Source organism: Nothoprocta perdicaria, unplaced genomic scaffold (assembly GCF_003342845.1).
Source record: "Nothoprocta perdicaria isolate Ctin4 unplaced genomic scaffold, notPer1 scaffold_163, whole genome shotgun sequence".
Taxonomy (NCBI): Eukaryota; Metazoa; Chordata; class Aves; order Tinamiformes; family Tinamidae; genus Nothoprocta; species Nothoprocta perdicaria.
In genome coordinates this window covers 128,548-272,726 of record NW_020454794.1, presented here as the reverse complement: position 1 = coordinate 272,726, position 144,179 = coordinate 128,548, and the positions used below count along the sequence as shown (strand labels likewise).

At 42.4% G+C, this 144,179-nt stretch overlaps 1 protein-coding gene across 1 annotated transcript; it reads right to left on the bottom strand.

Moving 5' to 3' along the window:
• Positions 1 to 27,917: 27,917 nt before the first annotated feature.
• Positions 27,918 to 138,924, bottom strand: ATP10A (ATPase phospholipid transporting 10A (putative)). Its single transcript, XM_026035618.1, has 21 exons — positions 138,482 to 138,924; positions 97,410 to 97,614; positions 78,417 to 78,502; positions 72,292 to 72,398; positions 72,054 to 72,185; positions 69,204 to 69,337; positions 67,499 to 67,751; positions 55,076 to 55,293; positions 53,528 to 53,722; positions 51,560 to 52,121; positions 46,790 to 46,893; positions 46,494 to 46,620; positions 44,119 to 44,303; positions 42,442 to 42,763; positions 40,331 to 40,407; positions 36,523 to 36,648; positions 32,061 to 32,261; positions 30,428 to 30,508; positions 30,226 to 30,330; positions 29,449 to 29,636; positions 27,918 to 28,782 (listed from the first exon to the last, which is right to left on the bottom strand). Exons 1-21 carry the CDS (start codon positions 138,922 to 138,924, stop codon positions 28,077 to 28,079), a joined length of 4,557 nt encoding a protein of 1,518 aa, XP_025891403.1. The 3' UTR covers positions 27,918 to 28,076.
• Between the last annotated feature and the right edge of the window lie 5,255 nt (positions 138,925 to 144,179).

The window sequence follows — 144,179 nt, the reverse complement described above, 5'->3', positions numbered from 1 at the left end:
TTTTGTGCAGGAGCGTAACTAGTGAGGATGAACCTTTCTCCTGGCACTTTATGTATCAGACTGGTGTGTTGGCATCTTTCTTCTCATTTTGTCCTATTAATAGGATCAAGCTGGAATCTGGGCCTTTCCCTGAATGTGGACACAACAGCAGCTTTGATTAATGCTTTTGTCACCTAACGTATTAATTCTTTCAGTTCCTTTTCATACCTTTTCTCAGGCTTGACCTACTTCAGGAATTGGTCTTCTCAATGGCATAACTGTTACCACTGTCCCATGAACAAAATAATGTATCCAGACACAATCTTTTTCAGAGTGCAAACATTTTATTTTATTTTATTTTATTTTATTTTATTTTATTTTATTTTATTTTATTTTATTTTATTTTATTTTATTTTATTTTAGCCTGGCCTGCAGTAGGATAGGTTCTTGCATAGCTCTTTATGTCTTATTTTCTCCCAGAGCTCTGCTGGCCCATATTACTGGTCTTCCAGAAAGCAACTTCCAGTGATCTATTGGATGTTTAAGCACAGTGAACACCTACTGGTAGCTGGTTCTCTGTAGACATGTCTTAGCTCCAGAAATGCTATTTATTACTGTAAAACAAACAAACAAAAGATCTAAAATACTCTAGAATGCTTAATATAGCCACATTACCCTTTTAATATACGGTACAACAGGAATCCACGKTATTGATACGATGCCATATAGTTGAGGCAGGTTGTCAGGGAAGCCACAAGCAGCTGAAGAACATAAGCTCACAAGTGAAGGGGGAATTGCCAAGTGCCTCCACAACTGCAGTGGCTAAGTCCCCTCCTGCCTTGGGCCAATAGGCACCTAACTGTAGTAAGAACATTAATAAAAGCAGGTGCAACCACTAATCATAACATAAAGGAAAACTTTGATATATATTTGCATGTTAATTAATGCCCTTTTTTTTTTTTTTTTTTTTTTTTTTTTTTTTTTTTTTTTTTTTTTTTTTTTCCTTCCAGGGAAGTGAAAAAAATGCATCAACATCTAACAGCCTCAGGCAGAGCCAACTCCATTCTCTGGTGCCCAGGAGAGAAGATGTTTCCCTTCCTGCTCTCCGCTGTCTCGTGCAGCCCATGGTTTGAGCAGACTGCAAGGGAACATCAGCCCCACATTCATCCAAACAAGCTCTCTTGCTGTATAAAAAACATGCAGTGTATGTCCTAAAATACACCAAGTCCTAATGCACTCATAATAAAGCAAAGCTGAGAGTCAACAGTATGTACAGTATATCCATACAATGCACACATACCACCTTTACCAGTATACATTTGCTATTCTGTAAAATCARCATCTGTGTTGGTTCAGGCACAAAAGAAAAAGTTCTTACAGTAGCCCCAACATCCCAATTTGATTAATGGTATTATATGCTTTTAGTGTAAGTTATAGCCCTAAAATAAAAGGATAATTTTTCACCACTGGATGGCAGAATCTTCCTCTTGTCTAACAATATAATAGCATAACATTTTTCTAAACTAAGTTAAATTGGAACTGTCATAATCAATCACATTTCTGATGGAAGTAGGATCTACTGGAAATACAGCCGCACAGAGGAAAAATTTATATTTTTTACAAACTTCTTTTTGGCTATAACATCTGACCTCTTAATAGCTGTCCTGATTGCATGAATTAGAGTTTTTGATCTTCTACAAATTTGTAAGTGTCCTTGATTGATGTGATGTTGATGTGATGCTCATCCTTACAGTTAATACTTCTTTTTTCTTCTTGAATTCGTTATTCTGTCAAGATTAAGTATTTGAATTACAGACATCATCTCACATTTGGGACATGTTCAGAAAGAAGCTGTAGAATTGGCAATATCATAATCTAAAAAAAAAAATGTACAAAAGGCAAAATAATTATAGATACTAAGATTCAAGTGATATGTAGTTTGGGACAATAATGGTAATATTTTTAAAGAGGAATATGTATTAAATTTCTACTGGGAGTATGTATTTGAAAACACTATTGAAACTTCTTAGGAGTTACTGAAAACTTGTATATTTTCAGCAGATTTATCTACAGTATACACTAAACAACTTCATCAAACTATGCCTGAGCAACAGGAGAATTAAGAAAATGGGTTAAGAATTCACTGCTGCCAAGAGGAAGGAAAACTTTAYTCTTAACTACTGAGGGTTTTTATTAGTTTTTAATCAAGCAACTAAATTTCTGTCAGGAAATTAGTGATGCTGTGTGAGACTATCAGAAGACATCACTGAATAATTCTGATTATTGTGAGGATCTAAAGCTGTGATTATTTTCTGAGATCTACTTCCATGGGCTTGTGCACTGTACACAGATGAAATCCCACTGACAGGTTTCACACAGGTCCAAGTATCATTTGGAAAAAACATGTTTTTTAACGCTCGGCAATTACTGTTTTTAGAGCATTTTTTAGTTATTACACTATATACTACATATAGTATATATAATTATATATATACACTATATATATACACTATACTATATAGTATATATAGTATATACACAGTATATAGTATATATATATACACACTATAGTATATAGTGATATACTATACTGTACTATATACTATATAGTATATACTATATAGTATATAGTAAAGTATATACTATATGCTATACTATAGTATATAGTAATGTACTATATTATACTATAGTTATATACATACTATATACTATATATGTTGCTATATATATATACAGTTATCTCATTATATAAATTGTACCTTGTAGAGAGTACATTTTTASAAGGTTTTGTTTGTGCTGCTTTTACCTTCTCTTTTATTTTCCAGGTCATGCATGAATAATCTAAGCAACACACTACTATCAGTATAATTTCAGCTTCAATTTTAGCATTTTAAACTGCTACAAATTGAAACATGCTYCGAATCACTATCTCAGCATCCAAATGCGTAGGCTTTTGCAGAAACTGCAACAGGTAAAGCAAAGAGGGCAGTAGAAATGGAAGGAAACAAAAGCCCTGTCAGTACTCCTGGTGGGGTGGGGGACAGGACACCTGCATCTCCATGGTCTGCCCAAGGGCAACGGGGCCTTGGGAACACCTCAATTACACTTACACAGGAACTTACTGTTACTAGACCTGAGTGGTTTGAGCAACRAATTTGCTGTTGGTAAAGGCAGATGAGTTTATCCAGATAATCCCCTGTGTTTTCTTCAGTCCTGAATAAAATGTACCTCTGTAATTTATATGTGGTGAGCACTGAGAATGCTACTTTTTCACTTGAGGGCACATTGCAGGTCCAACAAAATAAAAGACTTTATCTGCACCATGGCATTACCTGGTAGAGTCTCCTTTTGCTTTAATCCCAGACTAAGCTGAGGGTTGTAAGATTCTAGCTGCCGAATAAGAAATGTAAAAGTGGATTCAGGGAAAATAAACYGTCAGTCATGGCATTTTAAAATAATCTATTAAATGCACAGTGAAAGTGCACAAAGATTTTGCAGTCTAACCTGTCTCTTATTTTTCTAAAGATTACTAAAGTCAGTGGGAGCACACCAGGATGGATTACCAAGCATATTTATGCCATTGATGTTTATACTCTGCTAATAGAACAAGATATGCATGTTACATCTGAATTAAGCATGTCTGGGACTGCTCTCTAGCCTCGGGTCAGCAGAACTTCCCATACTATTTAGACTCCCTTCCCTTCAGGAGCAGGACAGGGACATTCAGAGAGTGCACACAGAGACCCTGCTGAAAGCAGGTTCCCCTGACCATGACAGGAGACCATGTATGGGTCTTTGCAGCTCTCTCCCCACTAAATCCTACAAAGGGCCAATGTCGACTCCTGTTTCCTATTTTCTCCCAGGAATAGTGGTCTGCTCAGTTCTTGGGTCTTTATTTTTCTTTTTTTTAGGTGTTCACCTCTCCCAAGGGTGGTCTAAGGCACCTTTTAAAGGCATGGGGATGTCCTGAGGCCTCCTCTTGCAACTCTCATCTGAGGTAGGATTAATGGGGCTTTAGGTGACTCATTTTGAAGTCATGTCCTGTGGTTACTACAGGCAGCTCTCAGCTGCCCTGCCCTCAACCACCACTTCACGGATTAACTTCAGAATGAGACGATGCACTAATTTGGGATATAAAACTTAATCCTGCAAAATCCCCGGGTATATCAACATTTCAAAACACAGTCATAAATGTCTGCAACTTCAGTGATAGAATGAGTTACAGGCAAATTGAGGTTTAACTTGTCACTCAAAATCTTCTGATATAAACAGCAGCCTCTGAAAAAAAATAGTGCTTTACGATATATGATTTTGTTTGGCCTTCATAGGCAGCAATGACCACATTGAAAAGTCACTGCTAAGTGTTTAACACAAAAAATAGTGCTTATACAACCTGATGCTTATAAACTAATCCTTAACTCTTACTTGTGCTTTGAACATTCTTGCATTTCTTCCATTTTTTAATCTTTTCTTCTGCAAGGTTATTCCTCCTGTATTAATGTCCCTATGACATGCTGCTGTCTTTCAGAGTTAGTGTCAAAGACACTGCACTTTATCTCCCTGGGTTTGTATCCCCATCTGTAAAACAGCCTGGCTAAACTTGGGAGAGCACAGGAAAAGTCTTTGGTCCTCACCTCTTTAATGTTACCTARGCCATTAATGGCCTAAAGGTGTTCACTTACGGCCTAACCCTGCTCAGTAAGTTCAGATGAAATATATGAGTTTCCTCTACTGTGCTCTTGAGGACTAATTCCCTTGTCTGGTGAGAGGGGATTCAAGTTTGATGTCTCAAATGTGTCTAAGAACTCACAATGCTTCACAGAATCACAGAATCACGGAAAGGTTAATGTTTGAAGGCACCTCTAGAGATCATCTAGTCCAACCTTCCYGCTCCAACAGGGACACCCAGAGCACAGGGCACAGGGCGGCATCCAGGTGGGTTTGGAGACCTCCAGAGAAGGAGACTCCACAGCCTCCCTGGGCAGCCTGTTCCAGGGCTCTGGCAYCTTTCTGCCAGGAATGAAGTTCCTCCTCATATGGAGATGGAACTGCCTGTGTTTCAACTTGTACCCATTACCCCTTCTCCTGTCACAGGCCCCATCATCTTTACATTCTCTCSTCGAGTATTTGTACATGTTGATAAGATTSCCTCTCAATCTTCTCTTCTCCAGGCTAAACATGCCTAGCTTGTTTAGTCTTTCCTCATACRATGCATACTTGAGTCCCTTAATCATCGTCATGGCTCTCTGCTGGATCCTCTCTAGAAGCTCCACATCCCTCTTATACTGGGGAGCCCAGAACTGCACACAATACTCCAGGTGYGGCCTCACCAGAKCTSAGGARAGGGGCAGGATCCCCTCCCTTGACCTGCTGGCAACACTCCTCCTGATGCAGCCAGGATSCCATTGGCCTTCTTGGCCACGAGGGCACACTGCTCACTCATGGTTAACTTGGTGTCAACCTGGACTCCCAGGTCCCTCTCCGTGGAGCTGCTTTCCATCAGGTCGACCCCTAATCTGTCCTGGTGCCTGGGGTTATTCCTCCCCAGGTGCAGGACCCTGCACTTGTCCTTATTGAACCTCAKGAGGTTCCTCTCTGCCCAACTCTCCAGCCTGTCCAGGTCCCTCTGGATGGCAGCACAGCCCTCCGGAGTGTCGGCCACCCCACCCAGTTTGGTGTCATCCACAAACTTGCTCAGGGTGCTCTCTGTGCCCTTGTCCAAGTCATTGATGAACAAGTTAGGTACYGCAGCACTGGGCCCACTGCTGATCCCTGAGGGACACCAAAGCCACAGGCCTCCTGGAGCCACAGACTCAGCCCCATTTATCACGATCCTCTGAGCTCTGCCATCCAGSCAGTCCTCAGTTTACCTCACTTTCAACTCATCTAACCCACATTTTCTGAGCTGCTCCATGCAGATGTTAGGGGAGACGGTCAAAAGCCCCGCTGAAGCACTTTTACTTCCAGCAGCAAAGGCATTTGTTGCTAAAAATCCTGGACACCCCCATGTAGCCCCTCTGTCAAGGGGGCCTGCTGCTTGTTTTACAGTAACTGTAAAACAAACTTGYTGTGCAGTCATTCCAACTCCATTTTTTTCCAGCACTAACTAGCTAAATATTCGTTTCTTTTGAACAAAAAGCTTAACCTACCCAGATGTCTRTGCAGAAGAGGAGATTTCAGCCAAGAATTTGTGTCCTTCTCAAGTCATTTCTGAAAACTTCAATGTCCCTTTTGTGCTCGTGCTGGTCCTCTGTGCAGGGACATCCTATTGCCTCAGGAAATAAAATTGCCTGGTGTACCAAAGTGAAAATCTCCTGCTTCAAAAAGTTGAGTCTGATTTACAAAGGAACATGGAAAGATATGGCAGGTATCATCCTTGTGACTCCCTATCTCAAGCAAAACGAGAAGTGGGTAAAGACAGAAGAGGGCAGAATCTATCACCTTTTTTTTACAGCTGCTTTCAAGCAGGAGGGCCTGGAGTGAGTGTGTTTGATGACAAGTCTCTGGTCTTTGCCTCAGTGCTTAACATACTACAGGTAGTGGTCATAAAGAGGGCTGGGGAGGGAGGGCAACAGCTCAAGGAGGCAGGACTGTGGGGCACAGTGACGTCTGCCTTTGGAGAAGGAGCACGTGCGAGGTCCACACTTTCCTTTCTTGATTCCTGATGGAGTTTCCTGCAGTATTTCCAGCACACCTCCCTGAACTCTTCTTAGTGAAGGTTTGGGTGAGTGGTGGCAAATGGAAATGAGACAGGACAGATCTGTCATAATGGGACGTGACTGCAGATGAACAACTATGACTGCATGTGTGGTTCTYGGAGATGATGGATGAATGACACTCAGAAACATGTGTGTGATGCGTGCATGAAACCTGCTCGTCATGTTTGCCCAGAATAAATGTGGAGATATTTCCAAGTGTTTATAGTCTGGGATGGTTTTGTGTTATAGGGCCACCTGCAATTCTTGTGGAAGAAAACTCTAGGTTGGTCAGGATCTCTGCAAATCTAGTTCTTCTATTATTCATAAGCACATAGAAAAGTTTCATGGTGGGGAGGTGAAATCCCCCTTACCTTCTCCCCAGAAATACTGGCTTATAAGAACCTCTGGAGGTTCTTATTCCCTTGATGGTCTTTGGAGGGTAATGAGGTGGTCTGTGGAGGACTCCKTCAGTTATTAGTCTTTCTGGAACACAGGACTATTGCAGAAAATTAAAGCTCCCAGAAGGCAGTGGCTGTTCCCACGGCCTCAATACATTTTATTTTTGTAAGTGGAAGAGAGTTTCCAACAGAATTATTCATCCTTCCCCCACGCATCCCCTCCCCGTAATTTCCTTCGTGACTGCTCTGTGAATTAAAGTCGACAAGGGGTTTTCTCCCAAGCAGGCTCTCAGGGCAAGTGCAAAAGTCGTTAAACAAAAATAAATGTTCAGCTCTTCCTCATTATTTCCCTCCCTCGTTGCCCTATTAAAAGAATATATATATAGTAGAAAAAGGTAGAAGTTTCCTGTTAAAAAGAAAGTCCTGTTAAAATTGAGCTCTGATGCAAGCAGCGGGATTCTCCTTCCTTTGGCTGGATCTCACTGAGAAGGGAGAAGCAGTGACTAGACTAGGCAGAGGTGTAATGAGCTGCAGAAATATGTAAGGCCTTTGGCGAAGGTGAAGTGACTTAATGATGAGAGGAAGAGCTCTCTACATGTGCTCTGCCACTGTGAAAATGCAATAACATTGAACAAAATACTGTGAAAAAAATCAGTTACTTCAAAACTGATTTTCTATCAAAACTACTTTTTAATCAAAGTTTTACTCAAAGTCTATGGGTGCCTGAAACAGCCATATTTTAGACTGTAACTTGCCAGAAGTTTTCCGAACATCTTTGGTAGCAACGCCAACATGTGGGTGGCAGTTTTCCCTTGCTCTGGTGTGAACTAACATCTTCATAACTCTCTGTCAGTGAGTGGTATTAGCTGCAGTTCAGAGTAATCAGTCTCTCTTGGGAAGTTACCGCTTGACTTTCGCGCTTGCCCTTGCTAAGCAATCCTATAAATCTTCGGGTTGTCTGGCTGCCTTTGATTGAGCTGCAGGTCTGTTGAACACTCGGTGACTAGAGTGGAGGAAAGAGAAAAAGAGAAAGAAACGTCCCCCCCTTTTTTTTTTTTTCTGTACTAAAAAAGTCATTCAGAAGGAAGAAAAGAGAGACCAGTATGGCTTGTTTTTCTGGTTAAACGACCTTTAAGCTTGCCTCATTACAATTTATGTTATCCCTCCTCAAAACTGCAAAGGAATGATTATTTTCCTCAGTATGTACTGCTTGGGGAAGTGAAAAGATATATTCTAGGAATCTTAAAGTAACTGTGTAGAACAGGTTGCTATCTATTGTGCTATATAGTATGAAGGAGGAGAGAGGCCCAGCTCCTTTTTYAGACTTCCTATGGTCTGTAGGTAGCATTTGCAACCTGGAATTTATACATATATCAYCTCATGGGTAGAGGGTCAAGCATTACCAAGAGGTATTGGACTTGTAATAGCAAGATATGCTGTGGTGGATGCTTTTTTGGGAAAGAGCTTGTCCTCATGTGGCCACACTGGGCTTATTACACCACCAAAAGGGATGGGAAACTTTACATGGACCACTTTGCTCTGCGGTCTGTTCAGAAGAACAAGAGTGCTAGTCACGCCAAACTGTTCATAAGAAAAGAGAGAGCTGGACTCAATATTGGTAAAGCTACCAGTCACATCCATCAGCAATCGTGTGTATTAACATGATTAATATGCTTAATGTACTCTTCAGTACTCAGCTTCCTTATTTTGAATGCCCATGACAACTGTGGACCAGCTGCAAGGCTTCTGATTTTTTTTTAATGAATATTATTAGACAAAATTATTGTCAAAGATGAGAAATCTTAGAAAAATGCCTTCCTCTGGGAACGAATTTTGGCGTCCTTTTTGAATTTTTGTGCTCTGTGAATGCCTGCAACAGAAATGGGAGAAAAAAAATATGTCCTTGAGCACATGTTCTGCGCTCGGATTCAGCTGCGGCACAAGATTGGAATGAGACAGCGAAGCAGGACAGTAACCTTTTAGTCCTGAATGCTCTTGAGGTCAAAGGGAGAAAATGCACCAYTCAGCTACAGAGATTTCCAGTTTCTGAGGCAATCGCTTATTTTTGCTGTTATCAGCTACTTGTAGTACTATACACTATAAAAAATGATCCCCCCCCACCTTTCTGTATCCTTGTGTTGTGTTTGTTTCTGCAGTTCTGCTGTGACACTTATGAAACAACTAAGGGAAGATTCTCAGCTGTCTATAATTTTATACATAGCTTGCATATGTGAATAATGACGGAATTTCTGTATAGTCAGGCATGCCATATATAATTTTATGTATTTGTAACTGTGTCCTAAGTAAAAGAGTGTATTAYTATCAAATTGGCATCCTTAGATATATACGGAGGGATACATACATTATATGTACATTTATGTTTTCACAGACGTAGAAATAAATGCACAGAAATAAACATGCCTGTGAAGCGACCAAAATGTGGTATTTAATGCTGTATCTGAAATTAAATCATGCTTTGAGGACTCAGATTCACCTTTGTAATTCATTGGTAAATTCCTTACTTGGGACTCTCTTGCATGGATGGACTTATGCAAAACGCTCAGAGGGAAAATGCGTGTCCAGTCTATGCTGGTTCTCACAGACATGTCTGTAAAGGTGTGTTATGCAATGTATCTTTCTGAAATTTTGGTAGTACCTGTACCTAAAATATATCTTATATGTATGTCCATAGAATAAATAAAGGATGTGTGCCTTAAAAAAAAAATTAAATTAAAAAATTAAATTAAAAAATTAAAAAAAAAAAAGCTGTCAGGAGGTGCCAGATTTACAGATCTTTGGGCAAAGAAAGCACTTTTCTCTCCTTCATGCAAGACAGAAGGAGGTGTGAGCCACGAAGTGCAATGCCCAACTTCCTCAGACCGTGTGGGACTCCCCTCTGGGCAGAGCCAAGTGGGCAACACGGGGCCCGTTCTGCACTCCGCATGGGCTGCTCGTCTGGATGCAGCACAGGATATTTGGAAGGAGAAGCATTTTGGTGGCATTATGGGTCTGTCCCCACTTCCCACATTCACACTGTGATACTCCTCCAGAGTAAAGTGGGCAAAGGGATGGAGCTCAGCTAGCATCACAGCTCATTAACTAGCACAGGTAGATGAAGATAAAATGCCAGGACAAGGTTGTGTGAGAAATACTAATTCCCTCTAATGGTAGAGTGCAGCAGCACAAGCATCAGTTTGACTTGATGCATTTGCTTTAGCAGCAAAGTAGGTCATCTTGGAGCTGCTCCAGATGGCTTATTCCCGGCTTGTAATGGAGCGAGTGAATACCGCGCCTTGCTTGTAAGGCCAGGTGTGGATTGGTGGCTTTCCCCTGGAGAATCTCTGTCAACCTCTCTTCATCAGCAGCATGTTCCTGTGATCAGCCTGAATGCATTACACAGTGATAACCCTCCTCGGTACTTTGAAAATCTGTGTGAGAGCCAGCAAATAGGGGGTTGCATGACATTATGGATGGATGCACAGAGCAGGTCCAGTCACTGCAGCAACAATGGCAATGTATCACCTCTTGGCAAAGGCAGCAGTAAGTATGGAACAAGAAAGAATCCAAGGAAATCTGAAAAACCTGTCCCTGGAGGTGGTTGTCTCCACTCGCATTCCTACGTTAGTAGCAAGCAGTCGTGTAAYGGAGCTACAGGAGTGATCAGCCCCATCAGACAGCTGCCCTTCACCCGCTCATGTGGCTCTGTCACTCGCTTACACCTTCCCTGGGACTGCCTCTTCTGCCTGGGAGCCTCCGTGTGCTCCTCCTGCTTGAAGGACCACGGGGCTTTATCTACACCTATGTATTTTCCTACTTTGTCTTCACATGGTAGAAGCAGGAGAGCTCCTCCAGTGGTGACGTAGAGAGGCTGCAATGAAAGMAGTTTTCATTTGGTGAAAAAAGCCCTATGCTGTAGTTGCATGAAGGGATGTATTGCAACAAGGCTGCTCTGCATCTAGTGCAGGCTTTTAAACCAGCYTGGTAACATCAGGGACAGAAAAAATACATCTCAACTCTCATGCAATTGTTAGTCATGCTGGTGAAATCTGTCATTGCCAGGCTCCAAAATAAGGGACGGTAAGGCCTCTAAAGACAAAGCTACCTCTTTTTTCATCCAACCCAACACCTGAGTCCTTCTTGGAGGGCAGATTTTCCCGTGGGCTGAAACATGTTGCCCTCAGGCCCCAGCAGATGCAGCCCTGGCTCCCATGCCATGGGGCAGAGAGCAGTTTCCAGCTTGCACAGCCCCATCCGTCTTGCCTGCGCCAGCCTTTAGACCCAACTACAAGTGCCAAGTCTGCAAGGTGGCAGCTCGCCTCTTGCTCTGTGATCCCGTGTCTGTCCACGTGGGCGATCGGCTTGGTCTCRTGGTTCTGGCTTATTCACGAGCAGATAAATACTGCGCAAGATCTAAAACCAGCAGGAGGAGGTCAGAATTTCTTCCTCTCTAATGGGAAAAGATGCTTTTGCCTCTTGCATTCCCTGGGCTGGAACCAAGCAGGAGCTGCCGCGATGCGAGCCTGCCTTTCGGAGCCTGCCACTGCCCCCACATCCACGGCGGCTGCAGCCATCTTCCTTACACTCTAATTAGAAACTCTGGTGCACATTTTCCTCAGAGAGTAGTTGAGAAGCTGATTACATTTCAAAATTAGCCCGGTGAAGAAGCAGGGGGGGGGGAGGGGGGGGTCACTTTCGTGCTGCCTCTATCAGAAAAAGGGAAGATGGGAAGATAGGAACAGTAAGCAAAATGATTGAACCTGAAATCTCTCCTTTGCTCTGCAAAATGAGAAGAAATAATTCTATGGCACAGATGCAAAAAATGCCACCAAAAGCCCCAGGGCAGCAGATAAAACTCCTTACCTTGAGAGAAGGCAGAATTATTGAACTTGCACTGTAACTGGGAAGCCAGCACTGCGGCATGTTTACCTAAGGAGTAATACTCCAGTTGTTCGCTTTTATGAGGTAATAAGGCACTTCCCAAGAGGGTAAACTGTGGGGGTCAAAGACCAAGTTGTGCATTGTAGCTGGAGAGCTGAATTGTTGCTGTAGTAACTGTAACAAAAATGTACCAGGGTAAAGTATGAGAGCCATTACACGACTACATGTGCAGCTACCTTGGGAAAAAAAATAGGCATAATTTCTTGCTGTTATTTCTTCCAGGCCTGGTGCAGGTGTGTGATGCACGCAAATGTTYGGACGCTGCAGGATGGACAAGCTGACCTATGCAGTTCCAGAGCACATCCTGCTCTTGGCAATGGGGCGGAAAGCCATCAACTTCCCAAATGAGGGAAAAACCCTCACGAACCCCGGTGTTTTCTGGAAAGCCTCACTTTATCCTTCTGAAAGACAAATGGAAATTTCCTCTAGCATTGATGGAGAAGTGTGTGCCTCTTTCCAGTATCCATACTGCTTGGATAATAGCAAAAGGCAGCCTGACTTTGAACGGGCGATGGGTATATATGGTGAATCCCATATCCAAGAGCAGGTGGGAGCCAAGGCATGGTGACTGCGGTCTCCTGAGGGTGCAGCATTTTTCCTTTTCCCTCTGAAGACTCCTAGGAGATGKCTTCCAGCCGCAGAGCAAAGGTTACTTGTGACCTTCCCATTTCTCTAATGTGCAAATCTCTGATAAAAACAAATGTGATCTCAAGGTGGTAGACTTTCTTGTAAATGATGAATAGCTTACTAYGAGGCTGGAGTGGTTTTACTTGGACTAGGGAAGCCTAATCCTGACCTGCAGGTGCCTTGGGACTCTTTTCAGATGCCTGACCAGTAGGTCCAGCCAGCAAGGTGCATTTTGCTGTGGTGGCAAGACCTGAGGTGGCTTCTCCTAGCAGAACCATGTGAGGGAGGGCTGGCAACCCCAGAGGGTCTCAGGAGCTGCCATAGGGAGTCCTTTGGAGAGGGAGGAGATACTGAGCTGCCCCATTTACCYAAGGGACTTTGGGCTCGGGGATCCTGCCAGGGCTGAGGATCACCAGCCCGGCTCTCTGAAGCTGTTCTTCAACAGCGGGCTGCTTTCCTACACCTCTTTTGTCACCCTGAAAGATTATGGCACAATGAGAGCTGCAGTAAATTAAAATCTATCTAGTGGAGCTTGGCCTACGGAATTGTCAGCTGGAGAAGTCTGCCTTGTCCCTAGAGCGTCACAYGATACTCAGCTCCAATTTTAATTATTTTCAATCTGTAAGAGCAAATGTCTCTAGCTTAACCATGTAAAAAGCTTCTGAATTACTTGTACGAACCAAATAGGTAGCAAAAGAATTCCTGCTGGGCTTTTAAATGAAAGCTTGCTTCTACTTATTGCTGAAGGCAATCATCTCTCCTGCTTTGCAGGGCTTGTAACCTCAAAGCCCCAAAAATCGGAGTTGTCTTTTTGTCCCTGAGTCTGTTTCTGGAATCCATTCTATTTTTTTACCCTTTACCAAAAAAAAAAAAAAGGTCTGTGATTTCACACCACAGCTAGCAACCTCTTTCTAATCGTTTCTTTTCGAGATGGTTTCTCCAGTTTACCAGCTTCGTCAAATAAATAGGTGGCTGTTACGATTACGCCCCATGTCGAGGTAAATGTTACTAACAATGTTAAAGGATTGCTATAGAACAGAGTGTCCCCTGGGTGAAAATACAGTAGTTAAACGTGGAAAATGCGGGTCTCTCTCCAAGCAGTCAAAACACAATTTAAACACTGCTTTCAAAGGTGCTTTCATTGGGCAGACATAATGCACACTCTTGCTATCAAAATATTTCTCGATCAATATTGCTCTTTCAAATCACAYGGGGGCCCTGCTGGAAGAGGGCTGTGATGAAAATTCCTCAGTCTAGGATATCACGTTGGGCTTTGTTTGCTCGCTGGCTGCAAGAGCGAGTGAGAGAAGTGCTGGTGCTGAGGGTGCTGAGGTTGCTTCCTTGGGAAGTTCTTTGGCCTTTCTCTRATGTGTGCTGGCACAGTCACATAAGGTGAAAAAGCCTTAAAATGGAAGTAGGGAATTACATTTGCTTGTAGTCCTGGTACTGCTCAGGACACCAGATCATAAAGCCATGATGATATTGGGTGCCACAAAAGCAGGATATTTTAGAAAGTARCATTTATTATTTTTGATTTTCTTCTTCCCTTGGCATGCTTGCGTTTGTATGTGTAGWCTCATGATATCAGTTCTCTAGGAAGAAGTAAATGGAAAGAAATGCTAAACAGTGCTTTAAAATATTCAAGATTTTTTTCTATTTTTTTTTTTTTCTGGAAAGAGTTTTTCTGATAAATGTGCAGGGCTTGCAAATCTAATTTCCAAATCCAGTATCCAAATCTAACAGGAATATGTGGACTTGGGGAAGAAAACAACCATTTCCAACCATTAATATCCCATCTGCCTCCTGAAGATTCCAGGCCTTTTGGAGTTGCTTATCCTGATCTCTGCCTGATGTAACTTTATATTATTGCCCCTGCAGGTATGAAACAAGTCCTGTTGCTGAATACTTGTGTATATTGCAAAAGTGCCGTTTCTGGGCCAGCTTCCCCATCTACACCTCGGGCCAAGGGCCGGGTACTGGGAGCGGGGACTGATCGCTGAAGGACTTGGGTTAATTTGCTCTTATCTGGGCATAATGTCCTGCTAAGGATTTCCTTGTCATTGTAAGGCAAGTGTGCACGTTATTAGCTAATTTGAAAAATGGATAATTGCTCCTTAAATACATTTTTAAGGAATGTCCACCAACAAGCTGTAGAGGAGGTGCATGGAAATTAGCATCTTCCCTCCTCCTCTGAGCCTTGGGATTGCTGGTCAGAGTGGTTTGTTTTAATTTCAGTGCAGAGGATTGCTTTAAAGGCTGATACTCTCTATGGTATTATGAAATGTATRCCCTGAAAGGCATGTTATTTAATCTGTACTCATGTTTGTGTACAATTTAATGAAAAGGGAAAATAAAAGAAAAACAGAGGTTTCCACTGYTCTCTCTTTAACAAACCTTTGTGAACAGCTGAAAGGAGAAAGCAGGAGCCGAGGCATTGGCACTGCTGTGCAGACACCAGCAGGGACACGGTGGCAGATGCAGCTGAGGGTGACAGCTCTCTTGGAGAGGTGCTAACACATTGCTCCATTGGAGAAGTGAATCAAAACAAAAGCAGACCAAGAAAAGAATTAAAGTAGTACATGCATTAGTCTCATAGATAGTGATGGTTTTAAACTCTGAAGTCCGCTACCCCTACAGCTTTCAAACTGTGGTTGATACTGCTTGTAGCAGAGTAAATTTGTGGACTGGTTTGTACAAATACCTGAGGGGAGAATGCAGGGAGGAAGGGGACAACGTCTTTTCATTGGTGGCCAGTGACAGGACAAGGGTCAATGGGTGTAAGCTGAAACACAGGCAGTTCCATCTCCAGGTGAGAAAGAACTTCTTGCCTGTGAGGGTGACAGAGCCCTGGCACAGGCTGCCCAGGGAGGCTGTGGAGTCTCCTTCTCTGGAGGTCTCCAAACCCGCCTGGATGCTGCCCTGTGCCCCGTGCTCTGGGTGTCCCTGCTGGAGCAGGAGGTTGGACTAGATGATCTCTAGAGGTCCCTTCCAACTCCAACCATCCTGTGTTTCTGTGTGAAAACCATATCTGCACAGCTTTCTCTGGCTCCTGGAAAGGTCAGGGGCATCTTCCCACTTTTTCCAGGTAAAAAGAACAATTCCTGGGCTAGCTTAGCTCCTCGCTGCAAAGTGCGGAATTTCTCGCAGTCCATTCACTGAAAGGACTCATCCTGTCACTGTCCCTAGCTTCACTTAATCCTTTCAGGAATCTTTATAGGTAGATGAAAATTAAATATGGTGTCCACCATATATGTAGGGAGAAAATTACTTAGTGTCTTAATTAATGATTGCTCTTCTTTACGAGCAAGCGCTCATTCATTTTGCAGTCAGGACAARCAAACCTTTCTGCAAAGGTGGTTTACATTGGAGGGAAATTGTGTGATACAGAAATCTGACAGCTGTTTGTGCAGACTCCTGGTAGGAACACAGTGTTCTCTGGAAAGAAAATATGTTAAACCGCTGTCATTGAAGGTATTTTCCCAGAGTGAGATGGGGGGAAGGCGAATAGGAAAAAGACCTTACGCAATTTATAAGGAAAAGTTCCCAGTGCTATCAGCAGTCTCCTCAGCAGATCCCTTCACCAAGGTACAACTAAAGGCTCTGGGACTGTGATAACTTGGATGAGGTCCAGGGAGGCAGCATGTTCCCTGCCTCTGGATTTTTCTTAGTCCCAAACAAGTAACATTTTCTATACTGAAAAAGTGGAGGAAGAATGAGACCCCAAACATCCTAACTCCCAAGTCTTGTGGCAAGCTTCCCTGTGGTGTCAGTGGGCACAAGCCCAGGCTCTCAGACACAACTTGTTGCTCTGGATGGACTTTGTTTCTTGTGTAGACCAGGAACCGCCCAATGTTTTCCTCACACGGACTACGCTTCTATACAGGGACTCGCTCATGAAACACCTCTCCCAAAAGCCTTTTGGGGCTCAAGCAATTGCTTTTGTGGAAAAAAAGCAGCACATATAACAACAGGAAGAGCTGGGATGGGGCGGGTTGGGACAAGACAGGGTGGCACAACTGCTCCCAGTGCCTGTGGTAGCTCGCTCATGCCAGCTGGGGAGACGGCAGCTGCATCTCCCTGCTCCAGAGGCCCTGCATTTCGCTGCCTCTCCTGGGTTGTCCTGGGGCTTGATCTGTGGGAAAAACAGGACAGGGGAAAAYCCAAAAGGGGCAGCTCATAGTTGGTATTTTCTCCTCTGTTTCACTGAAAAAGTAATCTCTGAGGCACGTGCCTGTGGGGATTTGGGTGAAAATGCACATGCACAGGCGCAGGCCTCTCCCCACAGGGAGGCTGGAAACACAAGGAGCTCTCCTGAGGACCCAGACATTTCCCTGGAGAGGAGCTGCTTGCACGCAGCCAAGGATGCTCCTGTCACTGCCCGAGGGCATTTCCCGTGGACCTGGGGACAGGAGGCTGCCAAAAATCCTGCCTGACCTGTCAGCAGCGCCTGAACCTTAAACTAGAGGGTCCTGCTGCATGAGAGAAGCCCTCTCCTGCCAGGGCCGGGGGGTCCTGCTCTCCATGGTAGTGCCCTTCATGGGAGCTCGAACACAGGGTGAAATTTCTTGTCTTGCTTCTGACCCCTCGTCAAAGCTACTCCTGCTACCAGGGTGTCCCAGGTGCTATTTGGGCAGGCTCAGTGAGGGATGTGAAAACCCCCATGGGTCTCCTGGTAACCTGATGTATTTGCAATCAAAATACCTGTGGCAGAGTTATCAGAGGTGCCTCTAATTGAAGGGGCTAATTAAAGGATTCTTTTCTTCTTGGCACAAAGACCCTGTTTTAAAGTGGTTGGAGGAAAGAGGACAACCCCGAACATTAGGAACTGCAGCGCTCCAGCACCACGTCCCAGAATCCAGGTTTATTAGGGTCAACCTGATGCAAGTGGCCTTGCCCTGAACAAGGCACCAAAGCTGCCAATAGCCCAACTCCTTAGTTGCCATTGATAGCAACTCTTCCCTGCGGTGAGGGCACCTCTAAATAGTAGTGATGTCAAGGTGGATGAGAGGGATGTAATGACGAAATGGCAGCTCCAGTGAGGGAATACAGGGGATCCCAAAGGTAATGCAATAGTTTCCCCTAGACATGCAGCATTCCTACGAAGGTGGGAGTTTCACAGCAGAACAAGTCTCTGGGCTCCAGGTGCTGTAGCAAAAACAAAACCAAAAGAAGTCTTTACAGGGAAAAAACAGATTAAATGGGACCTTAATTTTTTGAGAACATGATGAGGGAGTTACTTATCATAGTAGTATATAAAATCAGAGATTTTCCTTGGATAAGTGATTCTGGAAAAAAAAGAAGAAAAGAAAAAGTAACCAAGAACAATTAAAAATAAAACGAGGGAAAGAGAAGTAAAGCAGTCAGACCTAAAAGCAATGCATAGGGTAGGCTCACTTACTTACACCATCACTCAACTTCTTTCTGGATTCCTGACTCTTCATTCACATTCTAGATGTTTTATGGTTGCTAACTCTAGAAAGACCTCGACTAGAAAAAATAAAGAGAACCATGGAAATCAACTAGCACCTTCCTAAATCAGCACAGCTGATGGAAAGCACATTATGTAAAAAATAATGTATTTGATTTTGCCTTAATTGCGTGCTTGATATTTTTAAGGAAACAAATGTCTTAAAAGCATGATGGCCTGCTACTGAATGTCTGAATAAATAACAAGAAAATTGGTTTGTTCCTAGCCAGAGAGGCTGTGTTTCCCAATTAATCAGTGCTTTCTAGGACAAGCAAATTGGTAGCTTAATAAAAAGAGTCGTATGATTTTTATGATTTGTGGGAGAAAAATGTGGAGTGTCCTGTGTGAACAGAGCACTATGGGCTACAGGAGAGTTTAAATGGGAAGCCGAAGATAGAGCTTTTCTTAACTAATTTTATCTGCTTAGTAGGGAGCTGAGTTGCTTAAACAATGTTCCTTCTAGAGCCAGTGGAAAAATGCGGGTAAGGAGAGGGGGGAAACAGCAGTGTGAAAGGAGGGGAGCGAAATCTTTGGTGAGGGTCAATGCAGGCCTGTCTCTTGGGCGCTGGGGCTCAGCTCTGCACATCCCTTCCTGCTGGGCCGGGAGCAGCAGCAAGCAGGGATCCTCCATCCTGGAGGTGTCCGAGACGATACATTCACCCTGTAATCCTTACTAGGATCTTCAGGCAATTTGTTTTGGCCTGCTAATACCAGAGAGAGAGAGGTTTGGTACCAGGATGCCATGTCAAGTTACTCTGTCCTTCTGAATGAGATGAAATACACTGTGTGGATGTCACCAGGCCCGTCTCCAAAGCCTGCTCCCAAAGGTTTTCCCGGCAGCCCATAAACCCCCGTGCTCAGAGCGGGTTTCTGATACGGACGCTCTGCGCATGGGTGATACCCGAGCCCTGGGAAGGCCACCGGAGCACCCATCTCCTCAGCTAGGTGTTAGCCAAGCGGGACATCAACAGGCACGGGGATGAGCTGCCCTTCTGCAGGACATCGAGGCCCCGAGCTCACCTCTATTCCAGCACACACGAGGAAAGCCTCTTCTCCCAGAGCTTTTGTGCCCTGGTTTCAATGCCAATGCCTAGTTTCAATGTCTCTCTTACAGACATTGAGCCCTTCCAGGGATCGGCTGCCCCAAGCAGGGTCACCCTGTCGCAGGGTGAAACTCCCGGCAGTGCCAAGTTTCCCCATGAGCCCCACTAGACCCCTTGGGGTGACCAAAAAGGCGGGTGAGGGGGTTGGAGGCTGCTGTGCTCCATCACTCGCCCAAAACAAAGACCAGAACAAAGTCAGTCCTAAAGGATCACGCCTTTGGAACAAAAATTACTTTCTCAGAAACCCAGCCCATTAAAAGCTAACTAACTAAGAGTTAGATACGGTTAGGCACAAGTGCGCTTCTTCGGGAGGGCAACACAAAAAGTAATTTTAAAACTGTACAAGCGTTTTATCCATTCCTGGTATTTTTAAAACATTATGGACATTTCACATGTCTTCATAAACCTGTTCTCTTTCACCTTCATATTGTTTCTCTATATGAAGCGAATCATGGGGCAATAGATTGGTAAAGGCCTTAAAACACCAGGGCTTCCTTAAGCTGAGGTAGTCAAAGGAGCACAACACAGTTTGAACTTCAAGGAGCTGATTTAAAATAATAGTGAAAAAAAAAAAGAAATGTTGATACTAAGTGGCAACACAGCCACTTACGTTTTCTCTTTGCTTTTTTTTCCCTGCTTCCAGCAAGCTAGGAACAAGAGAAGATGCAAATTACTCCTCTTTACAAGCAATGCCGCTTGAAAATTACCTTTAAAAAGCATTCAAGAGTCTATTGTTTAAGCCTGAAGATATCTGCATGTCTCGCTTTTTTCTTTTCTGGTTGGTTTGTTGGTTTAAAAAAATCTTCCGTGAAAATAGCTGACTGGACCCAGACAGAGCTGGCAGAGAGGCAGAAGAACTGGGAAAGGYTTTTKTTTTTTTTTTTTTTTTTTCCCTCTATTTTTCCTTTCTTTCTTTTTTTCTTTTTTTTTCCCCTATTTTTCTTTCTTTTTGACACTGTGTTTCCTGGGATGTCACTGCTGACCCTGGGGCATCAGGAGGGACGGCAGGGACCCGCTTGCAGCTGCTCTGAGAGGCRGGCAGCTGAAAATGCAGGTGTGAGCCTGAAATACCATTTATGTGATGGAGCAGCCCCGGCATGTGCAGCCTTAGGAGGGGCTTGTGACCTAGAACTGCYCCTTTCCTCCATTGTGTCTCAATCTGATATTTTATTTTTCACAGTGGGACACAGTAAGAGCTGTGGACGCAGTACAGGGGGGTGAGGTTATTACAGTCCTGCACAGATGGGTAAAACTGGGGGGGGTGAGATCCTAGGCAATGGTTATATTATACTGGGAGGAAAAAGGGAGCTGAAAAGGCAGGATGGACGAGAAACCCGAAGTTTAGGCATGTTGTAATGAAAGGGGTCTCTCCCTGCTCCTTCTTGTCCCAGGCTGGAGCTGGAGAGGAAGAGGAGGAGGGTGAAGGCTGGCAGTGAAGGGCAGGGCAGAGTCAGAGGGTCAAGTCAGTGCCAGAGGGGCATAGAGTGGGACAGGGCAGCCCCCAAATCGTCCACTATTCTGTGCACCCCTATGACCGGTTCAACCTGGGGGCTCAGCAAAACAAACTAGATGATGCAAATTGAGTCGTGCCTGCAAAATGACAGGAATCACACAAACTGCACCAGCAGCCCCCTCGCACATCACTGGTTCATGATGTTAGTTCATCAACTGCTAATGATTGAAAATATTTTTAATGAATTTGGATTGGAGGTAAATAGAACGGAGAGCAATAGAACAAACAGGTTAATGCAATCTATTGCAGTAAGATACTTGCAGCTTTAAAAAGTTTCTGCTTTTATTTGAAATAAAACACCCAAACTTTCATTAGTTTGACGAAAAATGCTTTGCATTTTCAGATTTTTTACAGTGAGACACTGAATACCCACTTTTTTTCGCCCAAGTCTCTGAGCATTTTCATGAAAGCCATTTGCATGCAAGGAGCAGCTTCAGTTTGTGCTGAGTCCCCGTCAGTGGGCAGGTGTGGGGGATATGCAGGGTGCCAAAAGCCAGGCAGGACTCCACCTGGGCCRCTTTTCTTTGCCCAGTGCTGCTTCTGCATTGACACATTTCTCAGTTCTCCTTTTCAGAAGGATTTATGTAGTGCTGCACTTTATATACCAAGGGAGACATCACTGATCAGAGCAAACAACCACACTTAGAGCCACGAGGAAGATGCTGTGTTTAGAGGCAATGCTTCATATGGCTTCATAGAAAAAACCTTCCTTAGAAGCCAGTCTTTTCTTTCAGCTGTTCCTGCTCACTGTAAGCAAAGCACCGTCCTTGCGGCACAGACACTGTTTTGGTTTCTGCTCCTGGACTGTGGGGTTTTGGGGTGGTCAGAATTCCCTTTTCAGGCGCACGAAGCACCACAGATTCATGTGAGATCCAGGATGCACCACAGGGCTTCATGGCACGCAGCAGCTGGAAAACACTTGTCAAAATCCATGTGTCCAGGATTAGAGATGTGTATAAATTTTTCCCTATGATGTCCCTCTTAAGTCAGGGCAAAAGCATTTCACTATTATTATTTTTTTTTTCCTAAATGGAATATGCACGGGCTGTGGCCACGAGGCGGCTCGTTCTTCAGCACTAAGGCATCTTAATGAATCACACATGCAACAGCAGCTCTTGCTAACGGTGAAGGCATCCAGCACCCCCAGCACTGCCCCTGGGAGCAGGCGCTTTCAAGGGGCCGCTCTGCCGCAGCGCAACATTTTCCATCTTTGACAGCAGGAAGCGCAGTTTTCCGACAGCCAGGATCATTACTGGAAGTATGGGAGAACACCCAAATAATTCATCTTATCTCCCTCTTAGTAGATGGAGGGCATTGCAGGGAGGCTTTCCCTGCTGCTGCTCATCCCAGATCCAGGGATCCTGCCTGGCCGGCGATTGCAAATCCCGCGCCTCGGACCCCCACTGCAGTGGCCGTGGCTGCGGTGCTGGGTGTGAGCAGGGGGTCCGACGCCCTGTCGCTGCTCGGGTGCAGACGAGGAGCCAAATTCACTCCCGGTACAACACAGTGAGGGTCAGCGCCGGCATGCACAAGCCTGCCCGCAGGTGCGGGAGGTGACCTGCAGCACCACGTCACCACATCAGCACGGTTGGAAAACTACAATTCCGCTCATCGCCCGCTGTCTTGGGAGCGCTGAATAGTTTTTCCCATGTTGAAATGTTTTTCCTTCCCAGTTATCCCACACCTGCACAGCCTGGTCTCCAGTAGCTCCTGCACTGTCTTTGCCATTGGGGGCTGCTGCTCGGTTGCACCAGCGGCCTCTTCACCAAGACCTCACGAATGTTAAAGGCATTTAATGCTGCACTGGGCAGTGCCTGGGGCGCTGAGCAGTTGGAATGGACCTGCTGCTGCAAAAAGACTAGATTTTTTTTTTTTGGTAGGGGCTTTGGGGCACTTTTTGGAGTGTCACTCCCACGGGATTCAACCATCCAATAAAACTACATGTAATTCTGACATCCTTTTCTTTAACCTTAACTTATCCGTACACTGCAATCACTATTATAATGCGCAGAACACTTCTACATAGCACCTTAAGCTTCCTCAAATACTCCAAACCTGCTCTATATGGATAAAGCCATCACCCTTCAACGTTTGGGTGGTGTAAGCCCTAAAGAAGCCCTAAAGAAGCCCAAAGTGGTCATGCTACAACATAATGAAACATGTGGTGGGTTAATCCTGCAAGAGTGTGACTGGGAGCAAGCACCAACTTCAGCCCTATGGAGAGGTGGTGATCAATAACTTCAGCTCGTGTTTCAAGGTAAAGCAGATGGGAAAGCTCTCTCAGGTAAGAAAGAGTGGTCTCTTGTCAAATAAACTGAAAGGATCACAAAATCACAGAATCACAGAATATTCAAGGTTGGAAGGGACCTCCAGAGATCATCTAGTCCAACGTTCCTGCTGCAGCAGGGACACCCAGAGCACGGGGCACAGGGCGGCATCCAGGCAGGTTTGGAGACCTCCAGAGGAGACTCCACAGCCTCCCTGGGCAGCCTGTGCCAGGGCTCTGTCACCCTCACAGGAAAGAAGTTCCTCCTCACCTGGAGATGGAACTTCCTGTGTTTCAGCTTATGGCCATTTCTCCTTGTCCTATCGCAGGCCACCAATGAAAAGACCTTGTCCCCTTCCTCCCTGCATTCTCCCTTCTTGAACTTATACACATTAATCAGATCCCCTCTCAGCCGTCTCTTCTCCAGAGAAAACAGGCCCAGCTCACTCAGCCTCTCTTCATACGAGAGATGTTCCATTCCCTTAATCATCCTGGTTGCTCTTCTCTGGACCCTCTCCAGAAGCTCCACGTCCCTCCTATACTGGGGAGCCCAGAACTGCACACAATACTCCAGGTGCGGCCTCACCAGAGCTGAGTAGAGGGGCAGAATCACCTCCCTTGACCTGCTGGCAACACTCCTCCTGATGCAGCCAGGATCCCATTGGCCTTCTTGGCCACGAGGGCAGACTGCTCACTCATGGTTAACTTAGTGTCAACCAGGACTCCCAGGTCCCTCTCCGTGGAGCTGCTTTCCAGCAGGTCGACCCCTAATCTGTACTGGATCCGAGCAACTTTTATCAGTTTGTAGGCAAAGAATCAGCTTCCCTCAGTGCAAAATGTCATTGGCTTGGCCAGAGTGATAAGTCAACATTATTGTCAGCTTTGCAATTTATGGAATGCACAAAGATCATTTAATGGCACAATAGGGCTCAGTTTCCAGCTCTGATGCAAGAGTGTGACAGGCAGTAGCACAACTGGCTGCGTGCATACAGCAATATACGCAGCAATAGATAAAGCTTCAAAAAGCCATTAGCATTTGTATATTTAAAATGTTTCAATATTAATAGCAGCTTCAAATTGTTGACAAGTCTCACAGCCCAGCAAGCAACATGCTTTGATGTATTTGTCTTCTGGCAGCTGAATAGAGATCTTCTGATTTGAAATGAAAAGAATTAGTTTGCTTAATATTTTCTTTCCAAATGTGAAATCAGTTGGCTTTTCTTTCCTTCTCAACTCTGTGGTTTAAGTTACGTTCATTAATATTATTTTAAAAATTTATCTTTCAAAAGAAAATGGAGACATCTTGCTTACTTTTTACTGACCTGGTTCTGTCCTCCTGGGTATCTTGCTGTGTAATCATGGCACACAGAGAACTTAATGTTACATATCTCCCTATCTGCAAGCACAAAAGCAGCCCTGCCGAGGTCACTGCACCATTAAGGTCAGTGGGATTACTTGGCTTATTTGAGACCAAACTCGTACCTTTTGGCAGGATTGCAGTCGTAGTAAGATTTTGTATCTTTTACCAAAAAGCATTTAGAGTTTATGCATTTCAAAATACTTCTATATTTTTTTTTGGTAGCAAGATGCAGCAGTTACCAAGGCCTGATCTCAGCTGCAGTTAGGCTGTCTTGCAGAAAACGATGGAGCTCTGATGGCTGTAACAGCTAAGGATCTTGATCCACGTTCACGTTGCCACTCCATAAACGCAAGACACAGGTCAACTGCTTTCAGAGTCACAGCAGTGGCTATCTGGCAGCACATGAGTGTATTTTAGTATCACAGAAACACAAGAACTGTAAGAAAGAGCATTGTTAGTCAGGAACTTAGGGGCTCTTTGATGAGAACACCCTGGTCTGAGCTGAAGGCCACCGCATGAACTGGGCCAGCACCAGGCCTGTCCCAAGGAGACATCAGGGGAGAGTTCCAGCTGTAAATGGGTAAGACAGCTCATGTGCTCTCCTGGCGTGGCTACATTTATGCAATTGGTAAAGTGTTTCTCATATGCCTGAAGCTCTGCGATGTTTGGAGAGAGCTTTCAGGCAGAGGCACAGGGCCAGGAGCAATATTCAAGACCTGAAAACTCTCCTTGTAGGAAAGGAACTTGCAACTTGTAGCCTGAAAACTCTGTAAGGCAGAGTTTTCATCCAGTTTAATTGCAAGATGTCTCACAGGGATCCAGTTTCAGTTGGTACTTACAAGCTGGTATCTTCCTTATTCTCTTCTAGAGACAGCTCAACCTTTGGAAGAAAGATACCTAGCACAGAGGTGCCATAACAATTATCATTCACAACAAAATGAAAATGAGCCTAAACTTTGATTGCACTAGAAGAAAGTGTGCAGGTGCTTATATTTTATACTTTTGTATTTATATTACAGCAATTCAAGAATCACAATGGTCAGCAGGAATGAGCTGAGAAATGCTACCCTGTATAAGCATACAGGGACACTAGGACACCAGTGTCCACCAGGACACGTGGACGTTATTCCTGATGTGCTGTGGAAATATGTAGAGGAATTAACAGGCTTGAGAGATCCTCACCTGCCTGCTTGGGTTGGTGCAGTCATTGAGTAAATGACATGCAAGGCAAGTTCCTGCTAGGACCCCAAGATCTAGGACCCCTTAGACTGAAGAGTGAATTTAAGATCTTGCAAAGCTACCAAATCTACCTACTTGATATGAGACACTGTCCTTGTGAGATCCTCTTTTACCAGCAAGGGAATGTCATTAGATTTCCCCACTGACACTATACTGCAGTTCCAAAGAGGAGAGTTGTTTAGAAAGGCAATCACTGTACATTTTGTATGAAATGCAGCCAGTTTGCCTTGAAAAATAATTACCTGTAGTGCAGTCCCAGCAGAGCTGCTCTCAAGACCTAGGAGGCTGGTAGAGCAAATGAAGATGTCTAAAGCAGGAACCAGTTGTGACCTTGGGGTGCAGATTCTGTGGCATCACACAGGCTCCCTTTCCAATGGTATCATGATTCAAGGCATGAGGTCTGTGCCCTGGTTTACATGTCTGCATCAGGAGGCCTGTCCCAGTAGTTCCTGTTTCTAGAATTGTAAGAGAGGCTTAGAGTAAAATATTCATAGGTTGACACCTTCAATGCAGATGCCTAAGGTCAGTGCCTCATTTCCTTAGTAAGGATAAAGTAAAAAGATTTGTGTCATTAACAAATGAGTTGTTAAGTGTTCTTTCCTCTGCAAAGCTCTACACACATAGACCAGTATTAATGTTTAGCTAGGGGCTGAAAAGAGGAAGTTGTGTCTCAGGTACAATTTTTTCTCTGAGTCAACGGCCTGCCTAAAGCTCTTCAGGGAAGAGACTAAAAAYCCTGTAAATCCTTCAGCATATTTTTCCCTAATTAGTTCTAATCCCAGAACACAGTTTAGCTACATGTTGATGAGCCATTTTTAAATCGGAGTAACATAAATACCAGCAGAAAGCTTTTATTTAGATTGCTTTCATCTCTTCCTTTCATTGCCTTTTACAGTTTAATATTAACAGTTCTATTTTGGGGAAGAGGTCAAGAGTATAAATCCTTACATTTCCCAATGAACTAGAAAGTGGCGTATGGTAGACATCGTGGTTGAGGCAACGCATGTGGGACCCAGGTTACTTTGTGCTGCACTGCTGAGAAACAACACGATGTAAGAAGGCTCCGACCTTACCCAGCTAACAGTAAAGAAAGCAAAGACGGTCTGAAAACCTGTGACAAGGAAACTAAGCAGCAGAAGAGCTGGTTTAAACACAGTTATGGTGACTGCACATGCGAGCCCCGAGTAGCCACCCAAGGATGAAAGGCCCTGGGAGGCTGTGGAGTCTCCTTCTCTGGAGGTCTCCAAACCCGCCTGGATGCCACCCTGTGCCCTGTGCTCTGGGTGTCCCTGCTGGAGCAGGGGGTTGGACTAGATGATCTCCAGAGGTCCCTTCCAACCTCAGCCATCCTGTGATTCTGTGGGATCCATCAGGCTGTGTGGAGCTCCAGGGCTGGTCTAGGCGCAAGCTCAGAGCACAGCGCAGTCACCTGCTACCGGGACCACCTGAGCCTGGTTCACACCAAGCTCAGACCTCYGCACCGTCCCACAGGCCATGCCCCTTTCCCATCACCAAGGGCCTATTTAGCCTGGCTGAGACACCAGCAGAAGATGCACAACAAGCCCTTCCCCTCTGCCTGCCCTCCACGCGCCCACCAGCAAACAGGGCTGAGATCCTCAGCTGAAACAGCCTGTTTCTGTAGTGCTCCAGCACAGGAGATCACAGACTCCTCCAAGCCCTGCTCTAAGTCCTCCTCCAAGCTCCTGGCACCCCAGAACTCCACAAAAAACAAGAGCTTTTCTTCAGAAGCTGAGGAGCCTGATACAAGGTTGTGACCTTCCAAACACTTGCTACTTGCAGCGAAAGGCTGAGCTGCTATTAATGCCAGACCAGGCAGTCACTTTGTAATACGGACGGTCATTTATTTATTGTTTTATCGTGACACATAAAATGCTATGGCTGCAATATCAAAATATGATGTCACTTATAAAATACCGGTATTATTAATGTGGTGGTAAGATACTGTTAACATTTACAGAGAAGTGTACAATATTTTCAAAGTCTCGCCTAATGGTTTGCTCCTGTGACAAAACTCCCTGGCAAGTAAATGATGGAAGGAATACGGTGTCTAGTTATTACCATAGCAATTACTTATTACTATGATTTTTTTCTTCCTTGATTACTGAGTGGCCTCTATGGGTATCGATAATTGCTCCTGAATCTAATCCTTTTGGATACGTTGCTTGCTTTTACGTTGTGGATAGGTTGCTTGCTTTTACGGTATGTGTCAGAATAAAAGAGAAGGATCTGAAAAATAAACAGATGGCATTTTCTTACAAAATGAGATGAAAAAATAAAACAATATAAATGGAACTTTCAAGTGTTTCCTTTTTATATTTAAAGCTCTCATTTCAATATACTGTATTTACACATTCTTAAATAATCATTCTGTACCTTTGATTTTCAGTTTCATCTTTGGAAACAAATAGAGTAATCTCACTATAAATGTGTGCAAATAGAAAATATATAAATATCTTTGAGGCCCACGTCATAAAAAGGTGGTCTCGGAATTGTCACTTTTACAGTTGTCAGCTGGGGTCCCTTTCGTTTTGTCCTGGGCGCTGTTGGCACTCTGCTCTTTCAAGCCTCTGAAGTCTACTTGCAAAGAAGAGCCAAGCACAGACACACTGTCCTGTGACTCGTTCTGTAAACTGCTCGGTGGCGCTGGTGGGACTGCTCCGAAGCGGCTGAAGAGTGGAGTGGATGTGACCCACCGGAGCAGGCTGCCGTCCGCCTGCTCGGGTGCCGAGTTCCATGGGAATGCGGCTCCCGCAGGCAGCGCCTCCGCCTCGGACGTGCTGAGGGCCACTCCGTGAAAGCCCACGGACCTGCCCGGGCCGCTTGCTGCTGAGGGGTCCCTGTTTCCCCCATAGAGCAGAGCACCTTGGGGAGAAGCAGCCGCAGTCCGGCCCCTTGTACGTTCTGCCCTTGCTGGCTCTGGGAAAGGAGACTCACTCTGCTGAGGTGCCGGCAAAGGGCTGCTTTGGTGATAAGCTGTGTAACAACCACTGGCATTTGAGCCAGGGTTTAGTGAGAAGCTGTCTGCAAAGGGCTGGGTCTGAAGAGTTGTTTCCCTTTTGACATTCAGCTTGGTCAGAAGCTGGGTGCGGATCTCTGGGGGCAGTTTACTCAACTGGCGGCCGAGCTGAAGCTGAGTTGGGAACAGTGTCCCCTGAAGGGTTCTGTAGAGAAATCTGCAAGAAAAGAATGTGCATGTGAAAAGAACCAAAAGAGAGAAGTACCCAAGATATCATTAGGAGAAGATATCCAATAAAAGAGAGTTTTGTGTGCTTTTCTTATGCTTGACACAAGAAAGATTGTAGCTAGAAAAGCTCTAAATGCTCCAGCAATAGTTTGATGACTAGCAAACATTATAATAAATCCGTCCACTTATGATTACATTCATCTTTCCTGAAATACACTGGAAGTCAGTGGGGATCAGTTTGTAGAGTGAGGCTCCTACATCTTTAAGTCTACCACACAGTATCAGAACATCTGTACTATGCACTGTTGTGGAAGGAAGGCTTGGATCTGAAAGCATCGTGGAAAACAGGGCAGCAGAATGAACCTGCCATTTGGCCACCTTCTTCTAAACCCCTGCATGGCCAGGGGATGAGCAAGTTGATGAACAATGTACCACTATCCCACTCCTGTGGTCTGTGGCCATGATCTAGGATCTATTCCTGTGGTCAGAAGCACAGAATAGGTTAGACAACCTGGCTTTATATGAACAACGACTGAAAGAAACTTCTCAGCTGGTCAAGCAAAAAGAGAAAAGAACAAGAAACATTTCCTGCCTTCCCAATTGTATGGATGAACTGCTGTCATATGTAAGAAAGACACGAAAGACAATACAATACCTGGGCAGCAATGCAACGATTGGCGATATAATGCAAGTGAAATAGAACATAGGGTCTCCCATCAGCCTTTCCATAGTCCAGTAGGGATTGGAAGGAGGGTGGCATATCGGGCAGGAAGCATTGTAAACCAGAGCCACGAAGAAAAATAGAAGAATACTGAGGATGCAAGATGACCAGTGGAGAAATGTCTAGAACAAACAAAATCCAAAGATTAATGATTCTTTATGTTCAGTGAGATTTGCTGTAGTTACAAATTAATAGTTATTAACTTCTGGAAACAAATCCATTAACATGAAAGTGTTTGGAGCCTTGTATCTTCAGAAATACATGTCAAGGGGTAATGGGTACAAACTGAAAAACTGGAAGTTCCATCTCTATATGAGGAAGAACTTCTTTCCTGTGAGGGTGCCAGAGCCCTGGCACAGGCTGCCCAGGGAGGCTGTGGAGTCTCCTTCTCTGGAGATCTTCCAAACCCGCCTGGATGCCACCCTGTGCCCCGTGCTCTGGGTGTCCCTGCTGGAGCAGGGCGTTGGACTGGATGATCTCTAGAGGTCCCTTCCAACCTCAACCATTCTGTGACTCCTGTGATAGGTACAGAACTACAAAGCTGTTTGCAGGTCTCAGTTTAAAATCCTTTTCATGTTTGCTTATGATGCTTGATAAAAAATGGAATATGCTGAATGAATGAAACAAGCAGATTGTGTTTTTAAAGAATGGCACTCAGAAAAGAGCTAGGATATGCCAGCAAGTTTTTGCATAGTCTTACAAGACCCTTACCCAAGTTTTTGTTTCAATAGCCAAATGTAATATGATGGTGAAAAGAGCTATTGTGGTGATGGGAGTTCCCCAGGAAAAAATATCCACTTCTGAATCATAGTAAGTCTGTAAAGAAAAAGTCAGAATTTAGTTAGTGCAAGTTGTGGTACCAGTTCTGCTCCAAATGCTTGAAATAAAAGACTGTCTTAGGTCAAACACTTACGAAATAAGGAATGAAGAAGCAAACCAGGCTTTGATACATAGCATCAATCATGTTCATCCAGAACATGTGTGGTTGGTACTCCTGTGGCACAGGAAGAAAAGAAAAGATGTTTTTCAGGGCTCATGCAAACAACTTCACCACTTTGCCAAGCGGTTAGTTACTCTCTGGGTTGAAGTGTGAAGCAAGTTCCTCTCTTCAGGGTGCAAAATCTTCTGCTGATTTGCTCCCCTCACCCTGTCAGAAGGTACAATCTGATGCTGATCCTCAGATCAGTAAGAATTTACAAAGGCTCAACCTTACGCACTGCAGTTAGACCACTGATTTCTGGAGGAGCTATTTCAGGTGTAAACACATGAGCAAGTGCTTTCTACATCATCTACATAGAAATACAGAGTATTTATTTACAAGAGAGAAAACAGAAAACACAGAAGATCCCAAATGATTTTTAGTGATAATTTACACCTCAGTGGGTGATACATAGACTAGATTTCCAATCACTGGGCTCTACACATTCTACAAGCATTGAATCTAAAGCAGGATTTGGGGGAATTAAAAATGTCTTTTTAGGTAAGGACTCTGAAAAAAACTCCCTAGATTTCAAACAAACTTCAATGATCCCTAGGCTTGCCTCTGAGTAGTAATTCTGCTGTGAACCTGAGAGACTCTCCTTCAGCTTGCCAGCTGGAGGAAGGCGCACAAAACCTTCCAACAAGCCTAAGCCGTGACAAGATTTCTGTCACCTTAAGAAAGAAAGATATCAATATTATGGGATAAACAGATATAAAAAAAAAAAAAAGGGAAAAAAACCCAACAGCTGGGTAAAAAGAGAGAATTTGGACTACGCACTAAGAATAAGCCATACTAAAACCCTTTGTCTTTCCACGATGGTGCCCAGCAATGCCATTAGATGTGCAGCCTACCAAAAGCAAGTGTACATTTGGAGGCAAACGACAGTCAGTGTCTCCTCTCAGAGGACACAATGGCAGACACTTTTAAGAAAGACATTTACTTGGAAGTAATTATTAGATATGAATTGTTTTGTTAAGCAGTGATGGGTAGTTGCAATCATCAGAAATGGTCTGGCTTGAATCCCTTTTGCAATTCCTTCAGTCTTTGTGCAATCTAAGCAGAAGGGGACCAAGTGTTTCCAACAACTGTTTTTTGAAGCAGCGATTTCCTGGTAGCTGATTCCCTCAGAGCTTAAGTATGTCAACCTCTGTGCTTACTTCTAAACCTATCTTTCTTGTTTGCCTGTTTGCAAAGGGTTAGGACCAGATGTTTTGGGTCAGCAAGTACTGTAAAGTTATTCTGTGAGTATGTGAAGTAGTCTACAAGGTATAATTTCATTTACTTCTGTGGCTGGTTGTGAGCCTTAGACCATGAGATAGCTTTTCAGCTTCGAGTGAAAGTATTCAGATTCCCTCCTTTATATATTTTAAAATATAGCTTTTCTTTTTTTGTTTAAGTGTGCTTTTGACATGTAGATACTTAAAATCAGATGAGAAATTTCATGAAATAACAATAGTCACTTCTCAGACTTCATTTTTTTTATCAGTCATCCATACTTTGGACGCAAGTCAAGTTTTCAGTTGAAAATGATGTTATTTAGGAAAAAAAAACTGTAAGTTTTTACCTCCATATTCTGGCCACTTTTGTAGAGCTGAGGTACAGCAATTAACATGTCAGCTGGTACGTCCTTATCCAGCACACCAGTAATCAGTTGTGGAAGAGAGGAGAAAAGTAAATTAAAGAAGATGAGATACCACTGATCAACCATTGATGAGCCGGAGAATCCGCAGTAGAACTGGTACCAGAAGAGAAGGGCCACAAACATCTGAAACAAAAGCAGCAATGCTGTAAGTATGACTCGCTTGGAATTTAAGACAAAGGCTTTGTGTTCTGATAACTTTCTGATTCCAGCTTCTGCAAGGACTTATCTATGAACTCTAAACACATGAACAACCCTTCTGAAGGTGCCTAGTCTTTAACACACTGCTGTGGATGAAAAGCTCACTTAACTGAACTATAGATGGCACACCTGGAAGTCTTTGCACCACTAGCAGCTCAGATATCATGAGTTTGGGCTGGCATCACAAGAGATTAGCTTTCAACTCAAGTGGAACTCTAAGACAGACTTTAGCTCACCGCAAAAAGCTTTCTAAACTATTGCTGACCGCTAGGTATGTAAATATTGACCTCACAGCACTTCTTATATTGCTGTCATAAGAATAACCATTTCCATAATAATATCTTCTGCTGTCTTGAGATGTTTCAGGTGGCCCAGCTGATCTGCAAACGGTAAATGCAGAGCTTTCTCAAGACTGTCATTAGCAATAGCAAGGGAGGTGAAACTATAATGTCTAAACAAATTATGCTTAACTGTTCTGATATCTGTGCTTCAAATTTCAGCACATTAGCAGTGCTCCAAAGATTCCTCAGCTTTCCTGTCTTTTTACATGAATAAAGAAACCAATTACATACATATCTGCAGAACGAAAATTCATGTAGTTCGGCTAGAATCACCCAACTAGGAATGAAATCTCTACCTCATTTCTTACATCAGGACTACAGCCTGTAAAACCTGGAGTTTGGGAGGATTCAAAAGAGGTGCTGAACTCATCTGTAACAGGGGATTTGCCATAGAAAAAGATGGGCACCTTCCTAAGGAAGGAATGACCCAGATGTGGGCCTCCTGAAACTGTAATTCATATTATTCTTTGATGAAACTGATTGATAACTTGATAAACACTAAATGGAAGTCTACTAGAAAAACCTGGGCAATGCTCAGGAGTATTATCCATTTAACCATGAAGAAGGGAAATTACATGGCCTTGCATTTCCTCTGTTTTATATTCTGTTCACCAAAGCTCTTAACCAATCACCTTCAGATAGACAGAGCAAAATATAGATATGTTCTACTGGTATCCTAAAACGCCTGTGAAATTTACCCATGAGAGATATATACATGTGTGAGATATATATTATATATATATGTGGAGTCAGTGTTTGTGTATTATTTTTGAAGTAGCTTCTACACCAGTAGAAATGTATGTCCCACTGTTGCTGAATAAGTTAACCTGTTAAAAGTTAAATGGCAGTACTTTCTAAAGGATCACCTCTGAAAGCACTCCTGTGGAGAAACATATTTTAAGAGAAATACCTTCCTTGTCCTAGGTAGGATTCTTTGGCCAAAACAAGACTGAGTTATCAGAGTTTACCACCTAAACAGCAGTTGGCTGAGCGATGGCAATTACATTTTGTTATTGAAAAGATTTTGAAATTTATTTCCTTTCCACACCCAAAATACAACAAAACTTCCTGACTATTTTCTCAAAATGGAATTGGAATAATATATGGATTTAGACACTTTCTCTCATCAGAAATAAGAGAAAACCAGCTAATCTTGGGCCTCAAAAAAAAATCCTGTTTAGAGAATTGCTAAAATTAATGTCTTGCTGAAGCATTTTGGCTTTAACAAAAATGTGTATATTGATGAAAATACTGTTAGTTGAAAACTTTCCATCAAACTTTTCTACCACCCCTGCAATGGGCCTTAAGAGTGCTGTCAGAGAAAGTTGTGCAAGTAAATGACGTTTTAGTAACCAAGCTTAAATCAGTTTATTGTTTTTCCATTGAAATTTTATTTTGGGTTAAATGAAGTGTTGGATTTGAATCCAAATATAATGTTTCTTCTTCTTTTCTGCATTATTCCTCTGGAAAACAATCAAATCAAATCAGATTTAATGAAACATGCTTGTTTTGTTATAAACTTTCTGTTTTTTTAAAAAAAGCTTTCCTTTTATTTTCTCTAGATGAGACTATTTTCTGAATTTGGCCCCAAACAGAATTTCTCAGTAACTAAGGTGTTAGTCAATAAATGCCCAGGGATCCTTTACACAGGTAATGTATAAAGGGAAAGCACCAGTACATACTTGTGTAAGTAAAAGCCTGTGTATTTTAGTCCCCTTTTTACCCAGCTCAGTTATTTCCAGTCATGCTGTGTTTTAAGTTATATTTTTATTTTCCCATCCAAGCCAAACATCTTCTTGAACAAGTCAGCTGAGTTCCCAAATGACTTTTGCAGCTTCTGGAGCTCAAGTCTGAGTTACACAGGTTGTGCTGGAGAATGGAAAATGTCATCCTATGAGCAAACAGGAAAAAAAATCCCCAAATCCTGACGAAGTAGAAAATTTGCAGAACACATGCAGTGTAGCTATCTCAGCTCTATGGACAACCATCCAGAATAGCCTCCTTGCAAAAAGATCAGATGCTCAATCTTGCATTTTTGAATATCCTTTTTGGAAGGCAGCCACTGTGTCAGACACATTCATGGCTGCACACTGCACACTCCACTGCAGTTTTAGAGTCAGTAGCAACAAGTGTTGCTCATAAAGCTCTGAAGTCTGCAAAAACAGAGCCAAAGACAGATTCTTCAGTTATATGCTAGCCCTAAGGCAGCAGTTTCTGAAAATGTCTTACTAAAAGTGGCTTAAGAAATAATATATGCAATCAAGAGAGGTTATATCAAAGGAAATGGAAGATTTTACAACAGTGTAAATGTATAAAAAAAATCTCTGAATGTCCACTGCTGGCATGCCTTATGCCTAACTTAATCTTTTTTTTTTTCAAGTAAGATGTCTCAGCATATATTTATTGGAAGTTGAAGAGATTTAGTATTGTCAAACCAAAGGCTACATTGGAAGCATAATGAATTTCAGTTCAAGATAATTTAGGATCAAGCCTTAAAACTCACATCTTCAAACACCAGCAGGTACTTCACTACTGTGTTTCTATAGGTGGTCCTCCACTCATAGCAGCATTACTGACACCTGCTTGCTATTCTATACTGCTTACTATTCAGGAATGAATTCAGACTTTGCAAACCCCTACCTACTTGTGTGCCTGGGAGGGTGCTTGCATACAGTTTTCTGATCAGACCACAGTAGGTGTCTTATCATGCTTGTGTCAACACAAAGCATGTGTTTGTTTACTCTCTAGCTCCTTAAGTATTCCTATCCTGTTGATAATTCTCTGAACAAACCACAGTCTTCTTTTTTTCTGTAAAAAATAACTATCTTCAGATTCAGATCATGCCGAGATTACTCAGACAAAGGGAATTTACATGAAAAAAAGCTACCATGGACTAAGACATTGAGGTTTAGATGGAATCTGGAAAGCAACTTTTACCAAAATAAGAGCTACGTGTTCTCTTGCAAGATCTGTTACAGAGGATGAAATCCATCCTCCCATTCGATGGTTCACACATTACACTCGTTACCCTCTAGAGCAGACAGAGGTTTGAGATTTCTAGCTCGGATCTTTTCTCTGCATCTCACCCTTGCTCCCAAGGTGATCTGTAGGTGTTGAGAGTATGTAGGTCTCTGTACTTGCCAGTGACTCCTACACAGTTGACGGAATTCTTGGTTGTTGTGCTAGCTTTCAATCATCTCCATATGATATGACTAATTCAGAGGTATTTTACTGGACCAATGAGTTGAACTTCTACTGGCCCAGTGCCTAGTCCTGGAACAATTCCTGTTTCACATACCAGGGAGGAAACGCAGACCCTTAGACTATTCTTTACCACAGTGTACTTCCCTTTTAATGCATTAATTTGGTTAGTTGGGAGTAGGATAAATCAGGAAAATTTTCCAAATCTCTGCATCTGAGACACACAGAGGATTCAAAGTATCTCAGGCCACTGGGGAAAATGTGCACTGATTCATAACCAACTGCAAGACAGGGCCAGGAAGAGCAAACACACCCAACTGCTACTTTGGACCACTGCTGGACAGCCTTGGCATTAAAGACTCCTGTGTCTCGCCAGCTAAATTTCTGCAATGCTGCTCTATAAAGAAACTTTTCTTAAGCAGTGCTTGTTATTTCTGTTACCTAATTTGCACATTCAGCAGCACACTGTAGCTGTTATGGAGTGGGGTCTGTATTTCTGCAAATGGCAGCCAGCTGTCTTTCAACTCTGCAAATTTCTTTGCAGCTTATTTATAAACCGTTTGAAGGCTGACCTAATGCTCACTTAGCACAAAATAAACCCTGGAAACATGTGGCGCCACAAAGCTGCCAAGGCAAACACTTACTGCATTTTTGTAGAAGAAATACAGCACCATGTTGGCAAGTCGGGAATAACACCAGTGTCCGTGAACAAGCAAGAGCTTCTCCAAGTGCCGGAACCTTGGGATTGCAAAGTCACTTGCCATCACCGCCTTCAATGGAAAAGAATTGGGATCATTATTGCAAGGCGCCCCGTTCAATGCCAGCAATGAATCTAGTCATGCTCTCAACTCAGTGTAAATATTAAGTCAATGGAAGCTGTGGTGAAGATTAGTCACATCCATCAGGGAGCACCTCCAATGCATCTACAGCTTTGCAATACCCATAGGCTGCTCTACATAACAGGTAAGAAAACCAGTCCTTGCCTGAAGGAGAGGTCAGTCTATAGCCTGGATGGTGACTTAGGACAGGAACATGAGAGGTSGGAGAATGGCAGTGGTTCAGCTGCATGAGCAGGAAGGCTCAGGGTTTATGTGTGAACATTTGGTGTCTGTAAAATTATTCTCTGTAAAACTAAAGGGTTACTGCTGGGACTAACTGAATTTCCAAAGGGAAAATGGAATGAGGACAATTAAGTGGTTGCATTTTAACTCCTTGACTTTGAAAAGGCAGAACAATACAAATACTAGTTTTCATTAACATCTGAAATCCTGGCTTACAACGTTTACTTGGTCTTCCTATCAGTCCTTTATATTGAGGGTTTTTTTAAATCATCTAAAATTGTCTACAAAATATCATGCCAGGTGAGACTCCCCTGGGACTATGCAGCCTGCCAAATCACAAACAGTTTATAACATTTCTCTCTGACTAATATTCAAAGCACTGTACAACTAGATGAAACTAGATGGGCCTGCGTATCACTAGGATCATATTAAGATTTCATGTTACATGTTTTTATATTTCTTGGTATTTTCTTCTCACAGGTCAATGGGATATCATAAAAGGTGAATTATCTCCAAAGGACCAATGTCTTCTTCCTACTCTACAGAGTTTATTTTGTTGTATTTTAGAACAAAATGATATCTTTCCTTTTAATTCTTTCCACATCCTTTTCTCAGTAAATCACTGAAATGTTTCAATTCTCCCAAATACATGCTTTCAGAAATTACTAAGATAAAATGTAAATAGTATGCAAGATAAATAAATCCTCTATAACTAAAGAAAAATATGTATGTAGACACAACAGGACACTTTTCAATAGGTTGACCCACCCTGGGATTTCTCGGTATAGGACAGTCTGTTTTGTCTTGTAGACATATATTTGAGGAAAGACGTGCTACATCTGCTTCCTCTCCTTCACTAATCTCTCCTTCACTAAATCTCATTCTGCTCCACTATTAAGATAAACCTGTAACTGCCCTTTCATTTCTGTGTTTCTGTCACATTAGTTCATAACACACTGTGAAAAGTGCCTGCTTTTTCTTAAAATCCATTTTGATTAGAGTGAGAAAAATGGAAAGATAGTGTTATCCAATTACACCTGCATGTTTATTTCATCTCAGAATATCCTCTTGATTTTCACATTTTTATTTTTCCTTCATCATCTTTTTTTCACAAAGCAATGTGATCAATCCTCTCCATGCTTCTCCCTTCATAGAATGTGGAAGGGAAGTAAGTCAGACTGTATTGCTGTCGCAGACACCTAAATGCTCAATGTCTTTTGAGTATGTGCACATGTAAGATACTGCCAGCTGTTTATACTAAAAAAGGCCTGCAAAGGAAAGGATTTACAAACATTTTCCACTCTCTTAAACTTGATTTATATTAAAAAAAATCAGGTGGTTTTACGCGGTAATGGGCAAGTAGTTTTCAGATTGGAATATACTGTATAGCCAAGGGCATTCCAGTCTCCTACTGGAACTGTATGAGCTGAAGTGAAAGTGGAATAATGGTGAGAGCATTTAAAAAACTGCTATATGCATTACATCAGGAAGAAAAGTGAAATGATAATACTGAATAAAGCTCAAACCAAGGGTTTAGAGACGTTTTTATATATAAATAAATATATATATATATACACACACACACAGAGAGAGAGAGAGAGAGAGTTGATTGATAGGCTTGAAGAAGACCCATCACATATAATTCTCTCTGGGTTCTCTGCTGCCTGGACTGCTTTCAGAGTGACATTGCAGAAGTTATGTAAAGCTCTCAGAACCTTGTGAAGACTATGTAATAATAAATGTTGTATCAGCTTAATCCAAGACTTTTTTCCTGCTCTCTCCATCCATCAAAGTCAGACTTACAGGGACTATGGCTGGGATGCCATATGCACAATGAACATTGAAATATTTTTGCAGTAGTTCTTTTCCAATCTGATTTACATCTGCTACCTAGTTTGAGAAAGAATTTTTAACAGGTTGCTAACCTGAAATCTGCCTGCCTAAATAACACCAACGGGCAAACAATTGCACTGGAGATTGCTTTGATGCCCCCCACTGGTTGAGTAGAGAATGATGAGGGAATACAGAGCCTACTGGCTCAGGCTTAAGCCCATCTTCCCCAGGATCCAGCCTCCAACAATGGCCAGGAGAGGATGCTCTGGGAAGAGCATATGGATACAAAAACCACCTACTTTTCTCCAGAGTGCTGTCCTGGCTTCTGGGGATCTGTCTCCCAGGAAGTTCACACAGGCAGCATCCAAGTTCATGGCTTGGTCAGATTTTTATGTATTTATATGATTTTTATGTATTTGTATTCTTAATCCAGTTAAATTGTATCATTCACAAAGCTCCATGGAGTAAAGTTCTACAGCCAACACATGCACTCAGTGAGGCAGGTCTCTTTTTGCTTTCAAACAAAATATCCTTCCAGAATTGCAGTGTGGGTTACCCATTGGTAACTAAGCTAAAGAACATGCTCATCAGCTCAGGTCCTCAGAATGGAAACAACTCTCATCATATCTGAAGAGCTTTTCACTACACTCATACTAAGCTACTACGTTCTCACACAGCCCATCTGCACCCACCCCTACTGCAAGGTCAAGTTGTGGAAGTCAGTTATCACCACCCTCATCCTCTGCAGCTTTTTGCCACTTCCACTGCTGGCCCTGCAACTAAACTGAACTAGCAGTAGGGGAAGCAGAGGTGGCATTCAGAGCACTGGGCAGCTTTGTTATACACCCTGTGCACACACATCCTCCCTGTCTGTGATCAGAGGAGTTCCTCTAACATAGTGGCAAATGCAGTAATGGCAGGTTTAATACAGCCAAAAGACTACTGGGCAAGTCCCTCTATCTTGCTGTTCCCTGGGGCAGGAGACTGGGAGAGAAACAAAACTTGGAGGAGCGCTGTAAGGAGCAGTGTTCTGCAGAGACCTGCATATTTCCTTTTTTCACTAATCTGCTGTCAGCACAGGCTATCTGAATGAGATGTGTGCGTGTCTGGGCTAAGGGACACCATCACACCATGGAGAACAGCTGCTTCAGTTGGATGGGCTTGTATAGCTATTCCACAGGAGAAGTATAACAGAGTACTGCAGGAGACAGGAAGGAATAAAATCACAATAAGGTGGGTCTTCACTTTTTATATAAATAAAACATAGTGGGCCCTTTTTTTTCTCCTCAGATACAGAATTTAATAAATGATTTCTTAAATCATATTGTTTAGAGGGGATCAGGTAAGCTGAATTTTCTGAGGCAACAATACCCAAGCTCATCACAGATCTAAAATGCAAGCTCAAGCTCAAGGTGTTCCTATGAAGTGTAACTGRCTCTCTCCAGCATAACTTCCGCTGGCTATCCAAATGTAGCTTGGTCAAGCTGACTTCTGAGAAGTGCTTATCCCATCCTTTGCAAGAGAATATGTATCAATAAAATAATTAAAAAAAAATTACCTGCATGCCCTCTTGACCGGAGATGCCCACGCCAACATCTGCCACTTGGATCATACTGACATCATTAGCACCATCACCTAGAGAAAACAAGATACAGTTTTGTTTGACACTAGCATACCAGGAACAGCTAGTGGCAGCAAAGCAAAGGAAAACCAGTGTTGGGTGCATATAGCAAGGGAGAGGTGGGGTTGGAAAAGATCCATATTTGGAACATTAARAGCTTGGCAAAGCTGCCAGGACATTCTGATCTTTGTAGATTTTTATATCATGGCAAGCAAAACCAAGCCAAACATCTCTCTTTTAAGTAAGTCCTAAAATACAAGTGTCAGACCTGAAGTGCACTAATACAAAAGATTCTGTGTGCAAAAATGAGCAGAAAAAACCTTCTGCTTCCTTACTTGCAATCAGGTATGATTAAGTGAAATGTGTGAGGAGACCTAAGGCCGCCAGTGGAGATGTCTACATAGCAAAAAAAAAAAAAAAAAAAAGAAAAAGTAAATTAATTCTTGACTTTGTCTAAGCAATCTGAGCTTCCTGATACACCACCACAGCTAGATTTAATAGCAGTGGTTGCATAGTCAGTACCTCTTGCTTTACCTCATATCATGATATCACAAGTGATAGGTAAATTGGAAAGAGTACCAGAATGGCACACATACTAGCTTTACAMCTAGTGTACCAGTGGAAGCTGAAACTGTCATATCTGATGACAACACACTGGGCTTTAAACTGCAGTGGCTGAGAAATGCATACACATCTCATGGCACTTGCATGYGTAACTGTTGGCATATGTAAGTGGTATCTGCTTACGTGACAAAGCTGACCCACGTGTGACTTAAACAGAGCCTCCAGTTAGCTCCTGTTGGTTAGAAGTGAAGATGGGACAACTTGGTTTTAGGTAAGAGCAGGAGCTTGCATTCAACCCACAGGCTCAAGCTRCTCAGAATGAAAACATCAGCTTCCCAATCTCTACTGGTGTTTTTAAGCATGCTGGGAACTCAAGTTAGCCAGGCGGACTACTCTGCAACAAAAGGCAAATGATTACTCATGGTCTATCAAAGGTATATTTTCAGCAAGAGTAGGGCAGATCTGAGTGAGATTTAATGTAGTGAGCATAGGGATTATAATAATGAACATACACTTGGTGATGTGGATGCCAACTGCTGTTTGGCACTCACAGACTCTGCTGGGCAGATCCAACCCACGTGTAACTGTGTCTTCACCCAGGCTGCCCAGGGAGGTTGTGGAGTCTCCTTCTCTGGAGGTCTCCAAACCCACCTGGATGCCGCCCTGTGCCCCGTGCTCTGGGTGTCCCTGCTTGAGCGGGAAGGTTGGACTAGATGATCTCTGGAGGTCCCTTCCAACCTTGAATATTCTGTGATTCTGTGATTTATTGCTGTCATTAACCAAGACAGGTAGATGAAAGCTAGGGTTTGTGACAGTATATGCTATTGCCATATCTTCTAAAATGAAACAAGCATAAACCCAAGAAGAAGAACTGTTTGACTTTTCTTATGTAAAAACCTTGGAGACATGGAAGATGCCGCTAGACTTAAACTAGGATGACTGACAAAATCTCTCCTCTGCCAACAGCATAAGATCAGGTATGAGCTAGGAAGAAGTGTGTTAGTTGGTATGCCAACACTCACAAACCATTCTCCATACAGACAAGGCCAAGTCACGTCCTGTGCTGTATGGCTTACTTGTCATGAAAAATGCAGCACCTTGAGTTTAATCAGGACTGGCTGAAATGACACTGAAAACAGTTTTGTCCTCAGTAACACACTGATTGCAAGATAGTGTTCTGCATAGTATCACCTTACTGTGTTCTTCACCGCAGTGTCTGGACATGCCAAAATCACATTGCACAGCTTGGCCCCCAGTACCTAAGTTCTCTAAGAAGGAAATCCAAATACTGCTTTGGAGTTCCATAGCTTTTGAATAAAACATCTAGACTCATGAGAAGAGTTTATCAGAAACATTTTCAAGCAAAATCAGAAACTATTTCCATTGTGAGGGGGCTGGAAGGGTCCCTTTGCCAGGCAAAAGAAAATGAAATTCTCAAGACAAAATATACATCAAGGAAGGCGACTTTAAACTGAGATACCTACCTATTGCCAAGGTCATCGCTTTGAGTTTGTCTCTCACTAGTTTCACTACCATGCTCTTCTGAAGTGGGGTAGAACGACAGCACAGCACTGAGCGGCACCGCTTGGCTAGAGCAAGAAACTTGTCTTCTAGAGCAGGTTCCAGCGCATAAGCTAAAGTCCTTCCATCAATCACTAGGCCCAGGCTGGAAAGTACATGGGGAGGAGGTGGATAGAGAGGGGTGAACCCAACAGTCATGTTTCCAGTAGCTTCGTCTACTGTGTTGTTTGAAAACTTAGACTCTATGCATTGCAGACACTGCTCCAGCAAGATAGCACACGTTTCCTGAAAAAGAAATCCAAAATAAATATGGTTGAGTGGAAGGAACATATATTTGAACTTTTGTTTGYTGTACATTTAGGTATAAGCAATACTGGGAATGTAGTATATGTGCTTCGCTATATCAGTTTTTATTTCTAATACACTTTTTTTTCTATTCCCTTTAAAGAAACTTAATTCTTGTTGCAGAAGATACACCAGCAACAGATACATGAAAGTTTTAAAATCTAATTCCTCTTTAGCATGCATTATTGTATACTAATTTCTTTCAGCTCCTTCACAGAATAATAGTGCAAGGATATGATATAATCAGTATCAATCCAAGCTAAATATGCTGATGAGCACCCTGCAAATGCCTACAACTCAAATCAAACACTTATGCATTGTTAAAGGCCAATTAAAGGTTATTTAAGCTGAATTTAATGTATTTTTCCTAGACATACTCAACTAAAAGATGCTATTGCTCATGTCTGAACATTCAAATTAAACAATATATTGGTCTTACAGAAAAATACGACAAAAGAGAAAAGAATTTACCATTTCAGTTGATATATTCAAGAAGGAAAAATGCTCATATCTTTTCTTCCTTTTACAAAGGAATAGGAGCTGGATGCTGTTGGCCTACCTCTCCTCTGCTGATCTGAAGTCCAATTTTATCACCCCATTAAAGGACTACAGCACTATCAGTCTGGTTCCTTGTATGTTTGACCATATCAGTAAAGTCTTTGTGCTTGTCTGCTTGCAACAAGTTGAGCACAGGAAAGATCAGTAATTCAGAAGAGTTAGAAGAGGTCTGTTAGGAAGCAAGGCCTTACTGCAGATGTGGTTTTCAGACTCTCAGTGCTAGCACTGAGGCTTAAGTATTGCTTCTATCTCCAGAGAAAAAGTCATCTGAGAAAACACGAATGACTGAGTTATCTGAATACTACAATTCAGTGGTTTAAAATAAAGCACAAATTCTCAATAGGTAGTCAATTGTTTTCTTCCTCCACACATGTTTAATAACAGGTTGCTTTTGGAGACTAAATGGTGGCCGTAAGTGGAACTAGGGAAGCTTTTTGAGAATGCATACCAAAGAAAGGCATTTATGCTATTATGGCATATTTTCATTCACAGTGCAGCCCACTACCCAAACATGTCTTCAACGGCTTTACGATGCATGACACTATGAGCTAAGAGCATTAATTCATTGAAAAGTATTTAAAGATGTGTCCTACCTGAAAATTACGGGTGAAGCAGGAAAAAAAGAAAAAAAAAAAAGAGGGAAAGGAAAAAAGCCATCAAACTTTCGATTGTACAAGTAGAAAATAAAGAAAAGCTAGTTCACAAGCAGGCTTAATTATATCATTGGACTTGCTTACTGGTGACTCAGCATTCAAAGTGATGATTTCCTCATCATGTTCTAGTAGCTTGCAGGCATAAGCAATATTAACAGCTGTTTCTTGCTTGTCTCCAGTAAGAACCCAAATCTGCAACCCAGCTCTGCGTAAGTTTGCAATGGTTTCTGGAACGCCATCCTGCAAACGGTCTTCAATGCCAGTTGCACCTAAAGTCAGAAAAAGCAAATTAATCTATATTAAATACACACTTGGGCTTTGCCTTAAACTTGAGAGAGAACTTCAAGAGGTAAGTTGGTCAGCTTTTTCAGTCAAGAGCAAACACCTTTACTGGTAAATATCTAAACTAATAAGGGATGTGAGGTATGGGCAGGTTTCTGGAGTACCCAGACAGAGCAGTAGAAAGAAGCTGGGCCAAGCATTTGCATCAACAGCCAACACATCCAGAACTCAAAGCACTCATCTCATGCCATTTCTAGTCTCAGAGGCTCACAGGGTTGGTGTACCTTTGCTAACTCTGCTCTATTTTCACCACTTCTTTTTGATTGTTGCTAAGAAGGATATTGCTTCCAGGAACTAGTTTCACTTCTAAAGGTCTTGACCTCCTTTCCTCAGCTAGGAGAAGTTGGGTCACTGGAGATTTTGCCTTTTAAGGGGGAATGACAGCAGAATGGCAGTTGGGCAACAGTACATTAGGCTCCAGGCAGAAACCTTCTTCCTGCTTTGCTGCTGCTTTTGGTTCTTGCAAAAGGGTTGCCAAATGAGATGGGGATGGGAAATAAATCCTAAATACGCTGGCCATGATGTGAAAGTGAAGTGTGGCTTTTCGGGTTTTCAATGTATGTTGCTACTAGCATGTTTGTAACAAACTGAGTATCTTTCCTATGCTCTCATACAACAAACAAAGGAAACAAAATTTTCAAATACTGCAGCAAAGGCAGTTCAGGACCAAGTTCATTGCCACCACAGACATGTTAGCACTCCCCTGAGTTTCAGAGAAGCTTAACGTGAGTAATTGTAAGTCCTCATTACTAGGTAACGTGGAGATGAAAGGCCTGCAAGTTACCTGGGAAACAACAGGAAAAGCAAAGTAAACTTCTTTCATGAATTTATTATTCCTATGGTTGTTCTTTGAAGAAAAACATTTTAGCAATAGTCTGAGCACCAGTCATGTAGTTGGAAAAATATCCTTACTGCAAATACCATGGAAACTCTCGTCCAAACAATGTGCAAAGTAGAAGATACTCCTTTCCAGACACAAGTTTTTTATTCTCACAACTAATCAAAAGTGATCACTGCAAGATACAAACCACAGAGCGAGGCTTTGGGGGAATGATTCCCAACAGAATAGGAAGTTTACTTCTGGCTGGAGCTCATTTTCATTTGCCCAGCAGYGGTTAGCTCCACCTCAGGTTTTATTTTCAGAGTGCAGCCAGAGTCAACCTGCACATCCATAGTGGCATCTCCCTGATTAATGTGGTCAGGTGAACAACTAGTCACCTCATGCTTCCCTTTAAGACACAGGAGAGAAACTGGCGCTACTAGTGTGTGATTCATGTAATCCTAAAGTAGGTATCTAAGGCAGATCAAACGAAGTTTTTTTTTTTCTCTCTCTTTCCACTGGTTATAGAGGGAACCTTGGACATCTGCACTRGATACATCAGAAGCTGGCTGGTCTCCTTTCACAAAGACTGATAAATTAGAAATTATTGAAGGTTGTATCTTTACCAATAAGTTTTATTACTGTTCCAGTTACCTCTCCTATATATAGTGGATATATACACATTTTAGAACATCAGTGCTTTTAACATTTCAATGAAGCAAAGAAACAGTATTACGTAGTTCTTGGAACACATTTTACACACACAGATTCAAACTGCATCAGGGTAAAGTACTGCAGCCCCTTTCCACAGAAGCCACGGACCCTGAGTGCATGTGCTGAAGCCGACGTGTATACGAGGGCTGATGCCTCTCACAAGTGTGGTTTATGAGCTTTGCTTTACAGCATCTCTGGTGCCCCTGGAGYCACAGAACTCTCTGACATGTTAAAGTGGCACTAAAGCAAATGAAATTCTGTAGACAGGCTCGGCCAAGTCCTTCTTTTCCTACTTGGATCAGCGGTTCCCATTTTTGCTATTGTGTCAAATTCATCTCTGGTATTATTCCACTGATTTGCCAGTGATAAAAAGACTGCCTGAGCAAGGCAAACAGGGTCTGTCTGTTAAGTTAATTAAAATCCCATTCCTTTGTCATGCTGCACAAGACAGCCATGACAAAATCCAGAAGAAGTCAATTTCTGTACTGTCAGGAACCATTTAAAGCRAAGAATGGAATTTACAGCCAAGCTTTCAAAATTTTTCAACACATTTTAATTTCATGTCCAGCTCTCATTTCATTACCTAACAGATGTAGATTCTTCTCTATGCGCAGTGCTGACTGAAACAGAAGTTCTTCACGATTTTCAATAGAAGATTCTGCTTCTAAATGACTTTTTAACCAACAGGCATACTCTTCCTTGCTGAGAACCTATTTAAAAGAGGATATGAGGGCACAGTCAAAATGATGCAGGGGTATTCAGACGTTATTGAATAAAATGAAAAGAGTTATAAATCAAAAACAATATACTAATAAATGCCTTCAGTAATCTTTATCCAGGCTCTCCATAAAAGCAAACTAAGAGCATGCATTTACTTACTCTTTTTGCAATACACAGGGTCCGCAGCCCATCCACAGCATACAGATTAAGGTAATTCTGGGTTTTGCTTTGGATTTTTTTTTGATGTTTGCCCTGAGGGTCATCTAGATAAGAATAAGAGAAGAAATTAGTGATTGAAAAATAACAGCAGCTGAATGGCCTCAGAGAAGAAAACTGTGTCTATGGTAGTCTCTGTACTAGTGCTTTAGGACTGCTACTTTTAAAGAGCTGCTGATGTCTCCTGGGAAACTTTCAAGTAAAACATTCTATTTAGAGGAAAAAAAAAATAAAAAAACCCTTTTTCTGCTGTCTTTACTTTCTTCTTTATTCAAAAGTCACCATGCGCATGTGTTAAAAAGACCTTTTATTCTTAAGTATGTTTGCTCTGAGTACTTGGGGAAATCTTGATTAATCTCCACAGCAAACAATCATGTGAGAAAGAGAAGTCTGTTTTCAAATGGATTATTAGCAAATGCTTTTGCACATAGGATTATGTGCAGAAAAATGACACTTATTTTAAAATAGCACTTAGTTTTCCACCAAGGTTAAGACCTTTCTAAAAAGAAAACTGCTCAGTTTTGTATATCTAAGTATAGGGAGGCCCTACTGTTACTAGAATCCTTATTTCCTTTTAATCATCCCTCTCTTTAGCTGGGACTGATTCAATGTGCTCACCCTGTGATTGAAAAAGATTAATGCATATGATGGTAACACATTTTGTTCCCTCTCATTACCTAAGGTCTTTGAAACTTTTGAAAAAGTGCTATGCTGCTTCTTTTATCATCCAGGATCAAGACAGATCCATGCACGATGTATGTCATAGCAATCTTCAGCAACATGAATTGCAATGTGAGCATTAAAGGAAACTTAGGGGTTTTAAATTGAAACCATTGAGTGAGAATGTCTGATACCTTCAGGCAATTTTCCTAATCCCCTCGATGACATTCAAAATGTTTTTTTCTTTAAAGTTTGCATGTTTTGGGGAGGTCTGTAGAATTACRTTAGGATTATACTTCTGTAATTAAAGCTGTTTCTTAACACAGTACTAGGGTTACAGGTACCTGCGCAGAAACCAGGTGAAGAGGTAGGTGGAAGCCACTGCAAACTTTTAGAAATACTGATCCTGTTGGAAGGTAGGAATTGGGAGTCTGGAATCCCAAAAGTCTAGTTTTTGGTCCTGTTACCTCAACCATCTACCAGCACTTTTTACTCATTATGCAGCTGTTCTCTYATGATAAAGACAGCCCCATCCTCTCTAGGTCGGTAAATCCAGGAGCATACGCACTCAGCTGTCCCTAAAGCACTACGTGAAGGTTGCTGCAGGTGTTTCACGTGCTCCTGTGTTTCAGTTCCATCTCTAACAAAGGTCCTGTGTTGAACACTGTAGGAAAATTCTTGTGGGCTTGTCTATCTATTAATCCCATCTGTGCTGTCAGATATAGATCTTTTCCACAAGGACAATATAGATATGCTATTACAGAAGAACATCCTTGTGAACATGAATTTTTTTGCAATTGGAGAGCCATTTCTTACATTGTTGCTTCTTCTCCTATACACTCATTCCATCAGATTCCTTCAGAAATTATGATAACAGTTGACAATCAGGTTCAGCTGCAACACGAGGTGAAAGTATGCATATTTCAAACTAGCAACCTCACACAATTCCATACAGTTTATTTCCTATTAGTGCATAATAGTCTTTTTTTGGGGATATGTGACTTGGCTGTGTAATATATGAATTGTTTTTCTGGGAGTCCTGCTGCAGCAAACCTATTCTTAAAGACTTCTTGTGTTAGGAAGTCATTTTTTTTTAAACTTGAAAAGAATAAAGCAGACAAGCACTGTTCCAAATTTATCGAGATAAGTTCCTTACATATCCCACACAAAATTCTTTTATGGGAGTAGCCATTCCAGGTGTTCCATTAGTACCAACTTGAACAGCTACTTCAAAACACCAAACTATATTTTAAGGTTAAGTGATACTATTACTTAGATCTATCTGAATACCCTGGGCACTAATGCAGTGCTCATACTGTTGAATGTTTACACAAGCCTTTAATGAACAAAGGCAAGAGCTCTCTCCAAGCAGAGGCAGACACAACCTTTCCATATRAATCCTCAGTTCCAGCGTGAAGGACTGCATCTCCCTTCTCCATCAGCACACCAGTRAGAGCTAAAACTCATTTTAGCTTTTCATCTACCTCCTCAGTCTTACTGTGAAATTCACCTCACGCTCATATATTATAAGGGGGATGGAGAGAAATCTCTTGCAGCCAAAACCCAGYTGCTGAGATTCTTTTTAGTTGGGATGAAGTTTTCTTTGCCTAGCAGTGTGACCACATGCACGGTAGGAGTGAAAACAAGCAAACAAATCCACAGAGGAATGACAGAGAGCTAGCAGGATTCTGCTTCCTCCATTTCCTTCCATACTAATAACTTCTAGGAAGTCATCCCAGTCACTATGTATTTTTTTTTTTCAATGACTTGAGTTCACAGTTCCCGTGTGAGTTGTGGAATCATTTCAAATCTTTTGAAAATACTTGTACGCTGTCAGAAAATGTCAGGTTTCAGATTACAGATAGGCACTGGTCTTTCAGAACTCAAGCCTCAAAATGCACAGCTAGAATTGTGTAAATTCTACACAACTTACTGTCACTCAGGCACTAATACAGCCAAAAAAGAGCACTAGGATTAGCTGCCATGTTGATTCACTTATTGGTCAATTCCTTGAAATGATAAACGCATTTTTTCAGTATTTACCTTTCCTCTCACATTCACAATTCATGACCAACAGAGAACAGAATGAAACCATGGCCAGATCTAACAATATATACCATTTTCCTAGTCTAGATCTACTGAGACTCTCTCTCCCTGTTTATACCCCATGCTGTGAAAAAGGTGCAATTGCCTCTAGACATGGCAAAATACTCAAGAATTGGCAAAAAATCACTAAGGAAAGTGGAAAGGCCATGAATTTCTCGCCACTAGCAAAGCTGTTCAAAAGAAATACTAAATATTCCTTAGATGAATCATTTGAAACATACAGAACTACTAAAGCCAGCAGTGGATTAGAGGGCTTGAAAGAAAGGAAATTACTTGTGAAGTTTCAATGCCTGCACTTTGCCTTGTTTGGAAAAGCAAAATATTCTAAAACTCATAGTTCAATTTGGGCTAAAAACACATTAAAATGCACTGTTATTCTAAAGTCATATTTAATTCACTGGCCTATAAAGATGGTGGAGGATATTTGCCAAGCACTGGAATATACTCCCCGCTAACAGTGACCTCTAGAATCACTGCTCTTGTTCCCTGACATATCCCATCTTATGCTGTAGTTTTGGGGGCTTAGCTCACCTTGTTAATTTTACTCAGGTGAGTCCTAGATTCAAGCTGGATTTGGCCGGAAAATTCTTTGATCCATTGTATCTACTGTGGATGAACAGCTTTAAACACAGGCTGTTTTTTTTTTTGATTGTCTGTTTGAAGGTGGTGACAATGTATGTGAGGCTCATGATAAAATCACCTCTTCATTTTTCTTCTTGTAATGCTCAGTAGAGTGTTTTATRTAACTCTAAGAACTCATTTCCAAACATCATTTTCCAAGTATGTTATTACTAAGTCTTCCCAGTATTCTGTTAGTACTTTAAAGGCAAACAAGTTACCACAGATGCTCTATGTACCTCTGTGATATCAGATCTTTACCAGAATATTATTAATGAATACTTTGTTGTTAGTTAAGGACAAGTTGTTCTTAATTTTTTGGCTCTGCTTTGACTCATGTGGCTGTAAACATAAAACTGATGCCAAGATTTTTCTGTAGTTCATTAAACTAAAATTACACAGTATAAGCCTTTCACCATTGTTTACTCCAACTAATGTAAAAGTAACCACAAAGTCAATGCATTAGGGACACAAGGGAAGTACCTCTAGCACATTAGGTTTCTGTGTCCATTCACTCTGGGGTAACCTTTAAACACTGCTGAGCTTCACTGCTCAACATTCAGGAAATCAGATGCAAACTGATTCACRTTAACTGAAGCCTCTGTGTCTCCTGTAAATGCTGAGGGCTTACACAGTTTTTCTTCAACTGATTACAATTAGAAGCTATGTAAAGCTGTCTCACTTCCATGCAGCATTTGAGTGCCAAGCATTTTGGAGAAGTTCTCCGTGTTCGCAGATTCATGTCTATCCCCTGCTCGTCAGCTTCATATTTCAGGCAAAGATTCCTAGTCTAGATGATATCTCTCCTTCGTATTTTGCCACAACCTTTCTGTTCTGATGGCTGACTGACTCACAGTGTCCTTAGCATCACAGTCAAATCAGAACATGTGTTGATTTATGCAAACATATTGCAACAAAAAGAGGTTAAGATTCACAAATGAAACTGATAGAGGAGTTACAGTAAGAAGTACTTGGGTTTCATGTAAAATATTGAAATAGCCAAGTACCACCAGGCGAGTTTTCCTGAAGAAATGTGAAGTGCTTTGGCAAAGTCTCAAAACATTCCTTCAAATTAAATTTGACTGTAGGAGATCTTGTACAGAAATTAATTTAACTCATTCTTGTAAGGTAAAGARTCAGTAATTTGTTATAGGAAATTTGCTATAATAGCAAAATATTATTAAAAAACAGCAGTGGTTGCCATTCCACCATCCCCTATGCTCAACCAAGCAGGCAGGTCTACCTGCTACAGGAGTGCCCCAAACATGATGAGTCCTTCAACAGTCAACTTGAACCCCCCACCTCTTCCAAGCTAATTAAGTGGTATACCTGAAGAACAGGGTAGAAGAAGATCCATAATAACTGAATCTGCTCCTTTAGTGTAAACATTTATCTCATCTGTGAGGGGATGTCTGACCACTACCGACATCCTCTTCCTGATGGAATCAAAGCTCAAGGTATGCAACACTTCAAAGTTCAGTGTTCCCAGGTGAGGTAGCTCCACTGATACCTGGTCAGACAGCCTTCCAACCAGGGAACAGTTGTAGGCCCTTGCTGCATAGACGAGAGCAGCTTCGTCTGGACTCTCTGCTTCATAACGGAGTTCTCCTTCCTGAGGTCTGCTCCCTACCGGGGTCCTGCCTTGCTGCGAGCTGTACCCGTTGTTGTTCATCTGTGCAGAGTAGGACAGCTTCTCTTCCAGTTTTAACAACGTGCTCTCGGTAGAGGTGGAGGAAAGAACACTTAAACCAAATCTGTGCACTGATTTACTGGTAGCTAGACTAGAGGAACTGCTGCTGTTGGATCCGGAGGTCAAGCGGCTCGGAGTGAATCTTCGGATGAAGTCTTCTATGGTTTTGACTGGAGATTTTAGTTCAAATCGATCTCTAACCTGGAGAAGTAAAAAACAAGCCAATGAACAAGCCCTTAAGAAAAGCTGTAAAAGAATTCAGACATTTATACTCAGCCTAAATGACTCAATCCAGAAGAGAAGTTTTCTTTTAGAGCAAAATGTTGTATCATTTGTATTTTGAGACAGAAGAGAAAATGGACAGAACTGACTCAAAAAGAAAAAAAAATTGAAAACTATACCGTCGTTGGCCTTTTCATCTGTGTGAAAGCATGTACAATTTTGTTAAWATATTTTTTCTTCTGTGATCTCATCAGAAATGATCAATTGACAGAGTATCAATGTTGCACCACCACCAGTAATGGATACTAAAAGCTATTGTTAGTAGGAAACTCTGGCATTCAGCAAAGGTAGTAAAAAAATGCTGACAAAACAGTTTTCTATTGAAAAGTGTGGTACTAGGAATGTTTTATAAGACTGTGCCAATTATATTTTCAATAGAAACATGATGAAATAAACAATTTCTACTCTTCTTTTTAGTGTCACAGCATTCTGTTTTATCACTTATCTCAATTTACTTAGATCTTTTATACAGATATTATGTCAATAATTGTAATAACATAGTCATAGTAATATACATTAAATTATTTTCTAACAGTTTAGCATTCCTGAAACAGCAAATTTCAGCGTTCACTAAATGTTTCCCTGGCATAAAACAGGTCATTTCTGCTAGTTCAGATTTTATTATAATTTGGCATAAAATCAAGAATCAGAATTTCCTCAGAATGGAAATTCCAGCTGCTGGCTAGCTTTAAAACTACATTCTATTACAGTTTTCTCTTACAGATCATCTTTGGGGGATTGCTTTGCTGAAATTCTCATTCATCAGTGACACTGTTTTAGGCTGGTCAGTATTAATCATGATCAGCTTAAGATGCATTTTTTACATAATTTGAAAGACTTAAGCAATGTGTTTCAAGCATTTTCTCTCTTTCATTTTTTAAAGTCTTTTTCTTTTAAATTTCATCCATATACTCAAAATACTTACAGACAGCTTATACTCTTGTCTTTCCTGGAAAACCTTGTACATCTACAAATTCATTTACACACAAACATACACATGTACATAYAAATGCATGCAGATATAAATTTAGTATGTGAATAAATTATAGCACAAGAATTCAGGAAAGCTTCMACAGTATCATTAAATGTAGATAAAACCACACCTTAAATATAAATAAGTGAAATAATTCATTTAGCTTATTTAAATTCACTCATTGACATAGTGTTTTTTTCCATGTTTACCTTCATTTCTCACTGGAATAGGCAGTTTTCACTTCTTCAATTTATGAGATAAATTACTATCAATCAAAACAAGGGAGACTTAAACTCTGTTTTGCTGCTTTTTTTTTTTTTTTTTTGCTCTGTTTTGCTATTTTTTTACCCACCTTCTGTCGGGGTTGATTCGGTGCAGTAACCACAACTGTATTACATATAGTTAAAGCTATGAAGAAGTCGAAAATGTCACACAGTTCAGGACTCAGGTGGGATAACAGCTGCTCGTGGCTCCTCATGATCTCCAGATGCTTCGCACATTCATTCACCTTTTCTAACAGGTTAGGGTCAGGTGTGATGTCTTTTTCCTAGTAATGAAAAGCAGTGATTAGTAACTGTGATTGTGCAGATTTCCACAGCAGTATTCAGATTCAGTATCAAAGAGTGGCCTAATGCAGCAGTACAGACTTTTCAGCCCTCTCTTCCTTGCCTTTCTTCCTTCTGCCCCCTCAGCGGGGACAGCAGGGCCCAGAAGGAGTCATTTAACCAGTGTGTTTCATGACTGCAGTGTAGTCTCTGAGACATCGGTGTGGGTCCTTATCCAAGTCCTGCAGACGAGGCAGTGAACACCGATGACATTCAAAGCTTGGTCTTGTATCAGCWCAAGAAATGAAACCATCATGAACTGCTTGCTAGAAAACAAAAACTACCCAGGCAATTGAACCTATTTGTTCATTTTTTTTTCTATATTGAATCATAGAACTTTCTAATCTATTTCATCAATATGTTCCAATATTTTGTCTATTTTTTTTGTCAGAGAAAACAGGTATTTCTCACTATACAGGGATGCTAGAACAAAGAAAGTGTTTTAAAAGCCAAACGGACCTAAGGCTCTTCCTTCACAAGAATTTTGTTTTGATTTTATCTGCTCATGATCATCAGCTAACAAACCTGCCCAAACACAAAACCTCATGTGTAAAGAACACAGATTCAAATTTTACCAAAAGAGCTTACTCTTCATCAAAAAGCAAGTTCCACCAGTACAAACAGCATTTTTCTCTGTATTTATCAATTACTTTGAGGGTGAACTTGTATCAACAGTACATCAGTGCAAATTCTCTGCGCAGACAAGATCTAGCCTCTCTGCTTCATTATTATCATTTGGATAGTGTAAAACAGAATTACAAAAGGGAGGKGGTAAGAATATCATCTCCAAAAGTTTTGAAATGTAAGGGTTCTTTTTAAAAATGCAACATGGGAACTCTATGGGTATTCTAGAGTCACACTGAAAGTGACCTTATGAGGCATGTCTGATATCTGAGATCACCACAGTGCATAATACAGCTCTGGCAAAGCCTCTTACGAAAATGAAAAGAAACACAAACAGGCAACTAAAAGCCTGCATTTCAAACCTTAAGTTTGAAATCATCTGTAAATAAAGGGAATGGAAGGGATGTCTTCTCAGAATGAAGTTCTACTTAAAACAAAAATCTCAAGTTACCTTTAGCTTTAGCTTCTTCTTAAAGAGAAGGTATTCAGATAAGATCTATGCCCACAGTTGCTTGTCTTTGTACAAACAACTGTGACTACAGAGGAAAAAATGCCAAGATGAAATCTATGATAAGTACATCACGTGCTACAAGTGTCTTTATCTTTCCCTTTTTGGGACACGGTTCTATTAGAAGAGACAGGATGTGGTGCATTTACTTCTCCTGACTTACCATGGGGCTACTGAACGCAGTATGCTTCGAGAGGATGCTTGCTCTTTTAGCCTCAGCCCTGCTGCCCGTGCGCCGGTGGGTTTTGGTGCTCTGGCTTCTGTGGACTACTTTAATGCTCTGGTGGCTGCAGATACTGTCACGCTGGGATAAAGTTCCTCCTTTGGGGGCTACTTCCTCTTCCTCAGAGTCAGGTTCTTGGTACATTGCCAAGCGTCTGGCTGTCAGTGAAAACAGAGGGAGAAGTGTTGTACATGTTAGATGTGGTGGAGAAAGGGAATGGTGACTTCTTTGAAGTGACTTGTTTTTTCATAATATATTGCACTTCTATTATAAGAATGAATTATTCCACTAGCAGGGATAAAAAAGTCTCATCTTAATTGAAGGGTAATATCTAAAGGCTGATAGAGATACCATTAGAAACATAATGCTGTGCACTGCCTCCCTCATCATCACACTCACTGCGAAAGGCAGGAACTCTCCGCAGTAACTCCCTGTGTCCCTGAAGTCTACTTAACAGCCCAGCATAATGAAACCAACCAAGTAATTTGGTCTTCACTTGCAGTTTGAGAAGGAAATAAGCAATTCAAAAAAATTTCTTGTCCTTTGGACAAGAATATGGTCATTTCTTAAGAAGTATTTTCAGCATACAAATTGTCATACATTTATCTTCAGGATGCACCTATAGACAATTGCTGCCCTTATATTACATACAGAGATGAGGTACAAACAGAGTAAAAGCCTTACTCAAAGTCAAGGTCATCGAATGCAGAACAGAAACTTAAATCCAGGCTCTTGACTCCTATCCTCCTGCTAAGATAACCCTGGAATCTATACTCTCCAGGATCATAGGCTGAGCAATGCACCCTGTGATATTCAGAATTACTGTATCTTCAACCACTAAAACACTTGCTTCTATTATTATTTGTGGCTCTGAGCAACATCAAGTACGCACAGAGTGAAACAGCTTTATGCAGTTTTCCAAATGAAAAATTTTAAACAAACACAGTACTATTCCAATAACTATCTACAATTAGAATTGATGTTAGAAACCAACCCTGGCAGTTTGATATGCAGAAGACATAAGTGAAACAGAAAGAAAAGGTGTAGAACAGTCACAGAATCCAGCCTACCTAATGACAAGTTTCATTTAGTTCTAACTGATCTATGACATACTTTTTCATTCCTCAAAGATCATGGACATTTAACAATTTGGCTTATTCATTAGACAGACACTCATCACTTTAACAGGTATCTATTAATTCCTTCATTAGGTATTCACTGAAAATTTCATTATACTCTCAAAATAATATGTATCACACAGATATTCAGTGCAAGTTACATACTCTKGGCTCTGCTTTGTTTCGGTTCTCTGCCGTAACAAATTGCATTTTCCTAATGTCAAATGATAAATCACCAGCATGTAAGTTAATTATTCGGGCATTTAACAACAACAAAAAGACAGTACATGAAGATTTTTCTCTCAAAATATTCCCCGAGAAAAAAATCGGGGGTAACATACAATGAACACAGCATGGGATCACTTTTTATATGGCTCTTTTTAGGATCAAACAGAAACCCGTCCTCCTCATCCATTGTAATTTCCAGCCATGCTGTAGCTGCCATAAAACAGCCAGGTCCCACACAACGTACGGTGATGGGCTACCACTACAGCATTGTCTGTCCGAATGTTTTTCAGTTCCACTTGGAATATGTGTAGGTTGTGTCTGGTATGTGGAGGCTGGGAGAGCTTCCTGTTACTGGCTGTGGATATATGTGCACCCAGGCACTGCTCCAACCACATGCCAACTGTGGGATATGCAATATCCTCCACTGCTCTCTGGCTTGCACTGGAAAAAAAACTGAGGCCAAGCAGGCAGAAAGGGCTGTGGTGCATYTGTAAACATGGAGAACACAGACTGCCCCATAGTCCAGATACAGCTGTGAAGTCCAGATCTTCAGGTGGATACAGGCTAACTGCGGATGACTCCGGAGTTTCCTTCCTCAGCACTGTTGGGTGTGATTCATGTGCCTCTACTCCATGATGGAATAGAAGTTGAGCAGTGGCATATCCCACACTGCAAGGGGCAGCTGCACAGCGAGCCCCACAGCTGCACATGGAAGAGCACAGCACTGGCTGCTTCTCCTCCTTCCAACGCCCATCTTGTCCTTCGATGCAGGTGACCAAATCTACAAGATGTCTCAGCAAGTTAGGGAGGTCACTTTGGTCGCACATTAACGAGGTGCAAGGAAGTCATTTATATCRTTTAGATATAAATGATAAAATGACATTTTACTCACACAGGCTGCTTCCTGCAACTTGTTGCACACACCCTGAGGCATCACAAGTCCAACCTGTCCAAACATTCCTGCTCACTCATTCTCACCTTCTTCTGGTTTGTAAGTCTCTATGCCAATTCCCGAAGGAAGTTGAGATCCCTCTACTGTGAGCTTAATGCAAGTGATCACAGGTTTGCCTCTGTCAGCAGAAGCCTACATAGAGGGACAGAAATGATCTGTGTTGTGCCCATAGACCCTGTCTAGGCCCTTGATCCTGTCGCTGATGCCTGAGTCCCTCCTGGGAGAAGGCTGGACTACTCACCATTGCCCTCCGCATCAGAAATCCTGGCATCCAGTGGAAATCTGGGTATGTAAGGAAGCAAGGAGCCCCGTGGAAATCTGGGCAAGCCCTCCTAAGGGAACGACTGAAGAACCAGAACCAAGTAGCACGCTGAAGGACCTACGTSCTTCTCTGCAGTACGGAGGTAAGATGAAGTGCACATACGCCAACCCAGTCTGCAGAGGACAGACCTCAGCCTGATCCTGCAAGCTCAGCTGTATTTTTTTGCAGCTATGTGCAAAAAAATAGCTGGCTTGCTCGCTGCAGATGGGCTCCTAGCAAAACCCAGGGTGAAAATCATTGCTCAGGATGACACACCAGTGGAGCTTTTTGCACACTACCGCTTTACTTGATCATAAGAAGCACGTTTCAACACCCGATCTTGATTGATGTTTAGCGGTAACTCCACTCTCAAGGAGAGCTGGTGGGACCTGTGGACACTCAGCTTCTCAGAAAAGGGATGAGATTGGGGCTGCCACAGGAATAATCTTCCTTACTCCGAATGCTGTGCATTTGAAAGGCAAACTGTGCTCCTTGCTATAACGAGCAGATTCTTTGTCAGAGAAAGGACTAGGTGCAATTACTCTTCCCAGCTTTTGCAAAATGCACTACCCAGTTTGCCAAACCCCTTTCCAAGCAGGGTTGTTAATAACAGGCCACGTGTTCTTGGGTGACTGCCTACATTGCTAAGTCTTTCCAAATTAATATGATATTTCACAATCAGACTTAATTTAAGCTTCTGCTCTGAAAATATATATTGAAATGTATGACTCTGGAGATTCTGAGATTATTATTATTTTATTCCACATATAAAACCTCTAAGGCTAAAAATACAATGCACTTCATGCAAAAAAAATACCAATTATACTTGCATACCTTATCTGTGTTCTTCATTCTTTCTTTTTGCATCACATCTAAAAATACTTGATTTATTCAACATAGCAAAAGCTGCTTCCTAAAACAGCACTCAGCTTATTTAAATGTTATACCAACAGAGTAGTCCTCCCTAATATTAGCTCTCTCTTGCTGTTTATATAGATTTCTTTTGTAGCTCATTGATTTAACCGTTGTGCCACTGGGAAAAATGAGAAAAAGCAGATACAAGACAAAAAACGGAAATCTTTACACTAGCATCTTATTTTACAAAGACCTCTGTACTTCTTTTGTTACGAATGGTACAACCACAGTTTTGTATCAAGATAAGCTTAACATAAATAAGAGGCCTTAACCCTTTTTAACATTTACTGCGCAGCAAGAATGAAGAAGTTTGAAGAAAAAACTGAAACAATTCCATCTCTCTGCTATGGCCAAGGTTCATGATGCTTCAGCTGTGTGAAGCTTCTCCGGGAACATGAAGTTCTCTCCACCCACTCAGCCCTCTCAGATTCAGAACTCTTTGCCTATGCACATTATAACCTGAAAGACATTGTTGCAGGATGCTTTTCAGTTTCAGCACTGAAAACCGATGGCCTTGATCTTTTGTCTGATGGTTTTTTATTAAGCGAAAAGACACAAACAACTTGTAGAACCACAGTGATGCAACTCATGAAAGTCAAATTTCACAGCCCCACAGTTCATGCTAAATCCATAGCACAAAGGAAAACACAAAGGAGAAATGATAACTTATACCTCATGAACTCTCTTCTACCCTTCAGAAGACAACAGTAAAGAATCAATAAAACACAAGCAGTAGCTGCTGAAACATTTTTGGACATACTTTTTCTATTTTTCATTTTAAAAGCTCTTATTTTATTTATTTATTTATTGCTTATTACCTGTTTCCCTCATTATAAGAACATACCTTCCAGGCTACCTACGTCCTATTCTGGGGCATCTATTTTATAGGCTGACACCATGACCACCCAGCTGTGTTTTCCACTAACTAGAAAGGTAGATTCAGAAAATTCTAAAAGAATTTTCCCCAAGAAGAATACAGCTCCAGACTCCTTAAACAAGATTAAATCAGCTCTCYGTGTGTGGGCTTGGGATTATTCTATTTGGTAGCAAACCATTTCTATAAGGCTATTATCATGAAATTACTGTGAAGTGGTCTTGTGCGTGTTGCTACTCACAACACCTTATTTYCTCATTACTTTATGAGGAAAATATTCTTCCACTATGAAGTTCACCCTAATGTCTATGCAAGGAGTCAGTCAAGTGGACAGTGTGTTATAAGCTTACAAGAGTGAGCCAACRCAACCAAACATACTTTGCAAGAATATCTTTACAAGGAGAAGTCTGGAGATTAGGAAATAGCATTTTCCTTCCTCACCTCTTCTGTCAGCCCCCARGGCTTAAGCAGAGTAATCCCACTTCTCACATTAAGAACTCTTTATTCCCCTTAGAATTGCAAAATTTTTGCCATTCTTCAAGAAAATTTTCAGAGCTATTGTGTTGTAGGTAAAATCAAAGTATTAATTGTCCCAAAATACATCCATGATGAGTTCTTCCATATTCCAAAGGAGTTTAAAATCAATAATTGCAGTGAGCCTAGTTCTACATCTTCTGGCACTGATTCTCTCCTCAGTGACCAATTAAAAATTTTCAAAAAGGAAAAACAAATTAAAAGAGAGACTACAAATAASCTACTCAGAGTGCCTGAAGTACCCAAACTTATTGAAGTTTTGATCTTTCAAAGTTTGATCTTTCTGGGTAAGGACTAAATGGACTCTCCTGATACCTGAAGGTTGTCAACTTATAAAGATAAAGCAGATAAGGAGTCCCCTTGGAAGTATATTTAGAGAAAAGATTTATTTGACTTCTATGTGTTTCTTTTTTTTTTTTTTTAATAATGCCAATTCCCCAATATGGCTGGAATGTGCAATCTATGTCTCCTGACTGCATATAAAAGAAGTAGGAAAGTTCCATCACAAAATTGCCCCCTCAAAAAAGAAATAAATCCCAGAATCCCAGAATGGCTGAGGTTGGAAGRGACCTCCAGAGATCATCTAGTCCAACCCCCCTGCTCCAGCAGGGACACCCAGAGCACGGGGCACASGGCGGCATCCAGGCRGGTTTGGAGACCTCCAGAGAAGGAGACTCCACAGCCTCCCTGGGCAGCCTGTGCCAGGGCTCTGGCACCCTCACAGGAAAGAAGTTCTTCCTCATATAGAGATGGAACTGCCTGTGTTTCAGCTTGTACCSATTTCCCCTTGTCCTGTTACTGGCCACCACTGAGAAGAGTTTGGTCCCTTCCTCCCTACATTCTCCCCTYAGGTACTTACACATATTGATTAGATCTCCTCTCAGTCATCTCTTCCCCAGGCTAAACAGGACCAGCTTGCTTAGTGTTTCTACATAAGACAGATACTCGAGCTCAGGGTGCACTCAGTGCCCTCGTCCAGGTCATTGATGAACAGGTTGAACAGCACCGGGCCCAGTACTGACCCCTGGCAGGCACCACTGGCCACAGGCCTCCAACTGGACTCAGCCCCTTTTATCACCACCCTCTGAGCTCTGCCATCCTGCCAGTTCTGAATCCACCCCACTGTCCATTCATCTAACCCACACTTTCTGAGCTTCCCTATGAAGATGTTATTGGAGACGGTGTCAAAAGCCTTGCTGAAGTCAAGGTAGACAATATCCACAGCTCTCCCACCATCTATCTAACCAGTCATACCATCATAGAAGGCACCGGAACATTTTGCTACGCATCTTCCAAAAGAAAGAAAAAAATCTTGTCTACAGCAGATGTTAGAAAAATCTTTCATTTTTAAAGATTGCTTTATTATACAAAGTGTCTCTAAACAGAATCCCTTTGTGGAAAGCAGCTGAGCAACAATCCCCGCTAGTTCCTTCAGCACTCTTGGGTGCATCCCATTGGGGCCCATAGATTTGGGGGTGTCCAGTTTGTCTAAATGATCCCTAACCCACTCCTCCTTGATAAATGGAAGGTCTTCCTCTCGCCCATTTATCTCTCTTTTACCCAGGCTGTAGTTTTACCTGTAGTTCATGGGGACCAGCCTTAGCAGTAAAGATAGAAGCAAAGACGACATTTAATAACTCTGTCTTCTCTGCATCTGCTGTCACCAAGGCACCCTCCCCAGCCAGCAGCAGACTAACATTTTCCCTAGTCTTCCTCTTGCTGCTGATGTATTTACAGAAACCCTTCCTGTTGTCTCACACATCCCTCRCTAACTCTAATTCCAGACGGGCCTTGGCCTTCCTCGTTGCATTCCTGCATTCTCTGACAATGTGCCTATATTCTTCCCATGTGGCCTGGCCCTTCTTCCACATTATATATATGCTCTTCTTCTCATTAAGTTTACTCAACAGCTCTTTGACCATCCACGCAGGTCTCCTACCCCCCTTGCTCAACTTCTTTCTTGTGGGAATGCACAAGAAAGCTTCAGCTTGGAGAAAGTGGTGCTTGAATATTAGCCAGCTCTCCTGGATCCTCTTTCCTTCTAGGACCCTGACCCAGGGGATTCCTCCAAGGAGTTCTCTGAAGAGGTCAAAGCTGTGTCTCGTGAAGTCCAGGGCTGCAATCCTACTTCTTGCCCAGCTTTCTCCACACAGGATAAATGTTTTCATATATTGCACTGTCCAATGTAAAGYTGCGAGCCAATCTCTACCTAGAAGAAGAGGACAGCAAGAGAGCTCTTGCTTACCAAATGCAGCAAGTAGGAAACTTTGCTAGATTTCTGGGGTTTTCATCACCTTCTGCCCATCCCAACCTCTCTTATTTTTGTGTGTCATCCAGAGAGGTTTTTTTCACAGACACTGGAAGGAAGGAGGAGGAATGCAAAGAATGAAGAATTTAGCTTTTCTTCAGCCATGTGTGTGGCTGCATTCATGGAATGACAACTAATTTTCAGTCAAAACTTCCATACAATAGAAGGCAAAAGCTAGAAAAACAGAGACCCCACCCACAGGCAAGAGTGCTTTAATTTAGCATTTGGAAGACATTGAGGACAAATGTCAGGCCAAGAGCATCTGGTTGTTGCTAAATCCTATAATGACTTTCACAAGCATAGTCAGCGTTTGGGCATCTACTACCTCTGGGATCAGCAGATAAACTTGGGTATGGGCAATTTCAAGTACTTTTAGAAGTTGTCTACTGGCCTAAAGAGAAGATATATGGTATAGAAACACAAATTTAAATATAGGGTAGTAGTTCCATTTCTTTGGGCCTACTGTTCTTTTGGTTTAGGAAGATAGACTGATTAGAATAATATTTTTGTGTTGTGTTGCACACTTTTGCAGTATCATCTTACTGTGGAAACACATAGCAAGATGACAGTTTCAAACAATAATGTATGGATACAAYTCTAACTATTTCTGTGTTTTAACCTTAGTATCCTGCCAAAGGATATTCCAAAAACGCCCGCACCATTTGTGAATGGGGCATGTTGGAATGTTCCATTAGATTTATGAATACTGAATTAACACACTCCAAATCAGGGAGAGCCTTGGAAGGAAACAACCGAACTGAAGTTTCCACACTCAAGAAAAAATGTACCACAAATACAAAGCAGGAGTTCTCCCCACTTGCCCTCGGATTTCTAAAATATAGAGAAGAAGACATGTATTAGATAAGAAATGTAGTTGTCTAAAAGCAGGTCTGACAAACTGCATCCTGTAAATGCATAATTTTCTCCATTAGCTAGATGGTAGTCACTCGGTGACTATATTAAATAYAGATATCTAAAATCAGGTAACAAGAATCCTATTCCAATCAAGATGCTATTCACAGGGCCAACACTGACAGGGCAAACTACTGCTGTCTGATCCTAAGCAACCATAGTTGACCTCAACAATTAGGAATATTTGATATTGCTTGAATTATGGGACAAACTGGATGAGAAAAGTGCTGAGTACAGTTACACCTTCCTTGCAGCCTTCAGAAGTATTTCTGGATTCTTTCTAGGTGCTAAGCTCTCACATAGCAGTATCCATGAGTAATACTTTGTACTACCTCCAACTGCCTAGGAGATTCTGTCCTAGGCTGGTGGAACTTATTGGCCTCCATTATTCATGTCTTTGTCACCACTTGTCTAGACTAAAACAATGCAATATTCCTGGGCATAGCGCCATCAGCCCCTTAAGAAACTTAAGAGCTAAAACAGAATTCTGCAGCAAAAGGCTTTCTCCATCAAATTCACAAAATCTTTCCTTGCTCCCTCCACTGCTTACCCATAAAGTGCTGAGTTTCATTTGGGGTTTCAGTTTTTATATAGAAACATTTATGAGGTTCAACCCTTCACAAGGACCATGCAAGTCCCTACGATTAAAACTATGATTAACATGTCTACTTTTAATACAAAACATAACTCTCCCTCATGATAATAGAACTCACCTGCAGAGCTTTCTTAGGGAACTTACATGACTTTGTGGATCAAATTTCCAAGGAAAATAAGGACTGCCAGASGCCCCCAAGACTCAAAAACAAATATGTTCATATGTCTCCTCAAATATGTCAACCCTGGAAGAACACGGTATAGCATTTGCCTTTTAAATATCCCCCCAAACCCAAACAAACTGCACACACAGAATTCCCACATGAGGAGAGGAAGAAGGCGAAAGAACAGACCATKCATCATGTTATGCATGTTGCTTAGTGCTCTGGTGGAAGGCCCTCAGATATGATGATGGCAATGGTAGTTTAATAATCCCTGTAGAACAGAAGAGAATGGGACAGCGCCAGTGAGCCAATTTTATAAGAACTTAAAATGCAGCACAGAAAAGAACTTTCAAGTCTGTTGATTAATTAACAGACATATATGGCAGTCCTAGATTATGCAGAAAAAAAATATGAAGTTCCAAAGTGAGGAGATGCCAGACCCCACACTGCCAGTGTAGGCATAAGCCTCCCGCCTTGTGTGCATGGATGGCTGAGCTCCAGGCTATAGGGCCTCTAGACCATTTCCAACTACATTTTGCCAGAGCTTCTCAGTGTGGGAAGAATCAGTGTGTTTCATCTTCGCTTTGTTCTTGGACATGCTTGAATGGAACAGTTCTGACTGAAATTTATCCCCCAGAATTAGTGCCTCAGGCAAACATCTGCCATGGAAAACTTTAACCAAATAGTTAAAGTTTTGTAAAACTCTCCATAACTGAAAACAGGATCTTATCATGGGAAGGGACAAGCAACTGTAATAACAGGCACTGCTAGCCAGCCACAGTAGAATAACAAACTTAGGCCAAAGAGCTCAGAACAAGTATATTTCTATCCTGAATAATCTRCTTCTACAAGATACCACATTAGAAAATGACTCGCTATCTTCAGCATTCGGATCCTGACCTGCATACAGACATTTTAAATTTGTTTCTTCATCTGAAAGGCTACTCATAGTTTGGTTCCCAGCAGCAAACCACTATGTCTGAATAATTACTGACAGAAAAGAAGAAAGACACAGATCACCCTTGAAGAGGATGAGAAGAAGCAGGTGCATTTTACTTGGTCTTCACAGTCCTTGGCAGCACTGGAGCTCTTGTCAAGTGGAAAAATCTAGAATTTTCTAATTCACAAAATCCTGAGAAAAATCCCAGCAGGACAGCTGAATGGCATAGTTTATAACATAATTCCTAAAAACGTTAGGGAGGAACTTTAGTACTTCGGTAAGAAATGTAGAAGAGATGCTGACAAATCCTTTGCAATTAAGCAATTAAGAGAGGCTGMGGGGTCTCCTTCTCTGGAGATCTTCCAAAYTCGCCTGGATGCCACCCTGTGCCCYGTGCTCTGGGTGTCCCTGCTGGAGCAGGGGGTTGGACTGGATGATCTCTAGAGGTCCCTKCCAACCTCAACCCTTCTGTGATTCTGTGTGATGCAGACAGAAGCAGTGAAATGTTATTGATGTTCTCCCTAACAACCCAAAGGGCTGTGGAAGACATAACCAGATGAGATGACTGGGAACTCAGTCCGCAAAACAGACGCTAACAAAAGGTGTGAATGAGGAATAATTTTTATTACCTCATTAATCCTGAGAATAGGAAACAAAGTCAATAGCTATGATTACTGTTCATGCATAGAAAGGCAGAGAACGATCTATTTTCTGCAGAGCAGAAAATAAATGATTAAAATACACGCATAAAGAACTGTCGATTTTTAAGCATTTGCATCTGAAATTTTATATTGACTGTAGTTATAAGAAAGCTCAAACATAGGTGTAAGTGAAAGAAAAATAACTTCTAGTTCATTTTAGGTATTTAATCGATCCTTTTGCATACAGTGAATTTCACTTGATTGTACTTAATATTTATATTGTCAACTTGAAATTACAAGAAGAAAGTATGCACAAACAAGTATGTTAAATAGGCTATATTTCAAGAATAAAGATCTCAAACTCAGGACTCTAACTGAGAAGAAGTCTGAATTTAGCCTCCACATCAGTGGATCATGCTATGCTCAGGAAAGCACCCTTTCCACACTRTTTTAGTTGGCAGCAATGTGCTCATTCCGGCAAGGAGCACAGTACACTCTGAAATTCATCTAAACAAGCAAACAATCAGTGGCAAGAAAAAAAAAAGGAATAAATAAAGAGAACAAGCAGAACTGGGAGTCCAGAAATATAATCTTAATTCTAACTCTTCTCTCTCTTATGTAGAGCACAGAGGTAGGAAGTCACTGCTTCTCCCYGTTTAAGTTCTTCTTTCTGTAATACTGGGATAATAATACTACCCAAACAACTAGTTTTTTTGAAGAAAAGTGCCTTAAATGTATTACTTTCTTTTAAATGTAAGTAATATGCTAAAGTTGGACCAAAAAAAGAACAATCATTTAATAATCTCAAACTCCGGATTATTTTTTACCGATTAAGATCCTCATGTACTTTTTAAGGTATGTTTTAGACTTTCCAGTCTGTTTCAACTATTTGTTTTTAATTYCATATCACATTTGTAACCTGAACTTATGTAATGACTCTTCAAGAAAACTTTCTAATCCATGGCTTTAGCACTTTCTGTAGATTAAGAAACTTATTTTTTGCTATTACAAATGCAATACWGTAGCTATTAATATTTTCCAGCACACAGAGTATGATTTAAAGATCTAAGATCCTTTACATCACAAAAGATAACAAAGAAATGTTAGGAAAAAATAGCTTAGAACAAATTACAACAAAAGAAATCATAAAATAGGAAATCATCAATAATGCTCAGAGGATGACRAGATGACACAGGCACCCTCGTATTCTGTGTGACAAAGAATGCCCCTCGCCAAAACTTGATACTTGTGAATGCTCCCTCAGCTGTGATGCTCAGAGGGTAATGARGAAAATTTAAATCAGACACCTGTCACTCAGAGCACTGAAAAGAATCTATCAATGCTAACATAAAATAGGCTATTTTATCAGATTATGTTTCTTATTAATATGAAAACCAGCAGTTCTGTTTACATTTTGTTCTCAGCTCAAAAGGATAATGTCATTCCAGATAATCAATCAGAAACTAATCTTGTCTTCTACACTTAAAATGATGATCTAGTCTATCTCTGCTCAAAACTGATTATTTAACACAGCACAATTTAAATACAGTTTTGATACCAATGGCATTATTCAATTTGCTTAAATGAACCATGTGCTCAAGTGCTTTCCCAGATTAGAAACTAAAAGCTAGAGACTGCAAGTGTCTTGACAACATACTGTAGAATATTTTGATACATGCAGAATATTTTGATAAGAATGTCATTGTCAGCTGAACACATCAAAATGTAATAATGTAGAAACAGCTACTGGGAAGTTTGTAGGGTGAATACATGCAATCTGTTTTTTTCTTTCCTTTCCATTTAAGATTACAAGAACTTTTATGTATACTGTAGTTTGAACCAAAGTACAACCATTAGACAGAAAGCAAGATCCCAGGCTTACCATTGGCATCATGGGAATATTCTATTCCAGAAACAGTGCATCGTCGGAAAACCATCTTATTTTCAGTAAGTGTCCCAGTCTTGTCTGAAAAGATAAACTGCACCTGACCCAAGTCTTCTGTTATATTTAGAGCTCGGCACTGGAGCTGAGAGTCAGTTTCTTCATCATATAAATCTTTATCTTGATGAATAAAGTACACTTGGCAAATTTTAACTATTTCAATAGACACATACAAGGAAATTGGAATCATAACCTAGAATACACAAAAAGATAGAGAATTAGGAGAAGAGAGAAGCAAGGATACGCTCAACTGATAAAATTTAATTAACTTGTAGTAGACTAGGGCAGAAGGAGTCTATGTACTTCGAGAGTTTAAATAGGCCTACAAGCCTATGGTAAAGTTACTAGAATCTTTGAGAAGAATTTACTATGTTAGGTTAGGAAAGTTAGGTCAACTACAGAGGTGAAATCCATTATTACTGGAAGGGTGATTATCTGAATAGGGRCAGAAGCAAACCTCTCTGGGGCTAATAAGGTGAGTTTGTAACTAGCTAGGAAAGGAAAAGACAGGACAAACAAGTAAACAATCAGAGAATACAGTCAGAATCCTCCAAATGTGAAAGAATACTTTCMATTTTAAAATAAATTCATATTTATTCTGACTAAATAATGGATTTTTTTTTACAAATTCATTCTGCAGGAAAGGAGAAACAAAATGAAAAGCGTAAGGTTCTCTACAGAAACCACCTTCAGCCTTTGCTTTTGCACTGTTGATTATTTGAATGAAAAAAACATTTTATAAATGCTGAAGAGATGTGCTAAGAAGCTTCTCCACAAACAATTTTCAACAGTTTCTTGAGGATCATCAAAACCCCATGAAAGACCTCATTTGTGCCTCATTTTTTTTTCCCACAGATTCTTTTCCGCACAGAAATTCCTGATGGCATGCTGTATTTAGCTTGCTCCATTAGACATGAGGGATAAATTATGGCATGCATATAACCGGCAAATGTGGTGGTTTAAAGAAAAACTACAGTAGAAGGGTGGGTGCTTAAAATAATTCTGTGGTGAACTTTATTTAACCAATATCATAACAAATGCTTCAGAACAAAAAGTAACTTAACTCATCCTTTATCGTGCCTTATTTTTTCATTCCTGAATTGGGAACCATATATTATATTTGTATTTTTATGTTTCTTTGGGAAGAGTTTAARAAGGCTATGCACTGCCTCATGATTTTAACTGGGCAGTGTACCCAAAGTGGCATCCCTACTCTTTGGAGTGTTTGGGCAGACAGGAGACATAAAAGCCTATTTTCTTACAAGAGAACCCAGTGCATCCTATCTTCTGTCTGTTTACAATAAAAAATAATTTGGATTTCTGGAGGAAGGTTTTCAGTTGGTTTTCCTTTCCAAAGACAATGGATCTCTGACAGTTTTCTGTGTGGATCACTCTATCTATTCTTGAGAGAAATTTTCAGCTTTTTATCACTTGGTATACCTTATTTTTCTTTAATGATGCTATTTTGTTTTTCTAGTCATATATGACATTCCGTCAAAATTAAATTTTACAGTGGATATATGTGCTTCAAGTTCTTGATTAAAATCTTGGGTGTTTTAGTGGGTGAAGGGATATTGCACATACTACACATTTGTAACTGTCATCAAAATGTGAACACAGAAGATGACATGTACAACTTGGTTACCTGAAAAACTATTATCACTGTCAAAAATAAATATACTGAAGCTAGAACAGGGGACAAATATTTGCCATCAGGTCCTGGAACATCAAAAATTGGTTTCTTTTTCTCACCATACTGCCATACCCATAGGCCATGACCTGCAAAGGACAGAAAAATGCCTATTAACTGCAAGAAAAAAATACATTATGAATTTGTACAAATTATGAATTTGTACTTTAAGATGAATCATCACTACAGTTTTCAAAAAGGGTTATAAGTTGCAACACAGGCAGTTCCATCTCCATGTGAGGAGGAACTTCTTTCCTGTGATGGTGCCAGAGCCCTGGAACAGGCTGCCCAGGGAGGCTGTGGAGTCTCCTTCTCTGGAGGTCTCCAAACCCGCCTGGATGCCGCCCTGTGCCCCGAGCTCTGGGTGTCCCTGCTGGAGCAGGGGGTTGGACTAGATGATCTCTAGACGTCCCTTCCAGCCTCAACCATGATTCTGTGAATCACACAAGAAARTCATCTTTGTTTTCATCTACTTTGTATGACTTCTGAAATAGGCCTCAAAATCTTTTTTTTTTTTTTTTTTTCCTGCACTGGCAAAGAGGTTTGTCTGTTATTAAGGACACCACGTAAGATGTATTTCATATAATTTCATCTAATTAAAGTGACCTCACTAGTCAAAACTGCTACTTTAAGCTCTTTCTGCAGAGAGAGAGAGAGAAAAAAAAAAGGCATTTTCAGATAGTGATTTATTTCAATGGATATTTCCGTTAAAATGAAAGACTCCACTGACCAGTCACTAAACGGGCATCACTAGATTAGTTTCAGCTTGATGAGGCCTGCAGAGACTTTACTCCTTCCGTGTGGATCTTACCCACCATGTCTGCAGAACTAATGAACAGCGTCAGCAGAGTCACCAGCGTGGAAGCTGAGGAACTAAAACCAAAGGCCTCAAATCCTTTACTTACTAACTGCACTAACAACAAAACAAAGTCACAGTTGTTACTATTTGGGAAAAAAAGTTCTTCTTAAAGAGACAAGAAGCTGCTTTTTTTAAGAAGTACATCGCTAGAATTTGCAGTCAGCATCTTCCAAGACAGACGGCTGTTTCCTGAGCTCATCAAGGAGAGTYCTAGAATGGTATGCCTGATGTTTTAAGGGTTAAAAACAAGCAATAATTCCTTCCACCACAATATCAACCAACCAAAAAAACATTCAAATGATCTTCTTTACAAGACATCAGAATCAGYGGACAAAAGGCAAATTCCTACTTTAAATATAATCTGTTAGGCACATCTGACAATATTTTAAATGGTCCCTTGCATCATGGATTCTTGACAATTTACCTTCAAATTATTTTATTGGAAACSTTACACCAAACAAGGGAAAATATTTCTTTCCTGTATTACCAGCCTGTCTTTATACTAAGGTCTCTCTATGCTTTGTCTAGTTGAGAGCAAAGATTGAAGTCCCACACTTGAACTATGTCAAGACTTGTTTTATAAATATCTGGTTGATATTTTCAATATATTTAGTGAGAGAAAGTGAACAGAATTATTATTTAGTGACAGAAAGTCACTATTCATATTTAGTGACACAAAGTGAAAAAATTGCCTGATTGCTACAGAGCACAACTTTGCACTTCTTGAAGCACCAGGCCCCTCTGGTTTCTAAATGCTCTAGCAGATCTGTCTCCAGCTGTTGGGGGTGTTACCACTCCTCGCAGCTGCATGGTCCCCTTGGTCCCCTTGCTGGTKGTTACTACGCTGGCAGTGACGGAAGGGAAGGTGCATCCGCCTGTCASCTACACGCACGCACTTCCACAGCCCTGGTAAGGCTGAAGGGAAGCTCCTGTGGCACCTGCCCTGCGCCAGAGCGCTGGGACAGGCACCTCTGGTGGGGTGACAGAGTGGGCAGGCGCGGGCAGGGACCTCCTGCAGCTGRACCTACCTCAGCACTTCAGCAGAGCCCCCAGCATCAGAGCTGCCTCACACAGGGTCACAAGCTCAGTGGAAACAAATAGGTTAATTCATAGCTCTAAAACCTTGTTTTTATTAACACTTAACAATACTTGGGAAAAGGCACACAAGGATGTATTAAAATGACATAAGGCTGTTATTAAATTGCATCATGGTTGTTAGGAAACATTCCTGTATTACTCACACAAGCATTACAGAACACACAAACATCAAGAATACAGAATTCATAGGCAGCATGTAAACAATCACTCCGAGTGCCAGCTGTAAAATTCAATTCTCTCCCATAGATGAATAGAAAAACAGCCTGAAGAGTTTTAACCCGAACCTCAGCATTTTCTTAAACATTTCATGAAGTCTAGAGAGTCTCCTAATTGGATTTATGCAGATTTTGACTTTTATGTATTTCTTCTGTGTTAAAGCTGCAGCCTTAGGGACAGTCAGTGTATGCTGTACACTGTGCCCTTGATTTAATAAACAGTCGTGGGGAATGGCAGTGCGCTAATGATGTTTACCCTCTGCTCATATGTTACTTTGTGGTCTGATTAATAGCACGTTATATTCTACTGCCTGTAATTTTAAGGGGACTGCATTAAAGTGACTTCTGGACTTGACATTTTTTGATGATATCAAAGGCAGTAGGATCTAAGCATTTGTTATCCCTGGTACTAATAGCATATATTGGTCTGATACTAAGAAGAAATTTAGATTGACTTATGTATCGAGACATCTTGATTTCAAAGAGGAAAGAAAGTAAAACAAAAAATTAGATACTATGGAGCCAGCTAAATGCATTGGATGTTTTGGCAGATATATGTATTTTTGACAAAACAAAACCCATCAATCCCAGGAGAGTTTGGTCCTTAAGCTTTTATTTTTAAAGAACACTTACCAATGGCAGAAAACARACACATGATTAGAAGTATGAGGACACACCAAAGGACATCAGCATTCATCTGTCTTTCAAGCTTACTGCGTTTGTAACGGGGTCCATTATTATTTAACAAAGCTTTGGTCTCATGCCCTGCAGAAGCAATTGCATCAAACAATGTAATACAGACTTCTGTTAGTATTTTAAGGAAACTGTAAGAAAGGCAGTTTGACCAGACAGACAGAAGAGCAAATTTTACCTGCATAGATTACTATTCCTGCCACTTCTTCTGTATTCCTAATAGTACATCCACGTAACAAAAGATTTTCTTTGAACAGTCCTTCTTTTTTTCCACTTTTATGTATCCTGCAGAAGATTTTAAAACAGAACAAAGCACAGCATGTCAAAACATTAAGATTTTTAAAATCTTCCTAGTCTTTAGTACAGGTCCACGAAACATCTTCAAAGTTTAAGAAGTCATGTCAGCCTGATGGTGAGACACTTCCCTTGATGTGTTCTCTTACTCATTGGAAGATTCTCTGGCAAACTTCGAAAATGGAGAATACCTATCCAGGAATCCCAAATGTCCGGAGCCCAGCTGGAACAATATCCATAGCCCTGGTTAGGCTTCTGGATGTGCAGATGTACTGGATGAACAGTCGCCACAGACATGCGGGTCAAATCCATGACTTGGGAAACGCCTGGGACCGTCTGTGCATGCCCAGGCTGACGGCGCGGTCACAGTTAACCCAGTCCATCCGAGAGCAGCTACGCAGCGCGTATGATTAGCACACTACCCACACTGGTCTCTGTGAATGTGGGAAGGAGCAGTGCTTCAGAAGCAGTGACACCAAGGAGGATGTGTCAGGGATAGTGTATGTTGGTTCAGCGAAAGGGAGCTAAATTCCACGGGTTCATCAGTGAGAGCACGAGAGTCATTTCAGAGAGTCGCACTGAGGGGCCAGGAAAGAACTGGCACCCACAGCAGYGGTGACTCTTGTCCGCTAGTGCCAGCACACATGAGAAAAAATGGAACAAAATAACTTTTTTCCACAAGAGAACTTTTTCCACAGGAGAASTTTTTTCCACTTTTCTCTGGAGATCTTCCAAATCCGCCTGGATGYCACCCTGTGCCCCATGCCCCGAGTGTCCCTGTTGGAGCAGGGGGTTGGACTGGATGGTCTCCAGAGGTCCCTTCTAACCTCAACCCTTCTGTGATCCTATCATTCTGAGAACTTCTATTTGTCTGCTGTGTAGGGTCTGACTCACATTTCAATAGACAGAGAACAGAGAGTAGCCTTATGAGAATTAGCTGTCACAAGGGAAATGGTAAATAATAACAACAATTTAAAAATAGCAYCAGAATGTTATATTAGGTAAAAAGACAAATCAAGTTGTCATTCCAGAACTTCTCTGAATGAATAAAATTTCATTTAATAGACCACAGTATCCTAATGTCTCACAGCAGATTAAAGGAGAGTCTCAAATACTTAAATGTTTGGCCCTAACTGACACAGCACCAGAACTATCACTTCCAAAAACCCACTGAAATAAAAGAATGAATTCAGTTTGGGAGTCTTAGAGTCTTATGAGAAATCCTGGGGAAACACAATGTGCGATAACAAAATTAACAAAATTAAACYGCTATTGTTGTCACCTCCAATTTTATGGCTACCTGGCTTTGAGCATTTTGAGCAACCTGTGTCCCACAAAACCTGGATACTGGTTTAACATTGTAACTCTTTTAGCATCGCAGCAGCTGTGAACACTCATTCCCAGTTTGAGAATTATCTGAATTTGAGTGGGCTTGCACTATGGGAAATCATTTCTTAATGAATACAGAGTGCAGAAATTAGTTACCAGCATTCTGCCATTCCTCTACTTTTTAATACTGCATTCTTCATTAACTTATCTGATAAATCATTAGGACGTTAACTTGAATTTCTAATAAAGTCTCCAAACCATAGATAGAGTTTCTGTTAATAAAGGGAGTTTTTGAAGATAAACCTACTTAAGAAGTAATTGTTCTGGCTTATGATTTTATAGCCTTCACCCATTCATWACACTTAGCAGTATCAGTGAACTGTGATAAGTACATTGTACATGATAACCTTCATAGACCAATTGTATATATGTTCCATACAATTATGTATTTGCTCTTATTTTCCTGCTTTATGCCACATCTGAACCTCCTCCATAGTAATGGTGCAACATCTGAAGTGAACCTATTGGTGCCMATAGACCCTGATCTACTGCCTTCAACCACAGATCCTCTCACTGCACATCATCTTACACKGATATGCATCTGGTACTGCTTTTTATCTTCTTATTGTCCAATGAAGCTGCCTAAATCACCCACTGCTCACCAGACCTTTAAAAAACAGTATGGATAAAATCAAAATTTGTTAGACATATGCTGGACGAGCTCAAACTCATCGTTTCCTTCCTGTCTGCACCTCTTTTCTAGTAACTCACTATCCAAACACACATACAACCCAATCAGGCACTGATGATAAAAGGATGAAAAAAAATACAGACCTACAGGTCTGTATTTTGGATAAAAAATAACGAAAACCAGAGTTGGACGAACTTCTTGCTTTGATAACAAATCTGCCAAGGCTACAACCTTCTGTTGAGGTRGCTTAGATCCTGGTTCTAGCCCTGCAGAGCTGGAAACCTGAAGCCTGATACAGRGCTTGAAGGGTCTGATCTCCCTCTTCTGGATTCAGGCCAGTAAAACTTTGGAAGCAAAGAAGGGAACTTTTCTCAGTATTTAAAGCAGTTGTTTGCTGAGGTTGCTGAGAAGCTTGGAATGTGAAGTCTGTTCCACGAGGAAATGCGTTGGTGAGCACAGGTGCACCAACCTTTATCCCTGCAATTTCTCACATGGATGTGTCACTGCAAATAGGCAGTACATAAACATCTCAAATACACATACACATCACCTGTGTATGAGAAATGGGCTCCCCAGATGCAGTTAGCTACTACTTCACTGCAGCAATGAGAAAGTGTTTGTATGAAAATAAGCTTCACAGTTTAATACAGTAACTCAAAAAAAAAAAAAAAAAGAAAGGTCTTATGATAGCTCATTTCAGTGGCAGTTTGCTACTTTGTTTACTGGTCCGTTTACTGGYGTTAGATAACATATCAACATATCAAAATTGCATTCAGAAAGGAGCATTTTCTCTCACTCTCTGGTTCCTTGAACATCTTACAAAGCAAACACCAGGGCAGTTTTTAATTCCTGCTCCTTGACAATCCCAAGGAAAATATTTGACAATTTTAAAACTCACTAATCATCAGTCTGAATCTTCCTGACTCTGAAGTTGTCATTGCAGCAAGTCAGAGACATCAAAGCATAGATTTATACCTTTTTTTTAAAATAAAAGAACAAATTTGATTCATAGGGTGACTTTATATTAGTTTTGTTTTGTAAACTGAAGTTAAGTTTTGAAGAAGAAATGCCCACATGCATTCATATACTATTATCATTCCTCGCTGTACTCCTTTTGGTATTTCCCAGGCAAATCTTCTGATAGCATATGATAAAGATTTCTATTCTTGTCTGAAGTAATAAAGAAAGATCTACTTTTCAGAGAAAAGCTGGAAACCCAGAATGCAAGCTATCTCTTGCACACACACACRCGCACAAAGAATCAGAAGAGATGTTAAAGCCGAATTTGTTATTTTTGGAATCTGGCACAGGATTCYTGACTGTTTGCCATGCATACTGTACATAATCTGGCTAGACCCACCCAGGCAAGGGGCAGGCTAGGTTTCATTTGCTTCCTTTTACACTGAGGACTTCTTCTAGGAGAAATAAAAGTGAGGAAACATGCCTGGGATACCCGACGGTGCAGGAATTGCAAAATATTATTAAGGCAAGTGCTTGTGTGGATCAGGCTGCCTGTCTGCACAAAGAGAAGGCTCAGTGCAGATTGTGCTGTATGACTCAAGGAATCATATGCAGTAATGTGTATGTTACACATTAACAGACATGGGAAAGTGTATGGCCAGGCCCTTTGCAGAATGTTTTCTAATATTTTCTTGTTTTGTATTATCATGTCTCCTTTCACCCTGGCCTGCCTGTGTTACATTTGTTATCTACAGGGATCACGTTTCACATTAACTGYGGGGAGCAGAATTTCCTCTCCACCAAACACAGGGCGCACACACACACATTTCTGTCTCCCTAAAAAACTGCCAGCAGCCATTGGAACCACAGCTGCTTTTCATACTTCAAACAGAAAGTAAAAAAAAAATAGTCATTTTCCAAAATGGAAATCTAACGTGGTCAAAATTTCAAAGCTAACTTTGACAGTAATGTGTCAGCACAGCTTTTAAATGCAGATCTCTTCAAAGGCCACTACTTCATAGCAACCCTGTTTAAATATCTCAGTAATATTTCTTTTTACTTGTGATGCTACTTGATCAGCTGAGAGCTATCTGAAACTGTCTTTCAAGCACTGACTATCAGTAAGATTCTGATGATGATTAAAATCTAATTTTGACGTGGCAATGACATGTTTCAATTCAGATGAATGAGTAATTACTACTCATCTTGATAGTACATGATTTGAAATAGACCTACACTTTCAAGATACCAATAAAGGAAATCTAAAAAGAATAAGGAAAAAATCCTCTGTCACTTGACAAATTGAGAGGCTGAATGTCAGCACCCTCCAAAACAAAGTTTACTTTTGAGAGTCAGTCCCTGCTTTTGGGTTCGAATAGCACATGGTCCCTGAGCTGTAAATCTCTGGCAGCAATGCCAATGAGACCCGATGTTTTCTGCCATTTTCATAAYTCCTGCTATGTCAAAAAACATCCACCTCATTTGCAAGGTGTCAAAATGTAGAGAAGATAAAATACAATCCATCTTGAGCAAAGGGCTTCCGAGTTATCTGCTATATAATTTGAAGAGTTCTGTAACTTAAATCCTAGATGCATTTTCCACGTTGAGTACAGAGGTTAACACATAAAGAAAGACAAATTTATGCAGATATCTTGCGGTGTTCTACCTTTGTTCAACATTTTGGGGACTGAGATAACACTTATGAARTAAGTATACTGAATCTCAGTAATAGCTGAGATGATTAACACTTATGCAGTGCGCTAGGTAGGAAAAAAGGAAAGCTAYCAAACTTTCTTTTCCGTATCAGGAAATGTCATTTCTGCAGTAGAGCAGGCTCTCTATCACAGCAGGCAGTTACACACTCTCATGCAGTGTGTAACTCTCATGAAATTTTATCTTTAAATGAACTGTAGGGCTTTGGCTTTGTGTTGTTAAAGAAAGCAGCACATTTTCCCACAGTACAACTTGATGTAGCTTCAAAAAAGCTTCAAAAAAGCTTTCCTGATTTACACCAGTTGACACTGCTTCCTACACAACCAAGAGTAGTAACTGAGCTGATAAATAGCACCACCATAAAAAGCTCCTCAAACCTCAGCAATTTCAGGTTGTGTGTCATTTACGCCAGTCAGTACTGCCCAGCATTCCCACTGCATCAGGATAATAAACCATTGTGTTCTAAACAGAATTAGTGTGCACTTAACTCTCTTCATAAAAATTTCGGCAAAGAATTAATATCCTGTTCTGTCACCTTGYATTTGGTCACAGACTGTAGAAAGAAGAGTCATGCAAGAGTGCACCTCCTTAGTCACCACTGCTATTGGCATGCCCATGTAATACAGCCCTTGCAGTATTAGAAGCAAAGTGCTCTGTACATATTAAACATTTGCTTCTGAGCACAACTAATGGGCCAGAGATGAGCACACTGGTAAGGCAGTTCTGTTTGTTTAGCGTTAAGTCAAGTGGCCGTATGTGATCCTGCACGGTGCTGTACCAGCACACCCATGGTGGGAATCAGTCGCTTTATTCTGTCTGAAYGAGAGGAAGGGAAGAGCAGCACAGCTCAAATAGCACCTTCTGATTTTCTTCACCTCCTGATTTTCTTCAGTGGGACTTATTTTAAAAGAAACATCAAACAGACATGTCTTCATAAAACTAACGTGCAGCAGACTGTGTTTGTTTGTTGGCTCTTTTGGCCTGGTTTTCTATTTCCTCCCATTCCCAGATGGTCTTTTTAGATCTGTGGAGGGAGGGAAAGGGAAAAGAGTATCTGTAACTTCACTGCTTCATGTGTTTGTTTCTAGAACGTAAGCTGCTCAAGGCAGGTCTTATCCTAAGGGATGGAAATGTCCAGCTCCTGTGTCCCTCTGAAGAGAGGGTCCTCTGAAAGAGCTTTGCAAATCCTTCTCTAGACATTCAGAAATCGTGAGGATGTGATTTGCAGAACACAGGCCCAACCAAACCAGCAGGTATTTTATCCCATATCAGAGAAGAGGGAGTATATACCAAAGGATATTATATGAAATACTCACATGTAACCTCGAAACCTACTTAAGTCATTGTTTGGCTTCTCGCATTCGATGACACTGGTGAACTTCAAGGGGTCAAATTCTGAGTCCTGGAATAATAAAAGTATTAATTACTTCATGCAAAGACTTGCAATTTATAGCCAGAATTGCTTTCTTTGCTAGCTTTTATAATATATCAAAGCCAATGCTTTTCAAAAACATAGGAATAACACTGAAAATCAAAGGGATCTAGGCAACAAAATTCCCCACATGCCTTCAAAATGTCCCATACAAAAATGATTTTTCTTCCACAAATGAACGAATATGACTCTCAAAAAATATTAGAAGAAATAAACTAGCTAAACCCAGATGCCAAATGAATGTGGTGTGGAGGGGAAAACAAATTTGTCAAGGAAGGCTCAAAATATTCCAGAGTTTCACTATATTTGATGTTCAAGAGAAGCTATTGCAAATCTAGGACAACATCAGCCAATAAATTGCCAGTTATGAGTTTTTGAAATATTAGCAAGGCTTCTTAATTGCTTTATGCCAACACTGACAAATTAATCTAGTACAGAAAATTAGATACATACAGAAGAATATCTTTTTCGTAATTAACACTTAAAAATCCTCCTGCTTCTCTAGCTAATTAGTCTGAAGGTGGTATTTTTGCTAACGCTGCATATAAGATTTTTACTCAGAGTTACAAAGTTCTTGGGCCTGCGGAAAAATGTCCTATCACAGCACAATTATGTAATTTTGTTARAGAAAAATCAAGGTTCTTCTGTCTTCCAAACTAAGATAGATGGGCCAGGCTAACAAACTACACAGCGAAATCAGAGGTGAGCAGTTTTGGTGCTGCTGAGGCAGCTGTTTGTCCCCATCAATGAGGAAAGCCTTTTGAAAACTGCTTCACGCCCCTTCGGCATGAAAAATCTAACTGTGGATCGACACATTATTAAGTTTTCAACAGTGGTAACAGTGCAAATGTTATGTGTTTGTAATGTTCCTCTGAGCAGCCGGTGGCTCCTGAGCACAGCCATTCAGACCACATTATGGGAACAGCCCAGGATCAGCAGTCAAAGGACAGTAACATAGTCTCATTGGCAGCTTCTTTGAAAAACACAGGTATGTTAAAAAATATATTTATATATTTAAAAGCAGCTCCACTCAGAAGAACAAAAAGAAAACAGATATTAAATAACAGGCAAAATAACTAGAGGATATATTGGCATCACCATCAACTCCCTCCTTTATTTTTCTACTAATCATGACTRGAAGACAGACAGACTTACAGCCTTGAATTGGAGACATTTCAAACCACCCACACCTGACACCTCGGGAAACCTTTGAAGTATTTTCAAGAAACAGCAGATGATAACAGAACCACGAAGATTGGCTGTCACCCAGAGATAGCTACAACCCACTRGAGGAAAGAATCACATTTAGATGGAGAATTCGGCTTGTAAACAGGAAAAAAAATGACAGTAAAACCACGAGGCAGCTCTGAACAAGGAAGGGGAATGCTATTCTGAGATTCAGACTTCCTAAATTATGTCAAAGTAGGCAGGCAGGTACCCGAGTCTTGGCAAGAAATGCAGAGCACCACATGCTGTTGCCAGTTAAGCTCMTTAGAATTTATTCCTGGTCAGCCTTAATTTTTTCCCGATGCCTGAAGTTTGGTGCTGGGAGCACTCMGGAGCAACCCGTTCTAGGGAAGCCCCTAAAACATCACTAGGCTCCAGGGTGAAGCAGACTTGGCAAATTGCATGACCTGGATGAAGGGMTGGAGTGCTCCCTCAGCAAGTTTGCTRATGATACCAARCTGGGAGGARTAGCTGATAGCCCTGAGGGCTGTGCTGCCATCCAGAGGGAMCTGGACAGACTGGAGGACTGGGCRGYGAGAAACCTCATGAGGTTCAACAGGGGCAAGTGCAGGGTCCTGCACTTGGGGAGGAATAACCCYGGACACCAGKACAGATTAGGGGTGGACCTGCTGGAGAGCAGYCCCGCAGAGAGGGACCTGGGTGTCATGGTGGACGACAAGTTGACCATGAGRCAGCAGTGTGCCCTGGTGGCCAAGAAGGCCAACGGGATCCTGGGGTGCATTAAGAAGAGCRTCTCCAGCAGGTCGAGGGAAGTGATCATCCCCCTCTACWCARCCCTGGTGAGGCCAYATCTGGAGTACTGYGTCCARTTCTGGGCTCCCCAGTACAAGAGGGATGTGGAGCTGCTGGAGAGAGTCCAGCGCAGGGCTACGAGGATGATCAGAGGCCTGGAACATCTGCCCTACGAGGAAAGGCTGAGAGAGCTGGGTCTGTTCAGCCTGGAGAAGAGAAGGCTGAGGGGGGACCTGATCAGTGTCTATAAATACCTCAAGAGAGGCAGTGAGGGGGCCAGCCTCTTTTCAGTGGTGGACAGCGATAGGACTAGAGGAAACGGCCACAAGCTGAGGCACCAAAAGTTCCACAGGAACTTAAGGAAAAAAAAATTAACAGTGAGGGTGACAGAGCCCTGGAAGAGGCTGCCCAGGGAGGCTGTGGAGTCTCCTTCTCTGGAGGTCTCCAAACCCGCCTGGATGCCGCCCTGTGCCCCGTGCTCTGGGTGTCCCTGCTGGAGCAGGGGGTTGGACTGGATGATCTCTAGAGGTCCCTTCCAGCCTTAAGCATTCTGTGATTCTATGATCCTCTATGAGTCCATCCCTCAGCCACAGCCTGAGCACAGACGTTCGCAGTCACAGAAAGGGAGTTGCTTGCTGATGAGAGCCGTGGTGGAGCCTTCAGGCCTTGGGATYGGGAATCTGTAACACGGCACTTAAACTGTGCGCCGTGCCTGCATCTTTGCCTCCGGCATTGAAGGTCCCCATTGCAGAGTGACTGCACTAGCAGCTAGCTTTGCCTGAACTTTTTGCACAAGGAGATTTCTTCCAAGTGGTGCCAAAGCTTATTGGGATGGGAAAAGCTGCTGTCGTCTACGTAGCACCTGCTCTGTTGYCCCAGAGCACAATCTTCATTCCGTCCCCTGCCTTGGCGCGCTTCATCACAGGAGAAAAAGTGCAGGAAAAACAACACGCAAACTTCACTCATGGCATTTCAAAYATACTGCCTGTCCACATAAATGCTGTGTTAAAGGAGATTCGCCACTGCAGTTTGAATTGCATTCACAAATTGGAGGGAAGAAACTGAAAAGGAAAGGGAACTACTTTTGTCTTTTATTATCACACGCAGCAATGCCAGAAGCACTAGTTTGTCTTATACAAATTTGCACTGTTTTTTTAAAAAAGAGAAAATTCTTAATACTTTTGATGAATGCCTTAGAGGGAATCCGAGACACTTGGAATAGCAAAGGCCAGCCTAATCAAATGAAGGTTTTCTGTGGCTGCTGAGCTCAGCAGAGAGAGCCCCGTTTCAGCGCTGTGTGGACACATTAACTCCCACAGCAATTGAAGTTTACAGGCTGCATTTCCTTTCTCCCAGGAATAGCTGACAACAAAACCACTAACTTCATAAATAAAAAACCTAAAAAACCCTACACCTTTAAACTGTAGAGCTAAAGTCTTCACAAAACAAAGCACTTGTTGAGACCAGGCAGGACCAAACCTCCCCTACTTCCACACAACTACCATACAACATAYTCTTTCTGCTGTTTGTTGGATACTTTTCATTTATGACTCAGTACTGGAACTAAAAGTTCCTTATCATGACATCTAGCTGTCTGTGTATTTGTGTTCTGTTACAATTAACTTGAAATATGTGATTATGGTCTTTACCCAGATAATATCTGCGAGGGAGAAATCCAATTAGAATAGTAGTTTACGTAAGGGAACAAAGCTGCTAAMCTCTGATTTATTGCAAGAGCTGTTTGTTTAGTTAATAAATCAAATAGTTCCATTGCTTCCTTCTAAAATGGAAGTRCAGATATACACTGTATTACATTACAGCTGATGACACCATTTTGATGTAAAAGTGTGTTTTGGTAAATGGGAAAAAATGTAAACGCTACCCTCGTGTGCCTGCTTTCAGCGGTTATAAAGAAGCACGAAGTCAACATAAGATTTCACAAAGATCAAAWTTTTGTTTCTGTTTATGCTGTTAGCCAAACTCCAGAAGCACGTGAAGCAAACCACGATACTGCTCTCATGTATTAACAGCTAAGGAAGCTGTGACTACGAGGAAGGTAAAGAAATAGTGTTGGGTTTATTGTGCCCAAAGCATCACTTGTGCTGTTTCCTGGGTACAAATCCATGGGAAAATAAATACTCTGCCCCTAGTTTATTTTTTTCTTACAGGGAATTCTTCTGTCACTGTTAAGACACAGAACCCCCCGCAATAAAATACGGTCAAGCTCAGCATTTCCCCAGAACTTTGTACCGCAATTGCCTGATGTGCCTAATTTTGTGTTTCACTTTTCCCTTAGAGAATTGCTGGGTACTAGAGCTGTCCCAGTCTCAAGAGGGATGAAAAGCTCCATGCTTTTCCTCACTGGATCTGTATGGAGGTTTTCCAGTGTTTATTTTCCCTGAAAACTCATTTGTTGTTCTTGGGCTCTCCCAGTGCACATCAACAAGATCAGGCCATCCATAAAAAACATCTGGAGGCACTTGTTTCTGTGTCTGAAGGTACGTGATGGTGTCTCATCTATGATATGGTACCTTTGCAGATCTCCCAAACTTGTGACTTGTGCACTGTTGATGTGAACAACAACCGACTTCCCAGCTGATAGAAACCTGGGAGAGATTTGCTGACTGCAAGTAAACTACCTCCAGTATTTGACAGAACTGCAGCAGGGCAAATGCCCAGCTAAATTATGGTCATGTCAGTCACATCTTGTTATTAACCTGTTTTCCCTTTGCTACAATGTAAATTTTAATCCTGAGCACTAATTCCGAGGATGAGTCTCTGCAAAACATGACTAAGACAAAATACCTTGCTTGCACTTAGTGCAGTGTACTACTAGGTACAAGGCCTACTGCTAGGTAGGCCTTGATTACAGGCACAAACACATCAGTATTAAGAGAATGTAGAAGGGTGTTTGAAAGGATACATGAAGGCTACTTAGGGAAACAAGAAATTTAAAAGAAGGGCCAGCAAGTTTGTATATTCTTTTCAGTGAGTGCTGACTTTGAAAAGGCTGACCATGTACGCCAAAGTCTAAACAAAAAGTCAAGCATATCCAATTTCTTTAAAAGAAAGTAAGAAACAGCAACCAGAACTCAAAGRTTTCTCCTCCTTCATTGATACCCTAAGGCTGCACAATCATATTTCCACTTGTGCTCTCTCCACCCATGCCAATGAGCCTCAAATGCTCTTTGAGACTGTGAAAGAGCTACAGTATGAAAAAACGGGGGGTATTTATGAGTCATGAAATGTGAATTTTGGCTTTGTGAAGCTGAAAGGGGAAGTGAACTCGTTTCCATTTCTTTGGAGGTTAACAGAACTAGTATAAACTTCCCTGTCCATGTTGTTCACAACATCTCAGCACTTGCAGGCTCTTCCAAATGACTACCTTCATTGCAGCTGCTGTAGGGCTGCTTTTTTGGCACAGCAGGCACAGATGCAAGTACCATTCATGTGGGCTCCAACTCTGTACTCCATCATGTCTTGCAGCCTGATGTCCTTCCTTCASTTGGGTTTCAATTTTACACCATGACAAAGGCATCAAAGCCATGCAACAGTACGAGAGGGCTACCAAAACATACTGTACATACACTGACTACAGTATGCAAGTTTATTCAAAGTGTAAACGCACAAAAAAATGTGTCTGGTTGCCTTTCCTCTGGAGCAATGGCTGGCTGGTCAGGAAATGTTGCCAGAATAACTGAATGAACACAGGCCTGCAGAGGCGGAATGAGAAGATCGATTTGGTGGCGTGCCCTGACCTGTGATGTGTGGCCAAGCAAAACACTGGATGCGTGGGCCAAGCAACTGGGAACCTGTTGCTGTTCCTATCAGGATACAACACAGTTCTGGTAAGACAGAACACAGTCCTGAAAAATACGAAGCAAATGGTTCAGTCACTTCTTCCCATATGGTTTGGAGGCTTTCAGTCCCTCGTTATTATTAAATCAATTCACTCCAGCACTAAGATTTCCTTTTTAGTGATCCCACTCTAAAAACAGACCCTTCAGGTTTCTGCATTATGAAATAATGAACTTAACGAAGAAAAAGATACCCCACATGAGTGAAGAAAACTTTCTGACTCTTAGGCTGTATTGTGGCATAACAACAACAAAAAAGTAAATTAAAAAAGAGGGGTAAGGARGAGATCTGATTCAATAGTCAGAACCTCTCTTTCCTCAAATATCTGACTTTCTTTTTGATTTCACCAAAGTGTCCTAKGCCAGTTCACTGCCTTCCTCTGGAAAAGTGCTGACCTTTTAGGAAATTGTAAGTATTTCTGAAAGGCTGCATCTTGTCAAAAGGACAGACAGTACTTGCTTTTGGTAGGAATTTAATGTACTCAAGGATTCCAYAGACTATACTTTCTTTCTTTAGGATTTTTCTTCCTAGGAAAAACATTGATAAATTGCCCATAAATCTTACTTCAGTTTCTTAAAATGTTAGGATTTTTTTCCTATTCTAAATGCAGTAATGGGAAAACTTACTTTCCTTATATAAGCTGACTTTGGCAGATTGCAGAAATTTGCCAATATTGATTCCTTCAAAGTTGAACTGCAAATTAAAGTTAAACTGCAGATGTAAAGGATTTTGTGACTTGGCTTTAATGCTCTACTGAAGCTAATTAAAGCAGATAAAGAGTTTCATTTAAAACAATAACTCGAGGCCCAAGGTAATTGGGCTGTGTCTCCAGAGGGAAGCAGAAACGTACACAGGAGAGGAAAACATAATGTTACGGTAAAGAGAAGGTGTTTTCTTCAAGATTTCCCTTAACAAACCCCTGTGCCCCATACCACTCAGGTGACTGTGGATGAGTYGGGAAGAGAGAATGCAGGGAGGAAGGGGACAGGCTGTTTTCATTGGTGGCCAGCGAYAGGACGAGGGGTAATGGCCATAAGCTGGAGCACAGGAAGTTCCGTCTCCAGGTGAGGAGSAACTTCTTCCCTRTGAGGGWGACAGAGCAGTGGAACAGGCTGCCCAGGGAGGTTGTGGAGTCTCCTTCTCTGGAGGTCTTCAAAACCCGCCTGGATGCCRCCCTGTGCCRCATGCTSTAGGTGTGCCTGCTGGAGCAGGAAGGTGGGACTAGATGATCTCTGGAGGTCCCTTCCAACCTTGAATATTCTGTGATTCTGTGTGATTCTGTGACAGTGCGAGAGATCAAGTAACCCCAGAAGCTGTCACAACGAAAGGGAGCCTCAGCTTCGCTCTCCCAAGAGTGGCTGTGGAGCCTCAGCGGGTGTAAGGTCTCCCTGAAGGGCTGCAGCTGAACGGCGGCCTGCCCCGCTCCGCTGGCGCCTTCCTGGAACTGCCACAGCTCCAGAGGCCGAGCACGCGGCCCTGCCGGATCAGCAAGTCTGACAACTACACCGTGTTCAGACAACAGATTCCCCTCCATTAAATGTGCRTTGCAGAGGTGTTTTAATGGCCTGCTCGTGTTATTAATAATGCATACAATTAAAATGCTTTCCTTTTTTTTTTTTTTCATCTGCCCTACTTTACAGTTGTGGAARCCTCAGTGTGGTTTTCAGGCCTTCTTTCCGTGCTAGGAGGGCATAAATTCACCAAAGTGCCCTGCATCAGCAGCACAGAGTTACCTGCTTATCATATTCTGTTCCCTGGATATGCTGGGGCTCCTACACAGACTTCTCAGCGAAGTAAAACTGATGGATGAGTGGTCTGGAATTTGCTTTGGTTTGTACATCTGGGCAGAGATGAAAGAAATGGAGTCACGGGGACAACGCAAGGAAAATATTAAATAGACAAAAATCCGCCTCACCCAGAAACACAGCTTTCCAGTTTAAAAGCCTTTAAGTTCAAAAAGAATTTATTCCCCTAATGCAATAGTACATCTAGTATTGCTTTATMTAGCAGTGCCCTGCATTTACCATATAAAATGAATCTGACTTTTTATTAATGTGCAACCAGAACTACATATTGATTTTATGTATCCAAAGCATGGAGATGGTTTATATACAAAAATAGTGAAACGTTTTAATGTCTAAACTGCATTAGTTTCCCTGGCAGACTCTATCTACGCCACTAATTCACATGAAAAAGAAGAAACGGTTTGATCTATGTTATTTAGGAATTAAAGAGATCTAGCTGTACATTAGAACTTAATAGCTTTGTTTTCCACACTGACAACTACTACTATAATTGGATTTTTTTCAGTTGTGTTTGTTCAAAGTGAACAGAGATGTTCAGTATTTAGAAACGCTGGAACAGCTGAGCAAGCCCAATACATGTTAGGGGGCAGATTTGCCTCTCACTGACGTGAGTAGAAGTAGAAAATATTTCGAAGGAATAGCACAATATTCAGCCTTGTAGACAAAAAAATGTGCTGTTTGTAGGCCTACGGAAACCTCAATGATTCTATGACAGCCGTCTGAAGAAACTGCTTTCAGTCAGTCGCAGATAATACACCAAAAGAAAATGCTAACTGTTGAAAATGTACATTGTATGCTCTGATGTCCCTTAGGATGATGGCAGCCCTGAGCAACCCGTTGAAATGACAGTGATGTGAATGAATGGGGTCGTTGAGCGCACTGCCCTGCAGGCCACGGTCAGCAACCAGAGCCTGTCCCGGCGGAATATGAACCCAGATGGGAACTATTAGGAAAGTGGTATCTCCCTGTCCCAAATGCCAGGCACGGAAATAAACCAATGGTTGACTCCTAATCCATACGAATCAAGCTCAACTTGAGCTCAGCTCTTAAACTAAGCCACAGTACAAGCCTGTTGAGCGCACAGCACGGCCTGTTCCTCCCATGGCCTCTCCTGACCTTGCCTGCACAGTCTGCAGAGATGCTGCCCTCCACGCTCTGCAGAGTCCATCCCTTTCAGGAGATGTTTCCCGCAGCCTTTCTGCTGTGCTTCAAAACTGCTAAGGGGGGAAAAAAAGCAGGAAAAAAACCCCCAAACATCATTTGCTTAGTGCCCTAAAACTGCACAGTATTTTGGTTTGGTAGCACCAAAGCTCATGTGAGCTTCCAAATGTTCCTTGGCCTTCTCATGCTCTCAGTGTGGGCAGCAGGCAAACCAGAGCACTTGTGGGACGAAGGTCTGCCTGAACAYGCAGTAGCAAAAGCTAAGACCCTTTCTTCTTGAAGACTCTCCAAGAAGAAGAGAGAAATGCCAAGGACCTCTCCTACACTGCTTACAAATGAAAAGCAGAACTCGACAATCATGATGACATACACAGTGGCTGGTTGGTAATGGAGGCTTTTCCTTATGAATGGTAAAACCTTTCAGTAGATGCTGCYGTGCTGGGATGTAGCCATGTGCACCAAAGTCTTGATGTGCCCATCTCACCTCAAAGGCATAAAATCTGGATAAAACAATGTTTACACTTCAAGTCATTACGTGCAAGAATTGTTCCAAAGAYTGGAGCTAAATCTGACTGTGAGATGAAAACTGTAACACCCAGCAAGCTCCCAGATTACTGAGAGATGCCAGACCTCACCATTTGAAGGGAAGTGCAGGGAAAGAAGCAGTCCTTGAGAAAACAGACCTTTCACTCCAGTATTAGAGAGCAGCATTCAGATCAGCATTGTCACAGTGTTGTCAGTCTTTCCATTAGAGTTTTTAATGCAAGAAGGTTATATAACTATGAAAGCTCTCCAAGTTGGATGCTGGCATGCAGTCTTTCCTGGGAATTGTATCATGTAACAACATTCATCATCACACACTTGCTCTACTAATGCTCCTAATGCAAACACAGCACTAAGAATGCACCTTCCCCACTTAATCCCAGCTGTTTCTGTACTTCCCTCCCAGCAGGAGGGGAGAATGTGAAGATTAGCAGTGAGTCTGAGAACAGCAAGGCTGTGGTTGGCATGCAGAGCACGGGAGGGAAGTTGGGAGAGCTGCAAAACACTTTGGGGTAAGAGTTTGGCTGTGCGGTCTCTCTGTTCTCACCCACTATCTGCTTTATTGAACAAATACCTTTTCGATCAACATGCTAAAGATGCCTTTTAAGGCATCTTTTAATATGCCTTTTTAATATGGATATTAAGTCCATATGAAGTGTAGAATTAGAGGAAGAGCAGAGTCTGCTACTCCTGAGCAGGCCTCCTTCACTAGCTGTCTTCTCCTCTGGGTCCTTATGCAAATATTTTTTATAAGAATTCAATAAATGTGAGAGGTGGAACTGCAAATGGAAAAAACAAACGTCAGGAGTAAACCCAACAGAGAGAACAGCAATGAAAAAATGGCTCAATTGTGTAATTTTTCTTTCGTATTATTTCCAGACACTTCCTCCAGAACCTAAATTAAAGATCTCTGAAGAAGTTCTTGTGGAGCAGCAGCATTTACTATTTGTTCCTTAACAGCTGACATGACCCATCCCCATGTAGTTACCTGCAGGATAAAAGCCTGTTTATCCCTTCCTGCCATTCTTCAACCCCCCCATAAGTCAGATCCCTTGATCTTAGCCATACTGGGCACATGGCAATGCAGGCACATCGGCACACCTTTGCCATTAGGGATGATTTTCAAGCTGCTATTTAWTCAAGTCAGACCCAAAATTTAATAGGCAAACACATCTGGAAAATGAAGAAGATGGTAACGCTYGTGGCAACTTACACCTGTGTTGCAGGTCAAACATCAAATCCTTTTAGAAGGGAACAGTGTGTCAGTAAGAAATATTAGCACTGCTGTCTAATCATCTGCATGCGCAACTGATGTTTTTAAGTTTGTTGTTTGAGGTTTTAAGTTCAAAACCACATGGAAGTGCAAGCACTATAGTGACACAGGCTGAGGGCAGCATCTTCTCACAGCATCTCGTCCACAGGGCACCCTCAGCTTTCTCTGGCTCTCACACACACATGCAGAGTGTCAAGCCACCATTAGTCATAGCAGACCTCGAAAGTGCGAACCTGAGCACAACCTAAGCATGGAAATTTTCATGAATTTATAAAAATAACAGTTTTGAGACAGATTGTCAGCCACTTCCCATGTAAGGAGCACTTCAATGCAAACTTTTACTGCTCTTCGTGGCCTTATTGGCGTTAAGTAAAGGACTTGGAAGGTAGCAGGTTGAGAAAAGAGAAGTGGGATTCGGTTCACAATCTTGATGCTGAGATAAATACAGGAGTTCCTCATACTGTTGCTTGAGCCGCTTCAGCAGAAAAAGGCTCTTTCACCACCTTGTTGCTTCCTAAGGAAAGTGAGATCCTGCCATGATTGCTGGGGTTACACAGTTTGATATTGTAAACTATACCAATAAACCAATAAGCAAAGAAGATCTGATTGGAAAAACCTCTCCTTAACTTGATTTAAATGTACATATTTACATTTACTTCTCTATAGCACGAAAGCAGCATCACACTTCTTTTTTTTTTCTTTCCACAGACTTGAAATGGTTTCTTGTTTTCTAACACCTTCACAGCAACAGAGGCTTGGAGCGACGCGAGACGCGTCACGTGGAGACTGAAACCTGCCACCTCTGCAGAGATGAGACGCAGCCCGGCCACAGGCAGGACACGTTTCCTCACAGGGCTGCGCCACGTCCCACCGGCACAGGAAGCACTGCCCTACAGATCACCCCAGGTGTTCCAGTWTACATTTGTCACACAGAAAAACAAGTAGCCACTGGCAGAAATCAAGAACTTAGCACCTGTGCAAACTGGACTATATTTTCCCCCCTCTGTGCTTCAATTAAGGTATCCAGAAGTTTCTGATACTCTTATTCAAATCATTCGCCCCTCTAATAAGTCTCTCTTGGGCGTCAAAATTGCGGTCTGGACACCTGCTCAGTGGAAACCACAAAGAGGAGACGACCTTGCGTGAGCCCCACGGAACAGGAAGCCAACCAGAGCTCTCTAGTTCTTCAAAATGTGCATCCTCCCCCTCGCCCCCCTCACTGCTGCTAGACTGACTTCCTAGGCTGCTCACAAATCCCAGGGCGAAACAGCACAGTGAAAACCTGCTCTTAACGTTCCCCAAGGATTTTTGGCTAACGTGGGAGTGCCCTGCACTGCAACAGGCCATTCTGCATGCAGCTGCTAGAGCCTTGTCCCACTGCTAGACGGCAGATGCTTCGTCTTTAACTAGAGATGTCCATGTTGTTTTCCACAGAAGTTGCTTCTGAACGYGGTGCTATCAAGAAAAATGATTTAAAAAGCAGTATTCAGGTGGAGCTTTTCACAATGAGTCCACTTTCGTCAGAAAAAAAMCACAGAAAAAGGCCTGAATTAAACATAGGTTTTCATGTTTTTATGTTTGACATACTAGCATTTTGCACTAAGAAACACAAAAAGCCTACATAACCACATGCCCTGTGCCTGGGAACTTTTAGAAGACCTGTTTCACTAAAAGTTTCAGCTAAAACGTAAAAAAATAGTTTCAATTTAATATGCTGGTAGTTCATAGGGAAAAACATTTATTTTCTTTTGTTTGGACTTTTTTTTTTTTTTTAACTTGCTTTTCCCTTGGGGAAATCTAATTTTGGCAACGTGTGTGGGATGGAGCACTAATCTGCTGTTTTAACATGTGCATGTCTGGAATTCTCAAGTCACTTTTGTGAACCTTGTGAACCTTTTCAAAATACTGCAGCAAGAGAGGCACAAGGCACGACCACAAGGGAAAAAAAGGAAAAGAGAGATGCTAGAAATGTCTCCAGTGCTCATGTGGCCTCGTTCCATCCTTTTAAAGCACTCCCAGCCTAAACAAGACTGAGTATACTGATTAATCCACATTTATTTGGTTTATAATGCAGCAGCGTTCCTGGTAATTTGGGGTGGATGCACACAGAGAGCTGGCTCTTTACAGATGAATGTGTGAGTGTATGAGCGGGATGGGGAGCAACGGGGCCCTGTCTGAGCTTGTGTTGCTTTGTAATACCCTGCAAAGAGCTCATACAAGACCCTGGAAAGAGCTCATAGCAGCAGGTGAAATGAAAGTTACTCTTGCCTGAGAGTTGTGCTGGTCTAACCTCAGCTACTCTCTTAAACCGGGCTACTTTACCCTCACAGATACCATAAGAAGTTGTAGTKCAGTTCTGTGTTAATCCGAACTTGAAAACTGCTCTATTTTTGAGGGAGCAAAGCTGAAAGAAATAGAGTTTGAGTGCAAAGTGAACATCCACACTGGGATGCTGCGCCTGCCCCGTGAGCTGTGTTCACCCAGCTAGCAYGAGTTGCCCCCCTCGAGACTTGAACTCACATGCAGTGCAGCACCAGCACAGYAGGGCTTAGTGTGAAGTCTTTCCAGGAGGATCTCTTTTGTTCACTTTCTGCTTAGGGCTTACACGGAAAGAGCCAGGATAGACGGTGAAATGCCTGGAGGAGGGAACTGCGGGACCATTTCCCTAAGGCTGGTTGCACTTAGTGTGTCTCTAATGCTGTGCAAGAACAGGCAGGGCTGGAATGGAAGCTAGACCTCTTCATTTGTCCCAGCTTCCAGGCTGGGGCAGAAGTGCAAAACCATCTGCAATAAGCACATGCTCCAAGCTTACACGTTCCCCAAGTGTGGACATAGTGACCTGCAAGGAAGTCGCACCGAGGAGTTATTTTGCTGCTAGCCTGCAGGCAAGTGAACCCTCCCAAGCTGACACTGAACTCAAAAGTGCCTTTTTTTTTTTTAGACAAAATAAATAAGCAGCCATAAAGTCACTTGCAAAGCTTATCTAAACCTGTTTCATCATGGTAGTACAAATTCGTTTTCAAAAAGACATATTCTTGCAAGGAAAAAAAAGCGGGCTATACCCTGTCAGCTCTCAGAGGGACATATGTGTCTTCTCAAAAGGGGTGGCAGCTGCTGGACTGAGCTTGGCTTTTAGCTGAACTGAGGCTTTCCACATAAACATCCCCGACGTGGCCAGTGGTTAATAAACCATAAGCTGCTCCAGAATCCACACTGAGTCTTTGTGGATTTTGTTAAAGGACATACTGAGCAAAAACAGTGGAGTATTTTGTTTGTTTTGTACTACAAGGCAGCAAGAAAATGTAAATGTTTTTTCACGCGTCTAGATTCATGCTATCAAAATATCCTAAATCAAGTTTCTGAAACCTGAAAGGGCGGATTGAGCCCTTGCAGCGGGGGCTGTGGCTGCCTGTCCGCTCGGTGCAGCGGGGCTGCCCGGCGGCTCCGCGCGCACGTCCCACATTCCAKGGGCAGCTCCGCAGGGTGTGGAGGCCCTGCAGCCTGCCGAGCGGCACAGAAAGCACATTGATTCCCCTCTCATAACGCGCCTCCTGTGAGGCTCGGGACACCAGAAACGGCTGCTGTGACTAGACAGCAGCGAGGGTGGGTTGGAAATGAGAAGGAAACTAGTGTCATACCAAGAAACACTTTTTTCCTCTCTTTTTTTTTCTTTTTTTTTTCCGGAGATGCCAACGAGTCAATGCCAGCAGCGTTTTATCACTCACTGGAGGTTCAGGGCAGTATTTGCTCCTTACCCACCTCTCTGGCGTTTCACGGTGCACACACAGATCTGAGCTGTGCTTCAGCGCAAAGACAATTTACCCCTCTGTTGACTTTAAAGAGAGAACACTTCTATTTTAAACTTTTTAACACATAACGTCACTGTAATATCTGCGGATTGCGACCAGATTTAGAGTCTCTGGGGAAAAGCTCTAAAGGCCTTTGAAAATCTCCTTTTCCTTTTTTAACTAGTGATTTCTTTATTTGCTCGCTGATTTTTGTGAATGTAGAGAGAYGATGTAGACATTCAGAGTAGAGTCCTCAGACACACAAGATGTTCAGCCACCAAGGCACACAYCAGTGACTACCTGGACAGCTTGTTCTTGGGTAGGGTGCAGAAGTGTGTACAGAAAGCACAGGTTTGTGTCGGATSGCATTCACCAGCAAACACACAAGCCTCACAAGCAAGATGCTGTCATTCTACTGCACATTACTCAGATATATCAAAGCAGTGCTAAAAAAAAAAACAAACAAAAGAAAAAAACCAACTGTATTTCTGGTCACTTGTGCTATAAAGGAAAGCAGTTTCTTGGAATTCACAAGTGGAGAGGTCTAATCCAAGCCTACAAATAATGATCTTGGATTTTCTGAACTTACGTTTAGAGTATAATAATGCCTGCAAAACACTAAAGACAAGGATACAGAACTGCTCCTATAATTGCTATTGCTGCTTCCAGCGTCAGGCTAAAAAGAGATCCCGACCTTTCCCAGTGACAGGACAGTATTTTCCAAGCAAAGGTTTGGAAGAGGTGAACTCTAGGCCATTTTACACTCTCCGTGACTWCTGATCATATCTATTGCTGGTACTGCAGTGAGACACACGACGATACTTCAGCCTGYGTTGGCAGAAGAGCTGCTATTGCCGAGGGCAGCTCTGCCCACATAACAGCTCTGGGCTTGCTCTCCCCTTGGAAGGGCGCTTGGGGAGGGTGCTGTGGTTGCGAGAGGGCTGCCCGGAGCACGTCACACACRAGCTATTCCAAACTCATAACCAGGCTGTCTCTGGAAGGCAGCTTGCAGGAGTGCTGTGGGACTGTAAATTGCATGGGTGGGCACAAGGCAGGGACAGAATGAGGAAAGTGTAAAAGTGGCCTAAAACAACTAACTCTTACTGCCCTCCTCCCTTTCCCATGCCCAGTAGAGCTATGGGTATAGAAATAGCTACCCTTTTTTGACCTGCTTCCCAGGCATGTGCTCAAAAGCAATCAGTTGGTTCATACACGAAACACAGAAATGCCAGGCTTTGCCACGCAGCTTTTTTGAATGCCTGGTGTACTGMCACAGAGACATTATTCAAAGCCCGCTATGGGCAGCTGGTATTTTAAGAAGAGGCTTCCAGAAATTCTTTGTTTCTTGTCCTATGATAAGCCACATGATCGAGCATGTCAGTCCGCAAGGCTGGTGGGGAAGAGTTTGGCAGTGTGGGAAAGAGAGGGCTGGGGCGACAGAATCTGTATTTGTCTTCCTGCTTGGACACCAGTACTGTAGAATGAGACAGTACCAAAGAGTTACCAAGAGTTACCTAGTACAATGATAACACAAAGATATAAAGGAATTCTTGTCCAGTGTGTGAATGGGTCAGGATGGAGGTCCCATAAGGACTCTWGGAACAAACTCATCTGAGGTTTGCTAAAAAAGGATGCTCAGCATTTGGTAGGAAAAAAAATGGTCTTCCAAAGTGTTTTACGAGCTCTGCCAATAAGTCCTCTCCAGAAGGACATCCAGGCAAGGACTGAACTTCAATCCAAAARCCTGGCATCACTGTTATATTCCATAGCATTTGACTTTGAGCCCGATTCATTCAACATTTCCCAAGAAGCTCCCTCTATTCCACCAGTGAGTGTCCCTCATCAGGGCAACACCTTGAAGGACCACTAAGCCCCTACCCCTGCTAGTGGGGATGGAGAGAAGGTGCTGCATGAGTTAACAGGGGGACTCGGGTAGGTGTTGGCAAAGACCTCCACGAGGATGGCAAGTTTTCTGCTGGGGCACTGAGTCGATGCTTTTGCAGAGCAGCTCCGGGATGCTGCAGCTGCCGAGGATCTGGAACTTGCAGGTGTGCACTYTGCCTACAACACAGTTGACACAGGAACCAGGGTTTGGATATTTCCTGCTTTCTCAGCTATTTTAGGAGAGGGGAGGTGGTCATGTGTGGTTTTCTTTCAAGCTTTCTTTCAGTACTGGACTTCTTGAGGCCTAGTCCTGTTTTCATTTGAAATGAATGAGCTTTTTGTCATTGAACCCAGTTTAACCTCTGCTAATTTATTATGGACCCTACTGCTATTGCACCTGGGTATCTTGTGATCTAATGATCTATTTATCCTCGTGTTTGGGATCATGCTTCCGAGAAAGCTAAATGTCATATTCTTATATGACAGAATAAGGAGGAGCAGGGAGCAGAGGTACAGAAGGTGGATTGTCTGAAAATTCAAAGAACGTGACATGTCTATAATGCTGGCTAAAAGATATCTCTAAGTTGAACTGATTTCCTCAGAACTTCTGCTCAGATGGCACTCAGCAAAGCAGGACAAGCCACATAAGGCAAGCCATATACGCCCCGGTGTGCTAAGCAGCCTGGGACATGAGCCTAGCCTTAATTCCCTAGACAGAGGAGGAAATGACACTGCTGCTCACTTACACACAACTGTCTTCATGGTTATGTAAAAGACCCAGATTTAAACTCCAGCTGCCTTGCTTGGATCAGCGATTTAAACCTCAACAAATGTGTCAATCACTAGAATCACTAAAATGGGGCAGTTCTTCCCAGTATTCCTGCTAGAACCGAGTCATCGCATGTATATATTCACTAGGCTAGAGACAGAAGAATGATTCCACAGCTGATGGTTGGGGCACACATCGTTGGCTCCCAGCTCCCAAGAAGAGGAAGTTACTTCCCAGTTCTCCTCACTATCTAGGCTCCAGGAATCACAGTCCTAGCACTGAACTGTGACTCTGCTGCTAGAGAGGCCTGGGTACCTAAYGCAGGACAACGGATTCCTCTGGGCAACAGGGCTCTTAAAAGTCAGTCTTGAGTTGTTCTGTACTTGGACACTTAAATCCTGTTTATTGTGTTCACCATCAGCTACTGTGGGTGCCARAAGGTCTTGAATCATAAAGATCTGACCGTCCACTGTGGAAGAGTGGGGGAGCTGGTGTCTCCTTGGGTCTCGCTTTGGGACCCCTGGCATATGCACTTAGCCTRTAACTGTACCCGAGGCCATGGAAGCATTCCCCTATTCAGCACACTGAACACAACCTCTAGTTTTTGTCCTTCAAAACATGCATGAGGTCTGTGCTGGCAAAGAATTGGGCCACATCATCCAAGCACTTCCCTGGAGCTCTACCCACTGGGACAAAATTCCCCTCAGTGRGAGCAGGATGGGACTTCTGAAAAGCAGTCCAACGAGCTGCTTGGGAACAAGCAAAGTTTCTGAAACATTTTGCCTGTGGTTGATTAAGCCCCTTGTTGTGGTGGCAAGTGACTTGTGATGTCTAAAATCTATGTGGGAATCACTGATGATTAAACAAGTCTTTATCTCACATGTTTCACAAGCTTTGCACAGAAAGACTTTGCCCAACAGAAAGAAGTTAGGAAGGCACACTGTTTTTCATCCCATTGGTTGCATTACAGCTTCATTAATTTTGATAATACCTCAGTACAACTACAGGCTGCTGTACTCACTTCTGATGACAGTTTTAAGGACAGAAACTCCCACAGTAACTTATCAAATGAGAAGAGCTACTAGCTGAGTTTTAGAAAAGATGCTTTTTTTCACATCCCAGCCAAAGCACAGGAAACTGGGGTTAGCTGGCAAGAGGGATGAGAGAAGAGGGCATAAAATAAATACTAATGAAATTATGTTATTAAATCAAGTAAAGCTTCAGGTAATTTCCTCTAATTCTGCTGACACTATCTGATCTTCTGGATTTTGCTTTGTTTTAAAACAACACTGTTGGAGAGAGATAAGTATAATGAGAGAGCAGCAAAACAAATTTTCAGCACACAGTATGCATGCATGATACCCCTTTAAATCTTACAAGCTTTAATGCTCCAAATGCTGTGGGAATAATCTGCAGCATGAAGTTTTAGGCAGAGTTCCTAATTGAAACTGATCTGGTCTGCAGGCAGGAAAAGTAGTTGTTCATATTAAAATATCTTCTTCTCACAGGGCAGTTAAAATGCGCTTTCAAAAATCAAGCTACAATAGAAGCCATTAAAAATGCCCAAAATTTTCCAACCGCWCACAATTGCCCCAAATAATTTCTATTCAAATTCAGGGAAAAATTATGGTAAAACGTTTGCTACTATTATGAGGTCAGCTGTTGGCAAATGCTAGGATTTTAATGACAAACATAACAGTAATTCATTAGCACTACTCGAACAAGCAGATTTATCTGGCATGGAGTGCACTGGTGAGCGGTTTCCTCACCCCAAACAAGTTTGTATCGTAAGCAAAGGTTAGGAATGGCAACTTACCAGCTCTAGGAATCTCCTCACCACCTGCCTCTGTTTTAAGTTGGTTTCACCATCCAGGTTAGCTGTTTCTATATGGCACAGCCCATCAGGATCACTTGAAGAGAGGAGCAGTATGTCAGCAGGTATAATTTCATTGCAGCGAAGCTGAACGAAGTCTCCAACCTTCACTTCCTTCCAGTATCTGCTTATATATTTCTTTTCAGTCCTTAAAAAAAAAAAAAAGACATTGAAGGGACATATATTAAAAAAATGCATAGCTCATCATCCTTCACATAAGATGTGATTTGATTTGCAGCAGGACACAGTGGCTTTGGAAGTTCCTCAAGTACTTTCAAGTTCCTCCATGGAAAGGTTGTGGAGATGTCCTGGATGTCAATGATCACCAATTAAGAACTACCCCTCAACTGGCTCCCATTATGTCTCGGTTTTCAATAGGGACAATGTTTGTATASAGCTACATGTGAAATTTGGAAGAAGGAGCCAAAAAAATGTGTCTGAAAAAGATTTCCAGCATTAGTCACTAAATCTAAATTGCAGGAACATCTCCTGTGGAAAAATGCAAGTCCTAGTGCTCTACAGGGGGAGGACACTATCACTGCTTTTAAATATTTCTGCAGTATCCCCATATTAGCCATAGTGCCATCTGCTACATCGCTCATTTCTGCTTCGTTACTGTGAACATTTTATTTTGGAGTGCAATTTCTTTGTCACTTCAAAGACTTATCTAACTGAAACATTAACGTGTATGTTGTTCATAGCCACTAAACCCCTCTATTTTTAAAAGTCATGCTAATAAGCTACTTTTTTTTAGTATTATATTTTATTCAGAGCAAGGGGGAAAATAAAAAAAAAGGAGCAGATGCTTGCTTAATTAAGCCTAGTTAAACTCCAGGTTTGTAGCTTTAAAAATACTAATGCGCTTTCTTGGCACTTGTGTCGATCGTTTTCCTTCGCTGTGTTTTTGAAATAAATTCTGTTCAGAGCAGCCACGACATTAACCGGGTAAAGCACCTCCTGCCAAGCGGCAGTGGCTGCTCTGACACGCTCAGAACATCCTGCAGCCGGGGAGGATGTCCTCCAGTGGYGGCCAGTGACAGGACAAGGGGCAATGGGTACAAGCTGAAGCACAGGCAGTTCCATCTCCATGTGAAGAGGAACTTCTTCCCTGTGAGGAACAGGCTGCCCAGGGAGGCTGTGGAGTCTCCTTCTCTGGAGATCTTCCAAACCCGCCTGGATGCCGCCCTGTGCCCCGTGCTCTGGGTGTCCCTGCTGGAGCCGGGGGTTGGACTAGATGATCTCTGGAGGTCCCTTCCAACCTCAGCCATTCTGGGATTCCATGAGGCCACTGCCGGCCCCTTGTCCCTGCTGCGGAGCCCGCATGACGGGCCAGGACGGCGCTCTGGAACAGGCTGCCTCCGTGTGTGCACACATGTGGGTGCCATCTCATGCTCTTCCAAAGTATTTTCTTTTAAAACACACTAGTTTCAGTAGTAACATGGAGAGGCTCGTTAGTGCGGGGAACGCAGGGGTCGTGCYGGTGGCGTTTGCGGTTACTCATAGTGGCGTTATGCCTAATTCATCCCTGTCATGCCTTCAAGGAATTAGTACCTCAGGTTGCTTTTATTCATTAATTTAGCCCAAGCCCTGAGCAACAACATCTCGAGCACCACAGAAAAGATGAATCAGCCCAAGTTTTACGGCCCAGAATTTCTTCACTGCCCTTTCCTAACACCTCGTTTATAAAAAGACTGGAGGAAATCATGGCTGTGCTTTCTGTTTCGATAAAGCCTACAAATGACGAATAAGAGCTGAGTGGGAAACATGAGAGTCTAAAAAGGGCAAGTGATTCACAYGCTGGCTGCAGCTATCACCCATTCCCCTCGCGCTTGGGCTGGAGCCAGCATTTAATTTCCCCTGCTAATGAGTATGGATGGTTGCGAAGCCCAGCGTGCCCTAAAGCAGCGCAAGTCACTGCACCRGAGAGCCCGAGGCTTCCTTAGCGGTGCCACCTGCGAGGCCAGAGCCCTTCACGTGTGCCCGTTACTCCTGATGCTCTCCCATTTAGCTGTGAAACCGGGCGATGCTCAAGGGCTGGTACAATGAGGGCCACCATGTAAGTGCTACCGGGCCAGAAACAGCACGCAGGCCCGCGCTGTGCTGTAAGGACTAATATTTTTATGGGACTTCCATTGTCTGAAAAGCACTGCTATTTTAGCATTTCCTCGTCTCCCACGTGTCTGGCAAGGGCTGTCCTGTGCAGCCTGCCCGTGGCAGGAAGGGTGRGTGTCTGCACCGCAGCGAGTCTCACTGCCAGGAGGGAATGAGYGCAGGGAGCCGGGCACGCTCGCCCCGGCCCCGGGGGAAGCCCCTTCGGCGGATGCGCAGGAATCCTTGGGCCTTGGCTTCCACTTCTTCTACCTCTCTTTGCTAACAAGGGGTTTTCACTCTGAATTTGCTCCTGGCACCAGACGAACTGTCCCTACAAATATTAGTCCCCAAACCCAGCGACATCACAGAACATCTTCAGCGACATCTTCAGCGTGCCGGTGCCGGTATCAGATGCAGCACCGAGGTGTCCACCCCTTAGGGACATTCCTTTAACSGGCTCATCCTGCTCCGCTGAGCATCAATTTAGTTCATTTAGGGACACCTTTTGTCCCTCTGCCTAATAGAAATGCCACAACCCTACTGATACAGGAAGAACTTTTTCATTGATTCCTGATGCACCAGAAGTTCCACAGGAACTTAAGGGAAAAAAAATTAACAGTGAGGGTGCCAGAGCCCTGGCACAGGCTGCCCAGGGAGGCTGTGGAGTCTCCATCTCTGGAGATCTTCCCAACCCACCTGGATGCCGCCCTGTGCTCTGGGTGTCCCTGCTGGAACAGGGGGTTGGACTAGGTGACCTCTAGAGGTCCCTTCCAACCTTAGGGATTCTGTGATTCAAAGATTTCTGCAGAGGCAGGACTTTAGCACCCAGCCTTTTTAGTGTCTACTAAATGTTTATTCTTCCTGTTACATTGTGCCAGTAATTTCCATAAACTTTATGATATAAAGAGTTAGGAATGCCATGCTTCCTATGAGTGACATGCCGTCTTTAAACTTTAAACTCTCCTTTGTGTTTGTTTAAGGCAGGGCATATAAAAAYGTTTGACTTAAATGTTATTTGAGGATCAGTGCTTTGAGTACTTGTGCCTCAGTGTAACCTCACAGGTTTTATTTTTCTAGATGCTTTTCAGAGCTCTCGCTATGTCCGTAAGTACTTACATTGAGCAGGTCTGCTGCAATAGGCAACCTAAATTAAATAAAGGTGGCCATATGTACAACATTATTACATATCTGATCTGTACATATTTTCAAATGGTTTATTTTTCATCTTTCCAACAAACATGGCACTTAAGCAGATGCTTTAGCTAACATCCTGACAGTAATGACCAAGCTTGGAGGATATCAACAATTTAAGCATTAAATGAAGATATTGAACTTGCAAGGAACATCACCTGGTTTCCTGGAATACTTTGTTGAGGTGCTTCAAGACTCCTGGCAGGAACACAGGATCAGATGGTAACACGTGGATTAGTGACTCTCCCAGAGTCAGGGGAAATGCTGCCACCCAACAACTAACTTACTGAACAGCTAACACCCCACAACTTGAMTTATCTTACTTATCACAAGCCTCAAGATAGTTTTGAGCACCTTTAACAAATTTGATACTGCAAGAAACCACAGCTGCACGAACCCTGGCAGAGGAAGAGGTCAGAGATACTAATTCTTATCTTTCAAAGCTGGAGATTTAGATAAAAGTCTTGTAAGCCCACACGCTGTCACACACTCCTGCCACTTTACAAGAAGCTACAGATAACCTTACTCTCGTTTAATCACTGTGACGAACACTTGGGCTCAGACAGCTCCGCCCAGCTACTCTGTGGTTTGTGCTGGGCTCACGTATGGAAAATGTCCAGCCCTCTGCCCACAACGCCATCTCCATCATCCCACCTACAGGCTCAGAGCTCGGCTGCAAACCCTTACTGACGGCATCTCCCTTTTCTGGGTCGCTACCTGAAACAGAACTTCCACCCATTCGGCTCTTCCGTGCGTGTCTTTAMAGGCAGACACTGATTGAAATCTGAAGGTGGATGCCTGAGGAGCTGACCGTCTCGGCTCCAAAAGCCCTGGCTCCAACACMAGCAGCCAACAGCAGTTGTGACACTGCCGGATTTCAGCTCCTCTGGGGGTTAAGGTACCTCTGCAGCAGTGAAACACAATTAACCCAGCACCTCCGCTCTGAACACACAAGGGAAAGTTTGCCACATGCTTTCAAATGTGTGTACATAGAGAAAATTACTCTAACTGCTATCTAAAAACTTGTATTATTCTGCCTACTGCATAAGCCTATGATCTACTTGGAACCAGAATGGCTTGCAGGCTTGTACCAAGTTTAGGAATGGCTTTGGTTAACAGAAAAAAAAAATCCCCAAATCTCCCAAGATATTGATGAACTTCTTGATTTTAAATTTTAAACCAAAATGGAAAAAGTAAAGAAAATCCGATATTACCTTTTATTTATTTATTTATTTCCCAGAATCCCAGAAGCGTTGAGGTTCTGCCTTCTCTTCAAGCACAGACGGGTCTTACACCAGCAGGCATCAAAAGAAACACGGCAACACACAAACTCTGAGGAGAAGCCCTCTATCAGAGGCAGGCCAAAGTCAGAGGGCAAATACACAGCCCACTTTGGAGCAGCTCTAGATGTCAACCTAGTCCTTTCTACTGCAAGAGGCAGAAAGCGGGTGGGTTAGGGCTAGTCAATTTGTTCAAAGCTGTTCTTGTGAACAGGTTACTGGTGCTGGGACAAGTCTCTCTGTTGGGAACCAGCTATCCAGAACACCCTTGAGGATAAGCACAACACAACAACCAAAACAGGGGGACTGGCCCAAATAACAAAGCAAGGAGACATCCCACTTCAGGCCCCGCTGCCTGACATTCCTGCAGTGGGGACAGTTGATGAGAACTGAAGCCAAAAGGCGCTCTTAGCACTGACGGCAGGTACAGGTTTTTGGGCAACTCTACAAAACCAGAGCCAGTGACAGCACTGAAATATATCACCAAATCACAGAACGGCTGAGGATGGAAGAGACCTGTGGAGATCATCTAGTCCAACYTTCCTGCTCATGCAGGGTCATCTAGAACATGTAGCCTGGGATCACAGGCTTTAAAATATRGCTTTTAAATATCCCCATGGATGGGGACTCTGAACCCTCTCCAGGCCACCTGTTTCAGTGCTGTTGTTGCACTCACAATAAAGCAGTCCTCAGAATMACAGAAGGGCTGAGGYTGGAAGGGACCTCCAGAGATCATCTAGTCCAATCCTCCTTCTCCAGCAGGGACACYCAGAGCACGGGGCACAGGGCRGCATCCAGGCGGGTTTGGAGACCTCCAGAGAAGGAGACTCCACAGCCTCCCTGGGCAGCCTGTGCCAGGGCTCTGTCACCCTCACAGGGAAGTTCTTCCTCACATGGAGATGGAAMTGCCTGTGTTTCAATTTGTATCCATTGCCCCTTGTCCTGTCACTGGCCACCACCAAGAAGATTTTGGCCCCATCCTCTTTACATTCTCCTCTATAGTATTTGTACAAAGCCATCCACAAAATTACTCTGCTACAAAAAGTATTAACCACAATTTGAAAGCTATAGGAGTAGCAGATTTCAGAGTTTAAAACCAGCACTATCTATGAGACTAATGCATGCATTACTTTAAGTCCGAACATGCTAAATATCTATGGAAACATACTGGGAATCATTTGGGTACAATTACAGTGTTGTGGCAGAATTAAGGAAAAAGACGTAGCATAAGTTAATGCCAAAGCAGGTTACATAATGCCCAGAATATGTCTTCGTTCCACCATAAATGATAACATCTGTTTCTATTAAAATAAATCATGGAGAGACTCTGAATCTGATATTAATCAGACAGAAACAGATTAAGAGCGTATGTTCTTGAGAAATGTTTAAGAGAACAAAACCTCTCTGTGACTGATGTTTTTAAATAGGCCCCTTAATCTGCACATTATTTTAAGAGAACTTAGAAATTTCCTTGTTTTCATGCATTTTGATTTTTTTTTTTTTGTTATTGTTGTTGGCTTAGCAAGTGCAAGTGTACGCTACGGATGTTACTCTTAACAAAAGGACTAGGAACACTCATGTAGGTCTGGATATAATGAAGTATAAACGTGACTTTTAATAAATCCAAGGTTTCTGAAAAGTGCTAATTTTTCTGTTGAAAGTCAAACTTGTTCTGAAATAAAATGCAGTCAAGGAAGCTCGGGGCCTCAGGTTCAGAATGGGGAAGTAATCACTGAACTTCTTTGGCAGTGTTATCTCATTACACCTTCTGTTGATAAAGACCTTACTATTGTTCACTATAATGAAACATTTGGTACCCGGAATAAATGATTTTTCAGCCAAGAAACTTGTTGTTGCGATAACAACATGAAATAAAAAAGCAGAACATTGACTTTACATAAACCTAAGAATGAAAAGCCACCTTCTGGAATTACGTTTTCCAACTCTAAGACTGTTCTGGAGCTCCATCTAATATCCACATTTACAAGCAGTATGATCCTAGGCACTCCTTTGTTTACTACCAAAAATGCTAATAAATTTGTGTCATTCTTCCATTAAATAGATATATTGGGAGTGAAGATTATCTATTGCCTAGTCCTCGCGGGATGGATAAGTAGGGGTTAGCACAAAGGCTCCCTAAGTGGGTACCACAGCCAGTGGTGAATAACTCCAGGGGAAGTACAAACTCTTTTGAGGGAGATCTCAGGTGATCTATTTTGGTAAGAAATAATCTCTGTGCAAAAGTTTTCCAAAGCTCTAGCTCTCTACACTGAAAATTAATAGCCTGAAGGCACACAGGGCAAGTCTTACAGTACCTGAATTGTAGGTGCAAATTAGATGCCTGAAGAGAGTGGGTAAAATCTCACACTTTGGTTGCTCTCCCACTGCATTTAAGACAGTGTAATCAGTGGATTACTGAAAATAAGCTTGTCATATCTCACCTCAAAGATGTCCAAAAACGTCAATCTAGCAGGGCTCTGCAGAGCTAATGATAGAAATCCCATTCCTTAGCAAGATTCAGACTCTTCAATGGAACTTTTTTTCCTTCTCATTCCATCTGATTTTACACTCCTGCCTATGTCATCTCAGAACTACATCACACAGTCATAAATGCATTCATTACATATAATTTATCCAGACACAGAAAGCTGTTTGTGAGCTTTCTTACAGCTAAGAAATAGCTTAGCTGTTAAATGAAAGGCATTTCCTAAATGCAGCAGTTTTAATTAAAAAAAAAAAAAAACCTAATTCTTGTTCTTTTAGCTAAACATGTAACAGTTGAAAGAATTTTATCAGGAAAGATATTTCCTGGTAATTACGTGCAGAGACCTGCTGGAGTTGTTGACTGATATCCAGTTTAGGAGACTTTTTTTAAAAATATCCTCTTGCACATAACTGTGGCATACAAATACATCTCTTTTTAAGTCAGCTTTGAAGCTGACATGTTATCTAATCACCACACAAAAGGACTCCCGAAGTTAATGTAGTTCAGTTGTTACTTATTATTATTATTTAGTTGTTACTTTATATTAAGAAGACCATTGTTGAAAAGAATGTTAATAATTCACCAACTTAGTATTTCACCAACTTAGTATTTAACAGGCAAAATCAGTCTCTCGGATTGAAATATAAATCTTTGATCTTGTTCTCAAATTCCTCCTGAAATTACCAAGTTTTACCTTTTTTTTCCATTTCTGTTCTTGTCTGGAAGAGGTCAAACAGCGGCCTCTTCCATTCCTGAAACTAACTAAAAGAAAGAAAAAAGGCTTTTATACCTTAACATTTACACATGCAGGATATAATCTAAATTTCATGTTGAAGATAGTAAAAAAAAAGATAGATATTTACCTATCYAAACACCACGGGCTATCACAGTGGGTCTCAGTGTGCAGTGCTCCAACTGAGACCAACTGAGWTGATGCTCTACAGCCCGTTGCCTCTGAAATGCTTCTCACGGCGCTGCCACAGTGCTGCTTAGGCCCTCACACAAGACCTTGCTGCTCCCACACACTTCTGGAGGAAGGGAACTGCTTCAAGAGCTATGGCATGTTTCATTGTACTAATACCTTACTTCTTAGGAAGYTGAACTGAGGCATTCCTAAGGAATTTGATTCCTCTCTGTCAGAGAGGACATATCAGACGGAAATGGCCAAAAAGTGAGATCTTCGATTCAGGTACAGTTTCCTCTCATGACGCTGAGAGGTTAAAAAGGGAGATTTAACATGTTATTCTGGATAAAACCATGGTTTATCTACTCTCTATCAAAAGCTGGATGTCTGCAACACACTCTCCTAGTCAGGTATGGMAAAATGGACAGTTTTACCTGACAGTCATCGTCAGGTAATGGGCTAACAGGCAAAGCCAGCTGGACGCGGCTTTGTGCTTTTGTGATGGTGATGGAGTAAAACCAGTATTTGCACATAAATCCTGACAAACCATGGAAGAATGGTTTAGTAGGAATTATGTGAAAACATTGGTCTTACCCTTCAATGTCTATTGGGGAGTAAAAGAGGCCCCAAAACACTCAGAAGTTGGACAAAACGAGTATCACTCACAAAGCTCTGCTGACTCTGTCCTGGTACGACGCGACCTGCTGCCCCAGGCCCCTAATACAAATGCCCAGCAGAGTGGGAGGCTGCTTCCCTCCTGGGCCACTGCTCATGTCACATCACAGTCGTTCTTCCCAACCACATTAAAGAGATCAGCAACTGTGGTATTCCCATAAGGTTCCTCCTAATTCCCATAAATTTCTTCCTAATTCATTCCCATTCAATTCCTCTAAGTTTCTTCCTAACATGAAGGCAAACGAGGGCAAGCTAAGATCCTGAAGCATGAACAGAAAGATCTTTTTAATGTCCTTTTTAGCATTTACTATTATTAATTCTCCATGTTTACATTTCTCCTTGTAGGTTCTTAAAACAGAAGAGCAATGTGATTTCTCAGAGRAGATGTAAATGAAACACAGCAGCGCTAGAGCTCGCTGCTCTGCCCTCACTCGTGCGTGCACTGGCGCTCCAGTGACAGAGCTGTTTGACATTTTCAATTTAGATCTAGAAAGCTACTTGGTGAGAGGCAATAGGAGCCCAAATCCCCCGGGAGCCTCTGATTGGAGGTATAAACATCTATTTCCCGGATCAGAACATTCCCAAGGGAGAAGGAGCAGTAAAAGACATTACACCTCAGAAGAGCCCTAATTCTTCTGTGGAGCTGGCAGGAGAAGASGCCTTGCCTTGTACTTCAGACTGATGGGAAAAACAGAGGTAAAGTTTTAAGCACAGTGCCTTCTCCTAAATTATGTGTAGCCTAATTCCTCTATATTTAGCTGCTCCCACAGGTTATGTGGTTTGTCTTTGCCTTTCTGGATGGCTGCTTCCCCAGCAAGACAAAACTACTAATGCAGGGAAAAGCAAACAGCCTCRAGATATACATTAGTTCTGAGAGATGTTTAAATTACCGTGTTGTTCTCACAGCAAAACAGAAGTCTAAAAGTCTCTTAAATGTTGGTGTAAATGAATAACAAGGTGCTTCTCGTGAATGCTTTCTTAATGAAGATTGGCAAGGCCACATCTAAACTAGGGCCTGGGAACAATTCTGAGTACTCAGGACTCAGCACACACATGGATCAGCTCCTGACTTTCTATCAGCTTGAAATGAGGGTGAGCATAAGCCTCAGTTTGCCATGCTCTAGGTGCTGATGTAATCTGAGTGCAGACATACCAGTCCTTTTATAGGGCTGTTTTGCTTTTACACAAATTCATAGAATAAAAAAAAAAAGAAGTTCCTCGTTCCCACCAGAGAAGATTTAGAAGGCCAAACTACATGCAAACCACATGTACTGATATCAATCCTTGAARGTCTGAGTCAAAACAAATATGTCTATGGATGCAAATTTTGTATTCAAAATTCTTGGTGAAAAATAGATGATAGAGATCTACACTGAAGAAGTGAAAACCACAAAATGCAACRCTCTACTACTGAAATGAAGTGTAAGGAGCGTTTCAGCAGCTCAGATTCAACAACTTGACTACTACGRGTAATTGCATATAAAAAATTCAGGATGAGAATTCATTAAGTGTTTCAATGTCAATCTGGATTAGACTGGGAGCCCCTGCTTCTGCACAACCTATTGCTTCTCTGGGTTCAAAGGGGTTGGTCTTCATCTCATTAATCCTCCAAATTTAATGACACCAATCAATGAATATAGTTGATAGGAATTTCTAAGCCAGAATGGTACTTTTGACTTTTTCTTTTTACAGAGATAAATGCACTCTGCTTTTATCCCACTGATTTACAGCCCAAGTGCTATGAGTCACAGCTCATGAGGTACAGTGTGCTGAAAAACACTGCACGTCACAACCTGCGAACTTAGTTACTCCAAAAAATGGTAATTAGGGAGCTCTGCAGGGAAGCAAGTAATCTTTGCTACAACTACAGAACTATTATCAATAAAACAGGCAATTTCTAAAGAGCCACATCCTATCAATATATATTTTGATAGCTTTTTTTTTTCTATTAGTTTAACAGATAATGCAGTTTCACAACAGAGATATCATTCTGTAATAATTATCCCACATTCAGGCAAGTTATAGCGCGAATGTTTTCACGAGTGTGTTGGCTCGCAGGTGTGTATGCATCTATGTGATTTTAAATATAAAGATGGTCACTTACAATCTTTATTTCACTATTGCCCTATTAACAAGAGATAGAGTCATTCTTGAGCAAATTTATAACACTGAGGTTACTGATGGAAACTTTTTAAAATTCATTTTTGAAGGCCTGCATTTTATTTCTTTAAAAAATAAGCAGGCCAACTAATAGGAATGAATACTGTGTTTTGACTCTTTCTGCATGAATGGGATACCTCATTAAGTTAAGCTTTTCTTGGTAATTACTAAAGTTCTTGGCAAATATTATTCCCAGAAAAAAAAATGTTTATGAATGATTTCACTTATTATTCACTGAACTCCCAAAATAGGCTAAAAATTCAGGCCTCAGTTCAGGAAGGTACCTACTTTTATGTCAAAACACAGGCAGAAAAGCAGTTTTATTGGCCAAAGTCCAACAAGAAAACTTCTCTATAGTTAAAATTCATACCTTCCTTGCATAAAAAAGCACTGCAACTAGAAGAAAAAAAGTGACTAACTGCAAACAACCCTGCTTTTCAAACCCCCAGAAGCTGAAGTTTAGAGCAAGCAATTACAAAGGGACTATTTATTGGAAGGACTGGAAGCACAGAGAGAAAACAAATAGCCCAAAAGGGTCTGTGGGATCTGAAACACCTCAGCAGGTGGCAGGCCACCCTGGCTGCCTAGAGAAAAGCCCGTATTCAGCAAGCTGGTACATGCACAGAGACCAAAAGATTTGTGTCATATCCTTGAAGCAAAATACAGCTTTAAACGTCAGGAATGTAAGCATTAAAATCAAACATCTGATCAAACATCAGTTTACCATTCCAAATTAAATCAATCAAAGCCCACACTGCAACTTCCTTCGCATAGCAACTCTCCTTCTCCCTTGCACATCTCCACTTTCATGCCATTACTCAAATCTGTAATTGAAATGTTTCACTCTTTCTTTCCTCATCATAGAAAACACCACACCAAAAACTTACTCTTTTCTTTCTCTCCCTAATGCCAAACTCTCATCAAGACCCTCATTTCCAGCTTGCTCTGTCAACTTCCATACTGGTACTACTGGTACCTTCTCTAACGTCAGCAAATAATGACTTTGAATCTTACAGCAGCTCACAGTAGGCAGAAAACAAAAAGGAATTTTATGGACACCGTGAGTCTGTTGCTGTGGCCTAAATAAAGTATCTGGGACCGTCTGAGATGCCCAAGGTGCCCAGTCTGCAGCTGCCACAGGCCTCTGCTAGGTCCTGTTTCCTACCTTTGAGCTTGGTGTAGAAGTCTGACTATCCCAAGGCATCACAACGGCCCCAGCCAGCTCTGTTGAGGCAAATGAACTGCACCTAATGTCCCACCCTTTGTCATGTAGGCCTTGAGGGACAGTCTTCCCTCTAAAGAGGGATTTTCTGTCTCTGCCACCCAACAGGCCCCTCATCTCCCACCTTCAGCAGCACCACAAGACAAGTAACAGAATACTCTTTTCCATGAGCTTCTCTGGGGATGTTATTCCATCTTTCCCTGTGGGTCCACAGAGCAGGGAGGGATGGGAACAGGCTCCTTCCTTTAGCTATCTATGGAGACCAAGGCCGAGGCAGAGGAACCTTGAGAAACCTCTGACCTAGTCATTAACTCAGCTGTGGTATGAGGGCAAGAGGGTGGTGTGAGAAGGACGTATAAATACTCAAGGATTAAACTAAATATTTTAATTTGGGCTGGGGTGGGAAGGAGTAATCTAAACAAATAGGCTTCCTCCGCATTTTTAGACTCACTGAATCCCAGAATGGTTGAGGTTGGAAGGGACCTCTAGAGATCACCTAGTCCAACCCCCTGCTCCAGCAGGGACACCCAGAACATGGGGCACAGGGCAGCATCCAGGYGGATTTGGAGACCTCCAGCTAATATCCATTCATTCTGTATAAAAATAAGCAGAATATTTATGKAGTATAGAAGACACCTTCAATCATTTAAGATCAGAAAAAAAAAAATTCTGTTGGCCCAAAGCCGTGTTTAAGAATTCAATGTACAAAGCATCATTTTCCTTCATCTTTTCGAAGAACAGGACAGAACCAAAACAGGGACATGATCTTAATCAGAGAGGCAGTGCTGTAGGTGTATCAAGTATTCCTTCAGAAAATGCAAACTGATAATCTCTCAAGTTAAATGTGAGCCTCTGCATTCTGCAAGGATAAAGGTGTCTGCCAAACACATACTAACTCCTAAAGTTACACCTCTGTAAGCACTAGTTTCTGGAGAGTGTCAAGCAAAGCCTGTGAAAGACTGGCTCTCCCAGAGTAGGCTTTAGCAAACTGGTTTCCAAAACGCATGCAAGRGAGCACTGCTGTCCATGTGCTGCTCCATCACAGATGGCAACCTGCTGCACAAGACCAGGGCCCTGTTTAGATCACTCTGTTTATCATCTGCCTTAGTCTGAGGTAGCACAGGAATCTCCATTTAGCATTTAGTTCAATGTAGCCACTTTTAGGACAGTCACTGATGGAACCAAGCTTAACTTAGTTGCAAAGCAATTAACCTTCCTGWAATCAATTCAGCCAAAAAGATGTCTTCTAACAGTGTATGTTYGCTACCTTTTAAATTCAGTCATTCATTTTTGACAAGGAACAATTTCTTTCTTTTCTTTCCATCTTYACCTCCATGAGCAGGTCCCCTTCAGGCTGGGTTTACACCCTTTCACCCAAGTTTGCACACAAGTCTCAGACAGTGATGAAGAGCAAGAGAGCAGCAGAATCTGCTGGATGGGACCAGGCCAGGAGAAGAGGTGCATATGGTACCTGCATACAGAGCTGGAAAGGGTGAGCTATACACGTAAAGCCYGACAAGATGAAGAAAAGCAGAGCAAGGGAGCTGATGGCTGCTTGAAAACATAGAGCAAGGCACACCAAAGAAAAGATCTTTAACYTAAAAAGAAAAAAAAAGGAGCAAATGTTCTGGTTTTRCAAAAATTTATTCAGTTATTTGTAATGGGCAAAACTATAGGGCTTGTTGAGAATAAAAAGTTGCTGCTTCTGTGACTGGGGCTGCTTTTGCTGGGGGCTCCTAAGCTTCATCAGTGGGACTGCAAAACAGGGCTGTACTGCACAGCTCTGTGTTCTGATCCAGCACACGAGTTTTGGCACCTGGTCAACTTGTGAGCCACAAACAGTCTTTGCAGGTGTAACAGTGAACTCACCTTGCATATATGCTAAATATATGTTGAATATATGCTCAGGGCTGCACTCTCAGCATGACTATTTGTAAAGCGGATGGGAGGCATCAGAGAGAATCTAACCTTGAGGACTTCTCAATAAACTAGTCGTGCTCACTTGCATGCACGCGGCATATCTCTTGATATGGAGGAGAGGGAGAAGGGTACAGTAGAGGAATTATTAGAAATAAAATGTTGTATTTTATTTTCAAGGCTGAGAAAGATGCACCTTAAATCAGAAAGACCACCCAGTTCCTCCGTGTCTCCCTAGGAACCAAGCGAAAAAGAAATCTCTTTACCCAACCTTTTCCTTCTTATAGGATGAGACATAACTACTTCTCTTACCTATAAAAGAGGAATATGAAATAAATTTTTTTTTAAAGAAAGAGAATAAAAGAACTTACAGAAAACCAAACAATAATAAAAAACAAAAACAGTAGAGCTTAGCATGCACAGCAGTACCAGATGACATTTAGATGTGGGAGATGAATATTCAGTGTTTGACATGGGATAACTTTCCTGCACAGAAAAGGTCAAATACAGACTGGATGGAAGACATCATCTCCGCCTTATCCTGAATGTTTTCTGTTTCTGTGCCTTGTGTCCTAGAACAATATTTGCTGCCATGGGAAGAAATAAAATTAAAGCTCCAGTATGGTCACTCAACACAATAAAATGCAGGCAGATGAAATTTCAAGTTCCATTTTTCAGCGTTTGTAATTTGCACAGCTATGAAGAGAGGAAGAAAGAGGCTGAGAAATTTGGCAGAAGAGTTAGGAACAGAGCCTAAGTCTCCTGTTTGTTAAAGAAAACTATAAAGGCAGTAAATACAATCTGAAAGATGTTTGCTCCTTTTTAATGGAAGGATGCTGCTCCTGTTCTTTTATGAATTTCACTTTAATTACTAGGAATTTGAAAGCCTTGATGCTTCAGAAACGGCCTCTGCAGATCCTACTAATAATATACTTGGGTTACACAAAGCCATTTTGCCAGTATTTCATAAGATGAGAATCTCAGCTCTCATTCAAATGGTTTTATGGCAACAGATGTAATCAAAACAGCAATATATGAGGAGAATCATGGAAATAACCATTGTATCTTACCTTAGCCTACCTTTATAGTAACCTGAAACAATAGCAGTGTGGGCAGTAACTGTACCCAGTTGACTCTTTTGTAATTCATTAAATAGCAAAACAGATGAGCGAACAAGCAGAAGTCCTTAAAGTGAGGTGAACAGAAAAATGAAATTAAATCAATAGAAGAATGAAATTAAACAGTATGAAAAAAAACTTAAAAATGAAAGATTTAAGTTATCAGATTACAAAATGTTTGCTGCACTCAGACCATTCCCAGTGCAGAAAAATACGAACGCTACAATCAGAACCCAGAGCATTCCTACTTGTGGCTTTCACAGCCACCTTAGCTTACTTGGGCAAGTRCTGAGAAATTTCAAACTCCTGATTCTATACACTTAATGTGAAACTAAAGAAGCCAATAATAGTTTTGCAATAATAGTTTTGTAAGTGCCTTTTATTTTYGTTCATACTTTACTTCATATTAGTTTCAATGGGAAATACTGCATCTGTGTTCTTGTGCAGCAGGACCTATTTTCCTGCTTTGACTCAGGATTCATTGAAACTGGAAAATGAGGATAGCAGGACTGAAAGGTGCCTTCCTGAAGGATAAGAAGAATGATATAAACCAGGCCTGAAAGTTTAATATCCACAGATTGGAATTTTATGACCAGCACACCTTAGTAATGCACTCTATTTCTTATACTGGAGTATTTAATGGAAAAAAAAAAACAGTAATTTAAAAATAAAGAGCAGGCTGCATCATTCTATGTGATGAACCCAGCTATAGTAGGGGCAACTGGGTCAGTACAGACCCATTTTTGTGTCTTCCTCAGCTATTAGTTGAGGGGTGAAACACAGTAGCAGATGGATAAGCAGGATGTGCAGCAGAACTCCAGATATTTCTGTAAAGATATTTTACCTTTACGTATATACGTACTGATAGATACCTCTGAGTCAGAAATGTTCAAAAGGATTTGCCACTAGGATGAAATAAAACATTTTTTGCTTCAAATGCTTTAATCTTGCAGTGGGCAGAGTATTCTATAGTGTAAAACACACCTAAGACAGGCTCAACACTGAGCTCATCTGAGCTCAGTCTGCTGAAAGCTGYCCCTGAAATTATCCCAGTATTTTGCAAGACACTCGGGCAGGATCCAGCATTTCCCCAGGAACATATTACAGGTATTTCAAGTCATGGAAGCCTGGACTGGGCTTTCTTCAAAACCTGTTCATTTTTATTTGAGCTCGCATTCACAGAACAGCTTTAGAGTGAGAAACATGGGCTTAAAATACAGTACTGAGAGTCATGCAGTCCCAGCCTTCCACAGACCATGAATCTGTCAGTGAACAYGGGAAAGGCTTAGCCAAATTCCAGCAGTTTCCAGCAGTTTCCCACCTACAGCTTCACACAATCAGTGAGTGTGGAGCTCGGGGCACAACCCAGGTTCAGAACTGAACTCTAAACCAAGGCAAGTTGTGCTTGGCACTGGGTCAAGACCAGGGAAGTCAGGGAAAGTCAGGGAAAATGAATACAGATGACTCCAGTCACTAAGAGGAGAAAAGTATGCAGCAGCAAGAAAGGGAGCAAAGCTGCCAGATCATGAAACACTGAAATAATTTAAAAATCATGTAGGTTGTTTTTAAGAAATTGGTAGGCAGTTTCCTTATTCTCAGGAATATTGTTCTCATTATTATTCTTATTATTCCTTATTCTCAGGTGTCAGAACCATCTCAGAAAAGCTGGGGTATTTTCATAACGTTGTTGTCATTCTGCTTTCAATGGAAACTTGTCTTAAACCTCATGGACAGGATGTGAGCATTTCAAYAGCAGAGGGAATGACACCTCGCTAGGAGGAATCACCACAGCCATTATTCCTCGTCTAACTGTGGTAGGTGCAATCTGTTAGAAATTCAAAAGCTGGTTAATAACACCTTGGGGCAAAGCTAATAATCCAGCCAAACCTGGATTATTATTATAATCCAGTGGCAATATCTACAATTTATGAAAGTGAATTCTCTGATCTCTTTAAAGTATAAACATCTGGCTCCTTTTTATACAAAGTCATGCACTCCTTTCCCCAAGCAGAATCATCCATACTATTATATTTATCTAAAACATTTCAGTGGAAAAATGAGAAAAGTTAAAGCTATCTGGGGAACGTGGCTATTTTAACTGCTAATGTGACTCATTCAACCTTATGCATGAAGCAAAGTCTCTGTATTCCTCTACAGATGGAGACGAAGCCTATACTGATTGTAGACTGTATTTAAACAGTTTTTAATAAAAATAAAATAAAATAAAATAAAATAAAATAAAATAAAATAAAATAAAATAAAATAAAATAAAATAAAATAAAATAAAATAAAATAAAACCGTTGCAGTTCATGAGAAACTCTGGAGTTTATGGAAAGATGTGGACTATAATGATCATTTCTTAACTGAATTGGCATAGTCTGGAGTTTGTCCCTAGGGTAACAGAAGACTGCATAGATTCTCAATACCCTTTCATTTTTTCCAATTAAGAATTGGACAATTAAGTTCAAAACTTAGAAAAATAGTTTTAGGGTACGGGTATGATATATGAAGAAATAACTTAAACACAAAATGAGTAACCATGATGAGAGACACAGATCTCTCCAAGACTTGCATATCAAAATTCTCACTGCAATCAGGTTGCAGGAAAAAAAACACACCCAGAAAAGCACCATCAAGGAGAACATAATCATATTCAAAACATACATTTTCAAAAGTTTGCAAGTTTGAAGGARAAAAAAGAGAGTACATAAAAGTCCAACTGTAAGTGCAGTAATCATTACAGCATTTCACAGAAGCTCTCCAGAAATGTTACTTTTAAAGACATCAGGTGTAAAGAGCAGTATAATCTGACATATATTACTTGAAGGGCTGTTGACACAGGTTAATAATAAATGACAGCATATGGAGCAGGGACAGGTAGTCACAGAGTTAACTTGATTGGCTCCAGTTTTAGCCACCATCAAAGCTAATGATCTGCAGGCAGCAGTATGTACCACGATAAACGAGATGGATCAAATACACCAAGTACAGAACCTACTTGAGCAGGTTGCCTTGTATCTGTTTTATTACACAAGCACAGCTACGTTAAATAAAGCTGACAGTTTTATTAGTACTGAGCTATATTCACCCAGGTTTCAAGAAAACCCATCCTTTAGGGGGATGGAGCTCCTAGCACCGTGGATCCCTCTCCTGAACACCCATGGGAAATTATTCATGTGGAGAAGGACTAAAGTCATCTACTAAATACTGCACGTAAGCGTGGCCTTGTAGAGCGTGGGTGGAAGAGGGATGTGACATTTGGGCAAGTCACTGGGCTCTATGGCCGAGGTGAGGGCCTGAGAACGCACTGACGCACACGTGGCCTTCACATGAGATGAACACAAGGATGGAAATGCTGCCTGGAAAAGCAGCTTGGGAGGCCACTACAATTTGCAGCTGAAAACAGAGATGATCCCACCATCCAGCAGGGATTTCTCCTTACACCRTTTTGCAGCTTGAAATTTTGCCAGGTACCTCAGAAGTGGAATGAAAAAGAGGAGAATTTGGCAGAGTTCAGAGAACAAAATCAAGGAAAGGGCTTTATAAGGAAAYAGAAAAATAAGCGTGTTGTGCAGGGCGTTCAAATCACCCACAGAGATGTGACACCCTCACAGGTACTGGGAGCTGTTGCATGAAAGAAGGGAAGTGCAGCGCGATACAGAGGGGCACCGTCAGACGCGAAGGGATGAAAACTCAGCAAGGGTTTTGCAATCAGTCAGCAACTAGACTAGCATGGCCCGTGGGCCTATGAGAAACCCAGGCACCTATCCCAGAGAAACCCACCTAACTCTGTCAACAAACACGTGCATTTTATTCACGCGTGAGGACGGGAAAGGCTTTATAGCTCCAAGCCCCATCCGAAGGCCCGCACAGAGGAGGCTGCAGCACTTCACGTCTTCCCTGCAGTGCTCGGGAAGAGGCCACATCCCCGCTTGGGCTCTCCAGCCCACGGCGGCTGCTCCCGCTGCCTCCCCTTGGACACGGGTGGTCGCTCGGCGCGCCGGCAGCACCGGGTCAYGGCAGCCAAAAAGCGAGTCCCGCCAGCAGAACGGCCGCGCGGGGACCCGCGTGAGGGACCCGAGCAGCGCGGCGGCCGCCGCACCGCAAGGGCCGGGGGGCCTGACGGTGACTGCGGTGCCCCCTCRGCTCTGCAGAGGGGCTCCGGGAGAAGTCCTTGCTCCTGTTCAGTCCTGCTCGTGCCGGTTCAGCCCTCCCTGACACCTGGATCACTACCAGCAAACAGGAAATCTACCTTACCGCTATTAGCCTGCTCGGAACACACAAACACAAAGCATCCTCAAGGAAGAAACTCTACCAGGCTTCTATCTCCAGTATTTTTTCCCTACCATGTTCCCTCTTCCCAAGATCTTTTTCTTTAATACGAAACAGCAGTGCAGAGTGAGGACGCTATGGTGGAGAAGCCTCCTGGGATGCCGCTCGTAGCCGCCCAGCGATTCGCTTGGGTCGCTGGCGCGCGGCAAGGCCTCCGCCAGGATCCGCTAGGAGCACTAATGACTTTAATGACTACTTCCATTCTGGGAGAYGGCCCCAGCCAGTATATTCTGGGGTGTGTGGTTCAGTTCTGAAAGGATAATACTCCCTAGGAAAAAAAAAAGAAGAACAATTCTTGGCTGCAGGGTGGATACAGAAAGCTGGTTTTCCTAAATAATAAATTAGGCCAGCCTTAAATAAGTCATACCCTTCTCCCTACATAAATATTTACTCCTTCCAAACTTAGGTTTTTGCATCTCCCAACAACTTTTTTCTGTTCTCGAGGTGACCACAATAGAAATCTACTCAACGGCTTGAGGGGATAAGAAAAAAAAAATCTTTGGACTTCTAGTTTTCACTTGATCAGCCCTTTGTTAATAGAGCAGCTACACAGAGCACMCATTTTAAGGGTACTCATAAATATTTCCCCAACAAAAATAACCACTGGAACAGAAATAAAAACACGGGCAAAAATCTCAAAATAAAACTTGCCGCAAGAAACTTAGCAGGAGTTTGCATTCTCAAAAASCACCAGGGATTTATTGGATATTTGAAATCGCAGACCCCTTATCCTTCCTGAGCCTGGGGCTCCAAACTGGACTGTCAAGGTGGCAAACATAGCGAGAGAAGCACGATTTCTAAGGTGCCAGGCCCTAATATGGCCCCATTCTGCATGTTGTGTACTGCCCTGCCATACAGGCTCAGCACTGAGGTCAGGGAATGGGAATCACACTATCATGGAAGGCCCAAAGGGATTCAGAGTGAAGAGCAGCTTTGAGACTTTCAGTTACCAAAATACCGAATCGTTCTGGGTCCATCAAAAACCTGTTTTCATTCCGGGCTTTTAAAGTCATTCAAGGAAAAACTCCTTACACCCACATCTCCTTGGATGTCTTAGCCTAGGAAACAAAGCCCAGAGAGTAACTGGACTGTTCATAGGACAGCAAAATTGAGAGGAGGAGAATTGCTGTTTAAACATGAGGAAAGCCTGCAGACATGATTGAGTAGGTATAAAATTGGTATAAAATTGGCCATCGAAAACTAAGGCCACAAAGAACAAGATTTCAGAGGAACATAAACTAGCAAGACAAACTACTGTCGTAGYAGTGGTCTGAACAAACAGCTTAGTTATAGTAAGCGGGTCTATGGTGCACTTGTGAATGCGACTATTGATCCACAGCAGGAACAAGAATAAGCCAGGACCAGGTCAGCCACATAAAACCATCAGTTGTTTCTAAGAACGAAGTCCCTGACTCTACAGTGAACTCTACGCAGCCCTATGTTTCTCCTGGTGGCAAGTAACAACTGAAAACACACGGTCATGGAGTCGGATACAAGAGGACACAGAAAGTTTTCATGGGGCTCTGCTGGAATTCGCAAGCTCTCCATCTAAAGAAGAAAGGCTAGGAACAACCAGAGGAAAGGAAAGTTAAAGTTACTCTTTTGCCCTTGAATTTTAGCAAAAGAAGACAATTTTGTAACCTATCTATGTTCTTTTTCTAATGCTGGCCAGTGCATGACACCTGGTATCAAGCAGCAGAGACGTCGGCCACGTTAAGTTCTCAGTAGCTTTTAGGATTCGGACTTGGAACGCGAGGTCTCTTGCGCTGGAGCAAGTACAAAGCTACTCTTGTTTATCCTTTCTGTTGTATCCTTTCTGTTGCAGAGTTTATGCTTAGCCGAATCAGAACAATCAGCCTGAGGAAACATTCCTAAAAATATATATWTTTTTTATTATTACTATTCAAAAAAGGAGAGAAAAACAAACACAGAGTTGCAGTATACGCCCGAGAGGCTTTTTCCAAGAACACTTGTATTTGTTATTAAATCAGTAAGGATGCTTTGCTGGCCACATCAAAGCTCATTAATTTATCTGTGATCAATTTGGAGCAAAGTTGCAACAAAACACCATTTTTTCCCACCAGCTAAAAAGAATAAGCAGGAAAAAAATCCTAGACTTCAAACTAATCAAATTATACACATTTACAGTCTCCAGCAGCTCCTTAAAAGTGATTTTTGAGAACAAAGCCGTCTGCTGTAAAATGCCTTAGATATATTTTGATTTTTTTTTCCTTTCAGGAAAGTCCCAGTGCTTTATCCCAAGCTCACTGAAGCTGCTGAGCTTCTTTTCTCTCTGATTTCCGTGGGCTTTGGAACCAATCTTTAGTAAGGCCACATTTCTGCCAAGCAAAAGGTTCCGAAATAACCCTGACGCCTCTATGTTAACATGGGTGGGAGGGAAGAATGGTTTCGATTCTCACAGTGCTCATATCTGGCCCAATATTTGTCACTGATTTTCTCCCTATATTAAYGGTTGTTTGCAGGAAAACTAAAGGACAACTAAGGTTGTTTGCAGGAAAACGACCTACTGTCGTTGGCGAGCAGGGAAAGATATTGAATACTCTTCTAAAGTAAAAAAGCAATAAAGCATCACACAGTAGGTGGTCTAAAATAACAAACTAATTTTATTTGCTCTACTAGTACACTTCAGCTTCTTGCCCTTTTACAAATCAGAGTTGGAGGAGTATTCTTGCATCGAGTCGAAATAATGTGATTTGTGCTACTGATTCCAGGTGGGAGAAGACCTTGCACTGCTTCGATCCTATTCATAATTCAGGTTGTTGAGAATGGATTAACATTTAATAAAGATCCCTGCTTAGTGAGCTGAGTAGATGTAAAACTGGTGGGAGGAAAATCTAGCTAAAACTTGAGCTCGTGGCCTATCGTGAATGTCAAAGATAATACTGGGTGTCTATGTCATGGGTCAATCTATTTAATTAACAGAGAGAAGGCCGAAAAGTGGCTTCATCTATTAATATCTACACAAGGAGAGGCTTTCTGAGGGAAATGATCAGGTAAAGAAAGATCCAGATTCACTGGTTGAGAACTGTGCCTAAACAAGGGTCAGGTGGAAAAGGCAGTGCAAGTTTTTCCYGCAGTCACAGATCAGAAATGGGAAGGTGGTCATTTGTAGAAGGTTGTCTTCTAAAAACCAGCATTCTCATGCCCTTTTCCCCTCTTAATTGCGCAGAAGAGAAATGAGGTGTTTGTAGACCATGGAATTACTGGTGGGTTGGAGGCAATCTGAAGGGATGAAGCAGCTTGTTTTAAAATGCCTGCCCCGTTATCACTGGAAGCAGGGCTCTTCTGCAGCGGGTCCCAGCCCAGTCCCCTCCCAGCTGAGGAATCCCTCTCACTGCTGTTCCTCAAAAGCAGCGCCCAGATGGATGCACCCTGGGAAAACAAGAGCTTCTCCAGGCAGCTGGAGCACTTGCATTTTCTCTTTATTTGTTGTTGTCCCTCCCACCCCACCCAAGAGAAAACCAAGAAAACCATTAGGTAATCGGGAGGAAAGAAAGGGCTTAAAACCATTAGGTAAYCTGGAGGAAAGAAAGCGCTTTTTTTTTCCTGTTTTATTTGGAAAAGATGATTAAGGCTCCTTTTATTTGAAACATTATTTACCTGAAGAGCACTCCTTAATGAAAACATGCAACTCGCCCCTTCCTGCAAGTCCACTCAAGTTGTATTTACAGAATAAACTTACGGCTTCACAATTTGAAGAAAAAAAMCCCMAAACTCTAATTTGTTTAATGTTGCTTGGCCTAGAAATAAACAATGGGGTGACAGCAGCAAGTGTGRTAAAGATGTGTTCAGTTGTTCTAAACTGCACTAAATTACTAAATTACTAAAATCCTGTTTGCAATGTTCCAAAATTTTGCCACCTCAGGCTGGGCCAAYAACTCTGCCGAGATAGATCAGAGCAGCTCAACTGGGCTAGTTTGGGAGCAGACTGAATCACAGCCTTTGCAATTGGAATAGGCCTCAGTGCAAAGCAGCAGGCATTACTAAATTCATCATTTCCTTAGTGTAACTGAGAGCAGATATTTCTGATTTGTGTCTTTTTATTTGCACATTTTATTTTCTACTGAGGTACTGACCCATCGTTTTTAAGCCTACTGACTATGAGCTTGTTTTTACGTTCCACAAAACCTACAAGCAGTACCTCTCRCATCTCTTGGGATCTACAGATGCAGTTGGAAATCTATTGCTGGATGTATTTCAGGAGGAACTGCCCATGGGGACAGGCAGYTCCATCTCCATGTGAAGAGGAACTTCTTTCCTGTGAGGGTGCCAGAGCCCTGGCACAGGCTGCCCAGGGAGGCTGTGGAGTCTCCTTCTCTGGAGGTCTCCAAACCCGCCTGGATGCCGCCCTGTGCCCCGTGCTCTGGGTGTCCCTGCTGGAGCAGGGGGTTGGACTGGATGATCTCTAGAGGTCCCTGCCAACCTCAACCATTCTGGGATTCTGTCTGGGACACTCCTGTGTGCTAACATTCGTTCTTAGACCTGAAGTGCTTGTTCAAAGACCTTCTACAGGCCTAGCTGGAAATACTTCCTTCATTTTTTCCTTTCTGCTTTTCTTCTTTAATAAGAAATAACATTTTCAACAGAATTTGATGAAGTTTAAAGCTTCTAAAAATGGATTATTTTTCTAGGTCAACAAATAAAACAAATACTCTGTTTTGAAAAAAAAATGATGATCTATCTTTTCTTATTTACAAACTTGTTCTTCATTTTATTTTAATGGAGAACAAACAGAAAGAAGAACTGAGAGAGTTCAGAAAGAGACAAAACGATATGTCATTATCACCAAAAGAATCTAAAGAAATGCAGACTGGGTTTAAACATCCTATATTTTTTCACAAAACACCACCACAGAGTAATTGTCAACTGTACTCACTCCCTAGCACTTTCTGTTTCCTCTCTGAAAAGCTGAAGTTATATCCATAGGGCTCAGAATGGCCTAGTGTTCATAAAACGAATATACCATAAGCAGCAGCATGGGTCTGGGGCAAACCCTTAAAAACAAGTAACATGTTCAGATACTCCCCCATTCTGCAGAGGACTCCATTCTGTAGAGATCCAGGTGTTAWGGGAGCAGCAGGGTGATGCAGGCAGCACTAAGAGCATGCATGTCCCATGCATGTTGCATGTCCTTCCTTTGCTGGAAGGACATGCAACAGAAAGCAACAGAATACAAGTGAGCAGGTGACTCTCTATAGGGACCGCTGTATTAGCTATAGGGACCTCTTAAGCTAGAGGGTAATTTTTTGTCTAAATATAATAATTAAAGTCAAACTGGCAGGTAGCAGTCCTTTGTGTGATGCAGCTTTCTAATGAGCAGTGCAAATGTTAAGATTAACTTTCTTGTAAAGTTAACCTTTACAGACATCCACACACATCCTTCTGGTGAGACAGATGAAGTGTTATCATTAATGTTATAATTTCATCTGATTAGAGCTGGCCCAAAGTGAGGGATCTCATGTGGGCTCMGTTACAGCCAGTGGATAGTGAAGGAAGGTGGGTGACTCTTTGCAAGGGAACTTGGGCTCATCTTTCTGCCCTGGCTTGGGAGGAGGTCTAAGGGGTGGGTGGGACTCAGTGACTAATATCCAAACACTGAGAGCAAGGCAAGATAAATGTTATTAATGTTTCAGGGCAAACCAAGAAGTTTCAGCAGTGTGAATGATGAAATCTGCTGGTGCTTATARACGGTGGTAAATGCTTTATCTGCTCCCTTTCTGGGCATCCCAGTTCTCCCTATAATCAGATATTGATGTTAAAGACTTTTACACTGCTGCGTAGTCCAGTCCCAAGGAACTGAAGTGCACTGAGAATTAGGTTTAATGTTTCCCTCAGTTACCATCATTCCTTCCAACCAAGTTTTTCAAAGAAGTTTTGCTAAATCCAAGGCCACAAGGGATTCTAATGCTCCAGACTCTGCCCTACTAGCTGCCGCATGGCTCCTTACAGAAAAAATCTGCTAGATGCTGCATGAGCAAAGTTTCTCACATTCTTAAATAYGTCCAAAATAAAGCTTGTAGAGGCCTCTTTTGCTTTGAAGTCATTTTTTATTTGACYTTGGAAACAAATATTTCACAGGATTATTTGTAGCTAAGGAACACAATGAAGAACTTCTGAGTTCTCTTTTTATCCCTTGTTTTTTCTTACTCTTCATACATTTTTATTCTGTTCCTTTCTATCTAAACTCTTGTTTATCTACTTGAAGGCAATGGCTATTATGCAGTAGCTTCTTTTTTTCAGTAAAGAAGCATTTATAAAACTGGTTATTTCTGTGTAAGACACCTCCAAAGACTTTGGGGAGTACTTTTTCTTTTGGGAGGGGGCTGGTGAGCTGGTGGCAGGGGAAATGATGCTTTTCCACATAAATAAGCTCCTTTGAAAAGGAAAGTTGTCCCTGGCAAAGGAAAAAGACAACACAGAACTCCCATTCAGTGTAAAGGGGAACTGAGTCATAACAATGACATCTTTTCAAAGACCCAGTTCAAACCTCCAAAAGGCCGTGAGGTAAATCAGGCTGTTCCCATTTTATACATGGTGAGTCTGGAGCATAAAAAGATAACGAAACTTGCTCAAGATTTGACTGAGGACCCCCYGTGAAGATCTGCTTACTCCCCATAGTCATATTTAAAACACAAGGCCATTCTTTTCCCCCAGATGCTTGAAAGCCTCTCAATAACTTCAAAAGATGCTAGATCAAAAAAACAAGAAAGCCCAAGCAAACAAACAGAACAACCAAGCAGGTTTGGGATGAGCAGGAATCTCATCCTCACTGACTGAGGTCCTCAACACTCTCACTTGTGAAGACAACCGCTTCCCTTGGGACAGCTGACTTTCCCTCACAGGCAACACTCCCATTTTGCTGGAAGGAGAGTATATAGTTATATATATATAGTTATATATATATATATATAAGGGGTCATATATATATAAGGAGAGTRTATAGTTATAACATGTAGAAGTACATGAAGGGAGAATGTAGGGAGAAAGGGGCCAAGCTCTTCTCAGTGGTGGCCAGTGACAGGACAAGGRGTAATGGGTACGAGTTGAACCACAGGCAGTTCCATCTCCATCTGAGGAGGAACTTCTTYCCTGTGAGRGTGMCAGAGCCCTGGCACAGGCTGCCCAGGGAGGCTGTGGAGTCTCCTTCTCTGGAGATCTTCCAAACCCGCCTGGATGCCGCCCTGTGCCCYGTGCTCTGGGTGTCCCTGCTGGAGCAGAGGGGTTGGACTAGATGATCTCTAGAGGTCCCTTCCTACCTTGAACATTCTGTGATTCTGTGAGAGCTCATGTGCTCATGAAGCAAAACTGTAGCCTGTCTCAATATAGAAAACTGTCCATCATAAAAAAAGGAGATCAGCTGCTGGAGGTGAAAGAAAACCACTGCTCGGTCTCAGTCTCCTCCTGGGGCTAGCTTCAAGGCCCAGGTGCTAAGCTCAAATAGCACCTTTCTCAGCCCTTGAGAGTCCAAAATACATTTATCTTTTGCCTTATTTTAACTTCTTGTCCAAGAAGTCCTTCAAATAATCAGATTTTGCCTATTTTCCTTTAATCGCCTCTTCCATAACTGACCTCTAAAGCACCAATTAAAAGCAACGTGTTTGCAGAGCTTGCAGGAGCRGTGCTTTATCCTCAGCAGCCGGTAGGCAGCATTCTTTCCTGAAAACACGCGAGCAGAAAAAAAACACATCAAGAATGCTGATGCAAAAAATAAACTGGTTTTGGCAAGTTCAAGCATTTATGTGTCTGTAAGGTGTTGGTAGCAAAGCTAATTTCTACTTCTTCCAAAATATTGTAGAAAAATAACCAAAACAAAASAGAAAACCCCAAAACACAATTGCTTGCCAAGTGAAAAACAAAACAAAACAAAACAAAACAACACAACACTGGTAGAAGAAAAATACTTACTTCCCCAGCATCAAAGATTACTATGGACATTAAACAGCATTTAACTTTCTAAAAGCTATAAAAGCTAGAAAAGTGCTCTTTTAATATCTTGGAAGAGAAGGTGGCAGATTGAATGCTTCTATAATCTCTGAACTGATCCATGAAGGCTGCTGCTGTTCTTACCTATAGTAGCAGGTTGAATTAAGGACCATATATCCTCACATACAAATGCCACCTACTTGATCACTGCTAAGTGTCAAGACACATTTTCTCTTCACAAGGCAGCAAACCTAACTGGAGGTATGAGAAAGGACAATGATTAGCATCTGAATTCCTCCTTTGTTTTCCAAGTGACCATAGACTTGGATAAGGTGCCTTACTCCTCTTCTGCTTCAATTTTCTCCTTGTACTCACCTTGTAAAATAAACTGACTAATGTTTACAAAATGCCCTCTGCTCCATTACAGAGAAGAAAAAGACAGCAATTGCTCCTTTCATAAACATTTTAAGGTCTATTGAACTCCCAATCRCCTTTTAATAGATTTTCCTAGTTCAAAGACTGAACATTATATGGTGCTACCTGCAACAGTATGTTTTAATCTCCACCTTTCCTGTTGGTTCTGAAGACTCGAGAGACTTGAACCAGCTCCTGTACAGCCAAGGTTTATCTCAAAGCAATGTGCCCATCACCAAGCACAASGTGCCTCATGCAGGCTAACAAGCTTTGCTGAGCAGGGCCTGTTCAGCCTGAGGGAAGGCTGAGGGGGGACCTGATCAGTGTCTATAAATCCATCAAGGGAGGCAGTGAGGAGGAGGGGGCCGACCTCTTTTCAGTGGTGGCCAGTGACAGAACTAGAAGAAACGGCCACAAACTGAAGCACCAAAAGTTCTGCAAGAACTTAAGGGAAACGTTCTCAACAGTGAGGGTGCCAGAGCCCTGGAACAGGCTGCCCAGGGAGGTTGTGGAGTCTCCTTCTCTGGCGATCTTCAAACCCACTTGAACACAGCCCTGTGCCTCATGCTCCAGGTGTCTCTGCTGGAGCAGGGCGGTTGGACTAGATGACCTCTAGAGGTCCCTTCCRACCTTAAGGATTCTATGATTCCATAATCTCTGAAATCSTARTCTGAATAAAGCTGTATCGTGGGGTGCTGCATAGACACACCAGCCTGCTKCACAYTCCCTTGCTGGATAACATAAACATCCTCTCTGTTTCCCTGTACCAACCACCATGGGTAGGGYGTGGGACATGTAAAGATATGGACAGACTTTCATTACAGAGTTGAAGGCCATGGCAGTTGACCTACTACACTATATTATGGCTGTCAGACTGAATAAAYTTAGGTCTCAAACTGAGTTTCTGAAGCCCAGGGTGTTTTCCTTTAGGGAAGTGGGAATGTCTCCTTATTGAGAGGAGACACGTCCAATGCCAGGCAGTGGAGCTGTTCAGAAGTATCATAGTATTCTCCTTGCAGTCAGGTATCTATACTGCCTGCCTTTTTGCTACTTATGCTTAGTGAAAATCTCTTCAAGATGGCCCTATCCCAACATTACTGAGCCATAATTAAAGCACAATTTTTGCTAGGAACATATTAAAAATATAAGTTTTGATCAAAACAGTATTTTACAAACATTTAGTATTATTTAGCAGTCTGAATGTTATTTACTGTGACATAATTATTTTGTTAAAATAATGTATAATAGATAATTTAGAATTATTTTGATAACTGTTTACAACTATTAAAATGTTTTATTTGAACTTTTTATTAGCACTTAGCATTTTTAGTAAAATTTGATTCAATCATTATTGGGAAATTCAGATTCTGCTGTGTCTGACTAGTGAAAAGGATCTTATTTTAGAAAGCCTCTTATTTTAGAAAGCCAGAGAAAACTCACAGCTCAAAGAGAGTTCTCCTGTTGACTTTAAGCAGGATAAACATGACCCTGGAGCATGAATTTCCTAAGCTGCTGTGACACCAATGGGCTACTTTTTGGAAGCCTCCGAAACCTGGTAAGAATGTGTTGTGCTCTTGCTAAGAATTCCTAAGCGGCCTTTTCAGCCCTCTTAAGTTCTTGCTAAGAATGAAATTGGATGGTAGAAATGCAGTAGGAGGAGAACAACTTGCAGTTGAACTTTTTTACACCTGCTTTACTTGAATCTCTTAAGTTCAGTTGGTTTCATTTGTTTTTCAGCACCGCAGCACACATCTTTTGGTAATCTGATCTGTGCTGATGTGATAAATCACACCTACACTGCATGGGTGTTCCACTCCCCAAAAAAGAAAGAAGGAAAAAAAAAAAACAGGTTTCACAAAGGCTCTATTTATTCCAAATTATTTCCTTATCCAAATTTACTCAGGAAACACTGCTACATTAACTGCCAGTAATGAGAATGGTGGTTTACCATCCAGTTGATCACAGCTAAACTGAAATAACCTCTGAAGATCAAATGGAGTCACGCAGTTTCCATTGGCGTGTCCTGAAAATTGTCACGGGCTTTTATTTCAGTCTAAGGACACCTCTGCACTGCATAGAACAGAGCTGGGTGCAGGGTCCCAAACTCTCATGAGCTCTGTCCCATCCACAGGCAGGCAGCTATTGCTTCCTGGACTTGGCTGTATTTTGAGCTACCCGGAGAAGGCAGCACCTCTGCATGGTGCTCTGGAGGGATTTGGATACAGCAGCTGGGGCAGCACTTCTTCTTGCTAAATGTGTGCAGTATAAACCTGCCTTCTGCAGGGTTTYAAAGCACTGGCACTCATGGAAGCAACTGAGCGGGAAATTGCCATTTAAGAAAAAATCTATTTCATTTACCTTTTTCTTTTATTTGAATTGTAGCAGTGCAAAAGGATAAAAGCCTAAGCTTTCTAAATATATGGCTTATAATTTCCCACTGTGTATTGCATACCTTCGAGCTCTCACAAATATGTACAAATGTATGGCCTGGCTATAAAGTTTACAGGGAACTCTGAGCATTCTTCCTGTGCAGATATACATTCTTCCTATATTTTCATATTGCCCGCATTCTCCATGGAACCAGCTGCTGTGAAATGTAATTGGAACTGATTAATTACTAAAGCAGATCAGGGRAAAAAAATAGGTATCAGCTATGAGGAGAGATGTCACAGAAGTGCTGGATGTCTGGAAAAGAAGGAACTYTGCCCTCGAAAGACCAGCAACTGGGTCTGCATCTGGTGTGAACACCCCTCAACTAGCTGGAGGATTGAGCCTTACCCGCTTGTGCCGCTGGGGTTCTGTTCCTAAGCTTTCTTCTGCTGGAAAAGAGGGAAGCACAATGCCCATGTTTTTCTTATATAAAAGAAAATGCTCAAGTTTTTCTTGAGCATCAGCTCGGGGWTATTTTCTGTAAATGGTGAAAGTGATTAAAAAAACAATAAAAATCTTTCTAGAAGTTACCAGATAGGACAGCTCAAGGGAATTTTATTATGACTAAAAGCCAGGACTCAGTGCACAAACAGCCAGTGATAAAGCACAACAGTTAAACAACCTGGGACAAGATGCCAGATACAGAAYGAAAAGTTTCCAACTTAGCAGCAGCAGCAGAGTAGGGACATAAATTAATTATGTCAGGACCGAACAAGCATTACAAAAATCCTCCAAGTCAAAATAAATGCCATTGAAAATAAACTCAGGAACCTCACTCCTYCTCTCCTGCTCACAGAGCTCCATTGGGCTTTTCAAGATTTTACAGAATTCTTACCCTAAATGCTGGAGAAAGTATTTAAAAGRCAAAGATACTACACATGCCCGATACTACATATGTTTAAAAGTCACTATTTTTGTCCTTACCACAATAGGACCTTCCTTAGTACTTCTGTCTGAAAAGGGATTGAATGTTTTGGATTCCAGTTTTCTCATGAGTAATATCCATTTTCTCATGAGCAATGATCAGACCAATGATAAGCAAGTTTTGAAACTGGGCTAATAACTGATAATTTCCACCYGGCTTATTATTTGGAGAAAAAGACAAGATTAAAAACAAACCAGCTACTGACCACAGCACAAATATACAAAACCTCCTAGGTTTATTCCCCCAAATTCCTGCACATGTCAGTACTARCTTTCTTGCACTATGCACAGCAATGCACGGCCAGGCTGAGGTTCCTTTGGSAGACTGTATGCAGCATTTTAGGGGTGCACACACATTTTTCTAGACCTAACTGGCAGACGTCCCACTCCAGAAATACAAGCTATTTCACTGRTAATATGTCAATAGTTGTATTCTATAATGTTGGTAAGACTTCCAAGGTGGAGTCCACTGTGATTCTTGGAACTGATGCAGTAYCATGGATTCATGGTAGAGGCTTTGATGGACCTTAAATGGGACTGTTGAAAAACAGGTGAGAGAGATTAAACATCAGCCCTACTACACCAACAGTTGGTTCAGTCCTGGCACAGTTTTTCTGTTTAACTTGTATTTTGGAAAGCTCCCACAGGATCTGACAGAAAAGGGAACTCCCCCACACAGCCATGCTCCTACCCCTGAGGCAAGGCAGGCAGCACTGAAAATAAGAAGAAAAAAAACAAACACAGGAGACAGTGACCATCAGGAAGAGCACAGTGTCAGTGCTACAGTCCAATGAACCAAGCTTAGGACTTTTGGCATGGCTGGGTGTCTTCCACGGCGGCACCTCCCGTGGCTTCACGGTGGGTCTGCACATGCCCGTGCTCACACACGGGTGAGTGCTGAAATTCCAGCACTGTAACTAACATGGAGACCCAGGGGCAATGAGTGACCSGGGTCATCTCACCGCTGACCCACCCGGCTCAATCCCTGTTCACGTCACATTATGGCTTGCAAGTTTTAACATCTGATTACAGGACATAATAATAAGCCCAATAACCACGTGTGCTATCTGTGAGATACCTGACACTGAGGCCTCACTTTCCCCCACTAACAGCAATGCCTACATTGACCTCTTGCATTGACACTCCACAGCCCTTCCAGGCAGCCCTCTAGGCACCCCTAGACAAATGGAAGACAGCAGAACTAGGCACCTTCTACCTTATGTTTCAATACCCATCCCCAAAAGCTGCATCTGAGGTTAAAAGGCAGTTAGCATAATATAAAGACTCATTCAGGTAGACTGAAAAACCCCACAGAAATGTAAATATAATCGGTTATTAAAGGAGGGAAATTATTTATACAACTAATCTCTTACACTGTTTCTCAGCTTTGAGATGAACTGCATAAATATAACTCACAATATGAACAACATGTTAATGAAAGGCAGAATAGGGCAGAGCTGGAACAGTGCAGACTGGGTTAGCTCCTTCATCACACAGGGGAATATACTTATATCTATGATTTACAAAGTGCAGTTCTTAAATTAATCATTAAAAATGTTCAGCAGGACAGGTCATTCTCTACAGTCCAAAAATCGTATTGAGCATAGATAGGAGTTAAAATTCAGTCTTTCTAAGTTTACAGGCAGGATTCCTCTTACTCAGGTTTAGCCGAGTAAGTCTAGCCAGGTTTCTGCTGTATTTGCATTGGAGAGAGGCAAGGACTCCTCCTCTCCCAATCCCTGCTAGTGCCTGTGTCTCAAATAGCYGGGAAAGATTCTCCCCTCTTTCCCCACCCCTCCAGGTGCCGAACGCTCTCCGTTGCCCATGGCAGGAGTTTAGACGACTCGGATGCAAAACTTCCAGCTAAAAGGGACGTGCAATGAATCGCGCCTCACGCGGCCAGAGAGCACCTGATAAATTGCCTCAGGAAACACCCGTGTCGGGTCAGGGAGAGCCTAATTAGCACCCGAGCGATTTCCTGCCAGGCAGCCGCACACGGGCGCTCCGCTGCGCTGCCCGGGGACGGCAGCTAACTGCGGGTGCAGAAGAGCTCAGGCACGAAACAACCTGCCAGGAGAGCAGGGATTCCAAGCACTGCTGATCAAATGTGAACGTATGACAGCGAGGGGAGGAAGATCAAAGTGCTTTCAAGTGTGCAGATAAAAATAAAAGGTGTGTTTACTCTGGTAAACTGTCTATGAAATGTGTGTTTATTCTGGTACGTGCAGTTGTATGATCAAGCTTTTGCTTCCCGCTTTGCAGTAAAGCAAAGAGGGAACAAGGGGAAGCAGAGAGTGAGAACACGGAAATTTCAAAAAGGGAGGAAAAGAAAGCATGGAAAGCATTTGAACCTCCAAAAATAACTGTGGATTCACATAGAAATAATGCACTACTATTGCAACATCAGACTTGTGTGGGTTAGGTGAAATTTCTTAGAATTTACTTTTTCTCTGAATGAATTGCTTTCTTATGCACGTCTTGATCTTTTAAAACTGCCCTTTGAAGAGACTGGCTGTTAACCTTCCTGCTAAACTCTRTCCAAGGACATCTCTCCCAAGGCCCCTTACTCAGTGTCGGGGTTTTGAGAGATCCCCAACATCCTCATTGTATTTAGGAGACATTCAGCACTTAATGTGCTGGTCTCAATATCTTAGAAAGAGTTCACAACAAACTGTGCCAAGGACTGGTGAACAAACAAAATCATCAGCAAAGAGCCCAAACAGGCACGCTGAGAGGTTCCTGCTCAAGGGAATGTCCAAGGGGAGGCAGGAAGGGGAACAGATGCTGGCGGGAGCATATGGGTACGTGGCTATGCAGCACMTGAGAAGTCTGGCAGGCATCAGATAACGAAGAACAAAGGCTACCAGTGCTGTCCCTTCATAATTGACTTTCTCTTTCCCTCCGAAAGGACTGAACTAAAAACCTCCCTGGGAAATAGAGAGGTAGCAAATATTCTGCAGTTGTGTTCACACATTCTGTGTTAATGTAATGGCAGCACAGACATATCCGAGCTGGAGTGCAGCTGTCTGTCAAGCGCTTAAACTCTTCCTTGAAGTAGGTCAGTATTTCCAGGCAACCAGAACATAAAAACAAAACAAGTGACCTCCATGCCTATTATAACAAATCTCCAGCAGAGTGCGGGTTTATGAAATGACTGGACGTGATGCAAATGTTGGCTGCTGCGCTGGAGAGCCTGGCCTACTTGTCACACCACTCTGGAATAACTGTAATCAGACATGAATACAACTATAACAAAACAGCCAAGGAGATGGCAGATGCTTCCTACCTCTAAAATGTGTGCCTTGACAGTGTAGGAGTGTCCTCTGACAAAACAGCATGGCCTTAAGGTTATAAGATGACCATGGTAGAGATCTTCACCTGCTATACTCTAGGCACTGAATAAAACACTGTCGTATTGGAGCAAGGGACTTGCAGGTTGGGCCATTAGCAGTTTTCCATGCACAGACTGTTAAGCTGCATCCTAGCAAAAGTAAAAAGGATGCCATTCTGCTTATGAACTTAGGTATTTCCACTCACCAAGAACACTTAGTCTRAAAACCCCTCATTCCCATCTCATGGTCACGCGAGAAAGACTGGACTAACTCATTTAGGGCTGTGTGGGTCATTTTCCTCAAATTAAATCTGGAGATCTGCTTTATCCTGGTCCCTTTTTGATCATTATCAAATCTTTTTCTGTCAACGATGCATTTTGTTTGCACTCATTTTATCAGCTGAGCTCAGCAATAAGGTCACTCAAGCTTCTTGCACAGGATGTCATGCTCTTTCCTCTCCACACCACCGCAGACACCCACCTCAGGAAAAGCTGCAAGCAAGTGCCTTTTGAGTATTTGTATTCAGGGCGCCTTCTGCTACAGGTCAATGCTTGTGGTTGTCAGGAATCAGAGAAAACTCCTGCCTGTGTCTCCACACAGTATTAGTAAGGGCTCGGTGTGTGTCTTAGCGTTGTGTCTGCTCCAGACTTTGTAAATATGCCATCCACTGAAACATGCTCTGCGTGCCCACAGTGTGCAGAGTCTTGCTGCCACTTCCCAGGGAGACAGGGTCAGGCAGAGGGTATTTCTGCAGCTTTAGCAGCAGGCTCTGGATTGTGTTTCTGCTGAGGCTCTCACCTGGGTTCAACCAAGTTACTGGCCACTCATATTTGTATCAGTGCCAACATCCAAATAAAAACAGCAAGACTGTAGGTGAACTGGGGAAACTGGTTTTCCTCTGGAGCTATGCGAAGAGAAACAGTCTTCCACTTTTCATGTGCTTAATTGCTCTCAGTATTTGTGGTTGCTAAAACCAAGCCCACACAGTGTAAATCCTGAAAATAAGGCACAGCCCTGGAGCCATGTGTTTCGCTTCCCAGCTGCACTACCCTCACTGCACGTATACCCAGCAAACCCCAAAGGCCTGGTGCTGTGGGGCCAGAGGTGGGCACATGCTGCCTGCTCCTGGGCACAACAACTCCCCTGYACATGGGCAATCCTCTAACATTCCCCCAGTACAGTTCAAGTCTCTCATTAAGAGCTTGCAAGTGCTACTCTTCAAATCTGCTTTGGCAGGACTGGTCTGCGTGCCCTGGCCATGTTTTGCCATGCTGGCTGAGGAACAGTTCCATAAAATACTGTTTTGTAGCATGCCAGGATGCCAATGTATACATTTTCAATTTGGCTTATTAGAAGAGACCAAGAAAAGGTAGAATCAAGAATCAAATATCAAGCAGAGTTGAACCACGCACACAAGTGCTTTATTTTCTATAGTTTCTCTGGAAATGTACTTTGAAAGAATCAAGTAGATTCTTTCAATCACCTCTAGCAAGAAGCACGATCTCAAGATAATACTGACATAAAAGAACATGTGGATGAGTGCAGAAGGTGGTCATCTATACTTTTTGAATGTCTTTTTAACACAAGCTATGATATCCCTTCAAAATGCTGTCTTAAATCACAAAAGTTAGTAGGGACATCACCAGCTCGTTCAGTGAAGATTAACAAGATCTTCTTTGGCTGTTGGCCACAGAGGTGTGTGCAACAGCCCACAGCTGCTCTCCTGAAATCCATCCTATACAAACTGAGCAGCTTAGTAATGAGGGGTAAGCATTTTTCTTTTAGTTACACTCATGCACTTAGGAAAATTGCCTCACATTGGACAGCAAAAGTACTGCATATACATAAACTTGCAGGGATGGATGGTTTCTTATGTTCTGGCTACATCATACAGGAGAAGATGCGCACTGACCTCCTCTGACACTAGAATAACTCTGCAGAATGAATTTGCACTCCTTTTAGTCTATACTATGAGCTCCTGCTACACGTCCCGGGAAGTTAATTCGCTGCCAGAGTTGCCCAAACTGAAGCAAAGAAACAGCACCTCTCTGAAACTGAAGGAAACACTGACTTCACTGACACAGATGCAGACTACTATTTCCTGCCATCAGCTCTTCGGTGCACCAAGCTCGCAGAGGAAACTGAGTAATCCCAGGTAGTTTCCTTCTGAATCACATCTAGTGGCAGTTGCTTTCTGGAAAGGATGAGACAGTTTATTTCTTAAGGTGAGAAATGTCTTGGCCTATCTGTAGTTCTTGGGACCAGAAGCTGCTCTACCAGAAGCATTCTTTAGCAATGTTCTTAAATGGACATAGCAAGAAGGAGAGAGTAGACTGAAAGAGCAAAACCCCCAAATTTGGAATTTAAGGCTCCTAGAAAAACACTAGCTGAGATTATTTCACCAACACAGCTCTGAGTCAGTTACAAAATACAACTTCCTGCTGAATGATTGATGGTATTTTTTGTCATTTCAGTTACCACTACTTGTCTTCTATTTACAAACCATGCTAATGTATACTGTGCTTTGCAGCAGCATGCCAAGAGCAAAGCCCCTGCACATAAGAATATTAACACTTCTTCTTGTAGGGGAAGCGCAGTTCTATCATATATTAGCAAGCGCAGTGATGCACATGTCCTTGAATTACTTGGAACAGACATTTACATGTGCCATCCACGTCTGTAGAAAAGACTGGAGGTCAACAACTGCAAACAGAAAGTCACCCTCCAGGTCCAACTGAACCCCGAAAAGAAGCTCACCTAAGGAGATTTCACCATGAAAAATATTATGATTTGGAGAATTTGTGATCTCCACTTTTCAATCTCCATCCATCGATCCATCATGCRTGGTAGAAATGAGGAACAGAGAAGGAGAAAGGAGACCAAGAAAGCTGGTAACAGAGCTACAGAGCTGCAAAGATTATACCCACAAAATTTTCTGCAGATTAGGCTCTAATCCAAGGTTTAAACCTGCATTGAAAACTGACTAAGCAAGAGCTTTAGCTGTGATCTAGGCATCTGACTTAAGCACCTGAATGCAATCTAAGTTYTAGGTGAAGCTGCCTCCTGAAGTAAGTGTCTAAGTTCCTCTATGGAGTGAAACACAAGAGGTTTCTTTAAAGACCTTCAGAGATAGCCCTCTTAACCATTAGCATTTCCCTGGGATGCTTCATTCCTTGACACAAGCTGCCAGTTCAAACAGCTCATTTCAACTAACTCAAAGAATCAGGTCTCTTCCTTTACAGCGAGCAGCTCGAGCAAACAGTAGCTTTTGAGGTTTATCTGCAAAATATCCCAAGTTTCTAAGTTAAAGATTTCTTCTCATTCTTTGAAAAGAAGCTAGAAGTCTCTCTCTAGCTTTTCTTCAGGTTGCATCATCTTTTACTGTGCTCGTCCGATTAGTTTGGCAACGATCAGCCACTGAGTCATTGATTCAGCAGCAGTTGTATGAGGAAGGGTCATCTGAGTCCACACCACTGGGAAGGCGGGAGGAAGAAACCTCGCCTGCACAGCAGCTGTTGAGCACTCTGCGGAGCAGGAGAAGAGCATTTCCCCCACACAACGTTCAGATTCCTGACGGGGGCTGTCTGTGTAAGTTATGGCAGGGAAACTTGCAGGAGACATTGCTCTCATGCTGCTGGAGATGCTTTTTGATGAATTGTCACGAGCAGTAGTAGGCCCTAATGATCCCTAAGTTCTCTCCACCATGTAGATCTCACATCATTAATTGCTGCTTGTTTATAAAGCAGGACTGGTCTTTCAGCAGCCAGGAAAGCAGCACATGGAGGATATATGACAGACCACACAACCTCACTTGAATCTTGGTCACTAAAGAGACAAGAGTATATAACATAAGATCAAGGCATTTACTCTGGTACAGCGAAGCAAAAGACCCTGCTCACTGTTAAAACTAGCTACTGTCTGCTATRCTGTGTTTGAAGTGGTTCTCCTCTTTCAGCGGTGTGGGTGGGTGACAGAAAAAGGAGCCTGTCACAGTGCAGAGTCTCAGGCCTACCCCATCTTTAAGGAGGCCTCTTTCAAGCCTGTGAAGTACCTACCTGCAAGAGAGGAGCCACTGCTCTCCACTATTTCCAGTAACTCTAGGAGAGCACATGACTGTGGTGATGTTCATTAACCTGCCCTACCTACAGAAGCACCTGTATCGAGGACAGGATTTGCATCGAGTCTGCCTATATGACACCACAAGGAAGTCACTGAACAAAAAAAGAGGAAAAAAAAAGAGGAAAAAAAAAAAAAAAAAGAGGCAGAGAGAGTCACTGTAAAACAAACATGGAGAGAAAAGCTGTTATCACTGCTTTTTTATGCGACATCTATCCTTCATCATTTTGTCCAGAAGAAAATATAAGGAAACAAAATGAAATCACAGCCTTCCTGCTTCTGGCATTACAGCATTTCTAAACTCACACCCAGCAACATTCATGAGCTTGACACAAATATCTCAGTCTTGGTTCCCTCTTTCAAGTTTCAGCTACTGAAGTCATGCGAGGTACTGGGAAACTTAGTTGGGGCTGGAGAGTGTTCCAGAAGGTGATTTTGTAAACCTTAAAAAAAGGCTAAAGGAAGTCTAAAAAAGAAAAAGGCAGATTAAAAACATAAAACCAAATTATTTTACTTAATTTTTTTTKKGGGGGGAGGAGGAGGACTACAGGGACTGATTCCTAATTACCGCTTAGAGGTGGAAATAGGGGAGCTGCTGCTCTGCTTCTGCAGACTGCTTTATTTACCCTTTGCTCCTACTCAAAACCTCTATTTGAATAGGTGGCTGAGAGCCTCTGAGCTTTCACATTCATTGTCCCACAGGGATTAAGTCGATATGTACCTTTCATGTAAACACAAAGGCTACCCAAACTTCTCTCAAATTAATCCATGTAAATGTCACTCAAAAGTAGTCCAAATTCTGCAGTCTGAGAACAGTTCTGATTTGGGTCTGGCAGAACATAAGCATTTCTGTATGCTTTTGTGGGACTCCCAAAACAGCACAAGTGACATTAATACCAAAGGGGCAAGTTTTGTCATAGTTACTCCCTTTTTTTTTTTGGCAGCAGACAGGGCTCAGGAAAATTGCCGAGAGAAGAAACATTCCAGAGTTAATATACTACTACTAGCATTTGTGGGTATTTCAAACAGTTTCAGCAACAGGTACTTCATTTTTGAACCCAGGACACCAGACAACCCGTTTCTAAACTACTTTTATATGAAGAGGGCTACATTTTACTATTCTTATTAGCACTATTTAACTTCAAGAATAGTCCYTTATCCTGCCACTCTCCCCCTCATCACAGAACTGTTCACAGAGCAGCTACAGGTGAGCTTGGCAGTAGRCACAGACTCTTGTTAGTGCTGCCTACATGTGTGATTTGGCTGGGTTTGTTATTTTTGCTTTAATTGATGTAAATAAGAGCATGTGCCTTGTGTTCCCACRCGTGCATCTCTATAGGCAGGGGTATATCCCAGGCTGAGATTTCTTGTGTGATATGAGTCTGTGAAATAAAAAAAAAAAAATTAAGTTTGCTGAACGTTGAGAGCGTGGATTTTTTTAGTTTTCTTTTTTTCTACAGGACTTTTCTGCAAGAGGAGAGTTGATCCCTGCCTTCCTGCATACGTCAGCCCAGAGGACCCCTCCCAGACAGCTCGGAGAATCAGTACAAGCGTCTTGGCACGTGTCTCACTTCTGCTACATCCATGAGCATGAAACGGAACTAAAACTTACTCCGGTGGAAGCAAGTGGTCTTCCCTCAACCCTCAGGAAAATCATGGCTTGAGCTACTTGTGAGACAACTCTGGCAAGGTTCAAAGCAAAACAGAAGTTCTGTGAAGCTGGATTCTGAGCCCATGAAAATGTTAACACAAAAGTCATTTCAGTCTGATTTATAGATACCAAGGAAGCGGTCTAAAACTACGGCCCAGATCATTAAAAAGAAAACAAAAGCTTTCTGTTTGGAGGGGATGGAGAACCTAACACTGAGGGAGGTAGGGAACGGTGACAGCAGGGACGATAAATAAAAAGGATTCACTTAAAGTAAACGTCCAGTGCATGTTGCATTCCTTAGGAAAGCAAACCCAGCACGGCCTCGCTACTTTGCACATCGCGAAACCTCCCGCTTCAACTCAAAGGCAGAAGCCTCCGGCCTCTCTCCTTTGCTCTGCAAAGATTTAATAGCAGATAACTTGAGCAAGGTCTCATATTACTCCAGCCACATTAATGCCTGCAAACATAGCAAAGTTCTCCCATCGAGGCCTGCAAACCAAGCAGCGCTCGCGACGCTCACGCTCCCTCTGCCACGCTCCATCCTCCCTTCCAAACGTAGCACACTACAGAGGCCAGAGCACATACACACACAGAAATGCTGCTTACTCATATTCCAGTAATCCACCGCGGCATTCCCAGCGGGGCCAGCTTTCGCCTGGGATGCCAGGGACTTTATGAACACCCGCAATTTTGGATGAAGAGGCGGGAGACGCCAGGGATGACCTGGCACCTCCTGGTGCTCGGGCTGAACCAAAGCGCTTCCACGTGGGCCTGCCCGCAGTCCCGTGCTCGGACACGGGCCRACACGAGCCCCCGCGGCCGCCTCACCTGCTGTACACCAGGCACTCCATGTGGTTGATCTCCTCGTCGGAGCGGTAGCGGCTGTAGTCCTCCCACAGGTCCTTGATGGCCGTGACGGCCAGGATGAAGAGCACGGGCGCCAAGGCCAGCTCCGGCTGGAAGGCGTTGACGGCCGGCACGAAGTTGAGCAGGGCGATGAAGACGAAGTAGACGTTGGCCAGGCGGTGGAACTGCTCGAAGAGGTTCTTGGGCAGGAAGGAGAGCGCCGTGTACTTGGTAGTYTTGAGGCGGTTGCTGGCCAGCACCGTCCTCTTGGACTTCTCCGCCTCGGCCTCGGGCGGCAGCAGGTTGGAGCGCACCAGCCGCGTCCTGCTCTCCTTCCTCCTCCTCCGCCTCCTCTTCCTCTGCCTCTCCCTGTGCCCCGGCGGCACCTGGGCCGCCCCCTCCGCCCCGCTGCTGCCCTGGGACATGTCGGGCCCGAGGCGGGCAGGGAAACCCTGCGGGGAGAGCGGCAGCCCCGCGGCGCGGCGACCTCCCGCCCTGCCGCCTAAGTTATCATCGCCCGCCGCGGCGCCCGCGTTCCTCTTCCCCGGCGGGCGGGCGGGCGGGCAGGGAGGAGGGCGCTTGCAGCCCTCTCCAAACTGCCGCGCTCGGCCCTCGCTTTCCCCTCCCCGGCCGGGGAGGGACGTGGGCCGGCGGCAAAGCCGAGCCCTCCTCCTCCTCCTCCTCCTCCTCCCGCCGCCGCCGCCTCGCCCTGGCCCGCGCGGGTGTCAGTGTGGCGGGGCTGTGTATGTGTGGGGGGGAGCCGGCCCTGCTTCCGCCGGGACGTTGGGCGCGAACGGGAGCGTCGGGCGCGCGCGGGAGCGCCGCCCTGCCCCGCGGGCCGTTATGGCGCGCGGCGGGGATGGCGCCGGCCCCTCCGGCGCGGAGGCGGCGGGTGACGTTTCTCGCGCCGCCTCGGACTTTCCGTTACCCGGCGGGAGGCGGCGGCGGCGGAGAACGTTTGAGTTTAACTAACTAACTAACTAACCAAGTGAACGAAACACTCCCACTTGGAAGCGTTTGCACTTCTGCTGCCGGCTCTGCTCGGAGAGCACCAGAGCGAACGGGAGTTCTTACGGGCTGACTCATCTCAGAATCCTCCGAGGGAACCGCGTGGCCTCCGTTATCCGTTCGTCCAACATGAGCAGAGTAGCCCAGAGTCTCCCGAATCCGCCCCCGTGCCTGGCACACCCGGCAAATGCGGMGGGCAGGAGTGATGTCAGCCCCGGAGGCTGCAGCGGAAAACACGCGTTCGTTAGGAGAGCATTAGACACCTTTGGGTGTATTTTCTCCTGCAGATTGCGGTAACCAAAAAGCCACATGCACAGGCTACACAAGAAAAGGGGCATAAAGTTTGAGGTAGATCACTTCAAGTTGTGACTAAGCTGTAGGACTGATGTATTTTGTGGCATGATATTCTGGCCTGATGCTTGGAGATCCCAAACTGGAGACGTATTCTGCTCAGCAGCAAGCACCTAGTGCTCGTCACCAGGTTTCTTGTGCAAGGGGAGGAGGAAGAATTGGTTTTGATTCCTTAAGTCTATTTAAACAACAACAACAAAAAAAAAACTAAAAAATACCAAATTAAACTTTCTATGTCGTTTTTTTTACCTTGGTTCATCAGTTTACACTTTGAGTTAACTTCAGTGGAAGCTGGAATGAAGAAGAATCCTACTGCTGCGTGACACAAGTGCTGCACTTGTGTAAGGAGGGCTCAGTGCTGCTCTGTGGTGTGCCCAGAAACTTTGTCACTTGGAGACACTTAAACRGTGCTGTTTGCAATAAGCTCTGCAGATACTTCCCCAGAGGTGTTGTTGGGCCTTTGGGCCACTGGACTCTCTACCTCAGGGACTCCCCATGCTGGGGGCTCCGGTTATCTCAGTCATCTAACCCTCCTCCAGGATTAGGACTCACACACCACGCAGGCTTCATCCTTCTTAGGATGTCTCTGTCACTTATCTGTGTAACAGATGAGGGGTTAGATGRGAAGTGACAGCAATCTTTGCTCTTTTCTGATGCATGTCACCTCTCAAAGCAAACTCTGCAGATCTTTATGATAGGACCATTTCCTCTTGTCTTATGTGCTGATTACTAGGAAAATCATTAAATAGTACTGACAYGTAAACCATCAACCTAAGACAGCTAGGGCAAGTTGGACTTTCACAGGAGCTCCAGCCAGCCTAAGATCTCAGCACTGCACTCCTACCCCTTCTGACTCCTRTATGCCCGGCCTTTGCCTTCACCGGTTGCAAAACCCATCTGAGCCGGTACTGAACCCATCCAGCCCTCTGAGCTGATAGAAATGGAGCAGCACGAGGCCAAGCAAGCAGCAGAGCATGAGGCCTGTGGATGGTGGCAGTGCAGCAATCAAATGGGTGCCGCCTCCTTGAGGAAAATGCCAAAATCTGCACCTTGCAATATGTGGAAAAACCTGGGAATGAATGCCTAACTCCATCAGCTTGGAAAATATCCCTAGGACATTATCTCCCTAGGATTCAGTTAAGGTTCTGCAGGCTAGTTGGGTCCTTCTGAGAGTCCGGCGCTGCATTTGGTTGCTGAGCAGTTGAAAATCTGGCATAGAGCTTTCATTGAAGGATGGCCCAAACTCTTTTATATTATTTTATAGATGCTATCAGAGATGCTACAGCACACAGATATTTCAAAAAAGTAAAAGTATCTGCTGGCTGAGCTGAGCCGCTGAGAAACAGGTGAGTCCACACTCTGATACTTTATATGAAAGTAGTGTATAGGCTAGGTTTTATATTACATGTCCAGCAAACAGCGACCAAAAGTGATTTAAAAACTGGATATGTAGTACCATTAAGCTTTCAATCACAGACATGAGTACAAGGTAAGAAAAGGCACTCACTCAAATGTACCTTAAGTTGTTCATTTAGGGAAAATGTCCATGATGGCAAGTTTTGAGAGCCTAACCAGGGATGAATTGTGCTTAGACTCAGTGACACTGGCTGAACCTTCAACCTTAGGTATTCCAAAATTGACAATTAGAGCCCCGTAACTGTGAGAACTACTTTAAAAGTCACTGGGCTGTATTTTAAAACCTGTTTCACTTGCATTCTATTTTTTAGAACTCCAAGTTCACATTAACCTTTTTTTTTTCCTCACATAGGAGGAACAGGAGAGAAAGTCAGTTTAACAAAATTAAATAGAAGCTGAACTTCGTACGTAATCCCCAGCTCAGGTAATTGAGTCTTACAGATTGACACGTCAGCAAAATGAAACAGACAGTTGGGTTGGAGATTTGAAGACTTCTGTATTTGGTTGCTAAAACCTTACTTTTGAAACAGTTTAGTGACTTTGTATAACAACACTAAGGACTGCCCTTGAAAAACTTTGCCATAAAAAAGGGGCAGAAACTATGCAACATCCCACTGGTCCAGAGCAGACAAAACTCTTGTTCTGGTCTCTCCGACAAGGTCTGGTCTCTCTGGCCTCCCTGACGAGGCCTCTCTCTTTTTCTGTTTTCTATTTTCTGTTTTTTTTTTTTTCTTTCTCATTTTGCATTTTCTTTTTCCTCTTTTTCTTTTTGCTACTAATCTGTTTTTATTAATATAAGCAAGCTAGAATATCACTAGGCAGTGAAATTTTTTATGTTTACTGTAGCAGTCTCTCAGGCATATGAGACACCCGAAGTCTTGGATATTTATTCTAAAACCTAAGGACACGTAATCCATGAGTAATAAAAACAAGTGTTCAAGCTTATTATAAATGCCTTTAAAATCTAGTGTTTGCTAGACTTTGCTACCCAAAGGGTTTTGTGGTATAGGCACTCCCTAGAGTTCAGTCTCACCTGGCTCTTTCTGAGTATGGCTATGAATGAGAGGTTTAAGGAAGCACAAATGTTTGTATTTGAGCACTTATCCAAGCTCTTCCTGCCCCCATCAGCCAGACATATGAGGCTGCAAATGTGAGGCAGGCTGCAAATTCAACCCTCAATGTGTATAAAATGCACGTGCACAAATCTGGCCCTAGCTTTTGGGTTGCACAAAGACAAGTGTGGTTTGGAGTGCTTGCTAATTTGGACACACCAGAGTCTCCATCGTATGGCCTCTTGTGGAGGAAAGGGGGCAGCAGATGGCTGCCTTTAGATGAGTCCAGATGATGCACAGTCCTTACAAGACATAACTCTTCTAGAAACGTGGGCTGTCTGGAGACAGCTCTGTCGTTGCTAGAGATTAGAATTACTGGATAGTCTAAAATAAAACATTGGTCTTTTACCATTTTGTTGGAGCAAAGTATTAAAAGTAGAGAAWGTCTGAGGATTACTCTATGCACAAATTTAGCTCTTGCTGCCACCCACAAATGTCTCCCTCTTGGGCAAAGCTCTTCTTTCAGTGACTCATGGCTGCTTTTGGCTGCCATCCATCTCACTGCCCAGACCTCTCTGCATTTCTCTGGGAACCTGCTCCTGGATTTCTCCTGCAAGTCACCAGATTCCAATGTCCAGTGCTCAAGTATCTGAATTTAAAGGTCTCCCCAGATACTCAGATACTGCCTGACTCTCTTCAACTGTGCAGAACCCTAGGTGGCTCATATGTGTTGAGGASTGTTTTTGTTTTTTAATTTGGATCAAGGATTAGTGCTGAAAATGAGAGAGATTATAAACATAAATTAAGATTGTAATACRTATAGTGCTTATCTTTGATAGCCAACACCATTAAGGCCCAAAGTTCACCATTGTATTAACTTGTCTTTTTAGGCACCATGCACCCTTTGAAAACATTACCCAGTTCTTGTTCTGTGTTCAGGCAGGTTTCTTAGAGCAGGGAGATCAACATTTTTCATCTTCTCGGAGTCACCAACTCTGATTATATTTGAAATAATTTCTGCAGTTCCATTGATATGTGGGTGCATATTGTAAGGAAGTGTTAAAAAAATACCTTTGGCCTGATGGTTGCATGGAATGGTTTGAAAACCATTAGACACCTCAAGGAAAAAGACTCAGAAGGGGAAAAGAAAAACACTACCACATATTACTGAAATAAAAAATCATTCAACTTAAATATTATGAATTTTGAATGCTTGGAGCTATCAATATTCCATTTTAATAACTAACTTCTTCCTGCCATCAAGATGTTAAGGAAATCTAATTTCAACACATTTTCTAATTTTACTGGACCACTTTTATAATATTTATGTAATCCTAAAATAAAGATTTCTAATGTTGGATATTGCCAAGAACATCAATAAAATTACCCCTGACTCTTATGAAAAAAAACTTTATTCCAAATTACTTATTCCAAATTACTTATTTTAATGCTAATATGCTTAATGTTGGAGCACCCCAGAGGCCTCAGTCAGAATGTGGTATTCACAGAGTTGCAAAAATAGCTATAAAGACATGGTACCACTTATGAGACAAAATCTGTTCCGCCCTTTGCAGATGAGACATGTCCCATCTGGCTGTCAGTAAAGGGGGAAGGCGTGCTGGCTTCCAGTTGGTAGAAAGAAGGCAAGGAGCTTTCAGTGTGAAAAGCTTGCTAAAAATGCCAGGATTGGAAGGGACAAAGGACAAAATGGCATCCTCCCTCCTTTTCTTTCACTCTGTAGGAGATAAATAGATACACTCACACACATATTACATGTGCAGAAGCATATATATACATATACATAATTTATTTTGGAAAGGAACAGAATGGAAAATGTAACATTGCCAGTCTCT